General features: G+C 43.2%; 4 protein-coding genes and 3 long non-coding RNA genes across 20 annotated transcripts in view; 4 read left to right on the top strand and 3 right to left on the bottom strand.

Annotated features, from left to right (window-relative positions):
* akt3a (v-akt murine thymoma viral oncogene homolog 3a) overlaps positions 1 to 25599 on the bottom strand; it is a 62883-nt gene extending 37284 nt beyond the window's left edge. For 9 of the 10 annotated variants that reach the window (XR_004784519.2, XR_004784521.2, XR_004784518.2 and 6 more), the window contains exons 1-2: positions 25473 to 25599; positions 18935 to 19365 (exon numbers count right to left, since the gene is read on the bottom strand). Coding sequence is in view for 2 of the 10 variants with exons in the window: in XM_035605252.2 (XP_035461145.1) it covers positions 18935 to 18980 (46 nt within the window). In the remaining 8 variants the exon portion in view is untranslated. Of the gene's footprint in view, positions 1 to 18934; positions 19366 to 25457 lie in introns of all 10 variants that reach the window. The other variant, XM_047334728.1, reaches the window with a different exon arrangement.
* Positions 25600 to 25620: 21 nt separating this feature from the next.
* LOC118283371 lies at positions 25621 to 29132 on the top strand. The gene is made up of 6 exons (XR_004784526.2): positions 25621 to 25717; positions 26049 to 26121; positions 27566 to 27640; positions 27853 to 27928; positions 28689 to 28791; positions 29003 to 29132. It is a non-coding gene; the product is annotated as an uncharacterized LOC118283371 (long non-coding RNA).
* A 15470-nt stretch (positions 29133 to 44602) lies between these two features.
* On the top strand, positions 44603 to 54582 carry zbtb18 (zinc finger and BTB domain containing 18). 5 transcript variants are annotated; one of them, XM_035606206.2, is made up of 2 exons: positions 44603 to 44740; positions 49581 to 54582. In XM_035606206.2, exon 2 carries the CDS (start codon positions 49598 to 49600, stop codon positions 51278 to 51280), a length of 1683 nt encoding a protein of 560 aa, XP_035462099.1. In that variant the 5' UTR covers positions 44603 to 44740; positions 49581 to 49597; the 3' UTR covers positions 51281 to 54582. The 5 variants fall into 5 exon arrangements, with proteins under 5 accessions (XP_035462099.1, XP_035462098.1, XP_035462100.1 ...); XM_035606205.2 differs by lacking the exon at positions 44603 to 44740 and adding an exon at positions 46516 to 46837; XM_035606207.2 differs by lacking the exon at positions 44603 to 44740 and adding an exon at positions 48362 to 48619.
* A 910-nt stretch (positions 54583 to 55492) lies between these two features.
* On the top strand, positions 55493 to 56288 carry LOC118284291. The gene is made up of 2 exons (XR_004784797.2): positions 55493 to 55624; positions 55759 to 56288. It is a non-coding gene; the product is annotated as an uncharacterized LOC118284291 (long non-coding RNA).
* A 20449-nt stretch (positions 56289 to 76737) lies between these two features.
* On the bottom strand, positions 76738 to 99138 carry adss2 (adenylosuccinate synthase 2). Its single transcript, XM_035606264.2, has 13 exons — positions 98861 to 99138; positions 89726 to 89828; positions 87942 to 88010; positions 87790 to 87840; positions 87580 to 87646; positions 84836 to 84943; positions 83719 to 83800; positions 83514 to 83640; positions 80869 to 81023; positions 80031 to 80155; positions 78634 to 78731; positions 78121 to 78270; positions 76738 to 77452 (listed from the first exon to the last, which is right to left on the bottom strand). The coding sequence occupies exons 1-13, from the start codon at positions 99047 to 99049 to the stop codon at positions 77400 to 77402; spliced, it is 1377 nt and encodes a 458-aa protein (XP_035462157.1). The 5' UTR covers positions 99050 to 99138; the 3' UTR covers positions 76738 to 77399.
* Positions 99139 to 105296: 6158 nt separating this feature from the next.
* On the top strand, positions 105297 to 110127 carry LOC118283948 (zinc finger protein 184). The gene is made up of 3 exons (XM_035606421.2): positions 105297 to 105472; positions 106499 to 106800; positions 107297 to 110127. The coding sequence occupies exons 1-3, from the start codon at positions 105357 to 105359 to the stop codon at positions 108280 to 108282; spliced, it is 1404 nt and encodes a 467-aa protein (XP_035462314.2). The 5' UTR covers positions 105297 to 105356; the 3' UTR covers positions 108283 to 110127.
* Positions 110128 to 110557: 430 nt separating this feature from the next.
* Positions 110558 to 112872, bottom strand: LOC118283949. Its single transcript, XR_004784726.2, has 3 exons — positions 112748 to 112872; positions 112246 to 112318; positions 110558 to 111640 (listed from the first exon to the last, which is right to left on the bottom strand). It is a non-coding gene; the product is annotated as an uncharacterized LOC118283949 (long non-coding RNA).
* Between the last annotated feature and the right edge of the window lie 14628 nt (positions 112873 to 127500).

Genomic DNA, 127500 nt, shown 5'->3' with positions numbered 1-127500 from the left:
CACACACACAGACACACCAGCCCAGCCGGGCCTCATTCGAAAGGATCCATTCATGTGTTTAACTGAAGGGCCGACAACAAGTGCTCTTCACCTCACTAACTGCTGCTCTCTGCTCTCCCCACTGTCCTGCCGGTTTTGTCTACCTGTCCGTCTGTCTGTCTCTCCACCTGCCAGAGTGTGTGCCCATCTGTCCACCAGGGTGCATTCCCACTGGCCGTATTTGGAGTGGTTGACTCAAACTCTCTGTTTGTATGGACAGGTGAGTAGGACTGAACGATTTGGGCAAAAAATCCAATTGCGATTTTTCTGACAGATATTGCGATTTGATTTGCAATTACAATAACGCACGCGGACACACACAAACACACACACACGCACACACTGAAAGAGAGCGAGATGTGTTGAAGAAGAGTAGCGGTCTGTTTCTTTCACGAGGGAATAGTCGTGGTGTTTGTTACCCCACAGTGCCTCGTGAGACATTTTCATACAGAGTAACAGTCGCAGACGACCCTCGTGTGGTTCTGTGTTTTCTAGACAGGGCGTCTCTACTTTCACTGACTTGTTGGCCGTACACTCGTCATGTAGCTGCCTGTGGCGCTGTGTCAAGCGCTGATGCAGGTTGGTGATGTTGCCTCGGGATGTGGCGACTGAATGCTTTGCACAATACCTTCTTTTGTTGCACATCTTTTGGCTCGAACCCGAGACACTCCCGTATCACCGAGTGCAGCTTTTCTTCTGGACTAAATTGTCAAACGCTGGTTCTGGCTGTTAGGCCGTTATTCATTGGCGTCACCCGTGTGTTGTTGGTGGGCGTATATGCAGTCGCCCTGGGCAACTTCTGATCGGTGAGAATTACGAGTACGTGCGCAGCACGGCATTTCTGATTGGTGGGCATGACTGTCACCCTGGGTCAGATGTGCTGCATTATAACATATTCTAAATCGCAGTCTTCTTTTGCGATTTGCAAATCGCGCTGTTTCAAATTGCGATATCAATTTGAAAACGATGAATCCTTAAGCCCTACAAGTAAGAGCTATCCAGGTTACTTTTAAATGATTCCAACTATAAGGTTTTAGGGGGATGATAACAGAGGTACGACACATGGTTCAATCCCAGTTTTATGGGTATAACGAGGCAAAGGACGCAGTTAAACTCAAAATGAAGCACGGGCATAACACATCCTCATCCTATTCCCTCACAAACTGTCATCGGACTTAACTAACATGCCTGAGTTACAGTAACTGGAATAATCTGTTTTGGCTCATCTGATGCTAAAATGTCTAATGTGTAATGAAGACAGTTTACAAAAACACTGTTCAATAAATAGTCTCCCTGTAAGCCCATGTGACAAGAGGCTGTTTGCTTGTAAATAGACAAAGTAACTTCATGAACTGCTATAGAGTTTGGACCAACGAAAAAAAGTGATTGCTTATCTGTCACCCTCTGAGGAGACAGCTATATGTCCCTTCGTCTCAGATAAACACTCTACTTCCCTGAGAGCTGGTGTTTGTCATGCTGTAACTTCAGTCTGTTGGAGGGGCTGTTTTTGACAGCATGTCCACCTCAGCTGGCCAGCCTCAGACACCTGAGGCTCTGAGACAATTCACAAGGAACAAAGAAGACCATATGTGTTATCCAAGATGCAATCAGCATAGATAACAGCAAGACACAAATTAAATTTTAAAAAGTCAGATTATATTTCTATTTAACCTTGAGGATTTGTTATTGTCTTTAAATCTGCTTATTGCATTCCTCAGAAAAATAACACACCAAAATAGTCAGAGTATGTTCATTATTCCATTCTGATGTTCAACACCAGTGACATTAATGTGAAATTACTTTGACCACTGGTAATAAATTCCTTGTTATGAGACCAAAGCAACAAGGTGAAAGATGTTTGCATTTTTTAAACGATGTTCAGCTTCCTTTGACGCAGAAATATTGATATTGATATTAAAACTGAGTGCAGTGCGATGGCGAAAGAAATGTGACACCATCCATGGATGGATGGATGAATATACTTTATTGATCCCAAACAGGGAAATTCAGGTGTTACAGCAGCAGGTGTGTCAGGCACACAACACACCTCACAAAATAGAAAAAAAATATAACAAATACAAATGTAAAAATATAAGAACCGCAAAATTATTCAAGAATAAGGAATTTAAAGAGAGTCTCTGTCAGACAGAGGAGAAGTGCTGTGCACTATAATGTCTTGTGGCAGGAAAAAAATCCTATAACTGTCCTTGTGACAGTGAAGCTGTTGAGCCTTTCGCAGAAGCTGCTCCTCTGTCTGTCCAGTGTGAGGTGGACGAGATAGTCAGAGTTTATCCATTATAGATAACAGTTTGTTCTGTGTACTTCTCTCCACCACAGCTTCAAATGTCTCCAGCTTGCAGCCTTTTACAGAGGGGGCTTCCGTATTCAGTCAATTAAGTCTGTTTGTGTCGCTGGCTCCGATGCTGCTCCTCCAGCAGTCCACAGTGAACAACAGAGCACTGGCCACAACAGACATTTCCAACATCCTGCTGCACACGTTGAAGGATCTAACCTTCCTCAGAAGGTAGTTACTGCTCATCCCCTTCTTCTATACAGCCATGCTGCTGGTTTTCCAGCAGCAGGTTTTCTTTCTGTTGTCCAGGTTGACTCCCAAGTACTTGTAGCCCTCCACCGTCTCAACCTTCCCCCCAGAATGAATAGGGGCTGCGAAGCCATCTTCTTCCTCCCGAAGTCGATCACCATCTCTCCGGTCTTCTCCAAATGCAGCAGCAGGTGATTTCCTTCCGCCCACTCCACAAAACTGTCCACGAGCGCTCTGCACTCCTCCTCCCGTCCATCCCTTATACACCCAACCACTGCAGAGTCGTCAGAAAACGTCTGCAAGTGACACAACTCAGAGTTGTACTGAGAGTCTGTGGTGTATACGGTGAACAGGAAAGGAGACAGCACAGTCCCCTGCGGAGCTCCTGTACCACTCTACACCCTGTCAGACAGAACACGGCCCAGTAGGGCAAACTGTGGCCTGCCTGTGAGGTAGTCAGTGATCCAGGAGATGGGTGACAACCTGTCAAACAACTCAGATCGACAAAAAACGCCTACTGTGTCTGGTATCGTCAGGCAAACAAAATGGTACCCAGAATACACCACCAAGATGGCCAACTAATTCATACGTTCTGCGCCTGCATGAGGAAATGACTCTCCATACCAGCAGGGGGCAGTAGTTTGCATACGTCATTCAGAAAATGAAACCGGAAATCATGTCTCTGTAATGTCGTACATGGATCATGTTGATCAGTTGATCCTCCACATCTTCGTTCCAAACAAATGTTGTCACAGATAGATTAAGATGAACTGGCTGCAAGCCAACCTCTTTAGACTTGTGGGTGTGTACCCTCCTGATTATCCTTGTTTGCTTTCTTTGGTACATCCGTTTCTCTTCTTAAGTTCCAATTCATGATGAAACAAAGTAGGAACTTCAGTGCTCATGCTTCTTTCTCCTCCTCCGTTCTCTCCAAAGTGATGCTTACAACTTCCTCAAGAACCGGCTCTGACAAAAAATACCTGCATCCGGCGTCTTGCTACTGCATGTGTTTATGACAGTGACCAAACAAAAATATTACCTGGGACTGCTAGGGGCATGAAAGTTTTCTTTATCCTCTTTAACTACATCTTTTAAAAAACATTCTGAGCAGTGTGACGCCTAACACCACATTATTTGACCATGCTTATTATGAACATCCCACATTGCAAGACAGAAAATGAGTTTAATCCTCTAGGAGGAAAAAAAAAACTCAGCTCCTGCATTATTGTTAGAATTTATTTAAGAATATATGTGAAAGCCCTAATAATATTGGTGCACTCTGAACATTCCTGTCTGGCCCTGCAAGATACTAATTGAGCAGGCCATGTCCCAGGTCAATTCAAATTCAAGATATTGTGTGGAAACACTCAAACCACGGAGCAATATCCGAGTGTGGCAGATGTTCATCCTCTGTTCTTTCCTGTTCTCCCCCATCCACCTCCTCTCATACAGCAGTCCACCATTGAAACTCGTGTTGCAGCCACTATGCTCTGAGACATCTGCACCTCACTCACTGTTTCTTTCATTCTTTTTCGTCTCATCTTTTCTCTGCACTCACACACACACACGCAAAGCTAAAACTCTATTCTTGATGACAGATGGCATGTCAACAATTGCACAGCATCAACACAGACACACACGCCTTATGCACACACAAACAAACACCACCTTCTAGTCCTCCTGTCGCTTTGTTCCCAATCCTCTGTCAGTAATTTTGATTGGGTTCTTACGGCTGAGTGTGTGCATTAGTGTGTGCATGTTCCTTTTTTACCTTGGTATATAAAGCACTAGTTAAATGAGAGCTTGGTGAGGAGAAGACCCAAGCCAGTGGAGCATATGGGGGACATTTAGCCCCCTCAGAACATTGAGCCAACCTTGCTGACATGATTACCACTGCCATCCGCTGCTTTATACTGGTGTCAGATTGGGAATGGAGAATTTGACCATGGACAGCTAATTAATGACTTGAGATTGCCAACTAGAGATAGAGAAGGCTGAGGGGGGATGAAAAATTCCGTCATTGTTTGGTCTCTTCTTCCTCTCCGATTTTATCAGGCTAACTAACTGATACTCTGTGAAACATAAATACATAAAAAAGATCCACTTGCAAGCACAAACAGAAGCATGTGACATAGTTACATGGAGTCGCAGCGTCTGGTTGGTTGAACACAGCCACGTATTTGTCCTTCCTTTCCTAGAATAGCCCAGTGTTGATCACATTTTACACACTTGTGTGCCTCGTCTGTACTGTACACACTGTCCTGTACAAGGTGTGCATTTTGTAAATACATGTATTTATTCACGGTTTTGGTGTGTCTGTGTGGCACAGCAGACTTGAGCTAGTGGCTTAGTTAATCCCGTCAGAAACAGATTACAGGTGGGAGTTTATAAATAGACTGACTGTCCCTTTAACCTGGCCACCATGACATCAGCATACAGCTTAACTATTAAGTCAAGCATTACAGGAGCAATCTCATACAAAACCCACCAAAGGCAGCCCATAGTTGCCAAAATTACCATATTTTGGGGGGGCTCTGGACTGACTTTTTACATTGTTGCACTGGTGCACCTAACTTTTTCATTCAGGTGCACCAGCACATAATTTAGGTGCACCCAAAATTTTTCATTGCACCTTTTGGCACCGCAATAATACACCTATTATACCTTTTCTTGACAGTTCCCATAGTACATTGGTGATTTCTTAAAACATTGTGTAAATTACTGTACACAGGAATAAAGGTTATTTTTCATGCGGATGATTTGGGACCTAAATTTTGAAAATTGTATAATCGTTTCTGAACCTTCACTGCTTCGGTTTGCAGCTGCCTGGCGCTGACGCGCTCTTGTTTACCCTCTGTGAAGGGCTTTCGGATTGACTTTGACCAGCAGAAGTAGAACGTCGAAAATGTTGCTCATGTTTCCCAAAACCCCAAGATGATGTTTTGTTTTGTCCGCACACCAAGAATATTTAGTTCACTGTCACATTTAAGAAGCTGAAATCAGAGAATTTTGACCTTTTTTTCATAAAATTGAACCGATTAATTGATTATCAAAATAGTTGGCGAATAATTTAGAAATCGATTACTAATCTATTAATCAATTAACTGTTGCAGCTCTAGACGTTAATGACTTCTGCTTGGCATTATATGTAAAATACACAACAACAAAAATATATATATATTTATAGATACAAATATATATGTATGTATGTATGTATGTATGTATAAATAAATAAATAAATAAAATATAATTTTTTTTTGATTCGACTTTTCAGGGGGGGGGGCGGGGGCTCCCGTTGGGGGAATCACAATCCCCGATCTGAAGCATATCGATCACGATAATTCGCACCATCTATCCTATCCAAAAAAAACAACATTTGAGCAAAAAAAACAAAAAAAACAGGTGAACGTCTTATGACAAAGACAAATAACAATAGAATGTCATTAAAAAATATAATAGACACGGTATTTGACTTGGACCAGCAATAGTAGAGTGTACTTTCACTTTCACTTTCACTAAATGTTTCGACAGATCGCTCGTGTTACCGCCTTTACATGCAAGACATTTGTTACACTTGTGGCAATGAGCGTTGTGTCCATTGATTTTGGTTAAGTACTGGCTAATCAATTCTGAAAATAAAATAGTCCCTCAAGCAGCTGCTGCCTTCACAGGCTACATTTAAAGACAGGGCCGTCCCATTACAAAGGCTCCTTCAAACAGAGGAGAGAAAATGGATCCTTCCATATCCAGAGCAACGAAGGATCCAATGGGTGAACCCATCCCAGGATTCATTGCACACCGGTGACAAAGCTTATGAGCTAGCTCTGCAGTCAACTGAGTTGCAGTAAGTGCAGCGGCTCAAAGTAACTGATGATGCAGCAGTAAGGCGGGGCAAATAGTCTCAATTCAGTTCAGCCTTCGCAGTGCTTCACAGAGTGAGTCATCCGAAGGCTGCAGCCTCTTAATTGGTACATGGCTATGGTCTAAAGATAAGCTTCTGTAACAAAGGTTTGTATCTAGAATGGATTAACTCTGAATCTCAAAGCAACTGGAACCCTAAAACAAAGACTGATATCGCCAAACCAATGTCCATAGTCCCAAAATCGTGATACAAGAGGACTATACAACCCCATCATGTAGAAACAGCAATTTGGAACGAAGCAAACCCTCTAAACAACACTTATCATTAAAATATGGTGCCATGTATAACACTCTTTACAGCTTTAGGGAAAACATTTTTTTGTATTATTTCTAGAGCAAAAGATATGAATCGATATTATGAAGACTTAACTGGCCAAAGATAAGATAAAGATAAGATGAAGAAGACATATGACATATATGACCAAATGCTTATACTCTTTACATCCGTATCCTGCCATCTAACAGTTACAAAGCCGTTCACCACTAGGCACTAATCTGTTGGGCTAAATCAGCCAAACCAACCCCCACAGTAACCTGCCTCCTCTAATCAGCCTTAAGCCAACACACACCAGCCCACTACACCTCAAGATGTTAGACTTCACACTACCCCTTTGGTCTCATCTATGTATCTAAGCAGATTATGTTTTCAGCTTTAACTCAAATTGAAAGTAAGGACAGTCCACTGGGATCACCATGAAACACAGGAAGAGCATAGGAAAATATTATTATTGCAAGCAAAAACTTTTTCATTCGAGTGAAAAAAAAAATCTATTCTGTGCTCATTTATGTATTTGAATGTTAACCATTATCCAAATAAACATGCAATAATTACCCATCTCACGCAGTTACTCATAAAGAAAAATTGTCATGGTCAATATGACTAGAAAAATGCTATATGAATACAATTAATTTTCCATTGTCTCTTTCTCTCTGCTCAACCTCTACACTGTGCACGCTCAAGTTTGCCTGCACACAGTATTATATTTGTGTCACAAAATCAACCAATCGGAGAAGGTCAATCCTGATTGGCTGTTTGGTGGCCAATCACAACGTTTCCACAAAACGACCAAGGGATGGGTTTGGGTGACCCGCAGTCCAGAGGCCGTGTACTACGAAGCGAGTTAACCTACTGCGATTTAACTCCGGATTAACCAAGAACCTCGGGTTTGACAAACCCTGGCTGCCTGACTTTGATTTTAACGGTACTACGAAGGTCGCTAGCAGTCGGTTTGTTAATTCAGTGTTAATTCAGTGGGCTTGCAAGAGTGCATGGCAAGTCCATGCAGCATATTTCTCAGAGGAAGAGCGCAAATTGATTCTGAGGAGATACAAAGTGTTTCAAAAAACTTTAAACGAAGAGATGTGACACTGTGGCATTAACAAAGTCAGTGAGGCTTGTTGGCAACACATGACCAACAGGGCTAATTAATGACAAAGGTGTTTTTTGTCATATTTACTCTAGAATATTAATTGATAGCTTGTATGATTGAGATTTAAGGACACGTGGGCTACAATATGTGAAAACAATTAATAAAGTCTACACATGTAGACGTCTGAAACCAGCCCATTGCTCACTGAAAATGATTTATTCTCCGGTTCTTGAGGAGAATAAAGATATTCTCCATAAAGCCCTTAGACTGTACGAGTATGATGCTGCTGTGTTAAGTATTTACTGGGGATGTCCCGATCCGATTGCAACGATCAGTATCGGGGCCGATCAAGGCACTTTTAACTGATCAGGATCCGCTTCATTGAGCACAGACCTGGGTCTGATCCTTTGTTTCAAGTCAGCTGCAAGAGGGTCTGGCTGCAGAAACTGCAGCTTTGGAGTTTCACGCTGGACCCGAAACAACTGATGGTGTTTTTTTAGTTTCACAACTCACGCGCATATAATACGAGAGAGAAGATCAACACCGTGAGTGTAAAAAAATTGAGAGGGAACATTTCTTTGCACGCACACAGAATTGTATCCGCGAGCGAAAAACTATACCCGCGAGCGAGCGAATCTGCTCTGCTTAATGCATGGCAGAGTGATATAATTGTCAAGCATATACATTGGATTTTATCAAAACTTTATTGTACTCTAAGTGTTCACTGTGCAACTGTATTATCTGGGAAAATCTAAGTATCAGATCAGGACTCTGTATTGGCATATACTCGACTATACGCAATAATATTAAAAGTAAGAATCTCTAATACACCTGTGTGAAGCTGCTTTGCACAAATCTTCATTCAGCATCAGTCTTTATCCGCCTACAGTATAAAAGGTGCCAACTGTGTTGCTCTTTGCAAACTTGGATCAAAAAAGCTAAAAGAAAGTAAGAAGTACATAAAGTCCACACTACAGTAATGCAGCACAAAAGCTGAATGACTGTCTAAATTTCTAGTCTAGATGCTACTGTAGGTGTTACATGTCACATAAAGACCTGCAGACGGGAATCAAATCAATGAAACCTTATTAGAAAATGTCTATTTTTACTTTTCTTTTTCTTTCTTTTTTAAACTGTATTTCAACAGGGCATCTTTAAAAGAGAAAATGATTGTGGCAGAATGAAAATATTTAATGCTTTGATAAGCTGCTTGACTTTTTTGGCTCAAACTGTAACAAATGGCACAAATGAAAGTGAGGCTGAACTGGTTCATATTGATGCCGTATTTTGTTGATCACTGTGTAATGATTGGTTGAGAGAATATATTAATTCAACAGCAAGTTGTGGTGTTTGGGGGAAATATTTGCTTTTGCTGCAGGTGTTGAATGTTTTGAGTACTTCTGTCTCAGCCTGTGTTAACTGTTAAACTGTTAAAAATGCGATGTGGACAAACATGTTTAAGCAAATCTCTAGTATTTTGTCATCATTAGTACTGAGTACAGATGTGATATGTAATCTACATTTATAAAAGCCTTGTGGTGGCAGCTCAGTGTTGACCCTTTATTTAGAGCGTAATGTCAACTGTTTGGATTACCTATTTTAAACTAACTCTATGTACAGTAGTTCACATGCCCTATGTACAGTTCAGAGAAAACTATTGAGTTTCCATTTTAACATAACATAATCCATTAACTTAAGTGTCTCTGTCTGAAATATTAAAATACATATAATATAACAAAGTTACCATGTCAGTTTAAATAGGATATGATGAAATACCTGAACATTGATGCTGTGAAATAATTTCAGACTTACATAAGCCCCCTCATGTTAATAGTAGCATAATAGTCAACAGTATGAATCATTATTGGGGAATCATTTTGGAAAAATATATGTTGTGTTGGCTGGACCTTTTTTTGCAAATCCTGCAAATCCTGCAATCCAATAAAAAGCGTGATTGCCCATGAGAACATTTACTGCCCATGAGAACATTTACTGGGTTGCATCAAGCCTGCGAACTGCACATTATACAGTATAATTGATCACATGATCAGTATCACTGATGGAAAACATAAAAGTTTCCGGTTGCAAAACAGCACGGAGCAGGCCAATCCCAGGATGATGTTTTGTCCAAACACTAATGATATTCAGTTCACTGTCACAGAGGTGCAAAGAAACAAGAACATACTCACATTTAAGAAGCTGAAATCTGAGAATTTTGACTATTTTCCATGAAAAATTGATTAATCGATTAACTGTTGCAGCTCTAATTCTGACGGTCTCTAAAATCCCTCCCCTGCGGAGTGATCCTCTCTCCTTCCCTCCGACACCGATTGGGCTCTTGTGCGCATTGGCGTCGCTTATACAGCTAAACACCAAGTTAACCGCAAACAAAAACGGCTCAGAGCAGTTTTAAGATCCAGGGTAAATTACCATGGCAAACTAACCTGGGACCCAGAGGAATTCTGGGAGCTCATTTTAAATTGCTCTCCCAGATTACTATGTGGATCCCCTTCATCGGGAAGTAATTTCCCCGGCAGAAAACTTGCCTGTCCAATCACAACCGATTATCTGATAATGGGCGGGGTTTATACCAAGACTGATGAACGAGCATTTCACTAAAAGTACCAGATATTTTCAAATGTCTCCCACAAAACAGCAACACTTGTTCACAAACATTTTGGGATCATCATAATAGTCATCTCCTCTTTCCTCCTCTCCTCCTTGACATTTTTGCGTCACTAAACAAACGTCCGTTGGTAACGCCTCTTGGAAATTGAAAATAAACCGAGAGGCCCCAGACTAACACATATTGGACATATTGGACACACAGAACCACAAAGGCTCACACAGAACCACACACAGGCTCACACAGAACCACCCACAGGCTCACACAGAACCACACAGGCTCACACAGAACCACACACAGGCTCACACAGAACCACACAAAAACGTACTTAACTCAAAAGCCGCCATCATACTCATAACACAAGCACAATCACGCTGAACACGCTAAGTTTAATGTTCGATATTAAGCCCAAAAAATAGGCCTCCAGCCTCGCCTCACGGAAGCAAAACTTCCTCAGAACCTGCCTAACCAACACCAATCCCTGTTTATCTTCTGAAGCCGTGCCAGGCTCGAGGCAACTTGCAGGCAGCACATCAGCGGCCGAAACCCTGAAACGCCAGCCCCCTTTGGAGAACGCCGTCTCCGCCCAGGATTGACTCCGAAAACAAAAAAGGCAAAACAATAAATTAGTGTCTGAAGGAAAAGCCTATTAGGCCCAGCTGGACACTAGCCTATCTAGACTGAGGAAGCAGTTTCACCATCACACACAAGCAAAACCACGGAGACAGCACACAGGGCTATATAAAAATATCAAACAGAAAAACTTACCGTAACAGACGATGAAAACGTCCAATCACAATGTATCGTAATGATACATAATTATTTGGTGAGTGAAGGAACTCATCCCATAAACCATTTTGAATGCCTTTCCAACAACTTCCAACCAATAGTTTAGCATGCTTCTTGTTGAATTTAAACTTCATTATTATTATAGTGTTTATATTGTTGATAATAGTGTTAAAATATATTGGAGCTTTTGTTGTGTGTGTATATAGTGTATAATGGTTGTAGATTTCATTTGTACAGTAGCAGTAACTCACTGGCCGAAATGAAATTTTCGAGTGCGCTAAACATTTCCATGGTTACAAGCGAGCTCCTCCAATCAGAGACGTCGCTGTTACACTTTTGGATTGTGGGTATTGTAGTACTTCTCAATGACATTGTGAATAAAGCACGTTTTTCTTACAACGAGGTTGATATCATACAGACTTGTGGCTTCTACGGGTGCATATAGTATACCATCGTTTCACAACTTCTACCTTGCATGGTTACAACATTGTGGCTAATAATCAAATGCTTGATTCAGAATATGAATGCGATTTTCCCTTCCTTACCTTACTGTTGAGCTCTATGGTACAAGTAGCTAACGTACAGTGCGTAACGTCTGTCAACCATGATATAGATAATATTCAGTATTACTAATTATTTTTCAAAAATTACTTAAGTCTTCATTTATAGGTATTTATTAATAGGAAAATGATTTAAAAAATGTAATGTTTATTTTTGTAATGTTTATGTTGGCCTTCTGACAGGGGGTGCTACAGCACCTCTACTTCCCACGGCCATGATGCCGCGGCATAAGCCAATCCAAAGTGGTGTACAACTCTTGTTCCACCGAAACTATCTGTTTCCCTGGCGCCAGGAAACACAATAAAGTAGTTCCATGTTGTTTTTCTGACTCGCAATGTCATTGCCGATGTACCCAAATTAATATTACTGCTAGCCTTGGCTATTACCTCTATTGCTAGCATAGCCACCCTAGCCAGTCTGTTAATTGATAATTGATAACCAGAGACCGTGTGCTGCTTTGCCATGTTGATTTGTTATTATAAAGCGATTACATATTCCATAGTCATGTTCAGTGGCTGGGATGCGGTCCCCTACACCCATTGGTGGAAACGTTGTGATTGGACCTTCTCCGATTGGGTAGGTTGAGCATGTGTGCATGCAAACTTGAGCGCCCACAGAATGTATGGTTGAGGGAGAGAAAGAGACAATGTGAGAGTGTGTGCTGCGTTCTGACAGTGCACACAGCCAGTTTGTGTCAGTGTATATGAGTAAGGGGTTAATATTGCACGTATATCATTTCTCTTGTAAATATAATTTTGTGCTTGCATAAAGCCATAGAAACCAAGATATCAGATGAATTCAGTGAGGCTCTGTCCTTAAATAACCTCGTTGTAACATCTGACTATGCCGTCTTAATTAAGAAATGGAAATGAGTATGGGTTAATATGTGCGAAAATATATGTATATGGGGCTAGACCAGGAAAAATAAAATATTACTAAATATTTGAAACTGAAATGTTAAATGTTTTACAGCTTTGTACAGTGAGTGATACAACATATAACACAATGCTGGCAATAGTTATAATAATGTTTATATGAGTGAATGCCTGTAAATTCATCCCTCCAGACTCTAACCAAATGATTCTGGGCTCCAAACTAATCCCATTAGTCAAACACTCCTCCCTTTACCCCTTCTTTCCTCCTCCAGCCAGATTTTCACCTCTGCAGTGATCAGCACTTCATTCATTGATCCATTCATTCATTTATCCAAGACTGCCTCACTCTACAGCAGTTCATTCACTCACCCATCCCCGAGTCCATCTCTCTGTTTGCATGGCCCTTACAAGGATGCTGCCTAGCACTTACTACAGGTCGTATTGACTGACTGACATTGCAGAATCCTACAGATTTAAGCTGTTCACCTCAGAACTGCACATTTTAACATGATGATTCTCAACTTATCTGCAGGTACGTTAAGGTTTGAGGTAAGTTAAAAGCTACAAAACAGCAAGCAGCTGCTCTATTGGCAATTTGAAACTGCTGAAACACATGCAAGGAAATGTTGAGTCAAAATGATGCCAGCACAAATTAAGTAGTCAAATCTTTTCACTAACGATTTTCTGAATGGTCTACAAAAGTTGTTCTAAGCAGCTGAAACAGAGACAGAAGATATAGTAAAGGTCTTTTTCTATGTTATCTTAAGAGTTTTATTTCTTTTATCCTTGATTGCATGTTCATAGCCTGGCGAAGTCAGACTAATACTCAAATGTGTATTAGTCTGGGACCTCTCCGTTCATCCAAGAGGTGTTACCAGCGGACGCAGACCAAAACACCTCCAGACGTAATTGGATAGACCTACAACCACAGTGAGAGCAACGAGTTATGTGACGTCTGCTGAGCGACGCAAAAATGTCAACCGACTAGAGCAGAGCGGAGACGTCTGTGATGATGATTCCACAATGTCTGTGAACCAGTGTTGTCGTTTTTGTGGGAGAAATGTGAAAATATTTGGTACTTTTAGCCAAATGCTCGTTCATCAGCGGCAGCCTTGGTTGTCTACAAAAGTCGCCTCTCTCTCGTTGTGATTGGACCGGCAAGTTTTTCTGCCGGAGGAAATTGTTTCCCAATGGAGGGGATCAAATTAAATGAGCTCCCAGAATTCCTCTGGGTCCCAGGCTAGGTTGCCATGGTAATTTACCCTAGATCGTTTGTGTTTAACTCTGTGTTTACCTGTATAAGCCCCGCCCATGCACACAATAACCCAATAAGTGTCGGCGTAAGGAATCTGAGAGGATCACTTCGCAGGTGAGGGAGTTTACAGACCGTCAGAATCAGGTGGGACACCCAGATGGTGTTCCTTATGAAAGACATATTCATTATAAGAATTAATCTGGGTCCAAGGCTACACGTTTGCTGCCAGTAACCGTGCATATCTCCGCAAGAGGACATTCCCCTCAGTTGCAGACTAAATGTGGGATTGCAATCGAATAAAACAGGTGTATTTCTATATCAAATTATTTTTATTTAAAATTAATTTAATTCAAAATCAGGGTAAAACTATTATTTTCTGATTGAAAACTAAGGCGACACCTGACACAGACTCTGCTGCCTGTTTGTATATGTTCTAGCAATCTGTCTTTAATTTCTGGTCTGTAAAGTGGTAGCTGCAGGTCTCCTCCGTATTGACAAGTTGTCTGCCTCTGTCCTATGCTGTATCTGTCACAGACAATCGGCCTCTGCCTGTCTTTCCTGTGTAGTTTGTCTGTAGGCTCTGCAGGCTGGTCTGTCTGTGTGCACTGTGCTGTTGGTCTGTCTGACTGTCTGGCCGACTGCCATTCTGTGCAGTGTAGAGTGAGTCATTCTTGGGACAATGGAGACAGTTTGTAAAGCTACACTGGAGCACGCACTTCCTCCGGATGTGCAAGAGGATGCCATTCATAACAAAGCCTGCACTGTCTGCTGATGCCCCATATATTGGTAACAGTTTGAGAAACAGAAGGGATATAGGGAGGAGTGCAGGAAGATGGAAGAAGAGCATGAATGGCAATAAAATGAGTAAGTTGTGCTGACAGGCTCTACAGCAGAGACAGCAACAGAGGAGGAGGAGAGGAGAGTAGAAGGGCGACACCACAGACAGCGGCGGCAGCAGCAGCAGAGTCTGGTGATTGATATCAGAGATCTGGCACTGCCACCTGATCCAGCCAGCCAGCCAGCCTCCAGAAACACTGAACTCACTGAACTCACTGAGCCAAGATGGCCGCCTCACTGCACTGCACCCAATGAACCCCATCAGCAGTTGAACATACACAGTATGGCACCAACAATTCCCAAAGGGATTAAGTTGTGGAGATGGAGAGTACAGAGGTAAAAGTTTATAAGAGGACAGGTGTGTGCTGCTTCAGAGTTCAGGTCGATAGCCATCATGCGATGATGGCAAGATGGATTTAGTGGCAGGTTGGGACATAAATAGATTTACAGTAAAGTCTAATGAAGTCGCATCCTAACTGTGTCCACCGTGATCTGTGATCATTATTCTAGATATAGTTTTAAGGATGCCTCTTTCAAACAATGTAAACAGTGCAGAAAAGGACCCAGCAAGACACGCAGAGTGAACATTTCGGTCAATCTAATTTAACACTGCATCATACAAAATCATGTCAGTGTGAATGTACCCATAGCCTCTTGAGCCTCATGAGCGTTCACCCAAAATGCTATCAAAGAAATATGTGATAATAATTTCTGCTGCAGCCTACAACAGTATTGACCTGTTAGAAGTAGAAAAAAGAGAAACACTCCAGGTTACGAGATGCATATTCTAATATTATGAATGAATGTGTTTGATGCAATATGGAAGGTTATTTGTAGTGAAACGTGTAAAAGGAAGAGCATGTACAACATCCTCTTTGCTTCATCTTTCGGGTGATTGCTTAAACCCTCCTGGAACACGAAGGATCCTTTATCTTAGATCATTTAAAAGACGAGTCAGAAACAAGCTAAGGAACTTTGCTTGGAAACACTTCTGAGGGACACAGGGTGTCAAAGTAAAGATGATGGTGTTCTCCCTGTCTCTCTCCATCGGTGTTTCTCCTCCTCTCCTTCCTCCTGGCCATCTGTTTTGCTGACTGCTGTGTGGGCTGATGCTAGAGGAGGAAACAGTATCCTCGACTACACTGGCAGAGTGACCTCTGTGGCCTCACATGGGCTGACGGTAAACCCCTGTCCAAGGTGGAAATGAAGTTCACTTCCGATTCCGATTTTTAAGGCGCAAATAAAACAGACTTCTAACTTTTGCAGCAATGCAGCTTTTCAACCCCAAAAAACGACATTCAAAGCTGTACCTGTTGCTCACATCTGTCAACCAGGTTTTCTAATATCAGTTATTGTGCTTTCCTTGCAAGTCTTCTACATTTATATTAGACTATTATTTGACAGGTTCTGCTATTTACCCCCCGTCCATTATTTTCAAAGAGTAAGAAACAATGCAGTCGAAAACACCCTCCACTCTGATTGGATGAAAGGAGGAAGGAAATCACTGAGAGTGAGCAGTGAAAGGCTCATTCACCTGAGGTGCTATGTTTTGCAGATCTGATGCTCCTGAGGTTTTTCTCCGTGTTCCAAGACGATGATGTGCAAACTTTTAACTCATATAAAATAGATAGAGATGTTTGCTTTTCACACTCACGCATTATACTGCTTTAGTTAAAGGGGCAGTAAGCAATTCTAAAGCAAAAAACGTTTTTGTAAAAAATATTTCCTCACGGTCCGTAAGCTGTCGGTTCTGTATGCGTGCAGAGCCGACAGCTGTATTATAATCTGTAAGGGTTTTGTTTTTTTAATTGATTATTTAAATCTGTGTGAAAAACTTTATACTTATCCTGGTGTATGCTGGAATCAAGTTTTTATTTTATTTTTCACTTTATACTTAAGTTGGACTGAGGAATGGAGGGAAGGAAGGAACAAAGTAAGAAATATTATTGTCAATGTTTCCTATTGACCGTCAGACATATACTGAATGCTGGTGCGCATACTGTACACTACCATCAGTGATCAGCATCCACTGACATATGTAAGGTGATCAGTCTACTGTGTGTGTGCGAGCATGTGTGTGGCGATGGGCTGTACACGTCTGTCCTGTTTGACTGAATGAATTGAACAGCTCCTAATGGCTTGTGGCTTGTGAAAACAAAACTTCACACTCACAGAAACATACAATCCATTCATAAAACATGCAGAGAGATGAGAACACCCGTGAGGGTGCAAGAACAAAAAGTCATCACCAATACTTTGTGCTTTCGATGGGAAACTCGACATCAATCAATGAATCAATCCATCCATCTGTATTACTAGACTCATTTTGCTGACCAAAATAAGTGTAAAACATGACAAGCAGTATAAAATCTCTGTGAACTGTGCAAATGCAAGTTGTGCATACAGCTCCTCTGAATCATGCATGAACACATGGGGGGGTCACTCGAACACAGTTCATGTCTTTCGAACTCCGACTGAATTTGACTTTTGTATAAAGTGACATCCCTTAAATGTGTGATATCTGTGCTCACTTCCAATCCATTTTCACCAGTCTGTCTTTTCAGTCTTCCATTCATCCAGCCTCTCAGTTTCTCTTTTTGTGTCACTGCCTTCATCTCGCACAGTTCAAAACAAAATGACGTAAACAGGGCCAAACCAGCGCACTGTGTGTGTGTGAGAGAGGTTTCACTACTTCCCTCAGTGTCTCTAACTGTTGAATTTCAGTGAAAACCTGTCTGATGTTTAAGACTGCAGTCACTACCTGGACAGTGAGTAAGCCCCCCCGACCCAGCTCCTCCCCACACACACAAATACAGATAAAGATTGAGCAGACAGACATTCATATTCCTGCCACAAACATCGCACACCCCCAAATCCAACACCGACACCTCCATCTCTCTCACACACATACTGATGAACACCGGTAATGCTGCGTCGTGACTGGGGGCGATGTGTTCCTCTCAATATGCACAGACGACTGTCTGAGGCATGCTGGCACATATTGTCAAAAATACTCCCCTCAATTTCAGTGTGTGTGCGTGTGAGAGAGAGAGACACAGTGAAAGAGCATCCACTCCATGTAGAAAGGAGCACCCTGTTATGTACATGTTCTCCTGCTGTGCCGTAACGATAGCCTACATTACCCAATGTTCCGCAGTCTGTTGTGTATCCACATCACTTCCTGCTCAACAGTTTGTGTTACACAAATGGCCTAAGCATTTGGAAATCCCGCCCGTCCCACCCCTGAGGCTCTTTCTCTAAAACACACACATTCACGGAGACGTTCTTGTGCCTGAAGGAATCGGCACCAGCAGACACATGACCCTGTAAAAATCGCAGTTTGTTTGGAAAAAAGATTCCACACAGTTGGCATTACAGTCATCACAAAGCCACTGTACTGTATATCACTTTCAGTTTGACCCTGCTACAAATGACTTGTCACCTGTTGCAGCAACCACCCACTGAGCAGAAGCTGTGAACGTCTGACAGGGGAGGCACTATCTTCGCTACTTGCTCTTCAACTATGACAATGCTTTTCCCGATTTCTTATTCATTTGGTGGTAAACAGGATATGTTGTCAGTTTCCCCTTTGACTCCACCCCGACCAACCGTATGTCATATGACTCTATGTGACACCATTCAGGATTTTCTACGACCTTAAGACACAACTACCTCGGAGAGACAGAACTAACTCCATTTCACAGACTAGTACACACACTGGCCTGACAGAACACTATGCACCAGCCGTGTTAGCTACAGGCCCAGTACATGTCATCAACTGTGCACACACAATACATGCACAAACCCATTTCAACCACAACCTGACTGAAGCACACAGAGGCTTAGCAAACAAACTGCCAGACAAGCTTATAATAAAGAGGAACATCCCTATGGGGGCAAACACACGCACACTAGATAATCAGACGTCCATGTGATCACACACACACATGCACACATGCACACACACACTCATTTGCAAACACTCACATCCTCCCACCAGCACATGTGTAAAGCCACAGTCAGGCCCTCAGTCTAGACAAGAGGCAGAGAAGAAGAGGAGAGAAAACAGAGGCAGAGAGGAGGGAACAGTAGAAAAAGAGAGGTACTGGATGTACTTACCCCGTTTCTGGAGCCATCCCTCTCTAACGATGGTGACATCGCTCATGGTTCCTTCACGCAGAGTCTGATGCCGCTACACGCCTGCTCCACAGAGAGAGAGAGGGAGGAGGGGAGGAGAGGAGGAGAGGAGAGAAAGAGAGGGAGAGGAGGAGAGGAGGGGGGGAGGCAGGCTCTCCCAGCCTCCGCGTCACTCTCCCTCCCTTTCTTTCCCGTTCACCCTCTTGTTCGCGCAGTCTCTCTCTCTGACACACACAGACACACACACTGTGTTTGTGTACGTGTGTGTGTGTGTGTGTTGTTTGGCTTCCTGTTGTGGCTTATCTCCCTGCCTCCCTCCCTTCTTCTTCTTCTTCTTCTTCTCCCCCTCCTCCTCCACCTCCTCCTCTCTCGTTCTCTCTCCAGACCTTCCTCCTCACCAGTAGTGACTCAGCCTGAAAGGAAGTGAAAGGAGAAAAAAAATAAAGAAAGAAAAAGGGAGGCATGGATTAATTTTTTCTCCTCCTCTGCGGCTCCCTCTCTTTCCCTCCAAAGCCCTTTTATAAAATCTGACAGGACAAACAACTAGTTATTGTGAGGACAAATGCTCCCTCCACTCTCCCCCCACCCTGCTCCTCTGTCTGTTGCTAACACTCTCACAGATAGACAGGATGGATTATCGCAGAGCTCTTGATGAAGTCCAAATTGACCTCGATTGCCAAACATTCCTGAGCTCTACCTCTCATTCATTCATAATTTGTTTCATTCTTCTGATCAGGTTGTGCTATACCGAAAAGACAGTCTGCCTTTCTGTGCTTGCTGTATTTCTGCATGTCAAATGATTATGTCAACATGTGTGTGTGTGTGTGTGTGTGTGTGTGTGTAGGCTGATGTCTGTATGTGGGAGATGGGAGAGCATCTCAGGACTGTGGAGTAGGGCTCGGCTATAAATAGAAACAACGGCAGTTAGGGATGCTCTCACACTCTTTCTCTCTGCCCAAATCTCTGCACCTCTGTCGTCGCACTCCCGCTTCCCCCCTCCCCTCTCTCTCTCTCTCTCTCTCGCTCTCTCGCTCTCTGCATAGCTGCCGTGTTCACCTCAAACGCACCCTACTACACTGTATTACACAACACGCAACCACACTACGCTGCTCAGCTTGAATGGAGAGCAGCACTATGGTGGCTAGGGCCAGCAGTCGCTGCCATCTCGCTGGAAATCAGTATTCAGATCAGCGAGTGTCTGCACTGCCACCGACACTTGCAGGGACTTCGTCACAACGAAGACTGGGACAGACGCGCGCACGCATTCGCACACAGGCACACACTCTAGAGGTGACATTCGATGTTGAAGCAGCAGAGTAGTGACCAATCCAAAACACTTGTTACAACACATTCATGTCCTCGGTCACAAGCGATCGCTTACGTTACCGTTTTACTTGATACAGTTCTTTACTTCCTCTACATGTCCGTCTGTTGCATGTGCTTGCCAAAAGGATGGACTTGATTCCTCAGAATTAACAGTGGATGGAGGGGTCTTGTCTCTATTAATCACAGGTACAGAGGTTTTAGTCACCAAAACTAAGTTGATGCCATCACAGCTGTTTAGCCTCGGACACACTACGCGATTCTCAAAGTCGTGAGATCGCTGTTCCGTTCATACTACGCACCGTGCTGTCTTGCAATCACGTGGCTTTCAGTCGTTGTGCTGTTCATCTGTGACGGGGGGTTCACACACTTCACGATCCTTCACCAGGAGAAATGTCTCCACAGTACGTTTTGTCACGAAAAACACAAGCGAGAAGTGACACGGGAAAATATGCGAGACGGACGCGAAACAGGAAGTGTTTGTCACTTTCACGATGGACGTCAGAAAGAAGCTCTCAATATATTGCAGGATACTCTTATGTTAGGGTTAGGGTTAGATTTGGTCCTGCTATAAAGTAAGCTCGAGGTTACGCTCATCATCTGTAGCAGTGAAAACGCACAACATGACAGAAAAAAAGCCCCAAATATAGGCCGCGCAATGATTTTTTTCAGAAACACGGAAAAAGGCAGAGAGTATGGGTGAAGAGTGTTGTTGTGCTGTTGGTTTCCAGGTTGACGCACTGACTGCCTGTCACATCACAGCTCACGCTGCAGGTGATGGTTCCCCGCTGGTCCCCCGACTTGTCCAGATATTTATCCTGCTAGATATCTGAAAAAAACGCATCGTTGGTAGTTCACACGTAGCGATCGAGTGCAGATTTGCGAGCCCCTGATTTTGCGCTGATTTTCCCCCGATTTGCTGAAGCTCCAGGATTTGTCGGCGAGCTCAAAACCTGGCTTAAAATCGTGCAGTGTGAAGTCGCCATTACAGACAAAAAAAGAGGTAGACTAAGATTACAACAGTTTTACTGCGAAGGTTGGGTAAACTTGGGTTGCCATGACTGGCTATGAAACTAATCCACTACTTAGGTAATATACTACTTGTTTAAGTCATTTTTTTAAAAAGCACATTGCTTCTCATAAAGTGGGGCTTAAATACACAAAAGGATCTAGGATCTGGGAAATTGAGAACAGTATTTTCACTTACTGAATAAAAATAGGTTGCACCTTTTCCATTTCAACCCTCTTGGACCTAAATGCGTTTTATTCAAGGGCTGAGTATCAATACTTTATTTGTTTTTTGGTACCACCCAAAATCTCTCTGAAATCTTCATTTTCATTTTAAATTTTCTTTCACAACACAGAATGGTGTTAGAACCATGTTCAAATTTGTAGACACAAAAAGTACTGTTTGGTAGTGATACATAAACACTTAAAACATTATAAGCATTCCTATCAATTATAAAAATGATACACATCCCTAGCGATTACATCCAAGGGTACGGAATCCTTTTTATAGGCACAATTCTGGATAAAGCAGTGTAATTCTGTAATTCAATGAAGCTTTAACCTTAATCTAATGGAACATGGTCCTGATCACACATAGAGCGGGACAGGACAGGACAGGGCAGGCCAAAGCAGGGCAGGATGGGACAGGACAGGACAGGGCAGGCCAAAGCAGGGCAGTCGAGGGCAACGCAGGGCAGGACGGGACAGGACAGGACAGGGCAGGGCAGGGCACAGCTGTCCAGACAGTGGAAATGCCTCATCACCAACCATCAGATATCAGTGAAAATATTACCAATGTAATTAAGTCAATCGTTTCAATTCAAGTCTATTACGCGTGCAGGAGTGTGCCAATGGAGAAATTATAAGGTTTACACTTGTAATTCCTGTTAGTTTTGAAGCTGCCGGTACACAATTATTTATTGTTTTCCTCATGAATAATTCAGTAAAAAAACTTTTTTTACATTTTGTTTTACAGAGTTAAGAGAGCAATGATATCAAGCATGATGTTGTCTTATACAGATATGGATTAATAGGAGCCGATGCCAATACCATTAATAAATATATAACGAAAAAGAAAAAACAAATATATAGAACTTGAATTAAGACAAAACAAAAAATGGATGATTTTACACCTTTTCTGCATTGTTTATCCTGATTTTGAAGGAAAGAATGACAAATCTGAACGAGAAATCACTAAGTTTACAAATGTAAAAACATAAGAACTGCAAAACTATGCACGTATGAGGAATGTACATAATATTAGTGCAAGAGTTTAATCAGTTACCAGTAATGTGTATAAGAAGATGACATTCAGGTGAAAATGTGCTGGGATGTGCATTAAACATAGTCCAGAGTCTCTCTGTCAGACAGAGGTGAGGTGTTGTACAGTGTAATGGCTTGTGGCAGGAAAGATTTTTTGTCTTGGCTGGTTGGAGTTCTTCTCCTGTTTTGAGCAACCCCATTCTGTGTAACGTTCACTCTCCACCATGTTTGTTTGTGTTGCCTTCATCCAAATGTCCTGCCTGCCTCCTTAATGTGAGGAAGAATGCAAAGCCCTGTCCAACCAAAAAATAGAATGATTTGTGACATAACGAAATAAACAAGCATAGTATGAAAAGATAAATCTGTTTCTATTGTCAAAAAATAAATCGCACAGCTCTTTTGCCTCACATAACAGAATGACCCCAGTCACGTTAACACAGTTAGGCAAACTGCTTATCAAACAGTGGTATGAGATCGGTACTCGGCAATGCCCAAAGCCCAGGTATGAGAATCGGTATATGAGATTGGTGCACCCTTATATGTAGGGCTGGGGTAAAAAAAATGCTTTCGCGATTCAAATCGATCTTAATTTCAAACATTGGATATCGATTCATAAAATCCTAAGATCAAACTTTTAATATATGCCATTTCCTGAATCATTTCCTGAATCATTTGCTTCATTCTTGCGTGAATGTGCAACAAGATTTGTACATATGAGAGACCGGTAAACAAAAACATGTCAGAGGCTGCTCCACTGAAAGCACCATCAAGGAAAAAATGGATGAGTGGAAAAAGAGACACATAATCACAGGAAATAGAGACAGATATGAAAAGAGAGAGACAGGTGAACCAAAAGGGAAACAGAGGGCAGGGACCCAGCTCCCAATGAATCAATTCTAGATGTGTAAAGCAACTCTACACAGCAATAGATTTGCCACTCAATAGATTGTGTTGGGTTTCAGAGGTAGTTTTATCATTTTGTATTTCCATTTTAGAATTTATTTTTTAACTCTAGCCCCATTCTTACTGAACACAGAAACATGGAACTCAACCAAACCCAACGTTTATGCTATTGCCACCGATTTAGAACATTTCAATCAACAACAGCCCAAAACTCAAAATTGTTAAATTAAAATTAAATAAAACAATTAATATAAAAAGCAGCAAATCCTCATAAGTCAGAAACACGAAAAATGCATTCTATGGTGATTATTGATTTGCTCTCAGAATTAGTAAATATTTTAAAAAGCATCATATTTTATAAGCTTCTCAAATGATTTGTATTCAAAAATCTTAGTTTGTGAATTAACTAAAAGCTAATACTGTAAGATAAATGTAGGTTGTAAAAACTACAACATTTGTCCATGAAATGTAATGGTGGACAGATATAAAGTAGCATGAAAGGAGTAACGTCAAGTCAAAGATGAACTTCAGTAGAGTATAGGAATGAGTCTAAATGGAGCGAACATAGTGAAAGAGAAGAAGAAAGTACCTTGAGAAAGAGAGGGAGAAAAGACTGGAAAGAAGATGGTTGTTAATTAGCTCAGTGAGAGAGAGAAGAGGGCAAAAAGGCAGGACAATTATTAACTATTTATTTCCCCATATAATGACATATTGACAACTAACTCAACTAACTTCAATTCTAAACAAATATTTTGTGTTTCAGGCAACGGCATGTTGGGGAAAAGTAGTTAGAAGGAGTTTCAAGAGGAAACTGAAAAACAGATCAATTGTGTTCTCTTCTCCCCTGTCTTCTTCATGTTTTATGAGAATACATCAATTATTTTCAAAACCGTTCAGTTAAGCAAAACCTTTCTGCGCGATTTCTTTATACACAAATGGAGTCCAAACAGCATTGTTTAAAAGTTTGACCAGATTTATTTTCTGTTCGATTTTATTTGGAAAAGAAAGTGCAACTATCGCAGGTTTTAGATGGAACAAATATTTAGCAGTCATTTTATTATAATCAAAATACTTTTTCCCATTAACTAAAATGTATTGTTGAAAAGGGCATATCTTTCTGAAAAGGAACATTTTATAACCAGTATGCAATAACAATGTATTAACTCTGCTTTGAATATGTCCATGACAGGGTGGACATGTTTTGCCGTTTGCTCGACTGATGGCAAATTATTTTTGTAAAACTTCCTGGAGCTTCTTGACCAACATGCATTTCTAATATCCTAATCCTACTTGATACAATAAATATGCAGTTGAATGGAAAATATTAGCCCAGTCCCAAAAAGCACTTTTTACTTGATAATGACACACTTAATTACACTGCATCACTGTAACCCGGGGCTTGCTGGTTGGAGCATGTGCACGTTGCACGTTGTTGCATGTTGCATGTTGCACGTTGCACGTTGCATGTTGCACGTTGCACGTTGCATGCAGGATGCTAAACATGGATAATCTTTTTTTTCCTTTTTTTTCACCATTACCCTTCTCGAGACGCAGCATTATCCACAGGTGACCCGTAGAGACGCGGCACCACCGCCACGTCACTGACATTATCTCGACAAGAACCCGCATGTCATCTGGCGAGCTGAGGCCAGGGGTGGGGGTCGCGTTGACGGTCGCAGTAACTGCGGCCGGCAGGTGCGGTGGTGACCCCCGTGCACCTGCCTGTGCGCCAACCAGCCCGCGGAACCGTCACGCAGACCTCGCGCCGGACCTCGCGCCGGTCGGCCAGCCGGTCGCCGACGTCACGAGCCGGGGCCGGAAATAAACGGTTTTAAGGCGTTAGACGAATGTCGACACGGATTTTCCGAGAAGCGACGACGGCCGCCGCTCCCGCGGCCAACGGCTGCTTCTGGAGAGCCCGTGACGTCATCCAGGGAAACGGCAACCCCCCCCCCCCTTTTTTTTTTTTCAAGCATGTGCGCACACACACACTTTCACACACACTTACACACGCAGATCCTACCGTCTCGCCTTGTCGTCCCGTCGTCGGTTTGAAATGATCCCGGCTCGGCGTCTGATTCTCCTCCACTTCATCCGATTCCCACATCCCGTGTGTCGGTGCCGGCGAACACGCCAAACCTCGCGAGAGTCGGGTGTCGGGAGGAGGCCTGAGGCCGGCGGGTGGAGGACACTGATGACACAAGTACAAGTCACTGGGGTTTCCCGTGTATTAATGGACGGACTATGACACTCTTAAGAGCACGTCCCGTGAGTCAGTTAGTTAGTTAGTTAGTTAGTTAGTTAGTCAGTCAGTCAGTCAGTCAGTTACTTAGTTAGTTAGTCAGCCAGTTACTTAGTTAGTTAGTTAGTCAGTTACTTAGTTAGTTAGTTAGTTAGTTAGTTAGTTAGTTAGTTTATAATCTCTTTGTGAAAGTCTTGTGTGTCTTTGCACATGTTGCTTTGTCTCCATGTACTCATGCATCCTTTTTCTTTTGTTGCCGTGTTCCTTTTGTGGTCCTTTTGTCATTCTTATGTACTCTGAATCTCTGTAGTAATGTCGTTTTTGTTTCGTTCTTTTCCTTTTGCATGTTTTCTGTAGTGCAGTGCAGTTCAGTCATTGGGTGTCCCATGTGGGGAACTTGACTGTGCACAACATGAAAGACAACAAAACGGTACAGTACAAACAATAATATGTGTTTCTAAGATGTCTCCTATTAGACAGAGCATAACACCATAATCTTGTAAAAACTGAAGTTACTGAAATGAATATGTTATCTTAGCATGATTTGAGTAACTCTAGCGAACCAAGATTGTGGGGTATTGTATGTGTTACCATGTTATCATACTCGTTTTGTGTCTCTTTGTGGTAGTCTTTTGTCTCTTTGTACAGGTTTAGCAACCCCTTTTAGATGTCTTGGTGTCTTATTGACCTTACTATGTAGAGTGCCTTGGGACAATGTATGTTGTGATTTGGCGCTATACAAATGAAATTCAATTGAAATTCAATTGAAATATGCACCATTAGTCTCTTTTGTGGAATTACATCTCTTTGTTGTCATTTGATTGACTCACCAACAGGAAAAGAACCTATGCCCCCTGGATCTGTGATTTAAGGCTTGTTGAATAATCCATCTTTGATGTAAAATTAAAAGGCCTTCCACAATGGAAAATGCTGAAAATAAATTCTTAGTTAAGGTTGAACAAAGTTAACAGGTGTGGGATGATGAAGTGATGATCCTAGTTTCATAGTGTTATTGAAAATCCCCCAGACTGGTGTTATTAATAATTTTAATGATGGCTCTGTTCTATTGCACCTAGTGTAATAGTATAGTAAGTAACTTAGTGTATTTATTTGTGGTGTACTTATTAGTCCTGTGCTCAAATTTTAATTTTATTTACTTTCCATGCTACTACTAATTACAAGTTACTTTAATTTTATTTTATTCAATTTTATTTGTATTGCGCCAAATCAAATATTGAATCCACATAGGATATCTCAAAGCACTTCACATAGAAAGGTCGACTTATTTTACAGACTAAGGTTTTAGATAAAACATAATGACGTTATGCTGAGGGGGGTCTAAAAGAAATCTAGGCGTTTTAGACAGAGGGTGAAAAGAGGAGCTGCAGGAATGGGCGGTATGAGAACACTGGGGCTTTTTCTGTACATTATAGCATGTAAACCTTTTCAAGTGGTAACCCAAATTAAAAGAATGAACCTGAATATGAGCATAATATGTCACCTTTAAAGTGAATTCAGTGAAGTAATCTATCCATGTGTTGTGGCACTCTGACAATAAGGTTTACAGTTTTTGGCTGAGAAGCCATGAAGAAGTTGTTTAATAAGCATTGCGTATGATAAACCAGAGCCACAGGAATTCACTATGATGCATAAAAAACACTGTCATTGTGATATTTAGTATAGTAAGTCACAAAGATCAGCAATGCCAATATGCATTATTACGTTGCAGTATTTTAAATGCTGTTTACAGCCAGAAGGATCAGACATCTGCATAGCACATGACAGAAATCTCTACTCAACAGCTGAACATGTGAACCAAATTGTTCAGTCAACATTTATGGCTCCGAATTTTTTGAATTTCTGGTTGTTTACAGGCAGTGGGGTCAGCTGACCTCTCAAAGTGCTGCAATGCTAAGAATGATGCTGACATGGTGGGCACCCTCGAGAAGGTTTGTTAATTCAAAAGCCTTAATACTTAAGAGGGCATTGTCCTCTTCTAACGTACCAGTAAATCTCGCTCCACCTTTCCACATTTACGGTATGATTAATATGCTATACATTAAAAATGTTGACAGTGATACAATGATGTACATTTACAGAATCAACAATGCCTTCCGTTATCGCTTCCCTCTTCTTTCCTCCTCCCTGTCTGTCTACCCAGATGGCGTGTGGAGCTGTGCAGCAGTGGCACAGGGTATAGGTTTGGGGCCATGGCTGGGCCAAGAGTGCAGACACAGGTGGACCTAGCGTGACAGATAATATATGTGTGAACTGTTGTGGCCTCTCTCAACACATACTGCCATCAGCTGGCCTTTTGCTCACAGGGGCAGGAGGGGCGGGGGGGGGGGGGGGGGGGGGGGGGGGGTGTGAACAGAAACCAGCAGCTAGGCAGGGGTGTGTTTGTGTGTGTGTGTGTGTGTGTGTGTGTGTGTGTGTGTGTGTGTGCAGAGGATACATTGGAGGTGGGGGTAAGGAGACAGCTTGAAAAGAAAAAGTCATCACAGGGGAGACCTTCTGTTGCCATTGCTGTGGCCAGACGTGTCCCTCTGACACACACACACACACACGCACACACACACACACAACTTAGAGTCAACTCCTTCATTTACTGTCACAGTCACGGCAGGAAAAATTCCGAATGTAAGGTTTACAGCAAAAAATAAGTGTAGCTTACCTTGAGGTGAAGACCTGTCTATGGACAAGGTATGAAAAGTGTTGTAGTATAGTTTATTGTCGTATCACTCTAATAACCTCTCTTCAAGGGGATCAAAGTCAGCATACAAAATAAGATCCCTATGTTCTCCAGGACCACTTTCCTTCAACAATACCACACTACTGCTTGATAACTGGATGTCCTGTCCTGTTCCCTATTGCAGTACTGACTTTTAGAATATTCTAAACCTCAGAAACGCATATGTGTCAAGGCTGTTAAACCAGATTGCATGATTTTGTAAAGTGCTCCAGTCACATTCTTTTTTTGTCCTTCTTTTTGTACAGGTGTGTGTGGCCTGTCTTTTCCTTTGGGACCGCCATGCAACAGTGGCCCCTGAGCTAACAGTGCCATCCGTTCTCACCAAGCTGGACCCCTGACTCCCTGTGGGTGAGACGGTGCACTGCTGACGACCACACACACACACACACACACATACACACACACACACACAAGAAACTCTAAAGTGTCTCCAGAGCACAGGACGTCTGTCACACACATACCCCCATACCCCACGTACATCCATCCATGTTTGGGACTCTCTTCCCGACCCTGATCCTCCCCTCCACTGTTCCCTTCCACCCCCTCACCTTAACTCCAGCCCCAGCTCCCCTGCTCCCAAAGCCCAGGGAAGCAGCAGCCGTGCTGGCTGGCCCAACACCCCATACCCCTTCAGCCCATCCCAGGTCGCTTTGAAGTGGCTTCAGGAGAGAGAGGTCAGCCTCGCCCCGGAGACCCGCATTGAGGTAGGGACAGCTGCGGTCAGACAGATCCTGTGCAGGGGATACGTACACACAAGAACTTGCACACACGCACATACACCAATGCACACACGAGACCCGACAAGAGCAGCTGCAGCCACACTGTTGAAGGTGTGCTGTACAGCAGGACAGCTTGGGAGCCAGTATGGTCCAGCACGGCTCTACTGTGCTCTGTTCTCTTCTGGGTCACCTACTTTGCATTCAGGTGTGAAATTCAGGTGATAAAATGTATATATATTTAAAGTAACTTCCAGAATTCAGGTTCATTCTAATAAAGAAAGACTGTAGAATATAATCTATAACTTTGATTCACACACATTGTCAACAAATTGAACATTACCGCCACTCTACTCAAAGGGATCATTTGTGGCAGGGATATTGTACTGTAAGATGTTCCTGTTATTTTGTCCTTCCCCAGTATGTGATGACGATGGCTTAGTTTAAAAAATGTATCAGTGCACCTAAGCAAACTGAATGTGTTCAACTTGCAAACTGTGCGCCGATAAGACGACAAGGTTAGTTTTTTTCTTTTAAGTTAGAGTTTATGTTTGTGTTTTTGTGGGTCTGTGCATATGTGTCTACATGTGTTTGCCTGCTAGCCCGTTTATCTGCTCATATCTGTGCATATGTTCACATTGTCACATTATGCAGTGTGTGTGTTTGTGTGTGTGTGTGTGTGTGTGTGTGTGTGTGTGTGCGTGTGGGGGGTGGGAGGTTACCTTCTGCTCACGTGCAGACACGTTGTACTCCCTGCAAAAATACCCTGTTCCACGACTTCCCTAACACACTCATAAAACACACATTTATTTCTATGAACTGAATTACATTTCAAATCATACAATGTTTTACCATAACTACTCACTTCCATATTGTGAAACCACTGCATTCGATTTCTCCAGACTCTGATATAAAGAGGAAATATATCAGGAAATATATGCAACAAAATAGTCAATGAGTAAATGCAAATATGGCCTTTTAACAAATTCTGATTACATGCTCATGATAAAAGTTCAGTAAACGTAGAAACATGTCTCTCCAAATTATTTTTCTACAACTCTCACTTGCAATGATGGCCAGAGAGGTTATTTGAGTTCAGTGTCTACACTGGAAAGTAGTATTTCTAATACTTGTGAGGGCAGGATTAGTTATAACTGAGGGTAAAAGTAATTATGTGATTGACCGCTGCTTAGTGGCAGTAATGTAGGAGTTATTTTGCTCTATGGTGATAAATAGAAGGATGAGCCACAAAGCAGAGTCTCTAGATTTATATACTGATTGGGTTTGATCTGACACTTACGTCATAACCCTTCGGCAGTGACTGTCTGTGACCTGCGAGACTGCATGTTTCAGGGTGAAGTTTGTTCATGGACGAGTGGAAAATGCACATGTAAAAGGCACTTTCTTATGTTCTGTTGTATTAGCCGCTGTGTCATTGTCAGCTACCAGAAATGTGTGAATATCAGTTTTTTTTGGTTCCTAGTGTTCGTAGACAGATGTTACATGCATGAGGTCTGTCACGGCCCGCCAGAACTAAGAACCCTTGTGGACTTTGAAAAGACTCTTTTGAACTCTTTTGACTTTGTGGACTTTATTGTTTATGATGTCTTTGATAACCCTTCCTTGTGTGTGTATCTGTTCATGTGAAGTTCTTTCATTGTGATCTCTTGTGTTTTGTTCATCTGGAGTTTGGTATTTCTTGTTTTATTTTGCAGTCTCTTCCTGTCCTCCTTGTATCTCATTTGGTCACTTTACGTTTTCTTGTTTGTTTCTTTTTGGTAACTTAACTTATTAATCACACCTCTTGCCCTTACCTGCATTTGGGTCCTGCTCCATAAAACCTGACAAGGTCTTGGGAGCAGCTCAAATGAATATACACATGGATTCTCTGTCTCTCTCGCTGCTCTTCCAGCTGCATGGTGGCTTTCCACTGGGTGCCATCAGTGCTGATTCCACTCAGTGGTGGAGTCAATGAAGCAGTGGGTCTATGGCAGAGAGAGCGAGGGAGAGAAAGGGAGGAGACACCTTTGATCTGTTTTTGTTCCAGAGGAGGGCTGCCGCTGTGTGACCTTGACGTGTGGCGGAACACATGCACTTGACAAAGCGGAGTAGAGAGAAGATGCCTTCCCAGGCTGCACAGACATAAACTTGAGACCGACATAGATGCGCGAAGGTCCCAAAAACCTATTTTCTGAATTAACAATTTGCTACAAGCAAAAGACTTATATAAACTTGTATATGAGGGTTTGTCTCACTCGTGTTCAGTAGGCATGACAGTGGGAAAAGTAGAACATGCTATCGTGCACACAGATATTAAAAACAGGTTTGCAGGGATAGACTGTAACTAATGCCATATTTTCACATATAATTGTCCATTAATAATACAAAAGATCTGTATGGTGTATATTCATTTAATCAAAACCAATATGATCATTCCTTTCCATTGCATTGTGTTGATCTGTTCGAAGGCATGTGATCACTGTTGTATAAAAGTACACAATCTCAATTGGAACAGAGAAGCCATGGATGTACAGTACAGTGTACTATAGGACATGCAGTGAATGCACATTGGATGGATGAGACAGGACAAGACAGGATTTGTTAAAGACAGGACTTAAATAGCATGGGAGAGGAAAGGCTACGTGAAATGATAGAATCTCATAGGATATGATGGAGAGGAGTGGACAAGACAGAGTTAGGTTAGGAAGGGATGGGACAGGCAGGACAGAATAGGATGGGATAGGACAAATAGGGAAGGATAGGACAGGCTAAAACAGGACTGGACAGGACAAGATAGACCAGAATAATAAAGGGCAAATTAGAAAGGGAATGACAGTACAGTAGCATAAAATGGGACAAGACAGAACAGGGACAGATAATATAGAGTTGGATAGGACAGAGCAGGACAGGAAAACATAGGCTAGATAGGTTTGTCCTGTCCCCATAGGACGGGATAAGATTGGGCTGGGCGGGACGGAATTAGGTAGGACAGGTCACAAAAAACAATCTGGACAATGTGGGACAGAGTAGGAACTGAAATAGAATAGGCCAGGTTTTGATAGGATAAGTTACATGAATAGGATATATAATTACAGGACAGGACAAGTTAAGATGGGATGGGGAAAAAAACAGCTGAAACTCAAATACATTATTATGATGTAAACCGGTGACAGATGCAACTTAAATATCTCACCACTCAAAACCACCTCCATCATTCCTGCACCCACCTGAATATGCACAGCGGCACGTGTGCAGAAACCTCTCTAAGCCACTAGGGAGATCTGCATTAGTTCTACTGTAGTTCTACTGTGGGCTCCAGCGGTTTGTGTCTCTCTATCTCCATCTCTCTGTGAGATTCCAGCATGTGAAGTTCACACACCTAGAGGTGTGTGCGCGTGTGTGTGTGTGTGTGTGTGTGTGTGTATTTATAAAACAACTGAAACAGTGGACATCAGTCCCTCGAGAGAACAGCAGCCCACCACTGGGGCTGGGGTTTGTTTAATGTAATGTTGTGAAATTTGTTAAATATTTGAAAGATTGTCTCAAGAGAGGGTACAGGAAGCATATGTGTGTGTGTGTGTGTGTGTGTGTGTGTGTGTGTGAGAGAGAGAGTTTTAGAGGAGGCAAGATTGTACACAACACATCTGTCAACATCTGGGGTGCACAGATTGTGTTTGGCTTTCCAACAACTGGGTGAGATCAACACACACACACACACACACACACACATTCACACACTTCTAAAGCTTCTGATGGCCCCAAAGGGCCCAGAGTTTCTAGTCCTGCCACTTCCTATTTCTGGTTTGCGCCTCCCATACATCCTTTGGAAGACACATTTCTTTCTCTCTTTGTCCCTCGTTCTGTCCACACACACACACACACACACACACACACACACAGGCACACTCAGACACACACACACAAACACACACACACACACACACACTTGCTCAGACACATTAACACTACATGTGTAAATGGGATTTTCCCCAGGCTACTCACACCTTGGGGAGGCACTGGAGGAATCGTCTTTTCCTTCTCGGAACAAACTGCTGTGTAACATCTGTGTGCAGGAAGAGAGAAACAGATGTGAGGAAGATATCTGTCACGGGAACAGTGTCATGTTTTTTCCCCAGCAATTTGCATATCCTGAATGTGTCGTATGCTGTGTTTGATACAAAGTTGTCATTGCAGACTAAGGTGGAGAAGCCACAGCTATTTCTCAGCTACACGGTGGCATGTTTTTAAACTCAAAAAAAAAATGAACTTATATATGTTTTATCCTTGTTTTAATCCAGCTCAGTCATACCAGTAACATCTGATGCCTGTCAGTCACAAACATTTAACCCCTGTGAAATGATTTAGAAGTCAGATTTGTCTTGATAGGGTCCATGAGAATTTAGTTTGTTGACAAAAGATACACTACTTTTGGGATATCGCTGAAGCGTGAATACTGACATATGACCAAGGTAATTCACATGAGAACTGGATTACACTGATGTCATCTGTGGTTTATCGTCACAGGTTTAGGAGATAATATCTATACTCTCCAAAAACATCCTAACAAGTACATCATCGCCCCATGTCCAGTTGTTGTTTACTCAGTCAGGCTGATGGCTGGCTGGAGGTCCCACACAGGGGAGGGCTGCCCTGTGTCGCGTCCCATTGACAGATCACCATATGGGGGAATGGATGTTCTCTAAGCCCTGTGGAAGTCCACGCACATGGATCTCACAAACAGAGCTAAAGCACCATGGCAGATGCCACCTCTGTGGTTACCATAGCGCAGGCGCGCGCACACACACACACACACACACACACACACACACACATTCAGCCAAATCTAAATTCCTAACCTCACAGCTACACCCGTCCAGATGATCAAGCTAATTGTGTCCGACTGTCTGATGGTGAATGAACATGTTGTGTTTTCATTTCTAAAACTGCTCTCCCGTTTCCCAGAATAACATTTTGGAGGGATAAAGGCTGTCAGTTGTTTGTGGCTTTAGAGCTCATGGACAGAACAGAGGGTGACCTCACAGTAAGCGAATCATAAGTAAACATCATGGGTTTTGTGATGTCATGCTCTTAAGCATTCTCAAGTATTGGTGGGAGATAAGTGTTTTTATCCATTTCATGTAACATGCTCCGACCTTAAAGCTACAGTTTGTAATATTTAGAAGAACGTATTCACAAAAATTTGTATATATTGTCCATAATTGTGTTCATATATGTATAATTACCTGCGACAAAGAACCAATGATTTTTCGTCAACTTTAAATGAGTTGAATATAGGTACATTAGGGGGACCTCTCATCTGTCACCTTTATTTCTTTCTCTTACTCCTCTTTTATTCTTTCATGGTGCAAAAGCAAGTCTAGCAATTTGCTAGTCCTGAATAACGTGAGTGTGGCTCCCTCCATTTAGCCTGAGGCTTACAGAACTAACATCTGGGCTGTTTGGCAGGCTGGCTGCAATTGGCCTTGTTGGAAAGCCTCTTCAATGCTGCTCCAGATGCAGGAATGGGAGGCCCAGCACACACAGATGGAGGCACACACATGCACCAGAGCTGGCACACAAAGAAACACACACACACACACACACACACACACACACACACACACACACACGCACACACACAACATCAGGAACATCCATACATTCATATACACACTGGCACCATGCACACTATACACAAGAGAGGCTGTGCAATCATGCACACAGATGCAAGCACAAATACAGATGTGGTAGGAGGCAGATACAGTAAGCTACAGACAAACAAATACACAAATTCAATCTCACACCCAGATGGAGACAGAGCGGCAGCTGATGTGGTGGGCAGAGAAGGCGCATTGTTGGCACAGGTAGCATGTTCTCAACAGCTGGCGCAGGTTAGGCATTCCTGGGAATTGGAGCCACAAGGCAAATGTTCCCGCTGGCTCGGGGGCTGGTGCTGTGGCAGGCCGGCTGGCACACCATCGCCCATACACACACACGTCAAGCAAATCTGATTAATCCAGAATAAAAACGGCACATAAATACTGTCGCCGACATGCAGGAACTTGCTGAGTCGCATGAACACAAAACATCCACAAAGAGACTTGGTGGTCACAAGAAGGTATGAACTTTTTGCTTCATCCCGTGCAGTTTTCATTGTCCACTGGCTTTCTTCAGAGTTCACCTCTGTGTGTGTGTGTGTGTGTGCGTGCGCGTGCGAGTGTGTGCACGCACATGTGTTGTTTTGGTCTCTCTCTTCTGTGTGGATGTGTATTAGCCTTTTTCACTGCCTGAGGGCTCATTTCCTGCCGCAGCTGTTGGCTAGTTCCTCTGACATCTGGACTGAAGAGACAGACAGGCAGACTGAACAGAGACTACAGGGGTGCGTTTCACTTCGACGTGATGCCTGAGATCTTACAATAAAGATTTTGAGGAGATCACACCGCTGCTTGTGCACTCTTGGCCCGGACTCTTGGCCCGGACTCTGTTGGAGCTGTTATGCGAATGCTGTGGCTGTGTTTATTTAAAGCTCCGTCCATGTTCGTGTTTCTCACTCTTCTTTCTCTACGGTTCTGTGTTTATGTATGTTTCCTGCAGATCTAACAACAGACCTGACCATTTCCATATCTGGCTTTTGGAAATGTGATTTCCAGTAGTTTGTGTATTTTCAAAAACACGAATAATAAAAAAAACATATAACAAAACAGCGACAGCTTGTCTCCAGATATATCAAGGAACTCCTAGCTATGATTTATGTTAACTGCAAAATACTTAAAGTACCCATGTCGAAGTGAAATACTCACTCAAACCACCAGGATGCTATAGGAAGTGATTAAACCTGTTACATCATATTTTCACAATAAGTTACACACTCGTGAGTAACATTGTTATAATAAATGATGGCAGTTATAGATGTTTCAACCCGTTCTTGCTACTTTGCAATATTTGTCATACATCTGTTTTTGTTTTTGCCCTAGCCTCACCCTCTTGATGCCTTTCCTGACTGGCTCGTCTCTTGAGCTGCTGCTATTATCAGTCTCCATCTGCTTTTACTTTCCACTCAGACTATGTGCTGTTGCAGATGTTTTTCTAAGCATTGTGCTTCAGATACGTTTATTGGTTATTACATTCTGAGTTGGTTTGTCCTCCTTAAAACTTAAACTTAAAAACTCAGTATCTTAATATGATCTTGATTGGGGGGCTGGTTCGATCCCAAGCTCCTCCAGGTCTCATGCCGAAGTGCCGTTGGGCAAGATGATGAACCCCAACTGTCCCTGATGTCTGTGCCATCAATGTGTGAATGTATGTGTGACAGAAAAGCGCTACATGTACGTATGAATGGGTGAATTACATTACATTACATTACATTCATTTAGCAGATGCTTTTGTCCAAAGGGACTTACAATACATACATTCAATCATGAAGATATTACCCAAAAGTGCAAGAATGTAGCGAGTACATGAACATTTGTCAAAGAGGCAAAAACAGTTTCAAGTGCTCATTTAGAATTTTTGTTATTTATTTTATTTTTTTTCCCTGTCCTATCCGGCGACTTAAGCATGCGGTATGGGACATCTGGATGCCTTGAAATGCCAAATAGTTTTACCATACAAAGGAGTATTAGTCATTTTTTTAATGAATAAATTCCGGGAGTAAGGTGCAGTCTGAACAGATGAGACTGCCAATGGGGAGCTCGTTCCACCATTGAGGAACCAGGACAGAAAACAGACGGGCTTCAGATGAGCGGTTGCCGTCGCCCCCGCGTAGTGAGGGCATGGCGAGCTGCTTGGCAGGAGCAGAGCGGAGTGGACGGGCTGGGGTGTAAGGTTTGACCATGTTCTAGATGTAGGAAGGGCCTGAGCCATTCGCAGCACGGTAAGCGAGTACCAGTGCCTTGAATCGGATTCGAGCCACCACCAGAAGCCAGTGCAGGGTGCGGAGGAGCGGTGTGGTGTGGGAGAATTTTTGGTAGGTTGAAAACTACTGCATTCTGGAATGAGCTGTAGAGGTCAAGTGGCAGCAGACCAACTGTATAAGTGTTGCTTAAGGCTCTATCAGACAAATACTTATGATGATGATAATAATACTAACACTTGCAATGGCATAGTAATAATAATAATAGTGTCGAATTTGGATCCTGCGGCTCTGGAGTCAGAGATACCTGCACTAGAGAAAACATAGTTAGTGACATGTAATGTAAATACATAGGAGGAGAGAGAGAGAGATACTCAGTGCATGAGGGGAGTTCCGCCTATAGCATCATACAGTAACTAAGAGATGGTTCAGTAAACACCTGAGCAGCTCCAACTATAGAGCTTTAATGGAGAGGAAGGTTATGAGTGCTATTTTTAGCCACACTGGAGTTGTGGCTTAAGGGATGACAATGCCAGGGTGTGGATCTCATCATTTTGGTCCAGACTGAAATATCTACACGTCAATTAAATGGATTTCCTTGGAAATGGGTACAAACATTTATGATCCCCAGAGGGTGATGCCCACCGACTTTGGCGACCCCTTGACTTCTCCTCCGGCACCACCGGGAGGTCAGAGTTTTCGCTTTTTCAGTGAAATGTCTCTCGTCATAGAATTTGGGTGAGCTGCTAACATGCCAAAAGAAGAACACTAATAGATACCAACGTGATATTTGTTGTAAGCAGTTATAACGTTTTGTCATGGTCAGTATATTAGTATGCCAATGTTTGCATGTAGCTACAATGATGTGGTCTGGTGAGCCACTATGAAAGTTCCTCAAAACAAGTAGTATAAATATCAAGCTGCTTTGAAACGAGTTTCACTCAGCCAAATGCAACAGCGGCTTGCGGTGTGGTGATCAGAGCCAAATGTGATGCCATGGTTTGGTTTCAATCACATCATTTTGGTTGTGCGAACACAACAATTCTGATTTTGTTTGGACTATACTTGAAAGATATTGCATTAAAAAAAACTGAATTTGGAAAGGGAAAAGCCCCTGCATGTCCAGCAGGGGTGTTTGTCTGTGGCAGGAAGGCTGGCCAGATGTAGAGTCGTCCCCCCCCCCCCCATACACACACACTTCCAGCTCAGCAAAGGGGATGGCCGGCTGGCTCTTGGCTTGGAGGCGCCATTAACCAATTTAGCTTCCAGATGTCCATCAAACAGCCACAGCCAAAGCTGCACAGCTCTCTGCTAGCTTCACACGCACGGGTGTGAACAGCCCCCACACACACACACACACACACACACACACACACACACACACACAATGCTTCGCTGTAATGTGCTGAGAGGGACACAAACAGATACGTATAGAATGGAGACTCCCGATGTACAAAAAAAACCCTGCATTCACACTAACACGTCTCACACACAGCAGAGGCGACTGCAACAGTGAGCGACGGATATTTGATTGACAAGCACGGGTCCTGATGAAGCTGAGACGCACTTTTTGATCATTTCTAAAATGATCCTCCACCATCTGGAGATAAGCAAGTTAAATACACAGTTGTTTCTCCTGATGTCTAGTCCCCCTGAGACATGAGCACACACACGCACACACACACACACACACACACACACACACACACATCAAGAGAGAGAAGCACACACGCAAACCCGAGCATGCACTCACACAAAAATATATTCACTTTCCTCAAATGGACAGATGCTGCACCTCTAGAGGCACAGAGACCCAGCAGCTGTTCCCCAGCCAGTCAGATGGGCCACCATTGATAGTTCATGAATATTTTACACTCAGTCAAATGGCTGCATTCCATTCTGCCTACAACAGCAGCCGCACTGGGCCAGATGATCAGATCATTAAAGTATATGGACGGACTTCCGCCAACCGTCAGCTAGAAAAAGTTGCCTCCATATATCTTGGAGGTTTCTGGCAGACATTGAGTTGGTGTTGGTTTTGTGGTGTCGGAATACGTGTCCCCCCTCTTTGAATCCCCTTTGATGACACAGACCTGTGTGAAATACGTTCAATCCACAACGGGGAAAAATCCTGCAGAGAAAGTGTCAGTCAAGTGTTGTAGGTTTGACATTTGATCCGTAAAATCAAACTTTGCAAGCGTGAAACATTACAGATCTCGTGGAGGCATTAAAGCACTTTTACAGAGAGTCGCAAAATATGGAAATGCCTGCCTCTCATGTGAACGTGCATCTACTATTCCTTTGATTAAACCAAAATGATCAGTCCTAATAAAAGTCTGCTTATTAGAAACTAAACATCTCCCCATGGTGACTGTGCTCACACCATTAATAGGAGCTTGAGAAGACAAATTGATTCTTGTTATTTTACCTGCAAGGGACTATCTCTTTTAAGCTGATTTTTTTTGCGCATTGGCAGCTTGGTCCAGGGGCATTCGGGGGTGTTTGGATCTATAAGGGGTTTGCTGATCACCTCGGAAAGGAGAGAAAACAGGAGCATCATGATGTCTGGGATGCAGAGAGGAAAGAGAGCAACCAATTGAACTCAGAGACATCGCTTCCATCGCTCTCTCTATCTCTCAGTTTCTGTCTGTGCCTTGGAGGATGGATTAATCTCATCGGCCCTGAGGCTGAGATTCAAACATCTGTGCCCCCCCCTCCCTTCCTCCCTTCCCTTCCTGTCAGCCAGCCAGTGTCTCCCAGAGTGTCTCCCCTCCTGCATACCTCCATTACAGGCAATGATGAGGGAAGCTGTGGGACACACTGTGGAGGATCGTTGCAGGGGGTTTTTTGCGAGGCTCTTGGATGAAAGACTAAGATGGACAGGACGTGAGCCAAACAGTCTCCGTGTCCCTCAAAGCCCCAGAGCTCGTCAAGCAAAAAGAAACGTGCCGGCCTGGACTGGAGAATCCCCCTTTTTCAAGTCCACTGATTGTGCAACCAACACAAAGTCTGTTGTGTGCTCACGTCGGTTGTCCAAGACATTGTCAAATGAAGTGAAAGAATGACCTTGAATACAGCACTCTCTGTTGCCCCTTTTTACGGGTTTATTTCATTATCGCGGCTCCCTGCTGGTCTGAAGCGATCTAAACAATGTTCCAGACAGGGCATTGCTTCAAATGAACATTTTCACCTTTCAGAAGATTTAGCTCTTACTCGCTCAGAGCAGCACACCGTATAAGCTTGAACATCTTGAGTCCTATTTACCAATGACTTAAAAGTCAGACTCCAAGTCAGATGGCAACAGATGGAACAATATTTCTTTGCTCGTGGCAAAAGAAATATATGGTGGAAAATAAAAAGAAGAGCCGAAGAGAAAAGTTGTAAAAGATTTTAGACAAGATGAAGCAACGGGATTTTACATTTGGTAAAGACACCGTTCGTGGAAAAAATAGGATCATCATCAGAAATCCCTTTTCAGAGGTGTAGAAGAGTCGCGTTCACACAGCTGTCTGTGTTAAACACCTTTAAACAGAAGAACACGTTGACAAGGAAATATAATTAAATGCTGGCAAGGAAAGGCAAAACCAGTGAAGCATATACAAGTGTAATGTCTCAAGGATGGCCAGAGGTTTTCTTCTGCCAGACTCACAAAATGCTTTTTATTTGCTTCAGGGGTGGTGGAAAATAAAAAGCTGCATTTTAGTATTACACATGTTTGTGTGAATTAGGCAAAATTACAATGAATAAACAGGAAACATTAACTGTAGCAAAAAAAAAACTGGCAGCGCTGGTTCAAAAGTAATTCAGGTATGTGAGAAAAAATTATTTAAAAATCTGCTGACAGAAAAAGACATGATTCCACATACTGTATTTAAATTCACATTCTTTTCTTATGTCTTTTTCTTTTACGTAAAACGTCTCTCTCAGTAACTGCTTCATTCCATGCTCTGCGCCTCTCCTATTTTTTATGCATTCATTGTATGAATTTTGTATCTTTGGTAACTTATTTTAATCAGAATTGCATGCCTACAAATATTCATTGACCCAAACTGAACAGAAAGAGAATGAAGTGTAAAAGATGGGATCTACAGCGACCTCCAGAGGTGCAAAGTGGAAAATCAGCTCAATTCAGGCTTTATTTACACCAACCACACGAACAGTGTTTTGTTTCCATTTCTAAAAGGAAACAAAAAAAGATGACAGCACAGTTGTCATCATTTCCTTAATGTTTGACCAATTCCTTCATGAGAGTATTTGTTTCCTCTCAGATATGAAACTCAAAACAACCTCTCTGTTGTTTTCAGTCTTTTTTTCCCCCTTTTCCTCTGGCTGCCTCCTGCTTTGTCTTTGGTTTTCAGCTTTAAGGAGGATGAAATGGTACATTTTAAACATCTGGCTCTGCTTTTTTGGCTCACGCGCACTGACACGCGCACACACGCGCACACACACACACACACACACACACACACACACACACACACACACACACACTCTCTTCTGTCAGTGGCAAGACAATATGTGGATCAGAGCGGAGCAGTGAAAACGGTTTGGAAAATTGCACAGCAATCTCTTGAGGAAATAATAAAACATACATTCAAGGCTATCTGAGATGCATTTTTCACTCTACATTATCCTGTACAGTACATAGAGAGATTGTCTCACAGAGTCTTCCACACGTCACATCATCTTGCACACTGATAGAAATTTGTTTAAAAAAAGGAGCTTAATATTCAGTGGGATCTGCAGTTACACTCAAACTGGTTGGACTGCTTATATTTATTATTCAAATTAGCTGGTAGTTTTGAAGGCCTATCCTTAAATTGTATTCTGTTCTGTTGAACTGTTCCTGCCCGTGGGTCTAATTGTATTTCCGTGCATGAACAAGGGGCTCATTGTAATGCACTAATAATGTGGATCCCTAAATTGATAGACACATAACAGGGTCATCATTCATTTGCATTTTAACAAGTCCTTCAGCTATGACACCGGATCGTGTGAATTCATTACCATACAGGGCTACAGTTCATCCAGCCCTCTATTAGTAACGCCAATTAGTTTACTGGGACAGGTTTAGGGGATGCAAATAGGCCCACAGACTCACTCAGGCAACCAGAGCGGCCTCAACTTTTTTCACGTCAAGGCTCCCATGACAGACATTTGATGAAGGTTTTTGTCCCAGTGACCCACATCTGAGAAGGGTTTTTTTTAATTCTTCGGAATGATTTTAGAACAGCAAAGTGAAACATCTGATCTCTTGTAATGTTTAACTGAAATCAATTATTTATTATGTCTATTCATGACCACCTCCCCTACAAATAATTTACTTGCAATTAACTTGTTGTCCGTTGTGTTTCTGGGACCCCTTTAATTCCAGTCCCTTGTGTGTACTGTGCTCGAGCACTCGAACATCCCTTTAACTAGAAATGATGAAACAAGCTGGCTTTTTCTTCCGGACAAAGAGAAACACTGCTGATGTTGCTCCGTGTCCTAGATTTGCTGTTCACTTCTTTGGGAAGTCATGTGGCAATTTTACAACACAAGTGTCTCCAGCTCTGCACACGGCAAATAACATTGTTTGTGAAAAATAGGTATTAAAATCCACCACAGCAGATACAGAATATAAGAAATACACAGTCTCACATGAGGCTGGAGATAAACTGTTTGTCCCATGTTGAAGACAACAGTACGATCAGACTTTGGGTGAAGGAACAGAGCAGTACAGTGTGAATATGTCTAATAATCTGTTAAGTGTATACTGCAATTTACAGGTCAAACAGGCTTTGTCACATATTGCCCAAAAATGACTTAAACTCTCCCATAAACGTGCCAGTTAATATAGAGGGTTAACTGACCTGCTTCATTCTTCAGAGGCCTCCTCATCCCTTGTGTGTGCAATGCCATTGCTTGGCCTACATTATTTATTTAAAAAAACAAACAGATACCAATTGTATTTTCTCTTTTCATCCCTTGTTCATTCTGAAGACCAATCGATAGGGAATTCAAACATTTTACATGCTGCTAAATCGCAAAAGTGCAGTAAATGTTTACTGTGACTACACTTTCACTGAGGATTTGTCATCTCCACTTGCGGAGCAAAGACTGACAAACGCACGTGTTTTCTAATGTTTCAGTGGAATTTGTCCTTAATTAATTCATTAGTTAATAAAATGCTCATAACTTGACCTCGAGTGAAGCTCTACAACTTGTTTGTCACATTTGGAAAAGTTGGAACCAAACACTGAGTTATATTTATGTTTTACAACTGCATCTTACTATATACTGTCAGTCAATACCTGCTTTCACAGCAGCCTCCACTTGAGGGGACCAAAAGAGGAGTTATGAACGAATACATTAATAAATAATTACAGTAGACCTCCTTATGTGTCTGAAACCATCTAATACATTTTCATATAGGCTACGCAATTTACATGAGAAATAGGGGGGGCATAATGGTTCATAATGTTTCTAATGGTCATGAATAATATACTAAAGCTATATACATATGTGACGTGATCGCAAGCCAAATATGAATTTGGGGTTTCCAGGTTTGCTTTGCTCGTCCTTGTAGCTCTTAGATTCATTTGGGAGAAGTCTCCAATTGAGTGGTAGACCAATCATCCTCTGCAAAAGTGCTGTTTTACTTACAGCACTTAACTACAACTGCTGATTATAGGTATTTATGAATTAATAAATAGAGGTTGATTTTCTGTTGATATATGTGCCACACTGAAGGATTCTTCCCCATTGCTCAGCGGAGTTCTGAGCCTATTCAGTGCTCTTGTGTCTCCACCTGTGTCTGTTGGTTTATTGTGACCAGGGTTACACAAACACTACGACACTGATTTCCACCAAACTCGTTGGAGGGGTGGGGCTTTGGCCTGGGAAGAGGCCTCTAAAGTTGTTGTTTTTTTCATTTTCAAACATTTTCAAGCGACAAAATAAAGCATTTAGGTCTTCACACTTCTTCCTTTATTCCCTCCTCTTTTACACGTGTGTGTGCTCTCGCTGGCAGGGCTTCGGTCCAGGTGTCCTGCAGCTCTTTCCCGGACGGTCCATCACTCCAGTTTCATGCCACTGATTGCGATCTAACATTGTTTGCCAGTAGCAAAGGCTGAATATTTGGTCACCTAGACTATGTCAGTATAAAGGATGTCTTTTGTCAAACCGGTGGCCCTGCTTCCTGTCAAGGTGGTGCACCTGCTCCCAGCAGCCCCGCCCCCTCCGCTTCCGTCTTGACTACACTACCCAGACTGCACCGCGGCCGCTCTGCGCTCCCTCGCTCGCCGCTGCGCCAGTCCGCCTCGCAGAACCAGTTGGTTTGGCCCAGCTTCCTCTCTTTCCTGCCTGCCCTCCCCGTGCGCGCGTGTGCGTGCGTGCGCGCAGCTGTTGTTGTCGTCTCGTGTCAACCTCCGCCGACGAGAGAAGAAGACGTATCCCTCCCGTCTCTCCTGTTAGAGGGGCCGCTTCCAATTTGCCCTCACTTTCCTCCTCGCCCGGCACCATTGGCTTCCGCGCGGTGCCAGTCAACTCGCCTCCTCTCCCAGCCCGAGTTGAGCAGCAACAGCTCGGAAACATCTGGCCGCCGCAGAGTGCTCCACTCCCCGCTCCCTCCCGCCTGCTATGGGAATTAGTCCAAAGTCAATCTAGTTTCGGTCTCCGGGGGACACGCGGGCACACAGCGGGGGATCGGACGGAAGGAGCGGAACAAGACGTCGGACCGTGTCGTCTTGTAAGTGCCGCCCGTATCACCGGAGTCCGGTCGGAGGAGGCTCGGGAGAGAGGGGGTGGGTTACGGAGGGGGAAAAAGTGGCTAAACCTTCCTTAGCATGACTGTGTTGTCTCCGTGTTAGCTTTGTGCCCGCGCTGTTTCAGCAGCTGTTGTCATAGCACCGGGGCCTTCGCGACAACTGTAAATAGCTCAATATTGTCGCCCTGTTCGCTTTACTTTTGTTAGCAACGATGCGGCTATAGCTAGCTCTGCGCGCGCGCGCGTCAGCGCGCGTGTGTGTGTGTGTGTGTGCGCGCGCGCGCGTGTTTGTTCTGGTCAGAAAATCGATCACAGTTTCCTTGTGTTGGGAGTTTGTCACGGTCGGTGTCACGGACGTCAACAGTGTTCTGCTCATTTCCTCCCCGCCGCCGCTCGACGGAGACGAACATGTTCACGTCCAATCGTGGCGATCGACGTTGGTTGTCATGACGCCCGTCCGTCCCGAGTGTTCGGGTCGATGAAACTTCGGCCGAAAGTTAATTGAAGTTCACGTCGGATTATTAAATGCCTCCGACTTTAAAAGCAGTTTTTTGTGTTACTTAAGGTTCTTCAAAATTGCAGAACTTGAAGCGAAGTCATGTTTAATCAAATACTCTCACGTGATCATCCTCTACATATGACAAATTACTCTAATGACGGCATGGATCAAACGATCATAAGTTAAAACTACACGTAATTGTCTTTATCATGTGATTTTCCGAGGCGACATTATTTTATTAACCCTGACCATAAGTATGCTCTATTACTGTTTTAAACTACACTCAAGGCCTTTGAGACAGGGGACGATCAGAAAACAATTGCAGTTTTGTTCCCATGCTCACATTTATTAAAAAGCTTGGAGTTTAACTGCTGGAAATTCAGATGAACGAAAAGTGAAATCGGGCAGTTGCAGCAAGTGTGTGTCCGGCTATTTTAAAGGCGTGTATGGCTTTTGTTCACAACGGGCACTCATTAGTTTCTTTCTTCACGACTTGCTCCCATTGTTTCCCCATTTCATTTTTGAAATGTCAGTTGTCCGAAGGGTCCGAGCAGGGGGATGGGGAGGAGATAGAAAGATAGATGAATGAGTGTGTAAGTGAATGAATGAATAGCCTATAAGAATGGGCAGGGGCGCTGAACCATAAAGGAGTGGGAAACAATATCAGCTGCCCGTGTCTGTCAACTGCAAATGTGCTGCGTCGCCTCGGTTCATGTTTACTGGAAGGAGACGGAGGAAGACAGAAGAGGAAGATCAGACGGAAGTTTTTTGACCTGAAACTCTGTTTGTGTCTAGAAAACTTTCCCTTTCCTTGATAGTTTTGCAGAGTAAACTCTATTCACCACCCCCCCTCCCAAAAAACAACAACAACAACAACAAACAAACAAACAAAAAACATCAGTATCCCACTCCATGTTTTTTTTTTTTTTCGGAGAGAGAGAGGGGAGAAAGAGAGACAAATTTGCGTGGTGTTGGTAGAATGAAAGAGGAGTCTGGTGGCAGGAGTGTAGAGGAGGCAGCATATGGCTGTAGAAAGAGCACAGCTGGAGGTAGCATCTCCATCTGAGGATGATGTCAGAGCAGCTGACAGGCTGCCATCCACCCCACCTCCTCCTCCTCCATCCCTCCACCGCCTCTACCCCTCCCCAGTCCTTTATTGTGAGTCTCAGCGGCAGCCTGGGAGAGTTACTGCTCTGTGTGTGTGTGTGTGCGCGCATGCTGTGTGTGTGTGTGTGTGTGTGTGTGTGTGTGTGTTTGTGGCTGCCGATCAGTTAGGAGGAGGAGGAGGAGGAGGAGGAGGAGGGAGGTGGTATCTCGTTCCCCCTCCAACATCTCCTCCACTTTGCATCTGTCCCTCGCAGTTTGAACAGCGTGGTTGGGTTTTTTTTCCGCCTGCCTCCCTCTTCTTCTTCTTCTTCTTCTCTCCTCTTCTACCCACTCATTGATTCAGAGCGAGCGAGCGAGCGAGCAAGAAAAAGAAAGAGAGAGAGAGAGAGACAGAGACAGCCATTCCCTGCCAGCCAGAGAGCCCAGCTATTCTGCTACAGTGGAGTTAATCAAGTTGATGCATACTGCTGCAGGTATCGTTGAGTGTGTGCATGTGTGTGTGTGTGTGTGTGTGTGTATGTGTGTGTGTGTGTGTGTGTGAGAGACGGAGTGTGTAGAAAAGAGTCCGGTGGTAGTGGAGTGGTTATTGTAGTTTGTTGTGGGGCATCTCCGGTGTGTCAAAGCTGTGTGAGCGCTGCGTGGAACTGCTGCCGAGTGTTTCAGGAGTGAACTGGTGTTGGTGCTGCCTGTCTGAGGGGTAATTGCAGTCCGGGAACAGTCTGCTGTGTTTTGAGTTTGTCGTCTCCAGAGCTGCATTTAATGCTCAGCTGCCGTTTGTCTTCCGTTCGCTGTTTATGTTATCGGGCATTTTTGTTCCGACACTCATTAATTAAAAGCAAAGTTACTTTTTTTATTTTTGTTACTAAGTTTAGTTCATTCATTATATCACAAGTTCATTCTTTATTTAAAGTAATGCTTTAATTAAGTTTATTAAAAAATGATTTTCACTCATTTTGCAATTTTCTAAATTGATCAAAAAAAATTATCAAAGAAAGATAAACAACTTTTCTTTGTAAATAAAATAACAAAAATGTAAGATTTTAAGCAATTATTATAGTGATCAGTTATTTAATCCTAATCATCTACGTTTATTTATTTTCTTTTATCGCTGTGAAATTACTTGAAAGCATGTACGGTCTGCGCTATCCACTTTTTTCCCCTCCTGTCGGCTGGAGTAGAGGAGACTAATTTAGAAGTTGCAGATTTGAGCTGCCTGAATTGGCTAGACAGCTGTAATCGCACTCCCTCCTAGTCTTAATCTCTTTATCTGGCTAGCAGCTGCCATATGGCCCCCGTCAGCTGGATCAGATGTGGGTAAGCCTCCCTCCCCGGCCGTCCCAGCCTCTCCCTCTCCCTCTCCCTCCCTGCCCCTCTGTGTCTCTCTTTCTCAGACCCCTGCGTGAGCTGGCTGGCCAGGCCGGGTGGGCCGGGTGACGGGCGGCCGCCCTCCTGAGCCTCCGCCGACGGCTCCCTCCCCATTGCCGCCACAGCCGTCTTTATTTTTAGACATCTTTAAGGATTAGGATTGATGCTGTGACGAGCAGGGCACTTACAGTGATTGTATTGTAAATCTTCTCTTCTGGGTGGTGGGTGGGTGGGGGTGAGGGAGAGGGCAGTTTCTACTATGGGGCGGATGTGAAGGGTTTTTCCTGTAAGATTCAGATGGGAACGGAGTGTGCGAGTGACGGACGGTGTGCGCGCGTGTGTGGAAGGAGGAGGTGGAAGAGGAGTTTGGCTGGACAGGGGGTGGGGGTGTGGAGAGGTGGGAGGTGGGACATCCTTGTCCCAATAAGCCCCCTCATTAAAAGCAGTTTGAACGAGCCGTAGAGGGAGCGCACGCACACACATCACACGCAGTCGCACACTGACATTCTTGGTTTAGCTTCATTCAAATTAGGTGATTTAACTGCTCTGGTTAACACATTGCAGAGCGGGACCAGTGTACCTTCTCAGACAGGACAAATCGGCTTGTTTAACGGGTGGGATTGTACAGGTTTCACTCTCCTTATTGACTTTGAAAATGTTATCTTAATTTGTTGTGCAATTTGTTATCATCTAGATAATTTGTCTCTCTTTTTTTTTAAGCACACCTGTAGAGCGTTGCATCAAGTTTTTCTGTCCTTTTCTTATCTTGGTCTGATCGTACACCTGAAGCGGCTGCTCGCGGGTTAAACAAGGGACAAGCTGTTTTCTGTTCAACAGTGCTATTTCAATTGGGCAGTTTTCCTGCTCGACTTAGCCTGTGGAGGTGGTTGGTAGGTAGGCTGGTAGTGTGTGTGTGTGTGTGTTGTGTGTGTGTTGTGTGTTGTGTACGTGAGGACAGTGTGTGCAGCTGAAAGCCGGTTACCTAAAAGGGCTGTGCCAGGCCAGGCCAAAGTGGGTTAATAAAAATAACCAGCGTAGGAGCAGCGACAATCCAGGAGTGCAGGCAGAGGAGTCAGAGCGATACAGAGAGAGAACAGACGCAGAGTAAAAGAGTCTGTCGCTGGCACCTGAGATTAAGTCTGGTTGGAAACGGATTGAGTAATAATTATTTGATAACACCTTTTTTGATTTTAATTATTGTTGGTTTAATCCCCCCCTTTTTTAAATCTATTTGAATTAAGCATATCATTCAAAATAAAAGGGATTTTGTGTGATTGTAAGAAGGAATTCGTGCTTTACAGTAACCTGCATAGTGTTTTTTAAATTTGAGCAAATATATTTCTGGTGATGTCGTGATTCCAGGTAAAAAGAAAAGGTCAATATAAATGGATTTCAAATACATGTGGTATCTTTGCTGCATGTTTGTTTTAGTTTGTTTTAATTATTTTAACATCCCAAAAAAATGTTTCTTTTCTATGCGTTTCAGTTTTTATTAACTTGTTAACGTGTTTTTTTCGTTTGCGCGTTTTCTTCTCTTTGCTGTGATTTCAGCATCTCATATATACACATATTTATATATATGTGTGTGTGTGTCTATATGTATAATTTTTAACCTCAACAATATAACATTTCAGTTTTTAATTACTCTCAATTTAAATAATTTGTCAACATTTCTGTTCCTTTTTTCTTGAGTATTTACTTGAAATAAAACATACTGTATTTAACAGTCTGTTAAAACCTTGCAAAAACTTGTTTACAAAAAAATCCACAAAGTCCAAATTTATGCACATTCAGAACATAATGAGACATGCTGATCTCTGACTCTGCTTCTGTGTCTGTGTGTGTCTGCAGGTTATGAGGACGGCAGGATGGAGTTCCCAGACCACAGCAGACATTTACTCCAGTGTCTGAGCGAACAGTGGCACCAGGGCTTCCTGTGTGACTCCACGGTGCTGGTGGGCGATGCCCAGTTCCGTGCGCACCGTGCTGTGTTGGCCTCCTGCAGCATGTATTTTCACCTCTTCTACAAGGACCAGCTAGACAAGCGAGACGTGGTGCATCTCAACAGCGACATTGTCACAGCCCCGGCCTTTTCCCTGCTCCTGGAGTTCATGTATGAAGGCAAGCTGCAGTTCCAGGACCTTCCCGTAGAGGATGTGTTGGCAGCGGCCAGCTACTTGCACATGTATGACATTGTCAAAGTGTGTAAGAAACGTTTGAAGCAGAAGGCCACGACGGAGGCAGACAGCACGCGCAGAGAGGAAGACGGTGGGTCCAGCTGCTCTGATAAGGCTGACAGTCTATCAGACGGTTCTACCGGCCGGCCTGCTACTGCCGACCTGCTGCATAGTGATGAGGAGGAGGAAGGAAAGGCCGAGGGTCGACCGCTGTGGCTGAGGCTGCCGGCTACAGACAGATCAGGAACACCAGCCATGGCTACGACCAGCCCAGGTCACGGCGAGGCGGAGACACAGGGTGGGGAAGCGAAGCTGCTTTCCCCAGCTGGAAGCCCCACCAGCTCCAGCGGATCCCTTTCCCAGAGGTCCCAACGCTCCGTGAGCTCTCGCGCAGGGCACAGGGGCAGGAGGGTGTCAAATGATGCTGCCGACTGTGTGCTGGACCTGTCAGTTAAGCCGATCGCCGGTAGCAACCACAGTAACCACCACCAATCCTATTTCAGTGGGACAGCCACACCTGACAGCCTCCAGAGTCCATTGGCTGTGAGGGTAAAGGTGGAGAGAGGCGTGGCTTCAGACGAGGAAGAGGACCTGGGAGGTGGGGACTACGACATGGAGCACAGTGGCATCACCAAGGCAACGGTTCCGAGCGCCAACGGCGGCCTAACCCACCATGGGGTCGGAGGACCTCTGTCGGTCCAGCGGCGGCTTGGCCTAGAAGCGCACCTGTCCGCTCTGCGAGAAGCCTCTCTGGCCTCGGAGCTGGAGCGGGAGGAGAAGCCTCCGGTTACAGCAGACGACGAGGACCTACTGGGAGGTGAAAACGAGCGCGCCCAGGCCGAGGCAGCCAGCATGGATAGTTCCCTGCTGCCCTATGTCTCCAACATGCTGTCAGCTCAACACACCCAGATCTTCATGTGCCCGCTGTGCAACAAGGTTTTCCCCTCCCCGCACATCCTCCAGCTTCACCTCAGCTCCCACTTCAGGGAGCAGGAGGGCATCCGCGCCAAGCCCGCCGGAGACGTCAACGTGCCCACCTGCACCATCTGCAGCAAGACCTTCTCCTGCATGTACACGCTGAAGCGCCATGAGCGGACACACTCTGGTGAGAAACCCTACACCTGCACCACCTGCGGCAAGAGCTTCCAGTACTCACACAACCTCAGCCGTCACGCAGTGGTGCACACGCGCGAGAAGCCGCACGCTTGCAAGTGGTGCGAACGACGCTTCACGCAGTCCGGGGACCTCTACCGACATATCCGCAAGTTCCATTGTGAACTGGTCAACTCCTTGTCAGTAAAGAGTGAACCACTGGCGCTGCCCAATGTCAGGGATTGGGCAATTGAGGACAGCTCCCAGGAACTGTGGAAATAGAAACAGACTGCTGGGTTTGATAAAGGGAAAGAAAGTGGAGTTCGAGAGAAAGGCAGAGAGGCACGGGGAGGTGAAGGGGGTGGAAAGTTTGATGTCCGGGGTTTAAGTGAGTCATGTTCTTGTGTGTCGCAAAATCTCATTCAATTGCACTTTAATAGCACATGAAAATGTTACTACTGAGTTTTGTTTTTTTTGTTGCTGTTTGGGGTAATTTTGTTTCTTTCTATTTTATTCTGAACCCTTATTTTCATTTGGCATAAGTTTCTGTTCTGGTGGTTTTCATTGCGTCTAAGGACATGGGTCCCAGTGCGAATGTGTTGCCTTTTTTTTCGATTTGAGGAGTTTTTCACTCTGTTTGTGTTTCATCTCAGACACAACACTCCGGCGCTGGCCAGCGTTTCAGTCCCAGTCCCATAGACCCTAAAACGCCACTGCAGGAGTTCAGGTCGAACACACTGAAGTGAACAAGCATTACAATACACTAAACGGGTACTGTGATCACCACGAGTCCATACCACCACACACACACACACACACCGTGTGTCTACGTGTGTCTGTGCGTGCACCGTGCATTGCTACACTACTCTGGTAAAAATGTAACCTGTGTGTGAGTGTGTATGAGTGAGTTTTGTGTGTATTAATTTTATTTTCTACTGGCATGAAGGTGTCGTTGGCGAAGCGCTCCCCGCTTCTCTTGTTGAGCTCTTTGGTGTTGTGTGTTCAGGGGAAAGCTTACAGACTGATGGCACTCATGCAATGCACAGCCTCCTTTTTTTCCTGCTTCTAATCAATTTGAAGTATTTTCTAAAAATGAAAAGACCTTTAATATTATTAATATTATTATTATTATTATTATTGTTATTAATAGATTTTTTTTCTTAAATCTAGCTGGCAGTCTTTAAAACATCTCTTGTTGAAAAGGTAATTTAATTTAAGGTTGTTGTATATTGTTCTGTTCTAATTTTAAAACTTAAATCTTTTACCATTTTTTTAAATTAATAATTATTATTATTATTATTATTTTTATTTTGTTACTTTTTTGTAATGGGACCTGCTGTTGTTGCATGACGTCCAAACCTGTATATTTTAAGATGAAATGTGAATTTGCTGTATTACTGTACACATTGTAATTGATCAAATATTTGACAAGGGGCTTTTCTTTTCTCCAGGGTCTGTAGAAAATCTGAATATTATTCTGGGAAAAAATGCATGAAAATTTTTATTTTGTCTTAAGCCTTTAAGTTGTGAGTTTTGGCATCGGGGGCGGGGGGTGTATGAACATTACACTTTTGACAGTGAAAAGAGTAGGAAAAGATTTTTCTACTCGCCGTGTGTTTGTCGCTGTGCTCCTCGAAGAATGTTACCGAATGTGTTACCGTCGGTTGTTGAAGCGATACGATGAAGCATTTGAAGCCTGTGTCTATATGCACTGATCTCTCTGCTGTGTGAGTGTGCGTGTGTGTGTGTGTTTATGAGCATGTGACTTGGTTATTACCAGTCAATTTAACCTACTGACGATCTACGTCCACCCAGCACTTCCTCCTGCTCCTGCTCCTCCTCCTCCTCCTCAGGCGTAACATTTCTCCACTGCTGCATGTTTGTTCCATCTCTCTGTGTCTCTGTCCTCTCCAGCTCAAGATGCCGTCGAGCCATTTCTAGATTATTTCTTCTCGCCGGGCACTAACTTCAGTGCTGCTCTGATTGGCTGAAGTGTGAAGGATGCAGAGACAGGGACGAGAAGCAGAGAGGCTGAAACTGAGCTGTCCTGCTGAAAGTTGAGGGGTCAGATATCTTTGTACACACTGTTGCATCGTGTCCAGCTGAGCTGTGCCGAGCCGAGCCGAGTCGAGCTGAGCGGGGCTGTGCTGATTCAGTACAGTAACGCACTCAGCTCAGTGCAGTGCATCTCACACCAGACGCAGTGGCGTGAATGTGATTCGATGTTTGTGTGTGTGTGTGTTTTCCACTTCAAAACATAATCCTTACTTTGAGATAGATGGGAGAGAATTGGCATGTCTGAATGCACCTTTTAAGCTAAAAGATATGAAATCAGATTTTGCTGAAAAGATGCCTTTATTAAGAAAGAAAAAAACATTTCTGATGCTATGGAAGTATTTGATACTGTAGAGCATTGAGAAATAGTTGTTTAAAAACGTTTAAATTCAAGGAATTTATTGAATTTATCAGAAAATCATGTCTTATTATATTTTGCTCACGTGATTGGAAAGTTCTTGTTTTTGTATGTGAATGTTGTTTTGGGTGTGGGCTACATTGGTTTATAATTTTTTATTTAAACCTCTCAAAATATTTTGGTCGTCATTTTCAAAGTAATGGTCAAGCGTCTATACAATCCAAAAACATTCAACATAGAGATACTGAAGAGAGAGGGCTCCACGTTTCCTCTCACTGAGTGTGTGTGTGTGTGTGTGTGTGTGGGGGGGGGTGTGTGTATGAGGCATGTACATGCCCCCACTGATGTGCATGTGGTGGGCGGGGGTGGTTGTATGTGCCGCCCTGTCATCTGGTGGCACCTTCAGGCTTTGCCAGTGTAACAGTGTGGGTGATATTGCGGCATTTTGCGCCGCATTGTCTCTTTTTTCCCCCCACGAAACGTTATTTCTTCACTGGCGTATGGACTCACTCCATCCTGCTGTTGTTTTCATCATTACTGCTGATATTATTTTGTTGTTCTGTTCTGTTCCTCTGGTTGTACTTGACCGCCTTAAACTGCTGTAGTCCAGGCTTTTTTTTGTTGTTGCTGTCGTTGTCTTTTTTTTCTCTTTAAATATATGAGTGGAGGGTGGAGTTGATGTAGTGATGTCAACTGCTCACACCGTGATGAAGTAACCACCCTGATGAGACTCCATTTTTTGCTGTGCTTACTTGAAAACAATGGGGGAATTGTTTGGTTTTTTAAGCAAGGTATAAGAATAAAATGTTCAAATGTCATTAACAGGTTATAGAAAGACAGAGGAAGGGGTGGAGGGTGGGGGGGGGGGTGAAACGACTGAGTTTGTTTTGAAAAAGGACAATCACTGTCTGGGGGAAAAAACAAGCAGATTTTGATTGAGATATATTTGCTCTCCCTAGAGATTAAAAAAAATCTTTTCTTTTATGTTTCTTTTTCAGATTTAGTCATTTTTAGCTTTGACAATCATAGTTGGGTTGATTTAATTTTTTTGTTTTTCTCAAGGGGAGTAAATTCTAATTGTGTTTAGTTTTGTAATTTTTTGGTGTGCTGTTGTTGACATTTTTAAATTGTGTGCAAACTGCAATAAATTATAAGAATCTTGAAATTCAAACCTGTGTGTGAAGTTGTGTTTTGATTTATCTCTTTTCACCTCAGTTTTGTTACTGCCTTTAAAATGACAACTGAAAATGCAACATCTTTTAAGCACATTTCTCTCTATGGACCACTTTTAAAAGTTTATTTATTATGTGACTTTTGTCAAGGAACACAAATTCAGGTTGCGTAAAGGGCCAGAGCAGGACGCCTGTTGCATCCCGATGGAAGTTGGAAGTGTGTGCATTTAAACATGTGACAAGCTGCACAGTGAGTCGTGCTGACGGCCCGCACACTTGCAGAATGTGTGTGTGTGTGTGCGCGCGTGCGTGCGTGCGTGCGTGTCGCCGTCGTCTCTCTTTTTATGTGCCTGCACAACTGCTGATACATCGGCTGCACTGGCCAAGGTGTAGGCTGCATTTCAGAAAGAAAATGTGCAGCAGCTTGTTGGGGGACGCGCGTGCGCACACACTCCCTCCAAAGCTCCTCAAGTACAGTTTTCCAGTAAAGAAATCAGCTTTAGCTAATGTCTTGCTGCTCAGTAAACCTGCTCTTACAGATGCATTTAAGGCCCCTGCACTTAGAGGCCAAGGAGCAGCGCTCATTAGGCCACAGATGGTCGCTCCCGTAAGCCCCCAACGCACACTCACACGATAAGCTCACTGCTAATCTCGGAGACATTGTACTCTGTCTGATGAAGACCTAATATTGGTTTGAAGAAACTTAGAAGTATAAAAAAGAGTTCAGGTTGGTGTCCACTTCGTGCAGAGTGCAAATATTTTATTTTTAAAAGAACCTTACATTTATTTAATCAGATGAGGTTTTTGAGTTACATTTGGAGGTGAGCAGTATTTGAACTATGTATTTAGCTTATTATAAACACTTTTGGGAGGAGTCTCGTTTTAAAACGGTCTCAACAGTCAGTGTCTGTGAGGTAGCCCTGCCCCCGGTCGTCACTTCAGACAGACAGCAGATATTATGATAACTGCTGTAGAAAATGCAGCCGCCATATCCTTTGGTCGCGCGCTGCCTGGTGATCATTAATTGCAATCTGCAGCGTTGTAAGTGAACATCTGCTTGCAGACAACTGCTCTCTCCCTCTCTCCCTCTCTCCCTCTCGCTCTGCGCGGAGGGCCGTGCGCGGTTTGCTGCGAATGTAGGTCATTAATTTGTTTCTGTCCTTTGTTTACTTAAGGAAGGGGGACAAAGGGGCAGCTGCAGAACCATTTGGCTGTGCCCAAGGCGGGCCAGCTCAACATGTTGGGAGGCTGAGACCAGCTTGGGCTCCTGTCTGGGGCCCGGGCCCCTGCACTCGGCTGCGTTGCGTGAGGCGGCGGCCTCTGCCAAGCTGCCAGGGAGGGCCCGCGTACCACGGGAGGGATGGGGGAAGGAAGAGATAAAGAGAGAAGTGTCTCGTGGACTCGGAGCGTCCCGATGTTTGACTGTTCTGTCTCGTTTTCAAACCAGCCCGTCTCTCTGATCTGACATCTGCAGGTTTGGCTGAGAAAGCATTCTTCATAACTTTGGCGCAACTTCCAAAATCAGCCCAAGACAGATGTTTCCATTTTAGTGAAAGTTTATTTGTATATCATGTGGGACAAAAATTCACACAGCGAGGATGGCTGTTTCTATAATGGACCCAAGAATACCATTTTTTTTGGCATAAAAAACAAATTGGTTGGTTAATTGTGTAGTAAAGTTCTGCCATAAAGACCTCAACAAAGAGGGTTCCAACTTTTAGTCTTGACAAGTTAGCCTCCACAAAGCATTCATTCAAAACTTATATCGCACTATCAGGGAGAAAAGCCTCCTGGATCCTTCTCATGTCTGGGACTTGTTGATTCTCTTCTCTGTGAAAAGGGAAACGCTCCCAGGCCGGGTCTCGCCGAGGAAGAATTGACGGAGAGAGTAAGAGGAAAGCCGGGACAAACGTGTGTGTGTGTGTGTGTGTGTGTGTGTGTGTGTGTGTGTGTGTGTGTGTGTCTGTGCGAGTGATCGAGGATTGTCTGCATATTTAAAAGGGCCCCTTTGTCAGGCACTCAGCACAGCAGGACAGAAGGCAAGCAACAAGCGGCCCGCCTGCAAGCAGACAATACAGTGGCACTACACTGGCTGGGGTGGGAGGGAGGGGGGTGGGCTGGGGTTATTAGAAGAGGGAGGCAAGGGGGGCGGGGGTGTGGGTGTATTTTTTTTTGGGAAAATCATGAGGCACAGTGTCCCAGCAAGTCACCCATCCAGCTATCTAGCCATCCAGCAACCCATTGCACCCCCCTCCCCCTTCCCAGGAAACAAAAGGCAACACAACTCGAACTTGAATATCTGTGTGTGTGTGTGTGTGTGTGTGGGGGGGGGGGGGTTATGTTTTTACATAACATGTATAAGGGAATGATTTGGATGACAATGTAATTTAACAGCAAATCATACACTGGTAATATACATTTAAACAACCTGTGATGTAGCACGCACGCACACACACACACACACACACACACACACACAAACACAAAGGCCTCCAGCTGGTCTGTCTTCAGGGGCTGGGCTACGATGGGATTAAAAAGTACTTGTTCTTTGTGTGACTCTTGTATAGAAGGAGAGCAGCCACGAACTCTTGACATGAGTGACAAAAAAAATAGAACACGAAAGAAAACAGAGGTAGGGAGGTAGGGATGGAGAGAAATCATATAGACTCATTTGAAGAAGATGCACCTGGGACAAAGAGACAAATGCATTGGATTTAAGGTTAAAGCAACAATGAAAACCTGCAGGAAGAAACAAAACATCCTCTGTCCTCCATACTTCTGCCATCCTCTCCCAGCTGTGTGTGTGTGTGTGTGTGTGTGTGTGTGTGTGTGTGTGTGTGTGTGTGTGTGTGTACTAGATAAGGGGCATTACCAGGGCGTGTTCAGGGGTGTTGATGGAAACTGCTGGCACCGGGACACATATACACGACTCAGCACTTTATCATCGCCATAGTGACCTGACGGGGTCACGCAGGGAGAGGTCCTTTAGAGTCACTAACTCAACCTGCCGGGCTGCCGCTGCTGCTGCTGCTGCTGCTGTCTGCTGGGGAGATGTTAACAGTGTTAGCGTGCGTGTGTGTCTGTGCCGGACATCTGCTGCACCTGCCTGCAGAGTTGTACACAAGTGTAAGCACCGCACGCACACACACACACACACACACACACACACAGAAACACAGAAACACACACACAGAAACACACACACACACACACAGAAACACACTCACACACAGGAAACCACAAACATGCACAAACACGCACAATCACACACGACAAGCAAGCAGCAGCCAGCCAGCTGTGATGTTATGGAAGAGCGAAGTTCATTCTAGCTGTCATGTTTGTCCTGCTGCTGAAATAGTGGAGACATGATGAAAGGGACACACGCGCACACGCGCGTGCACACACACACACACACACACACACACACACAGTATTCTGGGTAAAAGCTCACATTCCTGATATTTTGTCCTGTTATTATTGGGATTTGACCAAACCACAAAATTCAAGGTATCATTTGATGAGTCATCGTTATGTCAAGCTGCAACACAGTTCATTCTTATCAACCAAACTAATAGCAGTTTGTGTCTTACACCCACATGGGGGTTTATAATAGCCTAACTCTACGCAAGCTTAAGGTTTGAAACATCTGGAATGAAAGGACATGAGGTTTTTCCTGGCCCGTTTCTCCTCAGCATGTAGCGCACCTCACGTATAATGTCCTCTCATTTAAACTCATGTGTTCGACGGTTTACAGTTTGTTTGTTTGTCAGTTGCTGGCAAGCATCGATCAATTCCAAAACTCATCATACAGTCTGCATCACCAACATGCAAAAAACACATGTTACTTTATTGACTGTACCAAAGTATATGTGAGAGGAATGATTCAGAAATTGCATCAATATCCTTTATTTTTTCTTTATCCTCGCATATAATAATTGACTAATGCAAAAAACAAAATCTGAAATTCCATGGTTGTAATAATTACAAAAACATCAACATGTATAGTGTTATAACTATAACTATTACACTGTGACAGTACTGTGAGGGTTCTAGTCCTCCCTCTCTCCTGCATGTCGAGGCAGACGATCCACAGTTGCTGATTGTGGAAACTGTTGGGTTTTCTCTGTAATATTGTAAGGTCATGACCCCACTATTTAAAGTGCCTCGAGATAACGTATGTTGTGATTTGGCTCTATACAGATAAAATTGAATTGAAAATTGAATTGAGTTGAATTTGGCCACAAGCTCTCTTCAACATCAGCGGTGTTGATCTTCCTCTTCTTTGTCCTCCACACATCCTCCATGACACTCTTCTTTCCCACCAGCTTTTCTTCTGTGATCAATACAAAAACACATCGCATGGCTGGGCCTTCAGCAGAAATTGCAATCGGCTATGTTTGGAATTATTATTTTCATTTTATTGTAAATATTCTGCTAAGATTTTCTGTATATCGTAGTGTCGTTTCTGCAGAAATGCATGACATTTTCCGTCATTCTAATTTGAAAGTGTTTTTAATATTTTGGAAAAAAGTCCGTTAGCATTTGAAAAATGTGTCGTAAATATATAGTGTGTTACAGTTGTTGGAGTATGAATGAGAAAAGAGTTCATGGATTTTGGAGTACGTGGTGATTGAATGCATTAGTGTGAAAGCAATGGAAAATGTTTTGACGAGGGATGGGACAATACCACTTTTTCGTGTCCGATCCGATACCGATCCTGCAACCTTGAGTATCTGTCGATACTGATCCACTACTAATCTGATACAATCTTTTCCCCACTCGTAAAATAAAATATTAATAATGCATTGATCAGGATGCACTTTACTTAACCAAGCCATCTAAAACCTCATACTCAACTGTGAAACAAATAATCATCTCCCCTAAAGGAAGACATACATCGCCAGCAACATGACTGAGTTATGGAATACTGCTGTTTTATTTCTCACAGAATTTTTGGCAGAATGATTTATGGTCAGCACCGCTCAAACAAGCAAAAAAACATATTGAACTGTGATAATAAATTAACATAAAAATATGATGCCGAAATTGTCGTTCAAGGCTTAGTAGATAAGTAAAAAGGCATTTATTTGGTATGTTTACTGTAATGTATCGGATCGGATTTTATTTCTTATTCCTTTCCGATATCCGACCCAGTCATTTTGGCCAATATTGCCCCGATGCAGATATGGAATATCAAATCGGGATATCCCGGGTTTTGACAATGTGACTTTAGCTTAGAACAATGCATCCTATCATTCAGAAAAAAGTAATAGATTCTGAACAAAAAAGCTGTAAGTATATATTGATTTGATTCTGTCATATACATCACACACAGTCAATTTTTGTCCAAATATAGAGGAAAAGGTAATAAAAAAAACAACAAGATAAATCTAAAATATATTCTTAAACAAAAACTTGAAACAAACTGTAAACAGCATGTAACACAAACAAGGTGTAAATTAAAGCATGGCACATAAAAATACTAAGAATACATCTTGTTCACTGAATTGAGAAGTGGTTCTGAAGATTACAAGTTCTGCTGTGATCACATGCAATGAGGTATGGCACAACATGGTAGGATGTTGTGTGGTTAATAACAAAACCTTATGAAAAAGTATGTGTGAGCAGGTAGACACATGCAGAGACATATGTTTGAAATGTAACAAAATAGGTTTTATTCACAAAACAGAACTGAAAACAAAACTAACTAAAATACAAAGACCAACAGTCCCCAAGCTGCAACCAATGACCCACACAGTCGCAGACATCAGTCCCCTAAATATGCCCGAGTGTTTTCATCATGATCCATTATTCCTTGGGAATTTGGTAAAAATGCAAAAAGAATCTTGCTGTGTTAAAGAAAGTAATTAATTCATGGATTCTCCCCTTGGCCCCGATCCGTGGCATAATGTAAAGTTTTATATCTATATTATCTATATTATGATTATTATTATATATATTATATAAACAGACAGACACACAGGTGTTGACAACATAGCATCCTTGATGGTGGTAATAGTAAATATATATTTGACAGATAGTTTGCTAAAAACTAAATGTAAACTACATGAAAAATAAAATTCACTATCAACTTGACTCATAAAATCAACTTCAATATATACAAAGAAGTGTTTTTTTTTTCTTTCCATGACAATTGTATGACACATGACTTACAAATAAAAGAATGAAGAACATAAAAATACAAATAAATTCAGTACAGTACAATTACACACCGTGCTGTGTGCATGTGTGTTCAGCAACTCCACAGTGTGAAAGACTTTCGGGAATTCTGATGTAAATGAACTGGAGTCAGCATGTAACATGTTGAACTATCATCTCAACCTGCCAGTGAGGAAGATGAATTTATGGAAACATGTCTGTTGCACCATTTATTTGTCTATTTATCATATGTGCGTCGTTTTCTTGAAAACACTCCTGACGGCTGAGACTGTGCATGAGAGGAGCTGGCTGGCGCACACGCATGTGAGCATGCAGTTATTGTGTGCGTGTGTGTGTGTGTGTGTGTGTGTGTTCTCTCACCCTGTGATGCCAACCTCTCTGCTCCCTCCCTGCTCTGGCCAGGCACGACCCATCTGTCACATTCCTCCTTCCATCTATTCTTCCATCCCTCCCCCCATCCGCCACACTCTGTCCATCCCTCCCTCTGCGTACCCATCCCTCTTTTCCATCCCTCCTGTTTCCCTATCTGCCCCCATCCCTCCATCTCTCTCTTCCTCCATCACGGTCCGTCCAGCCTGTCCCTCAGTCCTTCCTGAGTCCCCGTCTCTGCCTGTCCTTTCCAGTGATCCCTCTCGCTTTTCTTCCAGATCCCTCTCTCTCTCGCTCCTTGTTTTTTTGTTTTTTCGGACAGCTCTCATGTGCCTCTAGATGACCAGGCCTAGATTGATGAAAATGAAAACATCTGGCCACTCCAGCTTGTGTCATAATACTAATAGTCATCATCAAAAGATAACACAACCAAGCCCCAGAGCTTCTTTCCATCGTAGCCCCAGCTACTTGAGGCCAACTTGGGACCCCGTAGGCCCATGTAGAGCCCTTAGGCCCAGTGTTACTGCTCCATGCTGAACCAAACTGATCCAATCTGGGCTGGAGAGACAGGGGTCCTGCCTAGGGAACTGGCACTATCTCTGTATATGTATGTGTGAGTAGCGTAGCATCAGGGGTGTAGCCCGGGGTGTACTGGCATGGCTGTGCATTGGATTATTGAAGGCAGCTTGGGACCATCTGTATGGTGGGGAAGAACTAGAGAAGGAGGAGAGGAGAGGAGAAGAGAGGACGGACCAAATGAGACATGCTTTCTTTCTTTTTTGCATCTTTGTTTTGTGCAAACAAGGCCAACAGAGCTGAATGAATCTGCCTCTGATTCCTCACTACACTGTGCGTTGTCATTTCTGCTCCTTTCACCTGGGACTGTGGTTCAAGTAGCGGATGGGACTCCTCGAAGTGGTAACATGGAATAGGAAGAAAAAGGAACAAACACAGTTCTCACACTAAGCTACAGATTTTTTCTTTTACTGGCATTTCTCTTTTCTTTGCCGCTTCTTCTGTGTCAACTGCTGGGTCCACCACTTTGGTCCGGATTGAATTATTTCAACAATTAATGGGTACGTCGCTATGACCCTTGAAATATGTTCTAAATATGTTGTTATTGTACTTTGATATAGTTGAGGACTCCCTTGAAAACGAGATGGGTTCGTCCCAATGAAGAATTCGAATGACGTTTGGTACAGATATTCATCCATTCTGATTCTGATATTTCCTGTAGCGCCACCGTGAGGTCAAAATCTTTACCGATCCGAGGAAATATGTCAAATTTGACCGGATGGATTGGTAACAATGGATTACGTGCGTGGCTCCCAAACAGTGTATTCTGACTTTGGTTCACACTTGTGGTTTTGTGAAAAAAAAATCATTTTCTAACTTACTATTGCACTGATGTCTGCATCTATCTCAAAGCACCATGTGCCCATGTGCAGCCTTGTCCAGCAGCTGGCATGCAGTTGCAGCTTCTCATGAAATACTGTAAAGTCGACCGCTTGTTTTTCCAATGCAGCCAGCTGAAAAGTGTCATTTGATTTAAAAGCCCACGGGAACAATTTACATTTGTGTTGTATGACAAGACACAAGGTGTCAGACACTCTCTCCGTTCATGTGATATTTATGGTTCTCCAGTTCTAATACAGGAAAGTGTGATGTTAGGGTCAGTCAAAAAACAAAACCAAAGAAAACTGTTTTAGTTTCTCAGGTCCTGATCTGCATGTTTCTCCTCCAGCACCAGTTCAGTCTGGCAACTCATGTTCCCAATGTTTATTACAGCAGCAGAACATAGGCTCCGACCGCATCGCTCCCCTAGAAATGATTACAAAGACATAATGATTTTCATCAATGACATGATAATTAATAAAACATATCCATATTCCATATCACTTTCAACACGGATCAAGTCTGAATAGTTATCACATCAACGAATGGGCAACAGCAGGAACTGGCGTATTGTATTTAACGACTGGTGCTGTTAAGTTCAGTGTGGTTTGTTTGGAAGTTTGATGTAACCGCTGTTCGCACAGTGGTAGGTTTACATTCTACTTTATGAATATGTTGATAATATTACAAGGCAGTCAACCAATTATCTAACTAAATAGTATATTTCCTCCATAGCAGGCAAACTTCGGAAGAGCTTTCCACAGGGGCCGAAGGCATTTCTGACCGGTGCAGTGTGAGCCCATACATTTTTTTCGAGCGCTTTACTCGGACAGTATGAGTTCACAGAAAAATATGTAATCCATTTAAACATTGACTTTTTTAGTCACATTCATGCACCGTCAGAGGCAATTTAGGGTCAAGTGCCTTGCCCTATAGGACACGACGGCGTGCGGAATGCTTGGATCGAGCCGCTCAACCTTCAGGTCAGCGAACGCAGCAGTCACTGTGGATGCAGCACAAGCTGTGACAGGCCGACATTGTGATGTCTCTTCACAGATAAAGAAAACAATCAATACGCCTTAAATGTCAATATGACACTTTTGACCATTCCAATGGCCTCTCGATGATTGGATCTTCAAGTGCTCACACCTACGTCTACAAACCAGGACATCCTAGGAAGTTACACGTAAAAAGCTGTAGGTTATGGCTTTAGGTCCTGCACTAAGATATTGTACAAGAGCGGGTTGACTGCAAATAGGAGTATATTCTGCAGAAGTTGTTGTGAATTAAGATTGAATTCATTAAACTTGAATATACAAATGGAGTTGCCCTCCCTTCGTACTGCGGACGAGACTGTAAGGTTGTCACTACATTATATCTTGCTCCCTGTACAGTCCAGTCTTCTGTGTTAGATACCAAATAGCACATGTGCATCAAGGCTCTTTCTGCAATTGGTCTTGACAGGTCTTAATAAAGTCAAAGAAACCTGAATGTAAACGCCACCCACGTCTGAATGACAAGCTTTTGCCATTTTTTTTAAACTGGTGATGTCACAAGTTCCATGTCTGAAAAAGGCTAAAGAAACATATTTAACGTGAGATCAGTAATGATTGATACCTGAGCCACAAACGCTGTGTACGATCGATGCAGAATTTTAGAATTCGGGCGGACAGCTGTAAGTGGATAGAGCAAATTTGTGGGCCACCATGCTGTTTGAAAAGCGTTATTGAAAATGTAAGCGGACTCATTCTCCAAAAAGGTTTTACCTGACATAAAACTGAAAAGGGACCCCAAATGCAAAGTTGGTCCTCTGTACATCATCTGCAGGAATGAATCTGGATGAAGAAATGTACAGATCCACATGCCACAATGCCAGCAACTGTGCATGCATGTGTCAAGTATGGTTGTGAATGTGTGCGCGTGCGTGTGCGTGTGGTAGGTCTTCCAGAAGGTCTTCTCAAGAAGGGAGACAGGCTGGCAAGCAGCTGTGGTTGTAACTCGCTCTCTCTTTCTTTCTCTCCCTCTCTCTCTCTCTCTCACACACACACACACACACACACACACACACGTGCGCGCGCGGAACACAAGCTGTTGCTGCTTAACGACTGGGCTGCTCCAGAGCACATCTGCACTCTGCATTATCATTAGTTCTCTCCCGCATCCCCAGGATCGCTGACAAAGTGAACAATACCGACAATCACCCCCATCAGCTGCGGCCATATGGGCGCCATCCATAGCTCTAGCCCCCCCTGGCTGGCTAGCTGGATGATGGGGGGGCAGGGTGGGTAGTTGAGGGCTAGAGTTGGTGGTGTTGGGGGGGGGGGGGGGGGGGGGGGCAGCAATTGTACCAGCATCTGTTTGGCACTCACTTGCTCATTCTGCCATTTTTGAAGATGGGTCTGCCGTGCTGGCGATGACGAAAGTTACTTTTTGCTGTTATCACAACACAGTGATTTTTTTAAATTATCATCTCGCTCTTTCGACTATCTCACTTATTGCTTCTCCCTCTTGATCGGCCTCCCTCCCCTCTCCCCCCTGCCCCGGACAGTTCAATGTACTGCCAGGTACGCTCCTGTCGGCTGCATCGTGTAATTGCCACCACCTTAGTCCTCCGTCCTAATGGGCTGGGAGGAGGAGAGGGAGGTGGGGGCGGGGGGGATGTGTGTATTTGTATTGGGGGAGTCGGCCCAGATGGCATTACAAGGTGTTCTCCACCAGTCTTCTGCTAGATCCCCAAATCTTCCCCTTCCTGTGGTCCTCTCACTTTCCCTCTCCGTCTTCTCTCCTCCCTCCTGGACTTTGAACCCAGCTGGCAGAGGTGTTCTTGCTGGGATCACCAGCAGAATCCTTCACTGCTGTCCCAATTATCTTTCAACTCCAAACTCCAGACTGTGTGTCATTATTTCAGATCCATATTCCTCTCTAACTTCTTTTTCCTCCCTCTCAGATGGAGCATAAGATGGAGATTTTCGGAAAAGCGTGACACTTCACAAGTACACGTGTCACCTTGAGATTAGCATTTCTTGATGCATAGTTTAGGCCTATTAGTGTATTTGTACACTGTATGAAGTCAGTAAATGAGGAGAGCAGGTGTAACTATTAATTGAATCCTCTTTTCTGGAGCCCCTCTGCCTTGCTGCTGCTTCAGACCCAGGAGGACGGAAAGGTGGGCAGAATCAGAAGGAACCATAAGACACTCACATGGATGCACACATAAGCTATAACACTATCATGAAGTTTCATATCCAAAGTACGTGGACTTTAACTCAAATCAGGTCGATTTGTATGTTGATGTTTTTGATTAAATTGAAAATTATTAAAAAAACGAATAAATAAATAGACATTGTATTTTTTTTCTTGCTTGGTTATATCTGCAGACTGCAGATTTCTGCTGCTTCTAAAAATGAGAGTGGGAAAAGTAAACCAAATGGGAAAGGTGTCGCCTCTGCCAAGGGGCAACATTCCCGTCAGATGCAATCAGGCCACACCAAACAGCACACGCACGTACTGTAGATATCAGTCCTCTGAATGTGCCTGATATAAAAAATTAAAATAAAAAATGTAATCTGTGAAAATGTCAAAAAAACGCCCTATCTAGTAATTGAAGAAACATTTTGTGGAAAATCTCTTCAGTTGCGTTTGCATAATCCGGCTGTCAATCAAACAAACAAACAATCGCCGGGGGTGGAAACATAACCTCCTTGGCAGACATAATTACATAAAGACTCTATAGAGCTGCGCGGAACAACAGAGTCAGGTAATAATAGGTCGATGTTGGTTATGAAAATGATTTCATTTTACACAACTTTAATAACAGTGTGAGCTTTACATTTTCTGCATTTAAACTTCCTTTCAGAAAACTAGACTTACTTTTAATAACACTTTATTGTAAGCATATGTAAAAACACTAAGACATAGTTCACAGCAGTCAACTTTTGTCACGGATAGACTTCACATGAGTCATTTGTGGTTTTCACAGGTGATGTTTCTTTTAGGTGCAATAAACTCCCCGTTCTCTGAGCATCCATTTGCTCTCAGCTGTCAGCTCCTGGTCTATTTTTCCAGTTGCCAGCAGATCTTCACCGTCAGGGCCACACATCAGTTGGAGAACTGCTTTCTTTCTGTGTTAGCTGTTTGTCTGCTGACTGGCCTTTATTCAGGGGAGACAAAAACAAGACAAACCACCTCTCCGTCGCTGCCCAGGTGTGTGTAAAACATGGGGGGGGGGGGGCATAGATGTACATATTCATACACAGAGAAAATGTTTGTGTGCGTGTGTGTGCACGTGACATTGTGAGCCTGCTCCATCCCTCTTCAACCCCTCCTTACCCAAACAGAAAGAGCGCCTCCTGGGCAAATATTTAAAGTCAAAACAGGCTGGGCCCATAAAAAGCTGAGAGGAGGTGGTGGTGTGGCTACATCTGTCGGGGGGGAGGAGGGCGGGAGGGGGACATGAGAGGAGAGAACTGGGGGTAGAGGAGGGGCGGCAGCAGCTGCCGAAATGAGTCTGGACACTGCTGACACCAACACCTGTCCGTGCTGGAGACAAGCAGCCAGCAAATGTCCAGCCACAGCCCCGCAGACACACACACACACACACACACACACACACACACACACAAGATCACACCACAGACACAAACACACGCGTCAAATCGATCTGGTTGTGGAAGAAGCAAAACGCGACAAACACAAAGTCTCACAAAAAACAGACTCAGACGCTCACCTAACCCAGCCCTTTGTAGCCCACCACACCCCTCTCCTCTGGCTGACCCCCATCTGTTGCCTCCCTGGGGATTGTGTGCGTGCATCTGTGTGTGTAGTGTGTGTGTGTGTGTGTGTGTGTGTGTGTGTGTAAGAGTAGGAGGTCAGGGGAGGGGACAGGCAGGCGTTGGCCCCGGCTGCCCATTGATCAACAGCTGCTCGGCTTCTCATGCTGGGGTGGACGGCTGGGAAGGTGACAGCAGCTGGGTCGGGGAGAAGGTAAAAGCAAAGGGCCAGAGGCTGGGACCTGGGGTTGGAGACGAGGTTGGGCCGCGGGGTTGAAGTGTACAGGCTAGGGCAGGTAGCGGGGTTGACGCTGGGGTTAGGGTCCGTGGCAAGGGACAGAGTTTCCAGCAGCAGGGGCGAGGGAGGCGATAGGGGGAACAGGCTAGGAATGGAGCTGCCAGAGATGGGCAGCGAGGACTGGACAGCAGCCAGGTGCTGTGCAAGGCATGGATGCCAGAAAGGAACAATGAGGTTCGGTAGAACAGAGTCAGGGCTAGTTCATGGTTGAAACAGACGAGATAAGAGACAAAGTGTCATCGCACTCCATAGAAAAGTCAGGGAGGAGGAGGAGGCACCCTGAAGCACACTCGTCAGCGCTTTCTCCTCAAACGTATTCATGGTATTGCTGCATGTTGAACAGTTGATGGAAGTTCAAATGCTGCTTATGGTCACACACTCCACACGCCCGGCCAATCGCAGCGTGAGGTGGGGCACGAATGTTGCAGAACGATGTCGAATGAACCCCTCGAATCCAGCTTTGAGAAGTTTGGGGGCAAGGTGCTTCAATTACTACAAATTCTGTGCTGGGGTTAGTAAACAGGCGTACAGTCTTAGAAGGTAAATGATAGAAATGGAACTCATGTAATCAGTAATCATTCGGGAAAAACACAAGGAAAGGCTGAACCAAACAGGAGATTTAAAGGTGACTTCTTATGCAAAAATCACTTTTTTCAGTGTATGTGCACATAGATGTGTTCATCTGTGGAGCATGCCGGCCAACAAGCTGTGAAAAAAGACCACCCTGTCTTTTTTTTGTGAGCTGGCTAAACCCTCGAGCCTGAAGCTCTGAACAACTGGTTCAGATGTCTCTCCCACTGTGAGGTCACAGTCGGACTCTTTTGGGGCAACCCCGCCTGCAATCTCAGAATCTCCACTTGTCTGGTGAAGGTGTGTGACATTTCCTGCACATTTTGAAAATCGGTTGACCAATCACAACAGACTGGGCCAGCTGGCCAATCAGAGCAGACTGGGCTTCATCGGGAGGAGGGGCTAAAAGAAATCCAGGAGTTTCAGACAGAGGGTGACAAGAGGAGCTGCAGGAATGGACAGTATGAGAACTCTGCTGCTTTTCTGAACATCAGAGCACGTAAACCTTTTCAAGTGGTAACCCCAAATTAAGACGAAGACGAACTGTCAAAGACAAATGGAAACACAGAGACTCTACACAAGGTGGGCAGAGCTTTACATAAAACATTAAAAGCATTGGGAAGAAACATAAAATCAGATTAAAATACAATAATTAAAAAGAGAAAATAAAAGCATGCAAAGCAAAGACATACAAGGATAGCCTGGGACCCAGACGAATTTAAATTTGCTCTCCTCCATCTCCTCCATTGGGAAAAGATTTTCCTCCGGCAGAAAACTTGCCGGACCAATCACAGCCGATTATCTGAGGTGACAAATCCGTCCGCAGATAGACAAAGTAGTCACAACCGCCTTCCTGTTACAGTAGACGTCTTCAGGACAACACCTCATCCTGATGACACACACACACACACACACACACACACACACACAGGAAGCTGTTGATGCTGGTGATCAATATGAATGAATTGCTGCAATAGATCATAGATAGTTTGGTTGAGGTAAAATAATAGTATATTAGACAAATGGATATTCCTTCTAATTCTCTGTTTCTCTATTCTCGTCGCCTAGAGAGGGCACTGTTAAAATGGCCGGGGAAGGTTTAATCACAATATTGTCAGGCAGCTTGAAAAAGCTGCACACACAAACTCTCCGTCTTTGTCTTGAGTGGTATTTAAAAGTTAACGTTTAAATTAACCGTTGGCATGATTGACACGTTGTTTTGTGTGTGTGTGTGTGTGTGTGTGTGTGTGTGTGCCTTTTGTCAGGCAGTTATTCACCCCGAAGTCTGTGCTGCAACTGTTGGTGTTTGTTGTCAGGAGGACATACAGGTTGGTGTGTGGGGTCCGGGCTCACCACGAGCTGACATAAGAGCCGACAGCTGTTCCGAGTGTCGGCCGTCACACATCTGCTGCGTATGGCCTCTCACAGAGTGGCCACAGTTCAGGGGCCGAGGGGGGGGCTGGAAGGAGAGAGGGAGAGGAAGTGAAGCAGGTGAGGCAGGGCCAAGGGAGATAGTGGGTAAAAAAACTCTGTTGGCTTTTACAGCCTCACATTCCACAGAGGGGCTGTAGTGCCGGGTCAGTGGCGGAGCAGATCAGGTAGAGGGTCTCTGTAGAAGTAGTGCCGGGTGTCCGTCAATCCCTCTCATGAATACCTGCCCTCCATACCCAGCGTCTTTAACAACCACTCGATGAAACATGGGGAAATGAGGGAAAGATTGGTTTTTCCCATCGAGCCACGGAGTAAATGAGCGATATGTTGCGGAATGTCCCTCTTAAACGTGAGAATGTGGGAAAATGAAGCACTGAAGCACTGCCCGAACAGAAACACGTATGACCTAAATGCTTCTAGTTGTTGACCTTTGCTCAAAAAGTCAGACCACCTCAGCCGAGAGACAGTGTGAAGGTAACACGAGCCGGGGACGGGCGCAACCTCATAACTATGGTGCATATTTCCACCTCAACCCGAGTCACCTCTGCTCCATCAAGGAAGAGTTTGACGTTCTGGGAAACAGTTGTGTATATGTTTGTGGAGGCGGGTCAACGCACCAAATATGAAGTTCACTTATTACCATGTTCAAACTCATTTGTTCAATCTGCACACAAACTTATATGCTGGAATCTTTCTAAGAGCAGCGGCGTCCTGGGGTCCCCACTGGCTCATATTTACTATACAGCCACAGAAAGGGTATATCAGCACTCTTATCTAACCCTCTGCAAAAAAATAAAATAATACATAAAATGATAATAATTATAATAATAAATAATAATAAAATAATAAAAAAATTGAACCTACCATACATGTGCTGAGTCACAATTAGCCCCACAGATCATGGATGAATTTGATTTGAAGCGGCAAAATCTGTCTATGGATTTAAAACAGAAAATATTTTGTCTCTCCTCTGGCTCCTGAGGATTTTGGGTGAATTAGGATATATTTTTGTTTTGCCTCAAGTGACTGTGGGATAGTTTTACATGTCTCTTCAATCTCAATAGGTTGTTCCCTGCAAAGGTTGAAGCTGCACCGATCAATATATTCATGTTAACGATAGATCAAATTACTGTCTAATGGGAAAATGTCACTTGCAGTGACAAACTAGAATATAGAATAATAGAACTTTCACCCAACTCTGCAGTTCCTCTGCCTTTTACCATCTTTCAGCTCACGGTTTCGGTTTTACGGACAAAAATGTATAGTTTGAGTTGACACGGACACAGCAATAAAAAAAAAAAATAACTCACTTGAACTGGACTGCACATTACCTGCCCAGCACCAAATGACAAAGGAAAAGAAGTAAGCAACAATAAATGCGGCCGGGGGGGAAAAGTGGAGCATCAAACAACTAAAGAGGTGGATGTTTTGAATGTCAATGTCGCCCTGTGTCTATTGTCACTTATCTGCTAACATATTAGCCTTATTCACTTTATGAGGGGATAATAATAATGTCATGTTGCATCCATTAGGCCAAATAAATTAATAATGATAATAATGATACAGGATTTAACAAAATGTAAATATTCCAGGCGGTAGAGACGGGACAAGAGGTAGAGACGGTCGTCCACTCACCAGAAGGTCGGTGGTTCGATCCCCACTTCCCTCATTCTGTTAAGTGTCCTTGGGCAAAACACTTAACCCTAAAGTACCTCTGACGGGTCGTCCGGCAGTGTGTAATATTATTGGTACACTGCAGCGCCGCGTGAATGTGACTTGTACTGTTAAAGTGCTTTGAGTGGTCAATAAGACTAGAACAGTGCTATATTAATACATTAATCCATTTAACCATTTAACATGACAGTTTCGTGGAATGTGCAGGATCAGAGTGCAATTAAAAAGAAAAAAACATTCAGCAGTCCCCCACATCTTAGAGGATTCAGAGACTGAGGGACAGAGGGATGATGTGTATGTCACGACTCCAGGTCAAAGGTCATTGATACCCAGAGGAAAGAAGTTCAGTTCAAAGAAGCGTTTCAAGAGGCCGGACGGTGCGTGCATCTTTGCGTGTATGTATGTGTTTGTGTATACAGATCAGAGCGTGTGTGTCCTCACACCACAGTTGGCTGAGGGGGAGAAGAAAAAAAACAACTCATTTGCTTGTCCATTTACTCTGCTTCCCTTCGCGGGACAATGCGGCAGCAGCCGCTGGACAATGAGGCCTCACTGTGGGATTCAAATGAAGGAGGGAGGAGGAACGGGAGCAGCGGCGTATTGAAAGAATGGAGGGGTTGTTGGTCGGGTGCGAAGGTTGAGGAGGGTATTGATTGAATTAATGAACGTGGGGTAAAGAGGGGTGAGGGGCGTCCAGTAACTCCAGTTACGTCCAAAATACTTAGAGAGGTTTGGCCTCATGCCAGATGCTTCTGTGGGTGTGTGTGTGTGTGTGTGTGTGTGTGTGTGTGTGTGAGTGTGTGTGTGTGTATGTGTGTGTGTGTGTGTGTGTGTAAGTGTGTGTGTGTCCCTCAAGGTGACAGTTTATTCAACCAGACGACCTCAGTGTGTACAGCTGTGGAGTTTTGTGTGCCACCCAATGGACGTCCACTTCATGGAAATGCAGACGACGTTTTTGTCCTGCTCTGAGAGCCAGACATCCCTTGGTCAATTCTGCATGTGTGAGAGGTTGGTTTTTTGGTGTAGTCAAATAGGGAGAGGAAGCTCAGCGAGGGCAGGGAAATGAGCTGCAGGTGAGCCTTTGGTCAAAGCCAACCGAGAGCATAAATAGTAAGGACTGACAGAGGAGGGACACAGAAGACAATGATCCTGCTTTTAGCTGTGAGGCTTGTTCGTCTTTCAGTCCAATGATCTGCAAAGCCTCAGTGTCTGTGACTTCACAATAAGAGAGAACAACCGACCTGTCGTGCTGGCAGAGGTTCATTAACAAGTGCTCAGCAATCGCAATCACTCGCAGTCGAATGACTCCCTCTAGTGCTCAGTGAGGAAAATATTCTCTACAGTCATGGGCCAGTCGATGCTATTAGAGGATAGACCCTCAACAGAATCCAACTCTGAACCAGATTCAGAAAAAAAAGCCTTGATTTTATAACAATTGCTCTGATATTTCTTTTGAAGTATTATCAACTGCGATAGGCTGGCGACCTGGCGATGGTATTATCATGGTAATAATTGATAATGCCTCTTTGACTGATATTATCATTATCCATGTGCAGTGCTGTAAGCAGAATGTTGTGTAGTGACGCACACCCCACAGACAGTTGTTCTTTCTTGTACAAATTATTGTCAAAACACAGGCTACTGTAACAAGGCTACAATTAATTGTGACTTGTAAGTCTGTTTGTCAGTTTTGTGATAGGCTGCAACTACAGATGTGTATTCATATTAATGAACAAAACCTTTTTATGAACGTTATTCAATTTTCAAGACAAAGAAAATATGAATATAGAAATGACCACTTCACTCTTTTCTCTTCCTCACCATACATTGGTAAAATGAAAACATTCCTTCTATTCTAGCCATTACATTTAGATTGTGTAGTTGAAAGAGAGAGTGTCAAAACATTGGTGATTATTAGTTTAATTTTACACTCATCCTCAAATCTGATCTGAAAACGATCAGAACGGCTAGTTTTACCAATATACAAGAAGTTATTAACAAAGTTGAGGAATGAACAAGCCTCATTCAGTTGCTCCATGGGGCCAAACCTTTTCACTCTGTAGCTTCAAACGCACCTTTGGCCACAGACTTTATTTGTGGATCAGATGAAAATAACTTCTCCTCATATTTGACAAACAAATGAGGCCATTTCATTGTCCCGTCTGTCAAAGGAATTGCTGGTTGATGCGAGGCGTTCACACTTCCCAGTCTCATTGTAACGTTCTCATTGTTGCCGTGACGCAACGACGGCCTCAGTGTCGTGGCTCCCTGGCCCACAGTGATGTCAGTAACACCTGTGCTTTTCCTACCGCAACAACTGACACGAGAGAATGTCCGACGTGACAAAAAAAAAACACACACACACACACACACACACACACACACACACTGTCTGCAGGAGTTGCTTCAGTGAAGAGTTGAACAGGGTTCCCAGTCTTTTCCAGGTCTAGCTGGTATGACTGACAGGGAACGCGCCATATACTGTTCCTCATGGAGTGTAGTGTCTTTACAGTTTTTTCTCTAAGACTTTTGTGATAGGCATTTGATTTCGTCAAAAGTCCTATTTTTGCCCTCTCCTGGTTGTCAACTCACTTCCTGTTGAGCATGGTTACTGCAGTGTATTGTGAAAAGTTGTTGGTCACGAGTCCCACAACCCTACAATATTTGATGCATGTAGGTGATACTGGTGAAACTATATGCCAGGCACAACACTCAATGGCGAAGGCTACCAGTTACCAACCAACAGTGACTAACATTTCCCTTTGCAGGATAAATAAGTCTTACATAATTCAGAGTTTCGGTCACGTGAATTGTAATGTCATCCTACCTGTGCTACCATGTGACGGGGTGCGTTCACAACTTTGCCACAACCTAACCGAGAGCAGCCAATTCAAACGACCTTCGTCCATTAATTATCCCTTTCAGATGGTCGTTTTAGTGACCTAGTAGTTCATTCTCAGCTAAAATCAAAATAGGATGAAGTGTTTTTAAAAAAATTCCAGGACAACACATTTTTCATGTTTTTCATGACTGGAAAATGTGTCACTTTTTTTTCCAAGGTTCTACTTTTTCTTTTAATCACTGGTCCATTCCTTTTCCAGAGGTACACAAACGAATTCATTGGCCATAATAACTATAATAACTGTTACTATTCTATTTTGACGGCCAGAATCATTAAAATATTCTCCACTGTCACTTGTTAATAATGCTTTTGAAATGTATGAAAACATCAATTTACTCTATATTCTATAACCAACTCTAGCAACAAAGTGTGACCAGCTTGTTCCAGATTCTTCTCTACAGGATGAACTCTTAATTTAAAGCAAAAGAATCCTGAATTTCTGTATGACAAAATATTATAAATAAAGTGTTTTCCGTCCTTTCCAGTGCATTGTGGTGACGTTTTGCTGTTTTCCAGGTCAGAGGTGAAGTGTGGAGTGCTGTGTGTGGGAGTGTGTGTGTGTGTGAGTGTGTGAATAAATCAATTTCCTTTTATACCTTTTTTAAATGAACCCGCCTGTATATGTCTTCTGTTCAATGTTTGATAATGAATAAAACTGCACATAAGGGTTATAGGGGGTTAAACAAGAACAAGAGGGTTTGACATGACATATTCTGAGTGTTGCTGTGAGTATATTCTGCGTATGTAGCCTAAAACATTCATTGAGTCACAACCAGAGGCCATGGTGGGAGAGGTGAGAGGGGGGACTCAGTGAAAGTTGGCATTGTGGGCAGGTAAAGTGAAAAGTAAACACGTAATACAGCAGGAGGATAATGCCAAGGGTGTTGACAACCCGGACATACAGAATCACAGATACCAAATATACATTGTTCGAAAAAGCAGATAAAGATGAGGAAATGTTCGGATGTCATTCCTATACACCAACACTAGGGGGTAAAACTGAGCCACAGTGAGTCAACAATTACTTAGTTTCTCAATGGGAGCAGCTTGGATTCTAACAAAACTCTATGAGGTGTTATGTTGTGTTAATAGATTTAAAAAATAAAGATGAAAGTGTCTCAGCCTGGTTAACATTGAGGTTTATAACTGACTTTGACTAACAAGAGTTTTATTCTAATATTAAGTATTGATCATTTAAGTAAATTAAATGATGTGGTATCAAACTCATTCATGTTGTCATTTAAACTTAATTGTGCATTGAGCAATGAAATTCCTGATATGTTTTATTTGAGCTTCTGACTTAAAACTAAGAAACTTCTGTGAATTCAAGTTAAAATTGGGAACATTGCTTTTGTGCTGAATCGCAGCTCCACTGACAGTTGAACAGTTGTTTCCTGTGTAACTGGTCCAAGGCCACATTCATGTCACACAAGAGTGAGTGTGACTCTGAGTTGCAGTGGTTGGTAACTACGACGTCACACTCAACTTTATAATAAGGACGTGCATCAAACCAAACATGGTCAACTCACATCAGCCACAGTCCACCGTTCATGTAATTGAATCCACATTTAATGACAAAATTATATTGATTTATAATAATAATTGATATGTTCTTAAACTCTTACATGATGAATTCTACAACAACACAACTATCTTGATTTATCGTACCCCATGAAAACCTTCACCATGTTTAAAAAAAGAATCTTTCCCATCAAAACGGTTCATCCAATGCGGCGGCGTCGTGGCTTAATGGAAGAGGCCGTAAAGTTGCATTTTGGGAAATGTAAGATCCAGATTTAAGGAGCTTGAACTCATACTAGAAAAGTAAAAGACAGGATATATATGCTTCTGCTGCCTCAGTTTTGAACATTAAAAAAGATCAGCACTACAACACAGGAGAATCCCTTTATCAGAACTATCCAAACGATGAATCTGATTGAGACCACGAACTGGAAGAATGATGCCACCTACACACAAAATTATATTTTTAAGACTGCAATTGAGAGGAAGTGAGTCAAAAAGACACACAACAGCCTCCTAGTTGTTATTCGAGGTCAGAGAAATCAAAAACTTGAGAGCAGGACGTTTCTCACTTCACAACGCCTATGAAGCCGTCACGTGACTAAAAGACCAACAGGCAGACTAACAACCTCAAAACTCGGTGTGAACACTTCTTTCTGGTTTTAAAAATGTGTGTTGTTCTTCTGACAAAGTCAAACGATGACAAACAGTCTTATTTTGTTTTTATCTGTCATATTTCATCTGTCCATATTTACACTGTTGTTCCCTGTGTAGAAGTTGTTACTGTCCCCTTCCTTAACACTTTAACAGAACACTTTACTCAAAGGTGTAAAGTGATCAACTGTGACGATAAGATTAACAATCACCACAATGTAAGTGAACAGATGTCAGCCTAATGAATATGTGACAGTTATACCAGACTCTGTATTGACTCATGGAAAAACACTACTACCAGAAATTTGAAGGCTTTTTTGGGGGGGCTGAATGACAAGGCAATAGAGGTTATTAACATTTGTCTGACGATGAACAGAACAAAAGACACAGATTAAAATATTAAAGGATCCCTTTATCAAGTCAGGATGTGTTGTACACCTGGCAGATTAAAATATGAAGCGGATAAAGTTAAAAATCATTTAAACATAATAGATTGGCACAGCGCATTAAAACACAGTATAGATCAACAAAATACACTTGGACAAAGCTTGACCGACCAAACATCTGGGACAGTCCCTGCAGGCGGTGATCTGTGTGTGTCCATTCCCTCCTGTCCCCGCAGACCGGCGGGCAGCTGGTGTTGCTAAGTGTGTTGTACCTCTGGAAGGAAATGACTACGATATAAACAGGGACAAATTAAAGAGGGACTGGGCCGTGTAACATATATCCTAATAGTTTACTACGGTTAAAAATGCAGATGGAGACGTTGGGAACCACTCGTACAGGGAGGTGAGTCCGACGGGGTCTTGATCCAGAGAGGTCTCGTCCGTAACGTGGGACGGTCGGACCTTACACAGGCATAAAGCATTAAGAACAGACGTGGTGGTCGTGTCTCTGTGGGAGAGCTGAGACAGGTAGGCTGTGTGTGTGTGTGTGTGTGTGTGTGTGTGTGTGTGTGTGTGTGTGTGGGTGGGTGGGTGAGTGGGTGGGTGGGGGGGGGTAACAAAGGTACAGTTGATTCGCTGCTGTGCATCCTCATTGTCCTCCCTCCGTCTAGAACAGCTGGATCATGGACTCCCGGGACTTGCCCACTCCGATCCATTTGACTGAGGAAACAGATAAAGCAGAGGTTGATGTTCATTTCTCTACAGTCGAGGTTGGCACAGGTCTCAAATCTGTGTGTCAGTCTGAACATTCACATGCACACAAAAGGCCAGGATTCCTTAGAGGCAGACCTGGAATTTAAAAATCCGCCCCGAGGGATCCGATCACAAGTGGACAGTTCGTCGGTCACACGTGGCTTTAGAAATGTCACCTGTGACCACCTGTGATGGGATTTCACGTTCCCACTAAATTTCCATGAACATGTGCGTCATTTCTGTTCATAAAGACATAATTATGTTGTTTGTAGCCAGATCGACTATACATGTGTCTGTTGTCAATGAATGTGTGTGTGCGTGCGTGCGTGTGTGTGTGCGTGCGTGCGTGCGTGCGTGTAGAGGGGTTATTGTCTCAGTTAAGTTAATTGGTCTGGAGTTTTATCAATTTCAATAAAAGACATCACAACTCCAAACTGTGAAAGGCAAGTTTCAATCTTAAAATTTACACACCTAATCAAGAAAACGTAGCAAATGGAAATGATTTGAAATTGTTTTGACAGAACAAGACATAAAACATGACTAGACAAGACAGTGAGGTGACTGACATATAATATACCAAACTATACAGAACCCAAACACCTCAAATCAACTACCCATCATTCAAAATACTGTACCAGGCACATCCAAATGCTCCTCGATGAAGTGGACATATTTCTGGGCGTTCTCGGGCAGCTCCTCGAAGCTGCGAACAGCCGAGGTGTCACTGTTCCAGCCGGGCAGCGTCTCATACTGGACCTCAACGCGCTGCAGCACCTCCTGATTGGCTGGCACAGGATCAGTAAGAAGTCAGGTTATCAATATGTCTCCGCCTTGACTTTTCTACAAATAATCCAATAAACTGGAGGAAGAGAAAAGTTGGAAATAGGCAAAAAAAGGTTGGAAAATATTTACTGGGGGCAGAAATGTATCAACTAATTTTTAATACCAACATAAGTTTTGACTTGATTTCAAAAGTAAATACAGTATGAGATTCATCACAACACGTGTTGTCTCATCACAGAGATTCTTTAGGTTCTGTGTGAAAGAAAAGGTTGTATCCTCAACAGAAAATGGAGAACAGGAAATAGGACAACAGCATTGTTCTAAGCCTTTCAGTCATTATCTCACTCGGTCAAACGGCGTCTCACCTGGAAAGTGAGGTATAGGCTTGTTGTCCACTTTGTACGCTACGCCCACTCTGATCTCCGGGAACACATCAAGTATGTCGAGCTTGGTGAGAGCTAACCTGAAAGAGGAGAGGGACAACTTTTCAGCAAACAGAGTGGGGCACTGCGCTCACAGACCTACAGCAACATCTACCCTGAGCCACCCTGAATGAAGTGAGAGAACCAGTTAATGGAAAATCATCTCCTATACACAAAAATAAAATAAAATATATATATATATAATTAAAGTTGCAACCTCCGACTCAAAGGTCTGTAATTTTTAGTTCTTAGGTTTAATGGAACGACAACTCCGACGCCTGAGCTCTAAGTACAATGGAATGCAGCATCACTAGCCGACATGAAGTTCGCAGGTGTAGTAAGCGTTTCCATGGTAACAGTGAGCTCCACCAATGAGAGAGGTCGATGTTACACTATTAGGATTGTGGGTAGTGTAGTATTTCTCAATGACATCACAAATAAAAAATGTTTTTCTTAAAACAAGGTTCATTTCATTCGGACTTGTGGCTTCTAGAGGTTCCTATAAAACGGGTAGCTCAAATCAAGCGATCTGATTGGTTCATAGCCACGGCCCACAGCAAAACGCCTGCGAACTTAAACTACCGGCGAACCAAGCTCCCGTCTCGTAGCCTTCTTTCTACATTTTTTTAACCAAATAATTTAAAAAAATTGTAGTTTGTCTATTACTTTCATTTCGCCAGTTGTAACTGTTTTATAAAAGCAATAGCTCACTTCAGTCCGTGATATACGCTCATTATACCACAGTTAAGGGGCGTTGTTCGGCCCGACGCAAATACCATGGCCTGTCGTGAGCTTTTGCTTAAATATACCATCGTTTCACAAACTCATAGCTCGTCGTGAGTTGACCTTGGATGGTTACAACATTATGGCTAATGATCAAAATGTCACTGGAGAATTTGAATTGGATTTTCACTTCCGGAACCTCACTGTTGCGCTCTATAGATATCAGAATGGCTTTATACAAGACATCAGCGACCGTTCAGCCTGCCAGACCCAAAAAAGACAAGGCAGCAGCGGGGCCAAGTGCCAGAAGACAGCCAAGGATTTTCCTTGGGTAGAAAAATACAATATTATAAAATAATACGACTGAATTTAGGGTATTTATTTATTCTATTTTTATTTTTTGCTTGATTTCCTTTACTGTAGTTGCGGTGCAGATTTTTTAAATGTTGTTTATATTTTGTAAAGGTTTTTGTAACTTATTTTTATAAATAAAAAAGGTTTATCATTACAGTTAGGAAGTATGATGTATAAGTATAAAAAGTATATTTAACTTCTAATTACAGTCTATTGTAGTGTTTTAATGCAACAGAAAAACAATGAAAATGCTTTATGCTCACGCAGTGAAGCCATTTATCATGTGTGCATATTTGATGAGCACCAGATCCAGCCAACCACATCGTCTCTTCCTGCCTGTGGTCACGCCCACCTCCTTCCCGCGGGTCTGTAGCAGCTCTCCGATCTCCTGCAGAAAACAAAGGCAGATTTTCTGTCAGTCTCACATCCTGATGGGAGACTTCTGTAAATGTCTGGAGAACATCTCATCATCCCACATGACTTTAATTTTCTGTGGAAGGTTATTGGCAGCAGTGGAGCTAAACCTCCTCTGGGTGGTGCTGTCTGAAAACAAACCTTTGCTGAATATCACATGTGTTGACAGTATGAGGTGGGGATGATGTACAGTAGTCACTATGCAGAACTATTAGATAATCAAATAATCATTCAGGCCATTTTAAAGAAAAATACTGAACATTTGCTCAATTGCAGCTTCTCAAATTGCATGTGATCTTACATTTACTATATTTGGACGGCTTGTTGGACTAAACAAGCATTTGAAGATGTTATCTTGGGTTGCGGAAAATTGCTCACGGGAATGGCCATTTCACACTATTTTTGACAACATATTGGCTAAATGATGAATTAATGAATAGTGAAGATAATCAGCAATTAACATTGCAACTCCACTCTCAATCATACTTTGGTGGCCTAGGCCTCTACAGTTTGTTGTTGAGACTTGTACACCCTTCACTTTCAAAATTCCTTTTGAAATTGACAAATGATCCTTCACCAAGTTCCTCCTACGGACCATGTTAGCATTAACCTTTTAAAATCGGGATTCAAAGGACTTAGCTTTACAGGTAAATATCATGTTTGCGTACTGTGTGTGTGTCGTCTTACGTTGCTCTGCTCTGAGGGGAACGCTCCGATGCCCACTCTGGTGGTGTACGCCTTGACGACCCCATAAACCTCCCCGACGTTCTGAGGTGGCATGCCGAGACCGGTGCACACCCCGCCCACCGTGCAGTTGGACGATGTCACAAACGGGTACGTCCCTGCAATGACATGAGGAGTGAAGACTCTTTATACTGTAGATAGACTGGTTGAACAAACGTGGAACTGAAAAAACAAAGATGTGGAAAGATTTGTCAGGAGCAGAGGCCTTCAAAGCCTCACATTGTGGGCCCCCCAAAAATCAGCAGGCACATTGAGCCTGCACCACCTCAAATGGCCTGTATGGACCCAGGGTGGCTCCCTGGAGCCATCCTGTACAGTGAGCTGTCAACAAGCTCAGGTTCACTGGTCGCCTGCACTTCAAGGATGTCTGCAAACATGATATGAAGCAGACAGGCATCAAATGGAATGTTGCGGCAGGAACTGGAAGAAACAGAAGAGGAAACTACCAGCAGCTGCCAGGAGCCTTTTCACTCCAACTGCAAAAGTAACTGTCGCTCCAGAATGAGGCTGCACAGCCATCACCACTGCAACAAAAACTACTTAATACAATCCTGAAATTCTTTGGGTGATGTTGTTTTAAGTCAGTGAGCAATTCTATGGGCAACAACTTGATCACCATTTTGAATGTCTATTTGTTCACATTGTATTAAAAGTCTGCTGAATTAACCATTGGCAGCTCCTGCTACCTGATACCCATGACTGTACAGACAAATGTCAATGATTTCTTTGATACTGAAGAAATATTGACGTTCAGGCAAATGATGGAGTGATGAGGAGGCCAACAGGATCAGGAGTAACAGGACTGGGTTGTAAATTCTTGAACCAAGTCCAGTTGCTCCTGATTCAACATCCTGTTGGATAACTATGACCTGTATGAATGAGAATATCCACAGACAGTTATAAGGAGCTTTTTTCAGATTTCTCTTCGAGTGACAGGGCAGGGTTTTGAAGGAAATGAATAAATAATGCCCTCAAAATGATAAAGATAGAAAACACCTTAACTGGCCACGTTGGCGTGCAGTCAAATCAAAGTAAAATAACCAGCTCCCCGTTGTTTTGTCTCTCTCACTTAATGTCGTATCTTTGCCTCACCTGTTCCCTCCAACTCTCCTGTGCTGCATCACAGTCTGAAAACTCCTCTGGTCTAGAGGATGGGAGCAAATCTGTCATACACTCAACTCAACGCTGTTTCCAGACAAGGCACTGTGTTGACATGGTGAGAATGTTTGTTTCAGGACTTGGCATGATAAAGCTGGCCTACTAGTCCAACTTGGACACATCTCTGACCTGCTTAACCCTTCAATAACTGGACAGTACATTAAGTCTACAACTGTTGAAATAAACAACATATACAGTATATACTTGACTTGACTATACACCTCATCAGAGAAATACCTAAAACTAAAGTCTAAATGCTCACTGAAGTGAAATACCTAGCTGTGAATATGAGACTGCGTATGACTCGAGGCAAACTATCTTCTCAATAATTGGGATTAGAACCCTGTCCACCTGACAGAACAAAACACTTAGTAAAGGCGTTTTACCCATCTGTCTTTTGTCTCGCTGCAATACCCAAGGACATCCCTGAGGGGACAACCTCACACAGACAACCTACAAACTGACATGTCAATGTAATCACCTCAGGCATTCGAAAAACTGTGTGCGACGGAAAATGGGTTGTGTCGAACGAGTGTAATTAAAGCAAACACGCATTGAGTTTCCACACATACAGACATTCGGTAGAAGCTGGACGCTACCCACATGCAAATCCCCCCAGTGTTCAGAGAGACTGTTGTGTAATCAAAGAACAGGTTGGATGTCTGCAGCAGCCAGTTTGTCCGGCAGCTATCGTGTCAAAGTGCTCTTTAGTTGAATGCCGATGCTCTACGTGCAAGTTTGGATGTGAGAAGAGTGATTGTGCAGAAAGAGTGCTGCTGTGAGATTTACCATGTTTTCTAATCAAGTACAGATATAGGCAATCAGGAAGAGAGCTTGTTGAACTATAAGTTTGCAGGACACCATGTCCCGACACCACCAGAGTTATTACAAACACGATGATTTGATAATAACCTCAACTGTAATATAATCTGCTCCGAGCTGTTACAGTGACATACAACTTATAAAAGATTAGTAGGTTTAGTCTGGTACGTTTTTATCTGAGAGGGAACTTACGAAAATATTTTTTCGGGAACATTTCCTTCTTAATGATTGCTCTGTCTTTCTGACAAATTGCTGACACGGGGTGCCCTGGTGCTCATGCACAGACTGGTGGCACTTGAGTGAATGGAACTTGTGAGCGTGCACGTCAAGCCTTGATGCCAGAGCAGGTCAGCAGTTAGTTAGTTAGCAGACTTACCGTCATTCCTAGTCTGAGCTCCGAGCAGGCTTTTTGTAAAGAGCATCACAAAGCTTAAATTTCAGGGTGACATCACTGGCTCACTGTAGATGCACTGAACAGCGCTTTGGCAATTAGAAATTATATTTAATCCCAGGTTAGCGCAATAAGAGGTTTGTCTTAGAATCACAAGCCATAGAAAAAAAATATACCCAAACTAAGAAGTAAAGCCTGCTTCATGTGATTTACTGACCAAAGTCTATGTCCAGCAGCGCAGCGTTGGCTCCTTCTACCAGGATCTTCTTCGGAGGACCATGAAGAGCTTCGTACATGTAGTGCACTCCGTCTCTCACCATGGGCTTGATCCGCTGCACATAGTCCTAAACATCACACAAATGTTATAGTAGAGGGGACAATTTGATGCTTCCAGAAATATTTTCCTGCTTATGTTCTATTACCTTTAATTTTCCCAGCTCTCCCTCGATGTCAATCTCCAGAGTGGGGTACATGGCCTTGTACTGCTTGGCCAATACTTTATACCTGTAACAGGTAACAATGATCAGTTAACTCCACCAACCGGGCTGGTCTGATACCATTCTGAATCACGTTGTCATGAGATAATAAACACGAGACATAATCTTCATCCGTAATAATAATTGTAAACAGGAAGCAGATTGTCTACTCTGCCGTTGGTTGCTTAGTTGCAGAAAATACTAAGAACAAGAAACATCGATGGTGAAAAGAAAGAGCAGGCATTTCTTTCCTTTCTTTGGACCGATGACGAGGTGGAACTGTACCGGGGGGGGGGGGGGCACTGTGTTTGTCCTTGGGCAAGACACTTAACCCTTAACTGCCTCTGACGGCTGTGCTAGCAGTGTATGAATGTGACAAAAGCGCGGTAAATAACGAAGCGCTGTATGAATGTGTGAATGGGTGAACCTGACTTGAATTATAAAGCACATTTAGGGGTCGATAGGTATAGAAAAGCGCCATAAATACAGTCCATTTACCATTTACCGACGGTAAGGATTAGCAACAGTTAGTCATCCATGTTGACTTCACTGAATTGTATTTCTAAGGCATTGTTTCCAAATGTCTCCATTTCTGTCTGTCTGGAGATTTCAAACTAAAATGGGACCAGCAGCGTTTTCAAAAGAATCCATTGTTAGGACATAGTAGTTTGGATTGCAGGCTTAAATATAGAAAAAGTGTTTTTAAAACTAAAACATATTAGTGTACATTAAGATTTCAAAAAGGAAAATTTTCAAAAAGGAAAAAGGACTGGCTAACCAATTTATTTAGATAATGGGCTGTTTTTGGTCGGAGAGCCGGCTGAGAGCCTAAATGCAGGTAAAAGTTCCAAAGTTCCCTGGTCCAAGAAATGTTTGGTTGAGGGAAAGCGGCATGGTAAGGCATGGAATAAACAATTACATTACTCAAACTAATGAACTTGAATTAATATGTAGTCCTAAAGCATTGCCTGAAGGTCTTTGGATGGCTTTCACAGACCCACTGTCGCTCACTAAAATGCAGATTTAGTGAGAAACCCAGTGATCCTATAGTATTAGAACAGACCTTTCAGAGAACTGAGTGAAGTCAGCCAGCAGGTCACATATCCTGAGACCGCTACGTGCTGCCTTGGCCGAGTACACTGGACCAATCCCCTTCTTTGTTGTACCGAGACTGGACAGGGTCAAGAGAGTAGGGAGGGGGAAAATAAAAATAGCAGCAGCATTAGCATGTGACTCTATCTACAACATGTTTTTTTTCAACAGTTTAAAGATTCATCATGTCATTCACTAGAATGACCAGCAGGTTTTTACAGGACCAGAAGTTCATGTGACCATATGATATGAAAATGCAAATTACAGAAAATCATAAACTGGTAAATTGGTCAGAGCTATTAACCGAGCATTGTGTGTGCAAACACATGATAGAGAAATTTGAACACCCCAATGTCGATCACTATCCACTGACAAAAGCAAACATTTTATTGCATCTCTTTAGTCTAGCAGAAAGTAAATGCAAGGGAAATGTGGGTGATTACAGCAACAAAGTGGAAAGCAGAAGATAGAGATCTATAAGACAAGACAGAAGAGAAGCACAACTCGTATAACTTGTTAGGGGAGTTAACCTTTCAAATATGACACACTCAACAAGTTCCTCACGTAACTAGAACTGAAAACAGAACCATAAGTCGTGAAAATTGATTAAAAACAAAGAAATAGTCCAAAAATGAGAACTGCGAAATAGATTTCAAGTCAATTCAAAAATATATCTACCATTACACACATGCAGAATGAAATGTCATATAGTTTATCCTTACAATGAGCCTACAGTACATTGACATTGCTCTTCAGGCAGAGATGGAGTCTAATGAACATATTGTACGTTAGGATCAGATCTGAGTGAATAAGAGTCACTGTGTCCTGTTCTCCATTCATTTGTAACCAAGTATATTCTAAACCTGTTTGGTTTGTGTTATCATTTGGCTACTTGTCTTTTAGTTTAAACTGAAAGCACAAACACAAATAAAAAAGTTAGCCTTTTTTTCATAGGAACTACTTGAACCGATTGCACCCCTATTCTGCTCTGACTTCCAACAGCCGAGCTGCTAGCAATCTGCTGAAAGCTTAAAATGACTGCCATTAAGGCACCCTGGTGAAAATGTATTCTCTCTATGTAACACACACACACACACACACACACACACACACACACACACACACACACACACACACACACACACACACACACACACACACACACACACACACACACACACACACACACACACACACACACACACACACACACACACACACACACACACACACACACACACACACACACACACACACACACACACACACACACACACACACACACACACACACACACACAGAGAGAGAAGATGTTGTGCCGGACCACTGCCAGAAAGCTGTATGTGACTATTTGATATTCGACAATAATGACTTCTGACTATCCCGCCACCAGTCTCCTGTCTGCTGAAATGTGTTAGACACCCCTCTCGTTTCACCCCAAATGTAACTTCCAGGATCTTAGAGGGCCTGGCTGTAAGACACACCAAGCAAGACTGCTGGCAAAGCCTATTTTATAAAAAGATCAATGCTCTCTGGACAGCAGTCCACCACTGACTTATGCCCCCAACACACACACACACACACACACACACACACACACACACACACACACACACACACACACACACACACACACACACACACACACACACACACACACACACACACACACACACACACACACACACACACACACACACACACACACACACACACACACACACACACACACACACACACACGGAGAAGATGTTGTGCCGGACCACTGCCAGAAAGCTGTATATTTTTACATGAGGAAGCTCATGATTAGGGATCGACCGATACAGATTTTTAGGGCCTTTAGGGTTTTTTCATCAGCCTTAGCCGATGACCGATACGGACTGCCGATTTTCTTGAGCCGATATTTGGAGCCGATACTACTTTTGCTTCCTCAATTTAATAGTTAAATAGAATTAAATGTGGGGGTTGTCTCGTCTGACCTGAGGTCTTAGTCAAAGTGGGGTTATGGCCAAGGCCGTGGCTCGCCTCCCTGGGTAGAGGGAACACACACACAGTAGCTGGGTGTCTGGTTGCTGAGCTGACAGACACAACCCAGTTTTGAACAGGAATACAAACAGGTTCAACTGAGCTTAATATTCTGAACACTCCTCAGGCACGGCTCCACAATCCACACATGTATTGGAACATGTTTTTCAACATAGAGTAAAATAAAAACCATACTACTGAAGAGCGGGATTTACATGAAACACGTCGTGCCTCTGTGTCTTTATGAAGGGTCCATAAATGTGACCCTGAGGAGGAAAACTACTGATGAAACAGTGCTCGTCTCTCTGTCTGCTGTTCATAACCTCCACACGGGGATTACCATAAATGAAATATGGAATTATTTTCAATCTTAATTAAAAAGTATGTGTAAAACATATAAAGTCTGTTATGTGAATGTGAGTGTGTTAACATTTACTTAGAGAAGTCAATATCGACACTTTCTGATTTGGCAGTTACTTTTTAGTTAAATAATTGAAATGAACAATTATAGTATGTCGATTTTTTGCTTTAAATGACTGAAATTTTTACAGAAAGATGCAAAAATTGATTTGACCCCCCTGTGTGTGTGTGTGTGTGTGTGTGTGTGTGTGTGTGTGTGTGTGTGTGTGTGTGTGTGTGTGTGTGTGTGTGTGTGTGTGTGCGCGTGCATTTTTGCAACAGGTTTCTTACTTCCTGCCTGCTTGCTCCTGTCTCTGCTGTTCCTGAACGCCATCAACTGCTTGGTGGAAGTCAAACACTGCGGAGGGGGGAGAGAGGGGACACACTCTCACACACCTCAGCGAAAGCAGGGCTCCCACACTTACACACTTTTGCCTACGTACATTCATACATTCACACAAAGATTAAAAAGAGACCAGGGCTAGACCTGGGAGGACTTACCAATGTGTGCTCTGTCTGAGATGATCAACCTTTCCTCCCAGCCTTTTAAACCTACGCACACAAACACACTTTGAGTCTGCATTACGTACAGGTCGGTACTGTCTTGTTTTACTTATTATATGCTTCATCTAAAGAAAGTGTAAATCACTCACTATTTCCTTTGCGTTGGTTCTTTTCTGCCTCTTCAAATAGGCCTGGGAGGTGGATCACCACACCATTGCCTTGGGTAAAAGGGTAAAAATAAATAAAACTGAACAAAACTAAGTTTGATGGTTGTGCCAACATGCACCGGTTTCATATGTATCATATCATGATGACCGTTTATCATGATGTACACAACGTTCTTGTTATCCCCTGAAAGTTCAACTCATTGTAGGAACTGTTTGGATTTTTCTGTAATATTGTGAGGTCTCGACCTCACCATGTAAAGTGCCTTGACTGACACGATGTATTGCTGTGATTTGGCGCTAGACATATAAAAATTGATTGATTGACTTGAAATCCACTGTTTTCCAGCAGAAAACCATGACCCTCATCCCAGCTGCTCCACACTCGGCTACAAACCGTCCCATGGATCATTGAAGTTCACAGAGAGAAAATTCTGAAAACAACAACAAAAATATGAAACTTCTATAATGACTTGAATAAATCGCCACAGCATGCACTTGCTGATGCTAAGGTAGTAGATAGTGTAAATAGAAAACAATTACACAGTAAGCCCCAACCCACAGTGGATCACCACTGGGTGTGGAACACAAGGTTGTAGACATTTTGACCTGATGGTGCAGGTAGAGGAAAAGTCCAGGGATCGTGAACATAACTACTGTACAGTTCTAAGGGGAACATCAATGTCTAGGTCAAATGTCATGGCAATCCATCAGTTGCAATTGTGTCTCTCCATTCCTTGAGAGATAATCATTTCACTGCTTTTTTCTTGCACAGTAGTGATAAGAAGAGCTCACTGTTCACCTTCCACGGCAAAACCAACCCAAATGGTGAGTTTAAACCCAAAGAGGGAAACTCTGACCGCTTCTACAGAGAAACAGAATAATTGACTCAGCTCAGTCCCTACCTTTAACAGTATTTGCCTCCTGGAAAGTTCAATGTGCAGAGCAGGAATTAGCTGAGAGACTAGGTGTCCTCACAAAGCTTTCGGGCACTTGCTATAAAAATGCTGTGCAAAGTGTCTACTGCTGCGGTCAATGGTTGCCTTCTAACAAGGACGACTCAGAAAATATTTCTCGTGGAAAAAAAGGGAGGGGAAAAGTGGCGAGAAAACACAAATAAATTGCTTATCACTTCTTTAAAGTGAGGAAGCACTATATTTGGTTCCAGTTGTGTTTTATGATTTCTGTTCTGTTTATATTGTTTTTTGTATTTTGAAAATAATGAAATGAATAAATAAAACTGAAACCATGAAAATAATAGTGCTTGGGACAAGTGCCATGTGCTAAGACACCGTTGATCCAAGCGCATGTTATATTTGACACACTGAGCGGCCAGTCCCTCGGAGTGTGTGAGCCTGCAGAAGAACATTTATGTGTCGAAAGAGCAAAGAGGAAGAAGGGGAAATGTGAATAATTATGGCCGGTTCATACAGCTGTACATGTCGATATGTACAGGGTTAGGAGCCAAAAAGAAAGAGGTAAGACGCCATTAGCTAATGAAATTACTGCAGATGAGAGGATGTGGAAAAGCCTGCAGTCTGGCTCAGATTCAAGATGATCACACTCACTGTAGCAGTCGTCAAAATGGAGGTTCATCAATTCTTGAGTGTGAGTGTGTGTGAGTGTGAGTGTGTGTGTGTGTGTGTGTGTGTGTGTGTGTGTGTGTGTGCGTGTGCGTGCGTTTGTATAGCCTGACAAATGTGAGAGTGAATTGTGTTTAAATCAGTTCAAAGTGTTTCTGCGTGTTTGCATCTGTGAGCATTACACACCAATGAAGGCAGTGACCTTGGGGCTGATGATGCCGCTGGGGAGGAGGTGAAAGTTGTACTCCACTGAGCCGACCACCACCGTGTGTCCTGCGTTGTTACCCCCCTGCAAAGAAGAGACAGAGAGCCGTGAGCAGAGGCAAGTGGAAACGCAGCGAGGAATGAGACTAATGGGGGCGCTGCAACTTTGTTTGACGGAGCAGGAAGGGAGGCCAAATAGTTTGGCGAGTAGCAACAAGCATATATACACACCACTGGCCAGTGTCTGTTATTACTGTGTGTCTGTTACCCTGTGCTGTTGCATAGAGAGTCTCAAGTAAAGGCTTAACACCAGTGTAAACTAACTGACAAATGTGTCAGCAACGAAAAAGTAAATGGAGCGTCTGAACTTCAGATTGAACATGATGTTAAAACCTTCTAGTCCCTACACACAAAACTAAGGATGATAAAAGTATGTCTTGGCAAGAATTAGTGCTCCATTAAAAAACAAACAAATAATCTGACCATGACTGTACCTCATAGTCAGTGAATGTCTCAAACTTTAGTCTCAAAGCCACCAGCCCTCATCGTGTCCCTACAAAGGATATGTAGATGAAGGAATAATGTGTTACCACTGAGTAAAAAAGCAGCTCCAAATGTGGTGACAGGTGACAAATACAGTAACCAGAATGGCACTCAGCAGAGTGCATAGCTCCGCCCAATTGCACACACTCATAGATATCAGTCCCTTAAATATGCCAGATTTTTTCCATCAACATCCATGTGTTATTCCCTAGAGGAAAAAACAACCAAAAAAACAACCAACCAACGATAAGATCTGACAAGACACATTTTTTCAGTAAATAAACTATTAATAGTTTTATTGTACTGCACTGTAACTTTTATTACCTGTCTTATTCTACTTTAACATGTTTTTATTTTCTCTTTTTAATGATTGCATTTTAATGTCATTCTGTGTTTCTTCCCAATGCTTTTAGTGTTTTATGTAAAGCACTTGCCTTGTTCTCGTGCTATACAAATAAACTTGCCTTGCCCTGCCTTGCCTTGATGATAACACAGCTGCAGATGCCTTCATGTATCACCAGCCTGCGTCACTGCCCACTACCTGAGGTTCCAATTAAACTTAGTCCGTCCTGTTACCAGGATGTGTAATGCTGTACCCTGTGGATATAAATCAATCTCAGCATGTGCTCTGACCACATGGAGTTATTTCTGGCCACAGCAGTACCCTGAAGGTGTAGAGGGGGAACAGATGGGAGGGCAGATGCCTCTCCTTTTTAGATATTTTTACAATCCATCCCATCCCCCACAGAACCTAACTCAACTTCAGTCCCATGATCGGTTTCTAATCACGAGAAACTCAACTTCTGATTCTCAAATCACCTGCTCTTGTACTGTACACTATGGCTATCACATCAGCACGCAGACAGTAAGCCACTAGATCGTGGAATAGAGGAGCAATTAGCTCATAAAGACATAAGACATAAAACAGACAAAAACAATCAAAAACTTCAGAGGGTGATAATATAGTATTTTTACAGCTTGTTTCCCCAGGAAAAAAAGTTTAATTACCAAGTTTGCATGTGACAGCTATTCAAACATAATGGGGTATTGTAGTAATCTAATATAGCATGTTGAATACCTTCATTTTTGTTGACTGATAACCCGATTGAATGTCCATTCATAATCCTGTATCAAGTGTGTTGTGTATAACTGTCTCTGAGCAGCAGGGTCACATGGTGAAAACAAAAACCGCCTCCTGAAAGTGTCCAAGGTGTCAAGTTTAAGCCCTGATGTTGGCAACCACCTGTGCTCTTCCAGTATTATTTAAAAAAGAAACTGAGGCTACTTTTGTCAATCATTTTCAGTAGGTTGATCATAATGTGAATCGGACTAAAGCCTGACTGATACAAACAGAAGGCCAATTGTATCGGCCAATTTAAGCTAACTGCAGAAAAAAACGCATCTGTGTTTACAGCAGCTGATACACAACAAGAAATGATAGTAACAGACGACCAATGATAGGTACTGAATAGATGTTTTATTACCAGTGTCTGTATTATTTAGTTTCTCCAGCTGAAAGCTCATCAACCGGGTCACAGGAGAGTCGTTTGTAGATCTGTGTCGATATAGTGAAGTGCTAATTGTCAAACGTAACATATGACTTGAATTATAATAAACCATGATTTTGCATTTATTTTTTGGAACTGTCAAAACAACACATGTAGCGAGTAAAAGAACCACATTGCTTTCAGTGTAGAAACACAAACTGGTAGTTCGTCATGCTGCTAAATTAATAAGCCATTCCGCTAGCTAATGTCAAATGTGAATGTAACATTTTTATTTCAGACAATATCAGCATTCGAACGTTTAAATATCGAAAAAGGCATCAGCCATAAAAATCCTCGGTCAGCCTCTAACGTCAGACCCTTTTAACGAAACCCTCCCAGTCTCAAAAGATCTTATGTGTACAACCTCTATTTACCAAAATGTCGAGTGAAAGGACCAAAACAGCAATAAATAAGCCTTGGTTTTTTCAAACATCTCCATAGTAACGAAATGCAATGCACTGAATCTGCGTCAGAGGTACCTCCATAAAACCAAATAAGACAAATACAAAAAAAATTGGCTAAACTCGCAAAGTAAACATGACAGGGCTGTTTCGCAAATGCTTCTTGCGGGGTTTGTGCACGTTGCAAGTTCAATTTTTAAAGCCTTTTAAAGACCATTATGAATTCAATTCGAGACCTGTTTCACGTGTACACAGACCAAATCAAAGGATATCAAAGAAAATCTGAGTCCCAGAACTACTTGGAAAGTAAATTAATTCATCCATTCATATTCAACATTGTCAACGGACTATAGCTTTGTTCTCCTGAGCCACAGACACCCCTTGAATTAACATGAACATTCAACTCAATCTAACTAAACAGAGCTGTGTACGCAAGAGTATTGTGTGTGTTTGTGTACAAGTTTGCTGGAGGTTTTTATGGCGGCTTGATTTTTCTGACTTTTTACTTTATAATAAGTTCTTAAAGCATTTTCTTGCACAAGTTGCAGCAAGCTTATAATTTGTTAAGTTCAAGAGGCTGCAATTGCCAAATACTAGCTGGGTGTGCTCAAATAAGTAGGAGTGATATTCTCAGGCTCTTTGTTCTGTAATGAGATGGGCGGCAGCATTTGGACGAAGTGGGGACAGTCGAGGGAGCCCTGGCCTGACTGACACCCGAGGCAAGTGCAGTAATCAATTGAATTCCTCATTGAATTTAGGAAAGTTTTGAGACATCTAGGATTTAATAATGGAAGAGGCAAGATGATGGATTGGTTAGGCTGCTGGAATCTGTATGTTTAAATGGTATGTACGTCTGAGTGTCATCTGCATAAGAATGATAGAGCACATCATGGGACTGAATAACCTGGCTTAGAGGCAGCGTGTTAATGGAAATAAAAGAGGGCCAAACACAGATAAACTAGCATAAAACAAAGAATAAAGTTTCCAAATTTTTCAAACAATCAATACACTATTGCAAGAATAATTGTTTTTGTCAATAGACAAATTGATACAGCTATAAAATATTCATTCAATAATCACTCGTAGAGACCCCTGTACTCAACAACAATGTTTTTCCAATGCAATACGCTGTTGTTATTATTAGTAAGTTTTTTTTAATACTTGTTGTAGCATAATATGACTATTTGATATTCGACAATAATGACTTCTGACTATTCCGCCACCAGTCTCCTGTCTGCTGAAATGTGTTAGACACCCCTCTCGTTTCACTGTCACCCCAAATGTAACTTCCAGGATCTTAGAGGGCCTGGCTGTAAGACACACCAAGCAAGACTGCTGGCAAAGCCTATTTTATAAAAAGATCAATGCTCTCTGGACAGCAGTCCACCACTGACTTATGCCCCCAACACACACACACACACACACACACACACACACACACACACACACACACACACACACACACACACACACACACACACACACACACACACACACACACACACACACACACACACACACACACACACACACACACACACACACACACACACACACACACACACACACACACACACGGAGAAGATGTTGTGCCGGACCACTGCCAGAAAGCTGTATATTTTTACATGAGGAAGCTCATGATTAGGGATCGACCGATACAGATTTTTAGGGCCTTTAGGGTGTTTTCATCAGCCTTAGCCGATGACCGATACGGACTGCCGATTTTCTTGAGCCGATATTTGGAGCCGATACTACTTTTGCTTCCTCAATTTAATAGTTAAATAGAATTAAATGTGGGGGTTGTCTCGTCTGATCTGAGGTCTTAGTCAAAGTGGGGTTATGGCCAAGGCCGTGGCTCGCCTCCCTGGGTAGAGGGAGCAGCAAAAACAGCAACCACGAGCCTCGTGCCCGTCCGGCAGCGGCGCCCCCCCCCCCGAGATTAAAAAGTTAATTTCCACGAGGCAAAGGGTTTGGAGAAAAAGGAGAAAGACACAAACCCACCGGGCGCTCCGTCCACCGCGACCCACGACTAAGCTGGTCGGAGCCAGCGAAAAGTCGGAGGAGGAGCGGCGGCGGCAGCAGAGCGGGGTGGGAGACATCGAATCCCCCTCCCGCTCTCCGGAGGAGAAGGAGAGTTGGGTACCCGGCAGGTGTGCAGCGCAGCAGCCTAGGGCAGAGGCACCGCGACGGCGCTGGGTAAATGGTTCCGGAGAGAGCGGGGCCGGGCCCAATAGGCGACCGAATCTGCCCTCCCAAAAAAAACTATCGGCGAACGTAGCAGCCGCGCATCGATAAATCGGTCGAACACTACTCATGATCAAAATCAATATTGTTATTTCAACCTGTTATCAACAGACACACTGTTGTGTCATCTGACTCCACAGAGTGAGTGCAAGCAGGAAAATTGTCATTATTGATTCATCTGCTGACTATCTTCTTAATCATTTTGTTCCATTCAACGTCAAACAGTAAATTGAGAAGCTGTGAAATGATTCAAAACAATTTTGATCAATTGTCAAAACAGACTTGTGTTTCATGTCATCTATCCTCTCAGTGTTTCTATCCTGGGTAAAAATGCCACAGTATAAAAACAATATCCATATTTTAATGAATATTGGCATCACCTCAAAACTGAGCCTATAATTTGAGCCTCTCATTACAGGGAGGGAAAAGGCTTGAATATGATGTGATTCTGAAAATAAAAAAGGCAAACAAGCTAACTGTTCCAATCAATCAGATCTTTCACAACAAAAAACGCTTCACGTAAACTTTGATGGATCTAATTTCTCAAGAAATTTCTCTTCTATGGAGAATTATCGCCTGATTGTCTCTCACTCTCTATCTCTCAATTACACCCACAGGTTTTACTTACAACCAGGAAAAAACAAAACCAAGAAGATTAAGAAACAGATATGTTCTGTCTGTCTGTGACCTCCTCTGCTCTTTTCCAGTATTAGTGGGGAATCATTGGTCGGAGAGTAAGCATGTGTGAACACGTGTGTCAGTTATACGTGGGAGATGCAGACCTGAATGTTGTACGTGGTTCCTATATTCATTGATCTTTTGTGTTGAAATATTCACAGATTTTATTTTGTGTCTCAGGAACAAGCAAACATTTTGTTTCCAATAATAATCGTTAAGATTAATCGACGATGAATCACTGAAGACGTTAGGTCAGCCGCAGGCTCACTGCAGAACACAACCACTAGTGTTTTGAGTCACGCTCAGTGGCCTCACAGTCTTGTTTCTCACTGCAGCATGTTTTGAAGCTACAAAGACAGACATAGTTACTGACACGCTGGTGAACATAGGGGAGCATTTAGCCACTAAAGAGCCACATACTTCCCTGACAAGCTGGCAGAGACCAAAATATCAGGCTAACATTCACCAGGTGGCCAGAAACACGACTCCATATGGATGACTTACTCTGTAACTGATGGATGTGTGAATAATAAGTAAACAGGCAAATAAGTTCACTAAATGTTTGTTTTTTAAATTAAAGAATTGGCATATTTCAGATTTTTACTTGATTTTCACACCATGCTCAAATGGATGCAGTGCTTTCCTTCCAATCCAAACTGTAATGTGAATGCTATAACTCAGTATTGACAACATCCTTTATGGTCAAATTGACTCGCAAAAACATTGCAGTTGCCTGCAGATCAATTTCTTTCCACAGTCAGAAGAGTGCACAGACTCTACAGGAAGAAAAATAGAATGTACAGTACTAATGTACGAACGCACAGCCAACCACAACTCTGATGAGTTCACCGATGCTTCACTGTCCAGACATGAGCTGACGCCAAAACGTAAGGTTGCTATGCTGTTTCCATCCAGACAGTTTGACTGAAAACACTGTATTGAGTTTTACACAAGAGACCAAATATGACCTTCTTCTTCAACAGCCTGGTTGAATAGTAGATCTATTTTGAGCAACAAGGTCGATCACATTGGGCACTTTTAAGACATTTTAGGCAGTCCACCCTCTACAGCCTTCACTCACTGTCTCGCCCACTCCTGTTCAATGAGATAAAGGACAGGAATCACCCCAGTGCACAGAAGCCACAGGCCCAAGACATTTCAGAGTCTACAAGCCAGGAGTTGAACCAACCAGATGACGAGTTAGAAGAGGGGCCCCGTGGGTATCACGAAAATTACACCAGGCGAATAACAACTCGCCATCAGCTGGACAGCTCTTTATGCATGCTGTATGTGTCACAGTTGCTACAGCAACTACACACGATTGTTCATAATCTATTCAACAGGAACCTTCACTGTACACACCTCTTACAGTAAAACTGGGTGTTGGTGGTACATAAACTGTATGTGGGTATGACCAAGTGCAGCCTCAGGACATTCATTTGTAGTTTAAAAAAACAAACATCCGAGTGTGAAATCCTAAGTGCTTATTAGTGGTTTAGCATCATTTATAGCGGCATCATTACCGAATAGAAACCCAGCCATGTCATTGAGAAACCTTCTTATCCATTTTAAACTATTATTAAGTGAAGCTTTTGAGCTGCCAGGTTTCTGGAAAATCCTCCTTCAGCATGACACTCATCTTTCAAACTAGAAGATCAGGAATGTCTGGAGTTTTCTTCGGTCAATAGTAGGGATCGACCGATACAGATTTTTTAGGGCCGATGTCGATACAGATTTTTTTTTTAATCAGCCTTAGCCGATGACCGATACGGAATGCCGATTTTCTTGAGCCGATATTTGGAGCCGATACTACTTTTGCTCCCTCAATTTAATAGTTAAATAGAATTAAATTCAGCAGGTTGTCTCGTCTGATCTGAGGTCTTAGTCAAAGTGGGGTTATGGCCAAGGCCGTGGCTCGCCTCCCTGGGTAGAGGGAGACGAGGCTCACGTCGCTCTGGAGCATCTCGGGAGTTCCCACCGCACCGGGACTCTCCCGCCCGCGAACGGGATCCCCTGCGCAAAGCCTGCGGCGCGGTCGGCACAGAGACTAAAAAAGTCCACCGGCAGCCGCGCCTGACTCCGTGCGGGGCCCGACGGGGGGCGCCGCCAGTCCCAGCCTGCCGAAGCAGAGAGGAGAAAGGCGAGGAAGAGAAGGAGGGTACGGGGGGAGAAGAGACAGCCGACGAGCAGAGAGAGCGGGGACGGGCCCGATAGGCGACCGGATCTGCCCTCCCAAAAAAAACTATCGGCGAACGTAGCAGCCGCGCATCGGCCGATGCCGATACACGTTAAAAACGCAAACATCGGTCAATATTATCGGCCGGCCGATAGATCGGTCGAACACTAGTCAATAGTTACAGCAACAACAAACACAGTTTCTTAATGCGTTCTGACAAAGCCCGTGTCATTCATCCCCGAGCCCTGTGGCTCCTTCTGTCTCGACTTGAGACAACCTGGCAGGCCAAAAGTTTCTGTCTTTGGTTTTCATTATTGAATTAATCACCAATTTCGTTTATAAAATATTTAAAAAATCAAATTGCAAAAGGAAGTCCTCTCATTTGAAAGGCTGGAATCTGAAAGCAATTGGCATTTTTGTGTGAAATTGATTTTGACAAGCAAAACAGTCTTTTTCCGGTCCACAGACTCAGAAATGAATCGTCGCAGCTCCACTTATGACACCGACCAAAGATTGAACTGATCTACCGAAACCCTTCGTGACAGGTTTATGACCCCTGACACTGCCCCGTCAGACGGTGATGGCACTAACACAGTCCGGACACTGCACAGTCCCAGATCATGCACGCAATCATACGTCCATGTGGACTGTTGAGTCAGAATCAGATCATACAAGCAATCATACGTCCATGTGGACTGTTGAGTCAGAATCAGATCATACAAGCAATCATACGTCCATGTGGACTGTTGAGTCAGAACCAGATCATACAAGCAATCATACGTCCATGTGGACTGTTGAGTCAGAACCAGATCATACAAGCAATCATACGTCCATGTGGACTGTTGAGTCAGAACCAGATCATACAAGCAATCATACGTCCATGTGGACTGTTGAGTCAGAATCAGATCATACAAGCAATCATACGTCCATGTGGACTGTTGAGTCAGAATCAGATCATACAAGCAATCATACGTCCATGTGGACTGTTGAGTCAGAACCAGATCATGCACACAATCATACGTCCATGTGGACTGTTGAGTCAGAATCAGATCATGCACACAATCATACGTCCATATGGACTGTTGACTGGTGACTGGTGACTCCTTGCCAGCGAGGTCGCCCGCTCCGCCTCCGGACCCGCGGCCGGAGTGATGCACCTGGTCCCTGCGCTCGGACCGAGGAGCCTCCGCCGTCCCCTGCCGTGCGTCCGCGACGGGGGACGGGGGACGGCGCCCGGCAGCGGGGGAAGGTGTGTGAAGCTAGGCGGCTAGCAGGAATTCAAGGTGACATTAGCGGAAAAGAACCCGAGGGGGGACACGACGCCCCGGCTGACATGTTGCTTAGCTAGCGGGGCGGTCGTTAGCCGACCGCGGCTAAACGCTCGACTTAGCGCCGGGGAGACGCGCGGTGCTTCTGGTCGGGCGACACCGGCGCAGTCCCCCGCCCGGGTTACGAGCTCAACCGGGGGGGGGGGGGACGACGACACGGGGACGCGTGACAAGTGAATGCAGCGTGGTGGCCAACCAACCTGACATCTGCACACCATGTCCGCGTCTTGTGCCAGCAGGTCCACGACTTTTCCTTTCCCCTCGTCGCCCCACTGAGCCCCGAGCACCACGGTCACTCTGTTGCCGACGCTCGGTCGAGGTGTCCGGTCCGTCGGGCTGCCGGAGCCATTCGGGGCCGCGGCGGCTTCCTGACTCCCGCTTTCCGACATTTCGGCTGGGTCCCTGGCTGACAACACTCGTGCGCCCTCTCGCACCGCGCTGCGCTGACGTACAGGCGGCGGCTGAGCGAGGACTGGGGGCGGAAGTTGGCTTGCGCCTCGACTGTTAAGGGGAAAGTTGAGGGCCAACGCAGAGCTGTGTCGGCTTCAGTTCGTCAGAGTCCTTAACTTTCAGACACGTGAAACGTTTATGTGGTGTAATAATTAAAAACATATTCGGTTGTGAAATATTTGTCTTTTTATATGTGCAAATTAAAAAACCACATCAAGATCTGATCAAAAACCATTACGCACACTGACTCGTCCAACCTGGAGTATATTTCACAGGAAGAGTGCAACAAAAAACTATCGGCGAACGTAGCAGCCGCGCATCGATAAATCGGTCGAACACTACTCATGATCAAAATCAATATTGTTATTTCAACCTGTTATCAACAGACACACTGTTGTGTCATCTGACTCCACAGAGTGAGTGCAAGCAGGAAAATTGTCATTATTGATTCATCTGCTGACTATCTTCTTAATCATTTTGTTCCATTCAACGTCAAACAGTAAATTGAGAAGCTGTGAAATGATTCAAAACAATTTTGATCAATTGTCAAAACAGACTTGTGTTTCATGTCATCTATCCTCTCAGTGTTTCTATCCTGGGTAAAAATGCCACAGTATAAAAACAATATCCATATTTTAATGAATATTGGCATCACCTCAAAACTGAGCCTATAATTTGAGCCTCTCATTACAGGGAGGGAAAAGGCTTGAATATGATGTGATTCTGAAAATAAAAAAGGCAAATAAGCTAACTGTTCCAATCAATCAGATCTTTCACAACAAAAAACGCTTCACGTAAACTTTGATGGATCTAATTTCTCAAGAAATTTCTCTTCTATGGAGAATTATCGCCTGATTGTCTCTCACTCTCTATCTCTCAATTACACCCACAGGTTTTACTTACAACCAGGAAAAAACAAAACCAAGAAGATTAAGAAACAGATATGTTCTGTCTGTCTGTGATCTCCTCTGCTCTGTTCCAGTATTAGTGGGGAATCATTGGTCGGAGAGTAAGCATGTGTGAACACGTGTGTCAGTTATACGTGGGAGATGCAGACCTGAATGTTGTACGTGGTTCCTATATTCATTGATCTTTTGTGTTGAAATATTCACAGATTTTATTTTGTGTCTCAGGAACAGGCAAACATTTTGTTTCCAATAATAATCGTTAAGATTAATCGACGATGAATCACTGAAGACGTTAGGTCAGCCGCAGGCTCACTGCAGAACACAACCACTAGTGTTTTGAGTCACGCTCAGTGGCCTCACAGTCTTGTTTCTCACTGCAGCATGTTTTGAAGCTACAAAGACAGACATAGTTACTGACACGCTGGTGAACATAGGGGAGCATTTAGCCACTAAAGAGCCACATACTTCCCTGACAAGCTGGCAGAGACCAAAATATCAGGCTAACATTCACCAGGTGGCCAGAAACACGACTCCATATGGATGACTTACTCTGTAACTGATGGATGTGTGAATAATAAGTAAACAGGCAAATAAGTTCACTAAATGTTTGTTTTTTAAATTAAAGAATTGGCATATTTCAGATTTTTACTTGATTTTCACACCATGCTCAAATGGATGCAGTGCTTTCCTTCCAATCCAAACTGTAATGTGAATGCTATAACTCAGTATTGACAACATCCTTTATGGTCAAATTGACTCGCAAAAACATTGCAGTTGCCTGCAGATCAATTTCTTTCCACAGTCAGAAGAGTGCACAGACTCTACAGGAAGAAAAATAGAATGTACAGTACTAATGTACGAACGCACAGCCAACCACAACTCTGATGAGTTCACCGATGCTTCACTGTCCAGACATGAGCTGACGCCAAAACGTAGGTTGCTATGCTGTTTCCATCCAGACAGTTTGACTGAAAACACTGTATTGAGTTTTACACAAGAGACCAAATATGACCTTCTTCTTCAACAGCCTGGTTGAATAGTAGATCTATTTTGAGCAACAAGGTCGATCACATTGGGCACTTTTAAGACATTTTAGGCAGTCCACCCTCTACAGCCTTCACTCACTGTCTCGCCCACTCCTGTTCAATGAGATAAAGGACAGGAATCACCCCAGTGCACAGAAGCCACAGGCCCAAGACATTTCAGAGTCTACAAGCCAGGAGTTGAACCAACCAGATGACGAGTTAGAAGAGGGGCCCCGTGGGTATCACGAAAATTACACCAGGCGAATAACAACTCGCCATCAGCTGGACAGCTCTTTATGCATGCTGTATGTGTCACAGTTGCTACAGCAACTACACACGATTGTTCATAATCTATTCAACAGGAACCTTCACTGTACACACCTCTTACAGTAAAACTGGGTGTTGGTGGTACATAAACTGTATGTGGGTATGACCAAGTGCAGCCTCAGGACATTCATTTGTAGTTTAAAAAAACAAACATCCGAGTGTGAAATCCTAAGTGCTTATTAGTGGTTTAGCATCATTTATAGCGGCATCATTACCGAATAGAAACCCAGCCATGTCATTGAGAAACCTTCTTATCCATTTTAAACTATTATTAAGTGAAACTTTTGAGCTGCCAGGTTTCTGGAAAATCCTCCTTCAGCATGACACTCATCTTTCAAACTAGAAGATCAGGAATGTCTGGAGTTTTCTTCGGTCAATAGTAGGGATCGACCGATACAGATTTTTTAGGGCCGATGTCGATACAGATTTTTTTTTCATCAGCCTTAGCCGATGACCGATACGGAATGCCGATTTTCTTGAGCCGATATTTGGAGCCGATACTACTTTTGCTCCCTCAATTTAATAGTTAAATAGAATTAAATTCAGCGGGTTGTCTCGTCTGATCTGAGGTCTTAGTCAAAGTGGGGTTATGGCCAAGGCCGTGGCTCGCCTCCCTGGGTAGAGGGAGACGAGGCTCACGTCGCTCTGGAGCATCTCGGGAGTTCCCACCGCACCAGAACTCTCCCGCCCGCGAACGGGATCCCCTGCGCAAAGCCTGCGGCGCGGTCGGCACGGAGACTAAAAAAGTCCACCGGCAGCCGCGCCCGACTCCGTGCGGGGCCCGACGGGGGGCGCCGCCAGTCCCAGCCTGCCGAAGCAGAGAGGAGAAAGGCGAGGAAGAGAAGGAGGGTACGGGGGGAGAAGAGACAGCCGACGAGCAGAGAGAGCGGGGACGGGCCCGATAGCTGAGAGACTTTTATTTCATTAGAAAACACAGAAAAGGGGTGATTTCACAGCTGGACCACAGGCCTGTACTATGAAGCAGGATTTGTGCTGATCTAACTTCAGGTTTAACTCTGGGTGTTCCGTGCTACGAAGATGGTTCTCTTCTTACTGGGGTAAATCCCCATTGTAATTTATGAAGCAGGTTCAATTCCAGATTCAAGAACAAAGCCAGTCACCGGTCCAACTACTGACCAATTAGATCACTGGTAAAAGCCATTATTCTGCAGGATCATGACTTGGACAAAAGTGTTTAGATTAACTTGACAAATAATAAAGGCAGCAGGTCAACAGTGACCTCCCACTCTTTAGATTGGCTCCATTTCCAGAAGTGAATTTCCAAAATTTTTATACAAAGAGTTTTTTGACTGGAACCAATAAACCACAAGATGAATCGTGACCATAAAACATTTGGAAAATGGAAAAAAGGTGCAACGTACAAGAAGATTGAAGGAACCATTGTGAATGCCTTTCCCACTACTTCCAACCCATCAGAGACATTGATGTTACACTTTAGGATTGTGGGTAGAGTGGTATTTCTCAATGACATCGCAAATACGATTTTTTTTTCCTTAAAACAAGGTTGACATCAAACAGACTTGTGGCTTCTACAGATGCATATACCATTGTTTCACAACCTCACAGCTCATGGTAGGTTTTCCTTGGCTATAATCAAAATTTGTATTCAGGATATGCATGGGATTTTCACTTCTTTGGGCTTTTGAGCTCTTCTTGCTCTTGCGGCTCCTGAATTCAATAAAACAGAATCTCTAACAGTGTTTTACTTTCTCATCACTCAATACAACACGAGGAGACTGTGACGATAAACTTAATACAATCAATTTGATTAGAACAACGATCCACACACTGATCAATATTTCCCATGATCATGAATTGACCTCCTCACACATTAACTTCTCCTCTCCTCTGCTTCAGCAGCATAAACGGTCTGACATCACTGACAAAAAATATTCACTCAATAGTAAACTTGATAAATTCCTGTGATATGCACAAAACAAGACATGCAAGAATTAAGACCCCATAGCAATCTTTTGTTAGTATAGATAGGCTACATTAAGTGGCGTCATGTGGGCAACAGGGTGCAGGGTTGATTAACTAACTGTGGTGAGAAAGGGGGCAAAGGCAACCTCATGTAATTGTGTCCCTGCCAGGCTTCTTGCCAGTACCATTTGATGTCTCTCCCTCATCAGAATGTTCAGGCTCAAGGTGTTTACCGCTGCTGCTTTTGTTGGATGGACCAGCCTGGTACGGGCCCCTGGTCTGGATCAAGAACCACTACACCTAGACTTTTCAAACTTCAAACTTGAACTACATTCATCTTAAAACGTTTAATAATAATTTCAGGTTTCTTATTCATGGAGAAAACACAGTGAATACGACATTTTTTCATAAATAAAAGAAATGTTAAATCCGAAAATGGGCTCAAACAGCGGTCTCTCAGCGTCGTCATTTCTGTTTCTCTTAACTTTCCCCTTAACCGTCGACTCGCAAACTAACTTCGGCGTCGTATAGAGGCTCACTCCACGGCAACGTTCGACGCGCGGATGTAACTTCGCGCATGCGTACAAGTGTCTGAAATGGCACCTCCTGTACCAAAGTGTGAAGCAGCAGCCGCAGCTTTATACCCCAGACAAATCCCAAATCTTAATCAGGAGCAATTGATAAATACAGAAAATAATGTGTAATAATACTGTAAATCTTAAAAAGCAAGATGAACCATCTTGATCCTTGGACAATCTTTGAAGACACCCCGACCACTTTGGAGGTGAGATCAAACAGGTGCATCATACGTGAAACAGGCCAGATGGCAAGAAACAAGCTCCGTGAGTTTCAGGATCACATTTTAACGATGTCAACCAAAAAGAACATTTGCTATTTAAGTGAAATGAATGAAGACTGACTCAAGCTATGTGGATGATGCAAAACTCTCTCATGCGCATCCTCATATTGCCATGGGTTTTTGTTGGTAATGTTGTTGATCAAAAAGTGTGTCGTCATTTGAATTCCTTATTCTGCGGTTGGATCCCTGTAGGCATCAGTCACAGTCACACAACAAGAAAAAGCAACAAATAACTGATAGAAAGATACAAATTTAGTATTTGAAGTTGTCATAGTAGACATTTTTGCATGAAGGGAACATAGATATTTAGAAGCACAGCAGATATTATAATACTGAACATGCCAGAGGCCGTGAACGCTACAACACTGCTCTGGTTTTAATGTCCTCAATGGACAGCAGGCATTAGAACCCCTTGACCGGAAATTATTTTAAAGCAGTTGAACCCCCCTGGGGGTAAAAAATAATGCATGCATCACAATTATGGACCATAATGTCGAAATGGTTCTGAACCTACTACCAGGGCCACTACCCAGGGCCAGGAATTAAAAGTTTTTTTTGTTTGTAATTAGTGATTTCTGAGTAATTAGTGTCATAACATAAATTAAAAATTGGCTGAATACATTGGCTGAGAGACTGAACTATGTCTGTCACAGAGACTGCTTATGTATAGGGCCCAGAATTTGGTGCTACACCCCTGGTTACACTCCTCTACCGATGGCTCCGTGTTGAGAGGTGACACACAGCAAAGAGCTACTCGATTATCAAAGTGCTGAAGACCAAACGTATTCAAAGCAACAGGAAGTAAATTCTCAGTCATTATAACTTGTTGCTTTTTGCAGCCTTGTTTTTGTCTTTTTATTTGTTGCCTGTACCTGCTGCAGATGGAGATGCACAGTGCCAGGTACAGATCACGTCACGACTGTACTCTCATCTCCTATGAGCTCAGCATGGGACAGATGGTCAAGAGGGTGTGGACCAGAGAGAGCACAGGGAGCAGTGGGCACAGGTCACGACTCCAGGAGGAGCCTTTTTATTCACAAACTGATGTCACTCGTGCAGCGCTTTTTTCACACATATGATTTATGTAAACCAGACAAACGTGTTTCACTAAGTTCTCTATCTGCAGCGCCTGGAATCTGCCTAAGACCTGGACGTTTGGGGGAAACAGGAGGATGGGAATTTAATGTTTGCTTTTGCATTGTTTTATTTGCTGCCTCCCATCCCCCACAAATCCCTGTTTCCTCGAGTTCGTTGGTTTAAGATTTTAAGGAGACACAATGCAGACTCGGGAAAAGGCAGGTAGGCAGGCAAACAAAAACTCAAAAATACACTGAGAGACACTGGGGAACAGAAGACAAGCGCACGGTTAGACTGGGGAGGTGAACAGACAAACTGAACGAGAGGACTGAAGGGAGGCGGGGGACATTGGACAGGGGAACCACACCTGGGAGGTGTGACAATCACAAAACCAGGAAAGAGAAATAAAACAGGAAATATTAATAATATTATTAATAAAACTCTGAGGGGCAGATCATGACAGTTTATCAGACCTGACAACTGCCTGTCATTTTTCTTGTTGTGCGCTTGTAAATTGTATTAGTGGTTGAGGTCTAACAACTGTGATTCTTTCTCTTCCCCTGTTTCATTTTGGCTGCTCTCCTTAGAACATGTGGTGCTGGAATGTATCTGTGTGTTTATTTACTGTCCTTTTTACTTCATTACATTTATCTGGCAGCTGGAGTTATGAGCATGTAAAATATGATGCTCAGTTGAATCTACCAAACACTGAGTAGAGCTGAAACTCTTACTTAATGGGCCAAAAATGAACAAGGCTTCTGAAGGTGACTATTTGTCAATAAATCTTATTCTTACGGTGTAAAAAAAACCAAATCAAAGGTGTCACCTCTGGCCCTGTTTTTTCTTATTGTTTTATTCCTTTTTTTATAAACCAAACAAATGTATTATTATTCATTTCAAATCTATCATTCAAGCAAGAAAAAAAAATCTATAAAAACAGAACAATTATTGTTTAAGTTGCACAGCTAAAACAGTACATAACAATATAAGGCTCAGAGCTTAGTAGTTTCCGCATTATTCTTGCATCATTTTACTTGGGTAATGTTTTTTGTACATTTTTACAATGTGGTTACTAATCTGAGCACCGTTAATAACCTTTTTTATTATTATGTGAGATGAATTAACAAAATTCTAACACCATATATTTATGAGGTATTAATATATATATATAACTGTGTATTATAAGGTTTTATACACCACATCCATGAATATAGGTAATGATAACAATATTTCCCCACCTGCGTCCAGCTGCCGTCCACAGCCGCTGTGCGCCTGCAGGGGGCAGCAGATATCTGCGTCCCGTGGTTTGTCTAGTGCTACTTCCGTAGCTTGGGAGCTAGCGCCACAGAGAAGGGTCCGGAAGGGTGATATCAAGATGTCTGCCCCGCTGCTCCTCGGGGCCTTTGTGCAGGAGCGACTGACAGCTGCGGCCGAGGAAATACTGGAGGTTTTTCAGAGGACGATAGAAAAGTACGAAGAGGAGGCGTCCAGCTCCAAGCAGGAGATCGAGAGGCTCAGGGGTCTGCTGCAAGAGTTTTCAAGCCGAGGAGGTCTGCTCATCATCATCTTCATCAGTATTATTCATATTATTATCAAATTATTAGGGCCAGAGCCGCCGACAAGCGTGTGCGGCTCTACTGTAACCGTTGTTGTTGTTGTTGTTGTTGTTGTTGTTATTATTATTATTATTATTATTATTATTATTATTACAATTAGCCTATAAAGTTCATTAATAATCTAATCAATGCCATTTTCCTCAGCAAAAATTCTACTGCAATGAACAGATTCTCTTAAAAGGGCTGACAATTTATAAACAGAAAAATTGATCAATAGATCAGATCAGATTAATCATTGATGGTAACAATCAGTAGTCGCAGCCCTAATTGACATATTGTTATGATAACCAACTCCTCCGTCTGTCCGCATCCAAAACTTAATTACTGTTCTGGTGTTAAATCTGACAAAGAAATTGAAAAAATGAAAGTGATGCCGTAGGGACGAGTCCTTAACTCTTTCTTCTTCTTCCCCATCTGTCCGCGTGTAAAGAGGAAACTCCCCGCGAGCAGCGCTCAAACACCGAGCCGGAGGCGGAGGCGAGCCTCGGCGACGATCAGAGGGACCCGGAGCCTCGAATCATTAAAGAGGAAGATCAGGAGTTCTGGGCCCGTCAACAAGACGCGGAGCCGGGTGGAGAGCTCAACGATGCTAGTGACTTGTATCTCCCGCAGCCAGCCGCCCGGCAGACCCGCGGGAAGGAGGACACAAAACCGCTCTTGCAACCTCGGACTCACAACGGAGAAAGGGAGGAGCAGACTCAGGCGTCACGAGAAACTAGAACTGTACAGTGCATTCTACCTTTCCCCTCATCGCCGCCTTCGCAAACTCAGATCCAAAATGACGGGATCCCACACGGTCGGGAACGCGAGAGACCTGCCGCAAGTTCTATGTCGAGGACAGAACAAACCCAGAGGTCAATTGTCCCCACCAGAGAGTCCACCGAGCTATCTCGTTTGACTTCAGTTGCACCCGGCTGTCATTGCTATTTGTGCGATAAATCTTTTTCCTCCAACTATCACTTGATAAATCACGCATTTCGCATGCACGCGAAGGATGCGGGTTGTCTCTGCGCTGTGTGTGGAAAGAGGCTAGATTCCCACGATGGTCTGGACGTGCATCTGAAATCACACAAGGCCTCGAAATGTTGCCACGTGTGCGGCAAACACTGCAACAGCACCACGGCCCTGGCTGAACACATGACCAGCCACACCGGGGTGAAGCTGCACCGCTGCCACGTGTGTGGGAAAGAGTGCAGCCGGAAAGGGGATTTGAAGATACACATGAGGATCCACACAGGCGAGAAGCCCTTCTGCTGCTCCTTCTGCTGTAAAAGTTTCACCCACAGCGGACACCTGCGGAAGCACATGAGAAGCCACACGGGAGAGAGGCCGCACCGCTGCAGTGTCTGCGGCAAAGGATATCTACAGAGCGCGCACCTCAAATACCACCTAGGGACTCACACTCAGAAATATTGATATTTCTTCGTCCAGTGGGGGCCAAACCTTCCATCCTCCTGACATTTTTTGCGAAATAATGCACTGAAGAGACAGTTTTCTTGAAGGTCTTTAAAAGACGGCGGATCGTGACAGAGACACATTTTATCAACTGACTTGCTAACTCATATTTAAGAGCAACTCTCGGGTAACCACTTGAAGTATGCTCAACGCAGGAATGGCAAATTTAAAGGAAACAATTTACCCCACATCTGCTACATTCTTCATTCTCAGAAAACTGCTCGCGTCCTTTGACATTTTTGGAATCCTGCCGGAGCAGGAACCAAAACTGCAGCACCCCCGATGAATCTGTGGTGTAACATCCTATCAAATGCAAAAGTTTGCTTACACTACCTCATTTTGAATTACACATATTGCCTCCCTTCACACTATTAATCATTAATCAGTTGTGCTTACATGCATAATATATCCAACAGTGATTCCAAAACACATCTCAGAGTTTGTGTGTTCACCCTCGTTCTGCTCTGATCCAACTTAAAAGACCGTGGGTGTCTTTTTGCCAGTTTAAAGTAATAGGAATATTTATTTATTTAATTTTTTTCAGTTGTGGTCAAAGGGAATATTTTGATCTTTCGTCTTTCAGTTCCAGGAAAATATTTGCTCTGTTAGCAGTTTTATAAATACAGGCCCTGATGTTTGCGATATTTTCCCTTTTACTGTTGATATGACCTTTGTTCTGGAGGGAAATCATTACTCTTCAACAACAGCCAGTATGTGCTTCTTGCTTTTCCAGCGAAGCCTTTAAATTTTGAGTAATTACACTGTTGTTAACATTAAGAAGATAAAGAGTCTTTGTCATTATTGGTTTGGATAAGACTTTCTATAAACAGAACTTAACCAAGAACGAAGTGGAATGTGAACATGAAGCCCTTTGAACGCGTCACTGATCATGTCAGGTTTTATGCAGCAGGTGTTCTGTTCCCCTCAGCAGCCACATGTCTCATGCAAATAAAATAAAAAAACTGACAACTTCCCCAGCTGGGCACTGAATTGTTCAACAAAAATGTATATTTTGCTCTATTGTATTCTAGATTATACTTATTTGAACAGGTCCATAATTTCCTAGGACATTTCCTGTAAGGAAACATTTGATTCTACAGAGAAAAGTAGATTTTCAGTGTGTAGATATGTATTTTTGATTTTTTTCCCCCTCTCGTGTGAAAAGAAACAACACTTTTTTTGCTTGTATATAGTTCATATGGCGGATGAGTTGGAAAACAGAAAAGTAGGTTTTCACATTAAATGTATTTTCTCAGGTGTTATGGTGCAAAACAATAAACACAGTCAGTAGAAAGTGGGAGAAAATAAAGCTAATTGAAGAGGAAGTGCTGTAAGTGAAAGCCCAACAACTAAAACTACCACCGTTTTTAGAGATTTGAACAGAAAATAAGTTAAAGGGTTCAACAACAAAGCTGTTGAATCATTCCGTCATTCCTGAAGTCTGGTGGTCATCACAAAGTGGTAAAAGAAAAGAAAACGTTGGAGAATGACAGATACATCCCTGCACCTTGACAACATGTAGAAGATAAGGAAATGTCCTGGAGACTGTCTGACCTTCCTGCACTTTTAAAGCAAAGAGTTGATACAAATCTGCAGCTAATTAGTTTACATCTGTAGTTGTAGTTTAAATAAAAGCAAATCATATTGTTCATATTGAGCCTCTTTTGGCAAAGATTCAATTAACTTAAGCCCCCTTTGCAGATAATAAGCACTATATAGATATTCAAGAAAATGGCTTGAACACATTTAGTTGAACATAAGAACAATAATGTGTTAATCTCCTATAAAAACATGTTTTTTTAAATATGTAAGTGCATTGTCATTAATTATCTGTTTATACAGTCTACATTCATGGTCCACGGGTTATGATGATTATTTAATGCTTATTTCTGCTTCCAACTACATTAAAGATGTCAAAAAGCCTTTATTAAATGTTGTATACTTCAGCAAAATGACATATGTATCATTTTAGTTCTTAAGCGCACTAGTTTCATACTGTTTCACTGTACACATCTGTGTCTTATCCTTGTCAGTCATCTGTAAACTAACCTGTAAGAAAGGCGCCACACAAATGAAAGTTTGATTCACTGGTTTAAGAGGAATATGATTTGCCAGTAGGTGGCGCTGCAGTCGCATCTTCGTATTTATCCATTGACCAAGTCAGTGATGGCTTCTCAGCCTCAACACAAACCAAGGAGAGAGAGGAGGAGCAAGATTTTTGCCCTTTGACTACTTATTTGAAAATCTCAGAACTCATGTATTAAAAGGTATTGTATAAAGCACATTGAGTTATTATCATGACATATTGCACACTTTGCAAATCAGTTCAAAGACAGGCCAGATGAAGACTGTTGCAAGTCACTTGGAAGAAGCTGCCCCAGCTATTGGCTTGTTACCACAGACCGTATGATGTGTCCAAATCTCTCTCATTCCTAAGGCAACAGGTTCATTGTTGTTCAAGGACTTCATTTCAGCTTCTAACTTCATGGTGTCATAGAATAGCATGTTTTCAGCCATTCCACCATGACTTTCTAATCATAGGACCATTAATGGCTTAAAATGCTACACTTCGCTTGCTCCCAGATGACCCCAAAAAATTCAGGAATCTCTGTGTTTGGGAACCCGCCTCAGGCGATTTAGATCTTAGATTGTAATGCTAAAGGGCCAATCGGGCCCCAGTGACCCTCAAGCCTAAAACCAACTACCCTAATCTGTTTATGCAACCACCCCTAAAGACAATGGATCGGCGGCGCACACCGCTGGATTTGACCCCGACTAAAGCAATTTGAGCAAATTGTCCCGCTCTTTTCCTGAGAAAAACTGGGCAAGAGGTTAATCTTCTGTGGAGTCGAAGGACTTGGAGGGATTTTCTTTATGTGGGTCAGAACGGGTCTCATAGATTAAGCAGACAAGAGGTTACTTTGGTAGTTTTTCAGTGTGTGTGTGTGTGTGTGTATCTGTGTGTGTGAAAACTGACATTCGGCACATATTGGCTGTTCCAAGGAATTTCGTTGGCACTCAGCAGTCATTAGGAATTCCACTAGCCCTCTGTTGCATAACTGGGTCATTGAGTTACTCCCGAACCCACCCAGTAATTCTCTGCACAGGAACTGGCCGGCTTCAAGTATCTGAGGGCAATCCAAGTGTACACCCGGCCGTTGAATGGATGTAATCCAGAGGAGATGCCGGTGCAAAGGAGATGGATGGAGGAGGAGATCTGACGGGAACCTCTTCATGGGTCAGGGTTTGGTGTGGAGGAGGACAGCAAACATCTGGTAGACGTCCAACCTTCTGGGAATTGGGCAATGGAAATAAACTCCTGGACAAAAAGAGAGTTACAACTTTTATTTTGATACTGCTTTAATCAATTCCATCATACATCTGTTCAAATGTGGGAGCCTGTGGGAGGAGACATTGGCAAGTGGAATATGAAAGTTTTTGGGTTTTTTTTTGATTTATTGGATTTCATTCGACAAAGATTTCTTTTTTTTTTCTTTTGGGACAGAGAATACATTTGCCTTTGACTTTCTTTTGCTAATCCCAGTTTAATATAAATCACACGCTGGACCCGTCATGCAATGAGAACCTCAGCTATTCAGAGCAGAGAGAGTGAGCGACGCTGCTGCTGCTGCAGTTCTGGCTGTGCATGGGGACATCTCTTGTTTCCTCACATACCCAGGCACACTTGTCCTTTACAGATCCGATTACTGGAGTTTAGCTTGGAACATGAATGACAAATGGGATGCAAGGGGGACCCTCGGGGGAAGGCCACATTTACTATAAGATCCCTAAAGTCAGGTTTTTAAGAATAATCATTAAGCAAGCTCTTATCTGTCCATTTCCAAACTCAAATTCTGTCATTACCACAATGCTTATGGGATTGTCCCCAGATCTCAACACAAGACATGAGATCCAGTCATCTACCTGCAGTCCTCCTCATCACCAGACTTCACTGGTGGGCACGAGGAGGAGATCCAACTCCTGTACCTTGACTGGCCTGCAAACAAACATGTTTTTTGCCAATTATCACACGGTCACAGCAAGTACTGATATTCATCTCGCTCACTTTTATTTATTGAACCGAAAGCAAGGTTTGTACGATGTATGGGTAAATGTTTTTCACATTTTCAATCTTGTTTAATTGTGTGTTTTTGTCTGCCTGTTCAGGCACCATCTGTGTTTTGGTACAATTGTGGTGCCAGTAATATACTGGCACCACAATGGTTCCATGACTTCAAGCAAAGTGTTTGTCTTATGGCAGGATGCAGAGCCTGCTCTCCCATATTTCAGTGCTCAGCTTTGTGTGTCCGCCTCCCAATAAAGAAGAGAAGAGGATATTCTCGGGCTGCGCAGCCAGCTCATCTGAGCTGGCTGGACTCCCAGAGCCAGTGAAGGTTTTGTCGTATGAGGAAAAAACATGTCTCACCTCTCTGGCTCCAGACTCTGACGCATGATTTGAAGGGACTATTGCCTTGTAGATTTACTTATAAAAAACAAAATCCAAAGTAACCAGCTGGCCTGCCATTTGTCAGAATCTGGGCCAGTCAGAGAAAACCCCTGCCCCCTCTCCCCACCAGCACCCCTGCAGCCTGCAGCCCATCCCTTCCTGCTCCAGCTGCACGAACACATGCAGCGTTGGGTTGAGTTCCGCGGTCGAATTGACTGAACGGGAGAAAAACAGACGAATGCATGCATGGGCGTCCCCCCCCCCCCCCCCCCCCCCAGGACGGACTGACATGCTGCTCAGATGTGAGGGGGCATCGCAGGCCGGTTAACGTGCATGAGGGTAAGTCTTTGTTTCTCATGCGTTGGCGTTGTGCAGACTGACACAGCCTGCCAAAAACACTGAGCGGGAGGGAGGGGGGTGTTAATAAAGTACACGTTGTCGTTCTCTGTTCAGCTGGTGCAGCTCCAGCTCCAGCACGAAACGGCGACAAGGTCAAACGGTCATAAAGTCGCAGTGCGCTGCTGCTTGGACGTGACTGGACCGGCACGTCTGCAGCAGCGTGCCGGCTGATGACTTAGTGCGATTGCCGATATCTTTCCATCTTGATACGTGTTGTGCTGCTGCTGCTGCTGCTGGAATGCTCCCTCTACTTGGAGAATCTCCCTCTGTCTGCGGTTCAGCGCGCGGCTGTTGTGATAGCTGCAGAGGAAGTTGAAAGTTGACCTCGCTGTGGACTCGACGCTGCCGTGCTGCGCCACAGTCTGAGACCTGTTCTCAGTTTGAGTCGAGGCGTCACAGCAGTTGACAGTGTGAGAATATAGATCCTCCTCACACTCACCCCCGCCACAGCAGCGGGGGCAGCATGAAAGAGCTCTGAGAACAGTACACCACCAAGTTAGAAACCACCACTGTGCCATGTCAACACACGCGCGCGCACACATTCAGACGTTTTTTTCTCTCGGAGCTGCCCGCTTATCAGCGGCCCTGTGGCTTCGAGAAAGCTGCCATTCACACAATGGTAAGCCGTGCTGTTGATGTCAGTTTTCACCCGCAGTGAGCGGGGGCCGCCGAACGCGCGCAGGAGAACGTTCAAGATGCCGAGCTCGGGTTCAAGAAGCTGGAGTTGCAAGAGCTGAACAACGCATGTCAAATAGTCAAATTGCTGATAAGTGAAGAAGATCTGTTTCATCTCGTTGCCCATGCAGTGTCACCCTGTCGCGAGAGCTGTGCTGTCATCCATCATCATATACAGTCAATGGACTTGACAAAGCTCCTCCAGATGCATTGAGATATTACACGTGTGTTTTCACAGGCAGAGTAGTCCCTACTAGTTTCATTTTGCAAAAACAAGTAAACTAAGAAAAAGGATAAATTAACGGCTTTTATTTGTTGTTCAGTGCAGAGATGAGACCTCCTACAGAATAACTCAAACCACAGGCTACGGGCTGGCAGTGTCGTGGGTTAATGTCTAGTAATGACACTTTCAAACCAAAATCATAGTGTAGATCCGGGTTTTTTAAACGCGGCAAATTGCCCACTTTCACACTGCAAGCAGACCAGGGTCTGATGATCGGCAGCAGACGCGGCGCGTCATGTTTGGACCGGAACACAGTGTAGTGATGGGTGGCGGTAAAACAAGGACGAACAGTGGAGTAAACAACAGAAAGCAGCCAGCATGGAGGCCAGTGAGACGCCGGTCAACGTTACCATATGTCTTGTACTTTTGCCCCTCTTCAAAGTGTACAAACTCAGCGCAGTTACCAACGGAGGAGTCGAGCCTTCGTTGCCTCCGTCATCGTGCAAATCAGCGCGTGAGGGCGATTATTACCCGGCGTTTTCTGCAGTAATCGGCATTCAGCTCCGGGTCTAATGACTCTGCAATAGAGCCCTGTGATCAGCCCTCAGTGCTGCCTCACTCTTAAACCAGTTGTGCCGTCGCTCTCAAACACCCGACGTCCTCCCAGGACCTCGTGTCCACGGACAACAAGACAACTACAGTGTACAACAAGAGGGTTCTGGCAGGGCCAGCAGCATGCAGCAGTGTAACATGATGCACACCGGCAGGAGCCTCGTTGTGTTCATTAACAGATGCCGTCCGGGAAACAAGGTCATGCATGCTGAGGAAGCAGGGAGATTTACCGAGGACACAGCACAAACAGGGAAGTAGAAAAGAATAAATTGGAAACAAATCCAGGCGTTTTGGACAGAGGGCGAAAAGAGGAGCTGCAGGAATAGACAGTACGAGAACACCGCTGCCTTTTCTGAACATTAGAGCGTGTAAACCTTTTCAAGTGGTAACCCCAAATTGAAAGTATGAACCTGAATATGAGCATTATATGTCTCCTTTTATATATTAAATTTGTTCATTTCTGGTCTGTACCTGTTTTGGTTGTGTACAGTAGGATTGTCTAGTTGCAGGGAAGGAAAAGGTGAAGGGATGGTCAAATTGAGAAGGCTCCTATAGTTGTCTGAAAGAAGATTGTGATTTAAAGAAAAAATGTCTTGCTCCAGGTCAGTTTAGTTTAAACACGCTAGGATGTGGTCTTATTAACTTTCCATAAGTAAATATTCTTAGGTTTGTTTTTACATCTTGAATGAAACATAACACACACACACACACACACACACATCTCTGTTATGTCAACTTGTTATCATCAGATACGACTCCACAGAGTGAGTACAAGCAGGAAAAATATTATAATATTATATAGTATAATAAGTGTTTTGAGTTTAGAGAAGGCAAATTGGAGAGTTTTTTTCTTGTATTAACAGCTATTCACACAGATCTGTATTCATCTGACTGCGGAAATGAATACTGTATATTTCACAAAGAATGTGGGATAATGTTTCTGCATGAAGACTGAAAGGGAATGAAAGCCATTTTTTCATTAGGGGATAAGGTTGTAACAACTCCCGATGTTGGTTGGCCTGTGCATAATGAAGTTAAGAGCTTTTCAAACACTTAATCATGAATACAATATTATTAGTAAGCAAAATCAATTATCCTGCTAATCATAAGTTACCAAAGAGTCTCGGGCTGATGGATGTGGAGCTTCTATTGGAATACGTTGAATTAACAATTCAGAAAAGATGCGCATGTTTCCATTTCATGTCAAAAAAAGTTATTATGCTTGGTCTTTAAATTTATTTACAACGAAGTTTGTGGTTAAATTGTAAAATATCAGGAATAAATTACATTTATTACCGCTAATATATCAGTACCGAAAATGTCTCCCCCCCCCCCCCCCCCCTACCCTCAGATATGACTAGAATAACACACTATACTCTACGCTGGTGTGGCAGACCCTCATTGTCACGGTAACAATAATAAAAACATGGTTAAGGTTATGGAATGGTCAAGGTTTGTTTGGTTCATTGTTATGGCTACTAGAGATCGTCTGACAAAAAAAATCAGATCAGATCACTGGAAAACCTGAGTCATCATTCTACAGGCTGGGGCCAAAGAGGTCAGAGTAACGTGACGAAAAATAAAGCGCAGCAGATATTGAGCTGATCAGAGACGTTGATGTTACATTTTAGGATTGTGGGCAGTGTAGTACTTCTCAATGACATCTTGAGTAAACCATGTTTTTCACAAAACACGGCTGATATCATACAGACTTGTGGCTTCTACAGGTTCACATGCCATCGTTTCACAAACTCATAGTGGACTCATGGTAAGTCTTCCTTGGATGGTTTCGACATTAAAGCTAATAGTCAAGATGTTGATTCAGAATATGAATGGGATTTTCACTTCCGTGGGCCGTTGAGCTCTTGGTGTTTCGGACGTTTCATGTGTCCCCTGGTTTTAAAACAGTTTCTAATTAACAGATGGGGAGTTTATCACACTAAATAAATACAGGCTCATTAATGTTAGACATCCATTTGAATTCAATAAAACAGATTCTCTAACAGTGTTTTACTTTCTTATCACTCAACACAACACGAGGAGACTGTGACAATGAACTTAACGATCCACACACTGATCAATATTCTTGATGATCATGAATGAACAGTTCAGTGTGACTGACCTCGCCACACATCAACTTCTCCTCTCCTCCACTTCAGCAGCAGAAACAGTCTGACATCATTTCAGCTCCAAGGGCAAAACATGTACTCGACAGTAAGCTTGATCAATGGCTGTGCTTATTTACGTGATATTTTTTGGCGGACTCTCTCCAGGTGGATCAATGTTAGGTCAAGTCAATCGAGATATAACGAAATCATATCCTGGGTATGTTGAACTTGCTTTGCGGTACAGGCCCCAGGTCTGCACAGCCAAGGTACCAAGGGCCCGTCTGCACTCTTTGTCAGCGTAAAAGCTTGCTGGCGAAACTAGACTCGATTCGAGGGAAGTTTTTGAGGAACACAAATACACAAGCAGACATTCTCACCATCTTTTTGAGGTTTGTGATTTTGTTGATTGGGACATAAATGTGGCACAACTGCATTCCTTTCTAGCGGCCCACAGGTTCTGTAGTCAGCTCATGCGATTATTCAAGTTCACTGGTCATGTGTCGCAAGTGAAACTGGAGGCTGTCTTAGTCTAAGACCTAAGCATCTGTGAAACCACATGACCTGGACAGTGTTCTCCATGTTAAGCCTGAACATGCTCTCTATAAGTAACAGTTTGACTGTGTAAATGATGCTTCATGAAAAACACGTGTAATGCTGTTATTCAGATTCCCGACTAGTTTTCTTTTATCTGGGACATATTTCATGTTTTCTAAATGTATCATCAAAAGTCAATCAATTAATGAAAATCTGTTTAAAATCCTCTTACAGTAGTAACTCTTACAGCAACTTAAAGTCTTCTGTTTCATGGTTAATTGTAAACACTCTGGTAAGGTGATATATCTTTGACATAATTCAAAACATGGCAGCATATTTACAATAATTTGATTCCCTGGTTGTTTTTCCAAAAGCTGCAAAGGGACTTTAATGGGACTATGTTGAGTTTCCATTGTTAGACCAACCCTGTCTGTTTTTTCCAAACTTCTGAACGCCCCCTCCACAGCCACAGAAAACATAAGACTGAGCTGAATCATGCTCTGTGTGACAGAGGAGTACTCCTTTCAAACCGGTTGAAATCATTTTCTTCCTCCTAAAACATTTGCAACGCCCTTTTTAAACACTTTGCCTTGTGTCTTGTCTTCTTTTCTCATGCGTTTTTCTTTTTCTTTCTTACTGCACATTGCTGTCATTAACGATTAATATAATGTACATGAGATAACCACAATATGTTTTTCTTTACAGCACCACTAGTGGTCAAACCCCCCACAGTGCAACTTGAATCTGAAGTGACAGACCTCACTCAGAGAAGTGTCATGTAAACTAAAACGGACTTATCAGCTAATTTACTAAGAGAGATTAAAAGGGGGGGGGGGGGGGGGGGGGGGGGGGGGACATCCTGTTGCCAAATGTGAGGCTACTTTGCTATTCTTTTTATTGTTATCTGTAAATACCAACCACTGTCAGGTTTCCAAGTGTAAACTGAGGTTTCAACTTTCATTGTGTCGTTAAATGACCCGGGAGCCACGCAGGGACACAATGCTCCACTAAAACAGCACTGTGACCGAAAAAAGCCATGTATGGAAGTCAATGGACTTCGTGACGTACTTCCGTTTCAAAATAATACTGCCGGTCAGTTTATCGGCCTGTTTGCCGCTACTGTGTGTACTCACTACTTCATTCCGAGTTTTGTCATGAGTCTACACAGGAGAGTAGAACCCGGACATGGTTGTGCAAGTAGCCCATTTGAGGACTTTCTTGCATAAGAATCCAGAAGCCACCAAAAGTTAAGTAACTTTTATAGTTACATTATAATGCAACTATATCTTGCTCATTTGAAATGTGGAAATTCAACCGCTGACTAAAATGTTTTGGATTTTTATTTCAGGGTGGTGAATCACTGGGGTCTGCGGTCGGTGGCATGTGTCACTCGCAGCCTTTTACGTGCATGTGGCAGAAGCACCTCACTTGGGTGTTAAGGACTGGGCTAGAATTTGGACCCAAATACAGACGACCAGACAATGGAAGTTTTGACAGTTTTAATAGTCTCTCAGGGAAGAGTGGGTGAGGATTGAGGGTGGTGGAGTTGAGCAGGCAGTGAACTGTCATTTGTAACAATGGATGCACTTTTGTGTCCTACTGTAATTCCAATCAGTAGAGACTTGTGTAGGGAAGTGGGAGGATTGTGAAAATTAGAATGAATTCCGTGTATTGTGAACATGGGGGTTCGAATTTGGCATTAAGTCACCGGCAGGAAGTAGAACACCATGTGAACTGGCCCCATGACTTAGGTGATTCAGATATGAAGGAGACCACACTGGTGGTGATGAGGAATGAGTGGTGAGGTTTGGACGCCTCTTGAAAGCCTCTTAATCAGAGGGTTTGCAGGAGTGGAAGTGGCCATTGCCTTTAAAAAGTGTTTTTCTTCTGCTTCTGTCCTCTAAAATGTCTGACATTGACTACAGGGACTTTTTGCACAAAAAGAGCCCCCTTCACCCTGGATAACCCAGACAACACATTGTAAACAGAAGTTAGACGTATAGCCCATATAAAAAGTGACAGTGTGACAATTCAAGGCCAAACACCCATTTCTGGAAAAATGATTGTCCTTGATATATTTTGACTTACTTAACTCTGACAGTTTGCAACTGTCTTGCCCTCAGTGTAGAAAGAGCATTCTTTTTCTCATTGAATATAGTTTACGTTTTCTTTAACGATACTTGCAGTGAGTATGTCTTTGTGGATCTGATGTCTTCGACAGATGGCCTCCAGGTTCCAGACAGTCAAGCAAACAAGTGGAGACATACAAACATTCAGGGTTCAATGGGCAGGTATCAGAAGGACTGGGAAAATGCAACTAGTGCTGTCTCACGCAGCAACAGAGAGAACAATTGAGTAATGGGTTTCAAATGGGCAAACAAGATGTTAAATAGACATGACCACACCATAGAAAACATTGTAATGGCAGCGCTCCAAAATCTTACAAAAATAAGACCTTGCACTTCATTTACTTCTGCCTGATTGCTTTCCATGTGAGGACAGGGGCACAGGATATAGGTGATTACTTTTGATAAGATAAAGGGACGGGCCAGGAAGAGGACTGATTAGAATGATATTTTAAACAGAGTGGGAAAGACAGAACTCACAGAGTAAATTTATAGTTATAAGATTACAGCAACATTGACACAGGAGCAGAAGTATTTGAACAGCTGAGACTGTCAGCAGGGAACTCACATTTCCTGAATTGATTTAACAGGTGATGTTATGTATCCAGGAACATACTGTACATGCACAAAGAAGCCATCTGATTGCAGACACATATACATTCACGTAACACAAGTGCAGCTATATGGTGAATCTTACATGGCGTGCACATGTGTGCAGCAAAGGAATGAGCTGACACAAAAAACCTCACATGCGTACATTCTGGTACAGACTGTACTATGACAGACGACAGCACAGCAACTACATTTAAATGTAGTGAAGCTGATTCAAATGTAAGAAATGTGAAAATATACACTTCAAAGAGTGGCACTGATCAAATATGTGAATAATACAAGCTTTAAAGTTTGTAATATTCACATATTTGTTTATGACCAAAGTCACGCCAGAACACCTGTCTACTCGATCACCCGACCCTTCACCGGGGACCGCAACACATAGCCCGGGCTATGGCTGTCCACTGTCCTCCTCTTTTGTGAATCAACAACCATCAGTTCCCCGTCCCCTTTTCTCCCCAACTACCCTGATAATGGGGGATTCCATCACAAGGTACATTCGCTTCTTTAACGCTGCAGCTCACGGTTTCCCTGGAGCCACAGTCCCAGTCTGGATAAATTCCCGGGGCTGCTGCAATCTCTCCTGTCCTCCATAATTGGGTAGTAGTTCAAAAAGGGACCGACGATATGTATCATTCTGTCCCCGAGTTATATAAAAAGGACTTTCATAACATTTTCAGCTTTTTACGTGAGTGTGGAAAGTAGGTCTCCATCTCCGGTCCCATTCCCACACTGTGCAGAGCGTTTCAGTAGAATCCTCCATATCCACACATGGCTCCAGTGTGCCTGATGTGCTCATGGCTTTGGAATTATTGACAACTTGGAACTTTTGGAACCGTTCCTCCTTTTTAAGGCGGAAATTTCTTTGTTTGAAAATCTGGCGCAAGAATTGAATTTCTAATCGAATAGCCTGCCCTAGACTTTGGAATAGTATTCCCATATGCCTGAGGTCATTGGATTCTGTGGACTCTTTTAAAAAACAGCTAAAAACCCATCTATTCAGAAAGGCATTTGAATAAGAAGCCAGATAAATGTTGGAAGTAAATATGATCATCATCTCTGGGAACTTCTGGTGGAGGTACTGCATGTCCCGCTTAATCCCCCCGACTAGCTTCACATCCCTGATCTTCCCAATGTCGTTGCTGCCGCATACTACAATGAGGATGTCTGGGATGGTTCTTCCCCTCCACGACTGGCGGAAGAAGGGTAGCAGGTTGCACCCCCTTAGGCCACCCCTGCCAAACCAGTTGACATTTGCATCCAGGCTTAAATTGAAGCCTATCGCGGCTGTGGCTCTCTCCTCCCCCAATCATCCATATTTTTTCTCTTGTGAGTGAAAAAAATTTAAAAAAATAATTTTGTGGGCTCTGTATGGGGTATTCATTGACAGATAAACAAAATGTTTCATTCTCTTGTGCTTGATATATTTGAATGATTATTGATAACTAATGTGGGTGCTAGCTATTTCCGATCATTTGATCCCGTTGTTCTCGTCATTCTATAAAAGTAGTTAACGCTGAAAGACAACATATTTTTTATATGTCTGACCTTTTTTGTTTCGTTATATGAATTATACCATATTCTATAGGCTATCATTTATGTCGCCACACCGTTATTTTATTAGTCATTAAATAACTAATCTGAACTCTTCACCATTCATCAACTGCTTCTTTTCCAAAAGTGTAGGTCAAGATGGAAATGTTTTCATAATCCAAGTCATTGTCATGATTTATATTTAAATAAAATCCACATACCTTTCCTGAGATCACCAATTCTTGTGTCCACTGCACTGTGCGCAACCCAAGGGACATGTGGGTGGTGGTGGTGGGGGGCATTTGATTGACAGCAGGTTTTAAATTTTCAAAGATTCCAACACTTGGCACGTCCCTTTTCTTCAACTTTTGGCCTCCTGAACTTGCGACTGACCCAACACAGCAAGAAAAAGGCAGTCTTGTGCTGCTTTCAACTGCCAATCGATCAGATAGCAAAGAACAACAGTTATTTTGGTAGGAAAATATCCAACAGACACATTCGAGGGCAATTAAGAAATCACATACTGTATATCAGACAGATTGTTAGCTAGCATCAGATCCAGTAGGTTACGCTTGGTATCATTTTTGGTATTACATATCAATGAACACATGAACACGGTTAGCAGTACTACACAGACGTTTTGTTTTGGGTTTATATTTTTAAACTTCAGCACATTTCAGCCATATTGTGACGATGAAACAGCTGCAGCGCCTTCGGAGCTTTATGCCCTTTTTTCCTGTTACTATCTTTGACACAATGAAGGTGGATGTTGTACAGGACTCCTCCACGATGAGTGTTGTTAGCTCAGACTGAGTTTACTCCAGACTGTCCAATGTATCTAATCATACATCGAATCATTTATCATGTATCTGATCTAATCATGTGTTACTGTACAGGCCAGAACTCGAGGACTGAGCTGGGAGCAGTGACGTGACACGAGCCTGCTGCTTCACTTACTACACCTCACATCAGCAGACGCTGCTCCACTGGGCCGTCCCGTTGCAGGTCAACCTACTTGTGTCTGCCAGAACTGCCCTCAGACGTGGAAAGAAAGTGCTGTGGGCAACTTCATGACTCCCGTGTCCAGGCTGCCACATATGGAGGTTCACATTTTGCACACAGTATTTTGTGCAATACCAATGTTTATTTAGGTTCTGCATAACCTGCTCTATATTGTTGGAATAAAAATATTTCAAATGTTCAAGGCCTTTTCCTTATACTCACAGCATAAACAATCCAACCATTACATTTACCTCTTTACAAGCTGCACAAATAATTAGAACACAACATGTCATGACACCTGTTTATTTTTTTGGAACATCATACAATATACCAAATATGTATTATAATATTAGCATAAACAACATATGTACAACAATGAAAAAAACTGTCTGCAAAGGGTTTCCTAGCTCTAGTGTCAAAACTGGTCTGTCGGCTGACGGGTCAGGCTGTGCTGTCGTCGACTCTTTAGGAAGTGGTCCTGTAGAAAGAATATCACAATAATCGATCATCATTATTGTAAAAGACAACATTACAGCAGCATTATCTGCAGTGACAAACACAGTTTTCTGTGTCACCTTTTGTGGGAGCCAAGTATAATTGATTTAGTGATTTGTTGGTGGACCAGCCACTCTTTCATATATATTTGTGTTATGACTTTGTTTAGATAAATATTGAAGATCATAACAGGTAGTTCTGAGGTTCAGATTCTGTAAAATCTTGTTTCCTAATCCGGCTGATTCCTCACAAGTTGTCCAGGTGGTTTTGGATGCGTGCCACTTGATGAAACTTCTCAACAAAACTCTGGCTAATGGAGGTTCACTTCAAACCCCAGTCGCATTGACACCATAGCCAGTGAGCGTTGAGATCCTCCCTCACTGTCGACAAGCCTAAAAAAAAAATTACATACTTATAGGTAAGTAAACTAAGTTTGGAAATTGTTCATTTAATCAGATGGGATATTTATTCCCCAAAAAGCATCCACATAAAAAAAACATGTCTATTCGCCTGTATAACTCTTCTTATCGTGGGTGAAGCTGATGCCTGAACAGTGTCTAAAATGGGAACTTTCGGCAGCAGGTGTCAACTGCCATTCAACAACATTCATAAATAACTCAAAACTGAAAAGACAAGCTGCTCAAAAAAAAGTATCACTACTGTCGGCAGAAAGTGAAGGAGGAAGTTGGAGGCTAGCTAGTTAGCTCCAGTTAGCACAACTGCTTTGTGTGACATTGCCATCGACACACCTGTCTGCCTTTTTTTGCCTTTAACAGTTCATGTTTACGTGTGTGTGCGTGTGTGACTTTACCATTCATTTCTGTCTGACTTTTTTTTCATTCAACACTTCATATTTACCTGCGTGTGTGTGTGTCTTTGTTCAGATGAGGCCTGTGGGTGAAAGTGGAAGGAATTGAACGGGCAAATATTTGCGCGACTCATGCAAATAACCACAAATGTTTGCTTGCGACCAAACTCGTGCGGGCAAAGAAACGCGAAAAAATTGCATTGCGTCCGGTGTGAACACAGCATTAGACTTGGAAACAAACTAAAGATGGCACATATCAGGTGGGAGAGACAGAAGATGAAGGGGAAGCTTGCAACTCAAGTTTTCAGCAGCAGTGTGGCAAATGCTCTGAAGTACTGCAATAAACATCTACATTTGCCACAGTTCAGAGGATGGAAGGTGAACTTCCTGAGAACCATTGATGCCACTTTTGATGTTCTCAACAGCAAGAACCAAACCACATATAACCAAATATATCAAACCACATGCCACAGCTTCCCCGTATTGTCCCAATTGTGACATCCCCGATTCGGCATGAGATTAAGCAATCTCATAGTCTCTTCCCCTGAAGACTATATTTGTCTTTCTTTTCCTCAGATTTTGAACAGAAAGAACAGAATTTGAACGGTAACCATTGTATTATTCCGTCTTTTTTTTCAAGCATTCTTGGAAGAAGATTTCAAAATTTACTGTTGGCCTCCTACGTTGGCTCATGACCTAGAGCATGCAGCAAAAACCCCTGCTAAAAGCAGAAAAGACTCTTCTGGACCAATACATTCTGGAAAACGTTGAACATGCATGTTGTTACAGTTTACTCCAATATTCAAATACTCATTTTTTGTTTCAAAGTGTAGGTTTTGTTTAGAAATGCATTGGTGATCGGATTAGAAGTTATACACTTGATCATAATAACATTGAGGTTATACTATTTTCTTTTCTGGAAATGCTTGTTTTTTGCCGACACCGTTGGCGATTTTTTTTATGATGGTGTCACGTCAGTGAATCCAGTCATTACGAGGTACGTGGTACATGTCGGTTAAAAAACGGTTAATGCGATGCAAAACCACAACATGTGAATATGTTGATGTTTGGAAGGGATGACTCTGCTTTGTCTTATTCATTCAGTTTTCTCTTTAGTTTTTGCACATCGTACTGCATTTACTGTAACCTAGCAGGATTCCAAGCGCACCCAGCTCGTACCACGGTGGTGACGTCACTGAGGGAAATAAATATTTCTGAGCTTGGGAAAAGTTTTACAAAGATTAAAACTCCATGACTTAAAAACATACAATACAAAGAGTAATGAAGGACCATGTTTACCGCTGGGGATGTCCCGTTACCTGTTTTAAAGTCGACTCTTTTACTATTTAGGTCTATGGGAAAATCCTTCTTGGGGCGCATGGGATTTTCGCTACAGTACCACAAGTGGCCAGCAGGATTTATTTGCTTCAAGGCTGAGCTGCATCTCCCCATCTAGGTTATAATTCGATCCATGCGTGATAGCGACAGAGGAACATCCAAACTCACACCCATTAGTCCCTGTTTAAAGTGCTCAAGAACTGGTCACAAACTCATATACCGCATATCAAAACAAATTTGAGGCACAATCGGGCCTATTTGGGGGGGAAAGTCCAGGGCTGTTTTTTAGTCCCAGTCTGTCCCTGTATCCATCCCCGAGGAACCTAATGATGACACCTGTTGTAAATGGTAAATGGACTGTTTTTAATATTATTGACCACTCAAAGTGCTTTAAAGTATAAGTCACATTCACCCTTTCACACAGCACTGCTTTTTACTGCGCTTTTTCTGTCAAAATGCATACACATTCATACACTTCCGGATGTGGACAAGGTGAATCGGGAATCGAACTGCCAACCTTCGGATTAATGGACAACCACATGCCACAGCTTCCCCGTATTGTCCCAATTTTGACATCCCCGATTGGGCATGAGATTAAGCAATCTCATAGTCTCTTCCCCTTTAGACTACATATGACTTTATTTTTCTCAGAACTTGAACAGAAAGAACAGAATTTGAACGGTAACCATTGTATCGTTCCTTCATTTTTTTCAAGCATTCTTGGAAGAAGATTTCAAAATTTACTGTTGGCCAACATGATTTATGTGAACTCCTACTTTGGCTCATGACCTGTTTCAGTTCCTCAGGATAAACATTTCTAATGCAGGGTACTAAATTTAAACTATATTTGGCACGGTTGCTTTATTTTTTTAAGATATTGAAGGGGTGAACGGAATGAATTCATACAGATAAACAGAGAAACATGTTTTTGAGGATTTTCATGGTCACAGAGAAGAATGTGACCAACAACCCACCGCAACCACAGACATGTTTGGACTAATGCAAGTTGTAAAGTAGCTTGAAGTCAAAACTGAAGAGGCAAATCCCATAATGGAACGTCTCAAATGTTTCTCTCGGCCCTTAATGCGATAGATTGAGAGGAACTTGTTGTCTGTGCAGCAGCAGCTATGTGGATCAACCATCGTGACAGGGATTTCATACCAGTGTGCGACCCCTGCAGACCCCTCACACTCTGTTGGGAATCTGAAGGGGCTCCAAAAGTAAAGATGAGGCATTTTAGGCTTGCAGGCGAGGAGTTGTTTTCTTTGTTTGGCTGTCTTCGTCACTTAAATCTGAACCTTAATCCTCTCAAACTGAGCCAAAGTTCTTAATCTCAAATGGAGATTACTGATTTACTGATTTACCCATTCTGTCTCTTGAGCCATGCAGGGGTTGAAGAGATCATCCATTGGAATTCCTTTTTCTACCGCTGTCCTCTTAAATCTCCGTTTGTGTTTAGAAAGCCACTTCCAGCCAATTCATGCCGTGCCCTCCGACCCTCCCTGAGCTCGACCACTTCACAAGAAATCCCGAAATTAGACGTGTGATGTTTATTTTCTCAAAAAACACGTGATCTAAAAATGGCATAAGAGGGAACTGTCTGGGGTCAGGAGGAAATGAAGGAGTTGACAACAAAGGTAGAAATGCCTACAACCATGTAACAAAACGAGTGGACTGTATGTTCCTCTAGGGTCCTCATGTGTGTTACATGCTCCTGAGGGGAATATGGGTTTATAAACAGGTAAGCCTGGCTGCATGTTCAGCTTTTGCAGAATTAAAATGGAGCCAGTGAAATCAGTTAGTGGCTGTTACATGTAGCCACGTTTGTTTCATGGGGGCTGTTTCAGGTGATGTTGGCTGTGGTCTGCACTGAGGGAGTGATTGGGAGGCACCTGTGGGGAAGCACCCGAGTGCATATAGGTCCCACCGCTGCCTATAACTTTCTCTCTCTCTCCGTTTTCCACAGCCACCGGTTTCCTTGTTAACTTACCTCAATAAATATACATTATTTTGGCTAAACCTTAAAGGTCCCAATTGTCAAAATCGAGATTTCCTGGCTTTCTTTCATAGCAAATAAGATCTAGGACAGTTTCTTCTATGACTTTGTTCAGATCTTGTTCGGTGATTTTAGCAAAGCTGATTTCACCTTCTCTGATCGTTTTGCTCAGTTTCTGAGGCACGCAGTACCAGGTATAAGTCCTGGAACTCAGCCCAAGCCTGGAACTCCATCATGAAACCATTGCCGAACTCCCGCTGCCTTGCTACTG

Source organism: Scophthalmus maximus, chromosome 10 (assembly GCF_022379125.1).
Source record: "Scophthalmus maximus strain ysfricsl-2021 chromosome 10, ASM2237912v1, whole genome shotgun sequence".
Taxonomy (NCBI): Eukaryota; Metazoa; Chordata; class Actinopteri; order Pleuronectiformes; family Scophthalmidae; genus Scophthalmus; species Scophthalmus maximus.
This window is presented reverse-complemented; position numbering and strand designations above follow the sequence as displayed.

Bases quoted from the DNA above. Each gene is read 5' to 3' on its own strand.
- LOC118283948 (XM_035606421.2), top strand. From the start codon at position 105,357: ATGTTTGCTTTTGCATTGTTTTATTTGCTGCCTCCCATCCCCCACAAA. The intron at 105,473-106,498 runs GTAGGCAGGCAA...ACCTGCGTCCAG, and splicing joins GCAGACTCGGGAAAAGGCAG to CTGCCGTCCACAGCCGCTGT. The intron at 106,801-107,296 runs GTCTGCTCATCA...CCGCGTGTAAAG, and splicing joins AGAGTTTTCAAGCCGAGGAG to AGGAAACTCCCCGCGAGCAG.
- adss2 (XM_035606264.2), bottom strand. From the start codon at position 99,049: ATGTCGGAAAGCGGGAGTCAGGAAGCCGCCGCGGCCCCGAATGGCTCC. The intron at 83,801-84,835 runs GTCTGTTCTAAT...TACCTGTTACAG, and splicing joins TTCACTCAGTTCTCTGAAAG to GTATAAAGTATTGGCCAAGC. The intron at 80,156-80,868 runs GTAAGACGACAC...TGTTTTCTGCAG, and splicing joins TCCCCTCAGAGCAGAGCAAC to GAGATCGGAGAGCTGCTACA.